The 144179-nt window shown below is 35.9% G+C and overlaps 1 pseudogene; it reads right to left on the minus strand.

Moving 5' to 3' along the window:
* Window positions 1–29450: 29450 nt before the first annotated feature.
* Window positions 29451–102503, minus strand: LOC105719917 (acyl-CoA dehydrogenase family member 11-like; annotated as a pseudogene).
* Between the last annotated feature and the right edge of the window lie 41676 nt (window positions 102504–144179).

The raw sequence follows: 144179 nt of genomic DNA on the forward strand, positions 1-144179 counted from the left end.
CCTGGGTTCAAGCATTCCTCCAGTGTCAGCCTTCTAGGTAGCTGGCAATTTGGTGATTCTTCATTAGTAATTTTAACTAGTGATTCTTTAGAGATAGCTGTTAAGCAACCGTTGACAATTATTTGAAAAGTTACAGTTATGTGTACTTTGTAGGAGAATCCTGGAGTGCCTTGAGAGGACAAAACCACAGTTGGCTTCCTTCACAAAGTGGCACCTGAACTAACCTTAAACTGAGAAAGTAGTAGGAAATAAAGAGGCACGGAATAGAGGAAGACCTTTGTGGCAAAGGGCAAAGATCTCAAAGTATAAAGAATCTTATCTAAGAAACAGAAAGTTATTAAAGCTGGGAAGCAGAAAAAAGAACAGGAATGGCCAGAAAAGAGGCTCATGAGAGTGAAGATCAGATGATGCTTAGTAATCAGATATTTAATAAACTGTAGATGTATATGTATTTAAGAAACTTTGAATTTTAAATAATAAAGTGGAATGACATTATAAATTAAAGATTTTTGTACTTCCAAATACTTCACTGAAGAGAGATTAACTGAGAGAATATTAGTAAAGAATATGTTAATGTGTGATGTTAATAGACTTAATAAATTAGTGAATTAGTTGATATTTTATAAATGAGTATATTTCAAATTCAAGACAGATCAGTTATTTTATTTAGAAGCAAATGTAACACATGCCTAACTTATAATGGAGTGAATTATATAATGAAATAGATTGATTTTAGTTGCTACGGTCCTTTCTCCAAGATGAGACATACTTGTTTTGTTTTCTTTTCTAATTATTCATTATTATTAAATTAGCTTTGTTTAGTCATTCAGCATTTTCCTCGTTTTTTTCCTCTTAGTTGATTATATTCTGAAAGATTGCAACATGTGAGTCTGAAAATAATTTTAAAAGTTATTTAACTCTAAATTGGTTGATTCATTCTTCAAACCTCAGGTTAGTTTGCCATAGGTGCTGCTGGGAAATATATGCTAACTCTGGCTACTGGGGAAATGATAGGAGATGATCAAGCAAACATAAGAAGTAAAACTTGTGACTGAAACTTTTAAACATAATTTTCTGATGAAAAGTCAGCCATTAAAAATAGTTTAGTTCTTTTTTTCTTTATTTTAAATTTCTTATTTAAAATTTTTCTTTCTCTATTTTTAATGACATACAATTACTAATGTATTTTATTTGCAAACTTAATAATATTAAGTAAAAATTTCTGTGTTGCCCAGACTTAAGTAGCGATATTATAGTTACTTTAACAGGTTTTTATTAGACTTTTTTTTTTTGAAAAACTGTGATAGTCATATGGTAACACATCCCATGTACCAGTGTAAGAGTCTAATTGAATATTTATTACTTTTTATACTTCCTGTATAAATTTATTATTTAGGTATACACATGTTTGTAGTATGGGGTCACATCTCAAACAGGTACATAGATGCAGATGGACTTTGTAGTGAGCTTCAATCAAAGGCCAAGTGCTGTGTTGGGCCCTACAGTACAGTCAGGAGCTTATCAAGACAGGAATGGTGTTTATGCTCATGAGACCTCTAGTCTGGGTGGAGAGAAAGAAATTTTTATAAAATATTTTAAATACAGTATCAAGCTTACAAGAGCACATGATGAAAGGGAGCTAGCTTTATTTGATGTGGTCCTGAGCCGGGGCCGGGGGTGAGAGAACCCAGAAAAATCTTGCTTACGTAAACTACATTTAAGCAGAAAGCTGCAGATAATTACAAAAGAAAGATGGGCTAAGTGGGAGAAGCCCTCGAGGAAAGGCCTTGAAATGGAGGGAGCAGGGATCAGGTCAAGGGACTAAAAGTTCTAGGCAGAGGCCAGTGAATGAGAACCACGAAAAGTCAAGTCTTGCCACCTCCACCGCTCTACCTTCAGAGAAAGAATCTCTGCAGGTATTAAATTTGTTGTTAAGATTTTTTTGTTGGTCCTTTTTACTTAACAGATTGAGAAAAATAAAAAAAAAATCATTGTTTTCACTGCCTTTTCTTCTCTTATGCCAAACTTTGAAGATCATGAAAATTTGTTTGCTTCCAAAGAATCGTGAAAAACTGGAATTTAAATTGGGCTGTTTCACAAGAATGAAATAGAAAAAGCTTTCAAGGAAAAGTTGAAAATAGAAGAAATTATACAAGGGGGAGTGGGAATTATCTTTTTGTATTTTTTAAAATTGAAGTCAGTGAAGACATCACAAAATATGAACCAGGATTTTCAAAGGTTAATGCTTTTAGGTATAGATTCTAATTAGCCCACAGACTTAAATTTGCAGAAAAAACAGGCAGGCTAAATGGTGTTTGCCTCAGGCCAAATCTGCCATATTGAACCTACAGAGTCTACTCTAGTTTTGGGCAGGACTATTTTAAAATATGTCAGAAAATAGAGTAGGTTCTCTTTTAAAAAACTGAAAAAAATTTCATGCTGTGTAAACTTTAATTTATTGTCAGAGAATTGTGATTAAATTTAATTTCCATTATGCTTCCTGCTTCTCATAGGCTAGGCAGAGACAGAGGCAATATAGCTTACAGGTTAGAAAATACTCTGACCATAGATTGCTGGGGGTCCTATCTTGGCTCCTTCAGTTGCTGGCTGTGTGCCCTTGGGCAAGCTTCTTGAATCCTTTTCGTTTAAAAGGGATAAATATTATATCTACATCATAGAGTCAGTGATGAGGATTAAATGAGATATTATGTAATGCACTTAGAGGATTGCCTAGCATATAGTAAGCAAAAAGTAAACATTAACCGCAAAAAGACCTTAGACTTCCTGTGTCTGCTCAGGTCACATGCTAGTACAGTGTTAGTCTGGTAGGTTGAACCAGGGAGGAGAAAGAGGTTCCTCTTACAGCCTTGAGAGTTGACATAAACTTAATAGTGGTCAGATGAAAGGCTGGTAGTGCTGCTATTGCTTCATTTTCTTTAGAAACTGTAATTAATGCTCTCCTGCCTTGGAATATTTTATGAAATAAAAATGTTCAGATTATGCCTTGCTAATTTTACAAACTCAAGTTCAGTGAATCAGGGAATGTGAAACTTTGTTCAGGATTGATTTGTAGGGGAGACTTACACTTGTTCCTTATTTTATGTCTTAACTGTAGGATATAAACGTTGATCCCACAAGAGGCTGTAATTTCTTTGAATTTAGGCTTAGATAAAATAACAAAAGGTGAGATATGTTGAGCTTACCTCTACTGAATCCCTCCGCTTTCTCATTTTCTTTTAAAAAATCTTAAAAACATTTAAAAATAAAACCATGATGTACTATTTGTCACCCCCTCCCTATTTACTTTCCTCCTTTTTATACCTTTCTCAAACCTTTCCCCTTGTCCTTGCTCCTTGACTGCCTTCTTAGATCCCTGTACTTTCTGATCACCTTAATCTGTGTCCTCTTTTGTCTGAATCCTGCCCATATTTCTTTGTATTGAAGAGAGAAATGGGAAATGTTAGCTTGGGCCAGAAGTAAGGAGAGAGAAGGAAAACAGGAAAATGTAGCAAAAGGGAAGAGGTGGTCCTAAAAGATACATTAAATATATCTGGCTTATGCACTGAATCCTCAGTTCCGGCTTTGGCTGTGCATTTCTTGGACATAAACACATTTAATCTTCTATTTGTTTGAGATGATTTGTGTATTATCATTCACTATTTCTATCTAACTAGATTGTGTATTCTGATTTTTGTCTCTCTCTCTTTTTTTTTTCATTTTCTTTTCAGTAAGATCATAGAAGAAAAGGGACAGAATAAGATCTGGAAAAAAAGGAAATAAGATCTCTGGAAGAGTCTCTCCCCTGTTTGTGTCCTTATTTTATAGTTTTATACTTATTTAGCTGATTAATTACTATTGCACTCCCTGAGTTCAGACTTGCTCCATCACAGGATCATTTACCTTTCATGCTGGGAGACCATTTACCTGACCTGCTTTCCCTGGTTCGCAGTGGTCCTGCTGAGCTTCTGTCTGACTCTGGCTGTTTAGACCTTTGCCACCACACCTCATCCCAGCCTGGGGGTGAAGATCCATCTCACAATGCTGTGACTCAACGTCTGGCAGCCTACTGTGCTGCAGGCCTGCAGCTCACTTCACTGAACCTTTTTGTGCTAAGACCCCTCCTGAGCCCTGTTGAAAAATGTCAGACAAATTCATGGACTATATGTGTATTAGTATGTTATCAGAGAGGACTAGAATCTAAGTTACCATGTCTCCCTGTTGCTAAGCAGTGGCCTCAAGGAGGCCTTAGGCCCCTACTGGTGTGTCTCAGGGGAAGAGCAGTTCATAAAAAGTTTTCACATCCTGGTAGCCGCACAGGTGGCTCTCCACGGGCACTAACTTCCTCTGCCAGTCTTTGGTTTTGGTCCCTGCTCTATCAGGAACACCTTTCTTGTCCTGGTCTAATTGTCAGTACCTAATCTACATATCTTTCCTGACACTGTGCTGGGTCAGGTGTATGTGATTTATGTGGCAGAGGACCATGTACACTCTTTCTATCACAGGGATTCGCGCATTTGGATCTGATTTTGTACACACTGAACTCCTATGTTCCCACCATTCTTGAAGCTCCTTCAGTGAAGGCCCATATTCTCTTTATTCTGAATCACTAGCACTTTGCACATCACTTGGAACCTTGTAAGTAATCAGTCCAGTATTAACATGTTACAAGAACATGCTGTCTATGTTGGGAAGACTAATAGAGGAAATTTTGGGCCAGGTGACACAGGTTTTGAGGACGAGGCAAAGAGCCATATGTGCACTATGTAGTCGTATTCCCAGATGGTGTCATTTAAGGTGCTGTTTCCAGGATCTTTTCCTAAGCTCAGATATTCTTTGAAGGCATTATTTTGTACATATCTGCAAATAACCTGAATGATTTTTTTTAATTTTTATGTGTGGCATAAGAGGCAATGTGATTGATTTCCTGAGAATAGGCATTTTTAATCTTACATCTCTAATTTTTAAAATTTCTTCCCTAAAATATCAATTTTGGGTTAAACAGTTTTGGCTTTTATTTTTATAAGCTAATATATTTTCTCAAAGTTTCAAACTTGACTTTTCATCATTTTCTCTCATTATTTTAGCTTGCTTTTAGTATTGTGGGTGAAGAAGGGTCATGTAGAGAGGTCATTTCTTTGTCCCCTTGCCCCAGGTGAGACAGCTGTGTCAGCCAGACAGTTGGCCAGAATCTTGTAGAGGAACATGATGAAAATTTGTCAATCTGTTTGTCAGTCTGTGTTTTGAAGCAAATGGCCAGTTTAGAAATCCTTACAGTAAAAGTCAGTGCAAATACTAATCCCGTGTTCCTTTATCTCTGTTCTGTACTGCACAGAAATGATTTTAAACACCATTGATTATACATTGGTGCAAGAAAGAAAATGTAGTCACTTAAAATGTAGATTCTAAAAGATGTGCACATTTGTATTACTATTTCTCTTTGAAATAGTATAGTTTCTTCCATTCATTCCAAGTAGGAAAAGAACTAGGAATAAACAGATTAATGGATTCTCTCTATCATATATTATATAGATATTTGAGACACATGATTGATTAAAAATGCTACTAACAATATCACTATTGTTCTGAGGAAAAAGCCAAAAATAAAAACTTATACCAAATAGGGCATGTTAAGAAAAATTAAGATCTAACATATTTACTTGCCTAGATTCTAATGTTCATTTTCTTTGTAGTTTGATCTTGGATAAGAATCAATTTTCAATGTTTAATCCAGACAACTCTTTGCTTTTTGCATCTTTAAAATGTTTAATCAAACACATGTTAGTAACATTTCTGTTAATTGTCTCTGAATATATTGAAAAATTGCTGTGAGAATTGTTACTTAAGTAGGGTTGGAGGCCTGCAGAGCAGATTGCAAATTTTGCAATTGCATTTTAGAGCTGGCTTAACCTAGCCTATAACTATTTTCTTGGCCTTTATTCATGTAATGGATATGGGTGGTTTCTGTGAGCACCAGATTGAAATGAATATTGAAGTTTGTATTTCTTTACTTGAGAAGGCTGACTTTTCTAGTTAGGCCTAAAACACAGAGCTCTTTATGGACAAAAATAATCAGAACATTTTCCAAAAAGTGTATTTCAAGCCCTTCATCATATGAACAATAGAATGAATGTTGAGAACTGCTACTTGAAAAAGTGATTCTTAGAGTTTTGATGTGAATTTCTCACATATAGAAATGTGGCATAATTGCTTTTCCATCCTCCTCCCTTCCTCTGTCCCATATACCTCCTTTCCTTCCCTGCCTTTAGTGAAATTCAGCAACTTCAATGAAAATGCAAAAAGTAAAATTTAAACTTTGTTTTCCTTAGTTTACATTAATTGATTTTCTAAGTAACTATATGGTATATGAATTCCAGTGTAAGTACCAAGTTGTATCCTATAAAATCAGTATGATTTGTACACATACTTCCAACATACATATTTAAAATGTTGATTCATGTAAAAAAAGACTATTTTTAGAGCAGTTTTAAGTTCACATCAACATCGAGGAGAAAGCACAGAGAATTCCTGCATACCTCTGCCTCCATGCTAGCACGATGCCCTTCACCATCAACATCTCACACCAGAATAAATTATCACCCAAAATCCATTATTTACATTGGTTCACTCTTGATGTTGTAATTCTACAGTTTAGACAAATGTATAATGGCATTCATTCAATATTATAATGTCATATTAGAATAATTTCACTGATCTGCAAATCCCCTGAAATGTGTGTTTTTAATAATTCTATAGTATTCCATGGTGTGTGTGTGTGTATTTGTGTGTGTGTGAGCCATATCCCTATTCTTTGACATATGAATCATTTTCAACATTTAAAAAAATTTATAACTTTAAAAAATGTTGAAAATGATCCATATGTCAAAGAATAGGGATGTGGCTAACACTCATTGGAGAAGGGAATTTTTTCTTTGTTTTTGGAGGGTATCTCTAAGTCACAGTGTGCAAGGAAGAATTGGATTAGAGCATAGAATAAATGTTATAATACTTGTTTCTTTCATCCAATAAGCATTTGCTGAATACTATCTGTGCCTAGTCACTAAAATTATAGATGTAAATAAAGTACAGTTCCAGGTAATTCTAAAAGATTTCAAGGTTTGAGAACCACTGATGCATATGTGACAGCCATTGTATGGTTCACTTCAACAGCAAAGAAACTTAATTTCACAGAAAAATTAGAACAAGGCAATTTAAGTATTTAACAAAGTCATTAAAATAACACAAAAGTAGAATACCATTTACAACTTCATTCATCCTGCTTTCTCCAACTCTTTTTATGTACTTAAATGAGTTGTAATATCAACTCTTTATGCTTTGGTTTCCTTATTGTACCTTCCTCATAGCCTTGTTATAGTGAGTAAAAGAGTGAATACACACAAATCCTTAGAATTGTACCTGGCACATAGTAAGGTTCAAAATATCTCAAATTTGTTTTCGCTGAACTCCCACCCTCCCCACTTTCTCCCACTAGGTTTCTTAGCTCTGGAATTTTCCATGCCTCATCTCTCACTTTCTTAACTGATTCTAGTTTTTGTTTTGTTTTCTCTTCCTGCCCTCTGCTGTATGTTCTGTCCGGTGTAAATCTTACAAGACTCACTGGCCTCTCTCAGGCTTCTAGCTTTCATAGTTAGTCCCCTTTTACACCACAAAAGGCTTAAGATGTTTTCCCTTTAAATGAAGAATCTAAGAAAGTATTTTTTATTGTTGTTTTGTGTGCGTGTGTGTGTGTTTTTTTTTTGAGATGGAGTCTTGCTCTGTCACCCAGGCTGGAGTGCAATGGTTCAATCACAGCTCACTGCAACCTCAAATTTCTGGATTCAAGTAATCCTCCTGTCTTACCTACTGAGTAACTGGGAGTACAGGTGTGTGCCACTGTGTCTGGCTAATTTTTAAATTGTTTTTGTAGAGATGATGTCTCACCAGCCCAGGCTGATCTTGAACTTCTGGCTTCAAGAGATCTTCCTGCCTCAACTTTCCAAAGTGCTGGGATACAGGCATGAGCCACCAACACCTGGCCCAAATATTTCAATTGAAACATTTCTCTTTTGCCTAAAATTATTTCAAAAGAATCTTTGAAAATGAGTTCTTCGCTCAGTTAGATTCATTTCTCTGATAGAGTTTCTGATGGCTCACATACTCTATGATGGTCTTTAAAGCCCCACTCCCATCATGTAGTTCAATTTTAATGTCTCTTTGACATGAACCCATACCGATGTTGACACTGATGTTTGGTCAATAATGAAGATGATAATTATTACTATTAATATTTATTGCATGAGTATTATATGTAGTACACTAAGACTTTTACATGCATTAAACATGCAAAAAACACCACACTATTCTAACCCCCTTTTAAAGATTTTATTAATCCTTACAACTCTTCAGTGAGATAGGTCCTTCTGTGACCTTGTTTGGTGAAAGAAGTTAGGTAACTTACAAGCTTACCCAGCAAGTGAGCAAAAGACCTGAGTCTAGATTTGAGCTCCCACCCAACCAATCTTGACTACTTCTCACACTTCCTATAACTATCCTGCTTTCTGCTAAGTGTATTCATAATAATCAAAAGTATAGTATGTTTCATGTAATTCCCAGACCACCCTATTCAGCAGGTATATTGTTGTTCCTATTTTATAGGTGAGGAAAAATGAGTCTTGGAGAGACTGCTTTGACCAGCTCTGTCAAAAAAGTGGCAGAACCCACATTAAAACACAGGTATTAATAATATAATCTTAGCTCCTGTATGTTTAACCAGTATGATAAATAATTATCTTCCTTTTCTTCAAAGCCAAACTTCTCCAATTATTTCAGCTCCATCTGCTTTACTGGATTCTCAGCCTCTGCTTCTCTCCTTAAAGTTGACGTTTCTTCAGACACCTGTCCAAAGCTCCCTCCTATGGCCTCAATAGCTATCTATGTACCCATTCTTTCTGTATCTACAACTCTACCCACATCTTGCTCTTGTGTTCAGACCCATATACCATATACAGCGACATCTCACTGGGCTGTTTGCATCTCACATACAGAATATCCCACATAAAGTCATCTCAGAAACCTGCTGCAGCTTCAGGTTTTCTCTGTCTCAGTGATTCATACCACTTTCCTCACAGTTGCCTAATCCAGAAGCCGGAAGATCATCTTTAAGACTTTGTTCTCTTTTATCGCCCAAATCCGCTTGTTATAAACCTCAAATTTATACTCCCAAATCCATCTAATGTTCTCCATTTCCAGTCTACTATCTTTGTTTGTGCTACCACCATCTCTTGACTGGATTACTGCAATAGCCTCCTAACTAGTCTCCTAACTCTAATCTTGTCCCAATCTAATATATTCATTGAGTCACCAACAGTGACTTTTAATATATGCAAACATAATTATCAAATAATCAAATAACTAATGCTTTATAGGGCTCACCATCATGATGCTGTCACTTACCTTTTCTTACTTATCACTCATCACTTTCCCATCCTATGTTCTGTGTTTCAGCAATACTGAGTTGTCTTCAGTTCCCTGAAGTCATTGCATTCCCTTTCTCTGGAAAAGATAACATATTGTTCTCTCTGCCTCAAAATACTTTTTTCCCTATTCATCTCTCCTCACCTTTCACCTTGCTAAATTATCCTCATCCTTTAGAGCTCATCTTAGAAGATCCTTCTCCTGGAATATTATGCCTGATACCTTGAACAATTGTGGGTATTTTTCTAAGTATTGTCTGTAAGATTTTCAGACAAACAGATGACTCTGTTTTGTTCTGCCAAAGCATCTTGGGACAGTAGCCATTTGGATATTTAGTAGTTGATTTTCTTGGGGCAATGCATAGGAGCAAAAGTTGAATTGCAGTCTGTGCAAGGATTATGTTACTTCTCTTTCTTTTTTAATCACTGAAACAAACATATTAGGGCTCCATCCCATTGTGGATTCTGGCTTCTAACTCAAGTTTTTCAAAAGTACTGCCTACCTTCTCATCTGTCTCTTCTGGAATTGGCAAATGCCTTCAGGGGTCAACCAACCACAAATAATGGGTTTTATTTTTTGGATATGTCTGTTGTAGATCATGGCTATAATTTTTTTTTTTTGGGGGGGGAGAGTTCAAATTTTATTATTAGTGCTATGGTAACTACTAGGGATGCTGTTTGGTTGGGAATTCTTATGACTGTTAATTGCCCAGAATATAATATGTTAATGATTCTGACTACCATTAGGGACATAGATATGGTTGCTTGTGTTAAGAAATATTGGGTAGCTCCTTCTGTGGATCATGGATTTGCTTTTTTCATTAAAATGGGAATAATGGCTAATATGTTTATTTCTAATCCCACTTAGATTATTAATCAATGTGAGCTAAATATTCTGGTTGGTTTCCTATGAGGAGAGTAAATAGAATGGCAGGAAAAATAAGGGATTAATTAGTATGGAAAGAATATAAGCCAAAGTTTTTAGGGATATGGGCCTGGTAGCTTATTTAGCTGACCTTACTGCAGAATATGGTATATTAGGTAGCATAGAGATTTTTTGACATGGCTATAATTCTTCACTACAATATTAGCTCTCTCATGCATTCATATAGATAATTTTAACATAATTTATATTTTGCAGCTCTTCTAATTGATCTAAGAAAGAGACTTGATCTGAACTTACTGATTTATCATTTCTGGATGTGGAAGTTCAATTTTGCTTTCTTTTATTTTCTATTTAAGTATGGTTTTAATAGTAAGAAGATTCTTAAAGAGTGTTAAAGATAGACTGGAGGAGGGGAAGAACATATAGTTACCACCAAATTGTTTTCAAAGCAGATTTACCCATTGGCACGTCCACTAGCTTTAAGTGAAAGTTATAGTTCTTCCTGGTGTGTTTCTTTTACTTTGTTTGCCTGGCTAGGAATCCCTGAAAACTGTTTTGTGTGTAAAACAATAAATTCTGTCTTTGTTATAGGAGCTGAACTTCTGATGTGTGGGTGGGAGGGGAGGTGGCATATAGCCTGGTGAAACAGGTAAGTAGCTTTTTTGGTTGGGGAGTCATGGAAGCTTCTGGTTTACATTAACAGCTATAAAAATACTGCCTGCTCTTCTGGTGCCAAGTGCTTACTCAAAATGTATTGTCAGTTAGAACTTCATCTTCAGAACTTATTTAGAATATTATCTTGGGGATAAATGCTAGTATTAGCCTCAAATATTCTGTTCTTCAATAATTACCTGGTAGAATCCCATGGCCATCTCCTTTCTTTGGCTCCCCTAGTCCATGTCTGTTTCATTCTCACCATTTCTATGGTCTGCTGGGAAAACATCCTTGATTGGTAGATCCCTTTGTCAGTTGTATGTAGTCATGGGTTTTTAGTCATTGGATTTGTCCATTAATTTGTTCTCATTTGTTACATATTTTCCAGAAATTCTCCTTTGCTTTTTCTAGCATTCATCCTTGTTATTTCTAATGCTTTATAAATAAAATATTTGTCACAAACAAATGAAAAAACATTCCATGCTCATGAAGACTCAATATTGTAAAAATGACCATACTGCCCAAAGTAATTCATAGATTAAATGCTATTCCCATCAAGCTACCATTGTTTTTCTTCACAGAATTAGAAAAAACTACTTTAAATTTCATATGGAACCAAAAAAGAGCCTGTATAGCCAAGACAATCCTTAGCAAAAAGAACAAAGCTGGAGGCATCATGCTATCTGACTTCAAACTATACTACAAGTCTACAGTAACCAAAACAGCATGGTACTGGTACCAAAACAGATACATAGACCAGTGGAACACAACAGAGGCTTCAGAAATAATACCCGACCCCCGCCCCTGCCCCCCCACACACACAGAGAGAGAGAGAGAGAGAAGGAAAATGAGCACCCATAAATGTTTAACTGTGTCCTTATTAAAAAAATTAAAAAAATATTTTTCAGGGCGAGGTAAATTTTTATAATCAATATATTAATATTTACTTTTCTTAACCTGGAGTTCTGTAAAATAATATGTATATATTTCATGATTAATTTCATTTTACTTATACTGTAATTTGATGATTTAAAAATTTTCTATATTATAAATGGTGACAGTATGAATGATTTTGTAAAAAAAAATGCTTTTTAAAAACTTCATAGATGCAAAAGAAAAAAATATTCCAAATCAAAAAAACCCTTAATATTATTGTGAATTTTTAATCTTCTGGTATGACTGATTTTATTCAGAAGTAACTTCTTATTAATGTTGTTATTTCAATCTTATGGGGGATGCTTTTATTTTAGAAGAATTTATTGTCTAGTTGGGTGAGTTATTTTTAAAATATTTATTTTACTTTTGGGGGTACAGGTAAAGGTTTGTTACATAGATAAACACATGTCACAAGGGTTTTTTATACATATTATTACATTTCCCAGGTATTAAGCTCAGTAGCTACTAGTTATCTTTTCTGCTCCTCTCCCTCCTTCCATCCTCTCTCCTCAAGTAGACCCCTGTGTCTGTTGTTTCTTTCTTTGTGTATAAGTTCTTATCATTTACCTCCTACTTACATGTGAAAACATGCAGTATTTCATTTTCTGTTCTTGTGTTAGTTTGCTAAGGATAATGATAGAGTGTAGTTCCATCCATGTACCTGCAAAAGACATAATTTTGTCCTTTTTCATGGCTACATAACATTCCATGGTATATATATACCACATTTTCTTTATCCAGTTTGTCATTGATGGGCATTAGGTTGATTTCATGTCTTTGGTATTGTAAAGAGTGCTGCAATGAACATTCACATGCATGGGTCTCTATGGTAGAATGCTTTATATTCTTCTGAGTATATACCCAGTAATGGAGTTGCTGGGTTGAATGGTAGTTGTGCTTTCAGCTCTTTGAGGAATCATCATACTGCTTTCCATAATGATTGAACTAATTTAAACTCCCATCAACAGTATATAAGGGCTCCCTTTTCTCCACAGCTTTGCCAGCATCTGTTTTCTTGACTTTTTAATAGTAGGGATTCTGAATGGGGTGAGATATTTCTTTGTGGTTTTGATTTGCATTTCTCTAATGATCAGTGATATTGAGCTTTTTTCCATATGCTTTATGGCAACATGCCTGTCTTCTGAGAAGTGTCTGTTTGTGTCCTTTGCCCACTTTTTAATGGGATGGTTTGTTTTTCTCTTATAAATTTGTTTAAGTTCTTTATAGAAGCTGGATATTAGACCCTTGTCAGATGCATAGTTGCAAAAATGTTCTCTCATTCTGTAGGTCATTTGTTTACTCTGTTGATAGTTTTTTTTTTCTTTGCTATGCACAAGTGCTTAAGTTTGATTAGATCCCATTTGTCAATTTTTGCTTTTGTTGGGATTGCTTTTGGCGTCTTTGTCATGAAATTCTTTGCTCATTCCTTTGTCCAGAATGGTATGGACAAGTGAGCTCTAAAATAATTATAGAAATATAGATAATTCATGTTCCTCTTAAACTTCTACATAGTATTTTTTCAGAATAATATTAACTTGAATATAAAAAAACAACCAATTAAGAGTATTTACTTATTGATGAAGGAAAAAAACACTAACTTAATCTTAACAATTCTGCCTTTTTTCTTGTATGAAATTCCTCTTTGACTTTCAAGAACAGACTCCCACCATGTGTAATTAGTGGGGCCGATCCCACCCCACTGCTCCAGGGATTGACACATGAATGAGACTCTGCACTTTGTAGCTGAAAGAATCTGTTAATAATAATATCATTGCCATCGTCAAACTATTGTTGTGTGTTAGGAACTGGGCAAAGGAAAATGACTGTAGAGGGATGTGTTATGCTAACTTATGACAAAAAAAAATCTAAAGCACAGAGGTTATTTTGTTTCTGCATATGTCTACATAACTATTAACTTGTGATTGTCAAAATATAAACAATAATGAATCTAATTCTGAATGATTATAAGTTTTCTGCATTATATTAGGAAACTCATCTATGTAAAATTTTCCCAGTACCTTATAGAATCAGTCTTTAACACCAATCTTATATTATTTTGGTTTTCAAAATAATGTTCTGTTTTTCCACCTGGAAAATATTCATAAGCTTTGTCTTTTCATTCCCCTATAGGCCATTGCTTTTCAATAAAGATTGCTTGGTTTAGACTTAGTTTGAAGGAATCCATCATATTGACTTCACTTGTGATCTACCTTTTATTTTCACTTAAATCTCCAGAGCAGGAAACCTACCAGTTGCACTAACTCTTCTCTTAGTGAGAATTCTGGATGGAGCAGAGAATAAATTGCCAAAGGCGAATAAAATATACTGTTGAAAAATGTTCTTTTTCTCTGTGCACCTCAGAATAATTCAAATGTGATTATTTCCTCAAGTGGGAGTTTAAAATAAGTAGTTTATCTGAAGGAAGTATTTGCTTAGACTTCAGCCAATTAAATATGCTGAGTCTTAGCATTCAAAAGTCATGGTTGTATTTTTATTCAAACAAGTCTAAACATTCAAATCATGTTTCTCTTTTCATAGGAAATAGAAAAGAAAACAAAACAATGGGTTTGTTTTTAAGGTTTGAAGAGATGGTTTCTTGATCTATTTAGAAGCTAAGAAAAGTTACAAACTTAAGTTTGTTAGTGTCAAGTTATTTATTCAGAAACATTTTTACATTTTTAAATTTAATTTATGTGGGCACATAGTATATATATTTATGGGGTAAATGAGATATTTGGATACAGGCATACAATGCATAATATGAGGATAATTGGGATATCCATCACCTCAGACATTTATCATTTCTTTTATAAGCATTCCAATTATACTCCTTTAGTTATTTTAAAATGTATAATAAATTATTGTTGACTGTAGTCACCCTATTTTGTTGACCATGACTTTTGAATGGCCTATAGATGGAGTGGTAGAGGGTCTTCTACTTACCTTTTCCCCACAAGGGGAAGCCCTATTCAGCTCTGAGCCAATCTTGTTGGAGGAGTTGGGTTGCTAGAGGCAGGGTGCCTCACTCCTCTCTTTGTGCTGCCATCCTGGGCCTGTGTGTTCTGCAGGGACCTCGCCACTTGCTCTACTCTAGCACTCTTCCTCAGACACTTCAGTTGAAGTTTAGTTGTTTATTTATTGCCTTTTTGTTTTGCGAGAGAGACGAATGCCAGTTGCCTGTAGTCAGCTGTCTTCTCAGCTTTTTCTAGTCATGAATCTAACCTTGTGTTTATATTGCTCTCCTTCTGCTCACTCTCATCCCATTTCCAGACCTCTGGGGTCAACCAGTGATGAGTATTCTTGAGGAAGCTCTGGAAAGACATGCTGGCTCTGTCTGCAATTCCCTTTCCCTGGCAGTCTGTGTAAATAATCAGGGATGCACCTGTCTCATTACAGAAAAGAGTAGAAAGAAATAATGAGTGCATGAGTTTTGGATTTTAAGAGCAAAATCTATTTTTCAGATTGGTCCTGCTAAGGACAGACCACAGAGAGCTCAAGGTAACGTGAATAAATTTGCTGCAAGAAATGACACATGGCAGTAGTTTGTCTGAGTGAGTCTTCCTATGCTTTTCCAAGATTTGGAATATTCGATTATCCCACAAAACTCAGAAGTCCAATTCACGTTGAGTCCATGATAGAAATCCAAATATGTAGGAAGGATGTAACAAATGTTTGGTTTTCTAAATCAATTCTTGGTCCTAAAAATAGCTTACATTTTTGTATTTCTATGAGCTTGCTTATATTAATCTGATTTCATTGTTCAAAGGAGGTTAAAGAGTAAACATTACGTAGCTGAAAAGTACCAGATGATCGCTTGAGCCCAGGATTTCAAAACCAGCAACATAATGAGTCCCTGTCTCTACAAATAAGTAAAAAAATTAGTTGGGTGAGGTGGCAAACACATACTTATAGTCCCAGATACTTAGGAGGCTGAGGTGGGAGAATCGCTTGAGCCCAGGAAGTTGAGACTATATTGAGCTATGATCATACCACTACACTCTAGCACTCCAGCCTGGGTGACAGAATAAGTCCTTGTCTCACACACACACACTCATACTCATACACACACACACAAAGAAAAGGAAAAAGAGGAATTTGAATGATTATATACTTTCACCAAGTTTGTTGCACTAACATTTTTGACAGTGGATTTGCAAGTATTAAAATTGCCTATATTATAAGTGGTGTTATTAGTGAAAGAAGTCCCAACTTCAGTTCTGTTTTTTTAGGTTTTCCATGGTGAACTTTAGCAGGAGCTACTTTAGGCACTAAGGCTCTATACCATTTGGACCGGTCTTGTTGTTTACTGGCTTTGACCAAAAATTTCCTGTTATTGAAATTAGTGTGAGGTGTTTAGTTCTGTTTTCATTGAGTCAAAAAGAGTGTTCCTAAAATGGTACAGCATAACTTAGCTTCAGCCTGAGTTAATTTTTCTTCTCTACCATCAAAAAAAAATCACAAAATTTTGAGTAGTATTATGAAAATTTCTTATTGACATAAAATTATTAAGATATGAATCATAGATGGCAAAATTCTTCAGATCACTTTGATTGGCATTGGGCATTCTAATGGAGGTAACTGGGGAAGGTTAAGAAAAATGGGATAGTGACTGGGAGTGGTGGCTCACTCCAGTAATCCTAACACTTTGGGAGGCTAAGGTGGGTGGATCACTTGAGTCCAAGAGTTTGAGACCAGCCTGGGCAACATGGTGAAACCCCATCTTTACAAAAGGTACAAAAAATTAGCTGGGTATAGTATGGCACACACCTGTAGTCCCAGCTACTCAGGAGGCTGAAGTGGGAGGATCATGTGAGTCTGGGAGGTAGAAGTTGCAGTGAGCTGAGATCACACCAGTGCACTCTAGCCTGAATGACAGAGAGAGAACCTGTCTCAAAAACAAAATTGGATGGTATATCCAAGAAATAAATGTTGCTGAAAACGTAATCTAGTTCATGTATTTAAAAACTGTATTTCCTTTGAATAGTGTCCAAGTGTTTTAAAGATACTTAACATGTAGCTATTTGATGTAGAGTTATTTCAAGTGAGCTACTCATACTTCTTTTATACATGTTCTATGGCTATCTCCAAAATTAGCCAAGTTCCTTATATTTAAGATTATACACTTTTCTGAAGCCTGTTTTTTCTTGTTTCTTATATTTGTAGAATTGGTATATCCTTTCCAGATGAAATAATTTTTTTAGGAGCCAAAAAGCAAAACCCAAAAGAAAATTTTACATCTGAAGGAAAGAGCCCTTGTAATCATCAGGGAGATAAGTAGCTGTGCCATTGCTGTCATGCTCCTGTGAAACAGCACCATCTTATTTTTATTCTTTTGATGTCTTTTTTAGAAGAGATGTCCCATTGTGACATAGAATGAGCTGACATCAGAAATTCCTGTACTTTTAACCTAGAGGTAAAAATGTCTATCTTGAAGCTTGAGCAACATTTAAACAGTAACTTGAGGCTGTTTCAACCACTTAGTACACAAATCAACCATATCTCACAGCTCTGGCTGAAGAATAACAATAGAAAAAAAAGAACAAAAATTTCACCAGCTTAAATACTTTTTTACTTGTATAATCTGTTTTGAACCAAAATGTAGAAGCAATGCCTGGGCCCTTAAAAAGGTAATTTTTGACTATTATTTCCCTTTAATAAACTTCAGGGTAAAATTATTCCAAACTGGGTCTTTTAAAACTTAATTTTCTAATATTACTTTTGGTAAACTTTAGGATAAAAAATTATTTAAAGTCATTATATTTAAAAATGGCTACTTGAAGTATCTGGGGCCTTTTGTACAAAATCTAGAAGATTATGTTCATATCTGAGCAGTCAGGCACCAGAGTAGTTCAATCTGACTAGAGGTGTTCTGGTCTGGGGATGCTGCTATGCTTAGTTCCAGGAGATAGTTTTCAGTACACTTAATGAATCTTTGTGCCATTTTCCCCGCCACAACAGGTCTCTGTTTAAAATGGTTTCAACTTGATCCACAGTGTTTTGGGCCAACTTTCATGAGACCCTCTTGAGTTTGTTTTGAACATACTGGATTTGAGCAGACTAGAGTGTATCCAAATGAAAATGTCTAAAAGACTACATCAGACCAAGTTCTCTGGGAAGCAATCACCAAGACAGAATTTGAAGTGTAAGAGAATCATTAAGACAATGCCTATGAAAGATACAGGGGGAGGGAGCAGGAGTCCATAGGGAATCTAACAGATGCAGATGCAATACCTGTAAAAAGAGAAGGGGAAAAGAGGCGGATTGATAGGAACAGCCTGACTACAGTGCTGTTTTGAACAAGTTTTGGACAGGCCAATGAAAGCCCCAGAGAAAAGATTATCCACCAGAGGAGTCCTGCATTCAGCGTGCATGTCCTGGAACTAGTATTCCCATTGTGTTTGGTCACCGGCGGGGAGCAACCAGGGGAGATGTGGCTTCTGCATGAGTGCTGTTGTGGTGAGTCCTAAAGGTGAAGGTCATGAGCTACCTATATTCCCTGTAGCTGGTTTTTACTTGAATTGGAATCTGAGCCATACTCCTCCATGGTCTCCACAAAGGCATGAGGAACTTGGCTTAAAGATGTGGGAAAGTTGTTTTCTTAAAAGCTGGCAAAGCATTCATCTTAGGGAACTGATTTGGAAAAACAATTTAATAAACCAATTGATGTAAAGAGGATGTCTGCAGAAACCCTTTCACTACAAATAATAGCTAAGATGCTGTCTGCGATAAAACTCTGTTTATAGTTTACTTAATGAATATTTATTGAGAACTTATGGTATTTCAGAGTTTTTGAAGATAGAGTATAATCAAAACAGACTATAGTTCCTTCTTTCATGAGGTTTACATTCTAGATGGTAGAGAAAGTAAGCAAATATATAAACAAGTTATGTAGACTGTCAGAAGGCAAGTATTCTGCAGAGAAACAAAGTGGGAAAGTAGATGAGTGATTGGGAGGTGAAGCGTTGCTATTATAAAAATGGTGTCTAGGCCAATAACAAGTTTTGAAATTGAGGCCGTAATTAATAGATTACCGAGCAAAAAAAGCCCAGGACCAAACAGATTCACAGTTGAATTCTATCAGAGGTAAAAAGAGGAGCTTGTACTATTCCTTCTGAAACTATTCCAAAAAATTTAAAAGGAGGGACTCCTCCCTAACTCATTCTATGAGGCCAGCATCGTCCTAATAAAATAACCTGGCCGAGACAAAACAAAAAAAGAAAACTTCAGGCCAATATCCTTGATGAACATCAATGCAAAAATCCTCAATAAAATGCTGGCAAACCAAATGCAGCAGCACATCAAACAAAGCTCATCCACCACCATCAAGTTGGCTTCATCCTTGGTATGCAAGGCTGGTTCGACATACACAGATCAATAAATATAATCCATCACATAAACAGAATCAATGACAAAACCACATAATTATCTCAATAGATGTAGAAAAGGCCTTTGATAAAATTCAACATCCCTTCATGTAAAAAGCTGTCAATAAACTAGGTATTGATGGAACATATCTCAAAATAATAAGAGCTATTTATGACAGACCCATAGCCAATATCATACTGAATGGGCAAAAGCCAGAAGAATTCCCTTTGAAAACTGGCAGAGGACAAGGATGACCTCTGTCATCACTCCTGTTCAACATAGTATTGAAAGTCTGGCACAGACAATCAGGCAAGAGACAGAAAGAAAGGATATTCTAGTAGGAAGAGAGGAATTCAAACTGTCATTGCAGATGACATGATTCTGTATCTAGAAACCCCATCATCTCAGCCCCAAAACTCCTTAAGGTGATAAGCAACTTCAGTAAAGTCTCAGGATACAAAATCAATGTGCAAAAATCACAAGCATTCCTGTACACCAACAATGGACAAGCAGAGAGCCAAATCGTGAATGAACTACCATTCACAATTGCTACAAAGAGAATAAAATATCTAAGGATACAGCTTACAAGTGATGTGAAGGACCTCTTCAAGGAGAGCTACAAACCACTGCTCAAGGAAATAAGAGAGGTCACAAACAAATGGAAAAATATTCCATGCTCATGGATTGGAAGAATCAATTCATGAAAATGGCCATACTGCCCAAAGTAATTTATAGATTCAGTGCTTTTCCCATCAAGCTACCACTGACTTTCTTCACAGAATTGGAAAAAACTAAATTTCATATGGAACAAAAAAGAGCCAGTATAGACAAGACAAACCTAAGCAAAAAGAACAAAACTATAGGCATCACACTACCTGACTTCCAACTATACTACTAGGCTACAGTAACCAAAACAACACAGTACTGATATCAAACAGACACATAGACCAATGGAACAGAACAGAGGTCTCAGAAATAACACCACATATCTAGAACCATCTGATCTTCGCAAACCTGACAAAAACAAGCAATGGGGAAATGACTCCCTATTTAGTAAATGGTGCTGGGAAAACTGGCTAGCCATATGCAGAAAATAGAAACTGGACCCCTTCTTTACACCTATACAGAAATTAACTCAAGATGGTTTAAAGACTTAAATGTAAAACTCCAAACCATAAAAACTCTAGAAGAAAACCTAGACATTGCCATTCAGGACATAGGCATGGGCAAAGACTTCATGATGAAAATGCCAAAAGCAATTGCGACAAAAGCAAAGAAATGGACAAATGGGATCTAATTAAGGAGCTTCTGCACAGCAAAAGAAACTATCATCAGTGTGAACAGGCAACCTACAGAATGGGAGAACATTTTTGCAATCTACCCATGTGACAAATGTCTAATATCCAGAATCTACAAGGAATTTACAATAAAAAAAAACCCCATCAAAAAATGGGCAAAAGATATGAACAGACACTTCTCGAAAAGATATACCTATGTAACAAACATGCACATTCTGCACATGTATCCCAGAACTTAAAGTAAATTAAAAAAACAGTGTCTAGGAAGGTTTCATGAGGTGACAATTGAGCAGAAACCTGAAGAAAGCGTGAGAACTAGGCAGATTAATACTTGAGGGAAAAGTTTTGTAAGCAAAGAAGAAGATGACTCTGGGGAGGAGTGTCTTTGAGTGAGGAGGCCTTTGTGACTGAAGCTGGTGAATAAGGCAGGAGTGGTAACTATTATATTAAATCTTTCATTTGAAAGTTTCAAGGGGACTAGGTCATGTAGGACAAACTCTAAATACTTTGGCATTTACTCATAGTGTGATCAGACTCTATTAAAAGATTCTAAGAGAAGAGTGGTGTGAACTGATGAGTTTTCAAAGGATCCTTCTGCTGCTATGATGGAAGTGGAGAGCAGGAGGGCCAAGTGAAAGCAGAGAGAGCGGTTAGGAGGCTATCTCAATAATCCTGGTAAAAAACGAGATGAATTCATTTTTCTTCCAAGATGAAAAGGTTAGAGATAAGAGAGGAAAGGGCAGTAGAAAGAGGAACTATAAGGAAAGGGGCTGTAATGGTGAAATGGCTAGTGGAGGTTTCTCATTGTGGGGTGAATAATGGACATTTTAAGAAGATGAATGTGAAATATTACCTTTGAAATTGTTGTCATGTTTCTGGTTTTTCTGCAGATTTCTAGTCATACCTATTTTTGCTTACAAATATATTGCATGAGAGAGTAGACAGGTAGTTAGAGCTATATCAACATCAGTAGATCTATCTATCTATCTATCTATCTATCTATCTATCTATCTACCTACCTACCTACCTACCTACCTACCTACCTACCTACCTATCTACCTACCTACCTACCTACTTATCATTTTTTTCATCAAAAAAGATTCTGGGTGTTGCAACTGGGTTGGAATAGTTAAGAAAAGAGGGTACTCAGGGTAACAGAAGCTTGAAATCAAACATCATCAGGAGAATAGAAGCCATGGAAGTTGGCAGAAGTCTTGGATAAGGCTTTGAATCTTGAAATTGGGATTTGAACAAATCCTTTTTTTATTTTTGAGACACAGTCTCGCTCTATTGCCAGGCTGGAGTGCAGTGGTGCAATCCCGGCTCACTGCAACTTCCATTTTCCGGTTTCAAGCAATTCTCCTGCCTCAGCCTCCCCAGTAGCTGGGACTACGGGTGTGTACCACCACGCCCGGCTAATTGTTTGTACTTTTAGTAGAGATGGGGTTTCACTATGTTGGCCAGGATGGTCTCCATCTCTTGACCTCCTGATCCACCCACCTCAGCCTCCCAAAGTGCTGGGATTACAGGCTGATGAACAAATCTTGTCTAGATTGCAAGAGTCTTGAAACATTCATCTAACTTCTGTCTTGAGAGATTTAAATTTTTGAACCACCCCTGACAGAGATGATGAGTAATAGAGGGGTCCTTGGAGGAAAAACACAAGACAGAAAAGGTCTGTATTTTATGAATTATTCCAGATAGAAGAAAGAGATGGTCAATTTAGTAAAGACAGTGAAAGACTGAATGATAAGTGAGAACCGATGTAGCATATTGTGGCAGATTCTGCTTGTTTCCTATTAAATCCACATTTCTACTTCATTTTTACAGAACTCTAATTTTTTTGGACATCTAAAATACTATATTCTCTATCCTCCCTTTGCAACAAGACTTGACTCAGCTCTGGCCAATGAGATGTAAGTAGATGTTGGATGAAAGTTGTTACAGAATGGGAAGGAGCCTGAAAAGTGAGCAGACATTTGGGAGTAGTTCCTTTTGTTTTTTTGCCTAGTTTACTGTCTCCAGGAAGTTGAATATACTATGATGATTGGGGCTTCTGTAGTCATTTGGGACTAAATTCCTTTGAAGATGAATTGTAACTGCTCAGACGATGGAACAAAAAAATAGGAAGAGCCCTGGGCTTCCTATCTCAACACTTATTTTATATGGAAGAAAAATAAATTTATTTTTTATTTAAGTCACAATGAATTTAGGTTTTCTGTCTATACTAATATCTGCCATGTGATAACTATAGCCACTATTGAGCCCTATTACATTTCGGGCATAGTGTTAAGAAATTTGTATTATCAGCTCAATTAATAATCACAGCATCGTGAAGGCCCGCAGTGGGTGTTGACGCGATGTGATTTCTGCCCAGTGCTCTGAATGTCAAAGTGAAGAAATTCAGTGAAGCACGGGTAAATGGTGGGAGAAACTATGACTATGACTCGCTTAAGGTAGCCAAATGCCTTGTCATCTAATTAGTGATGCGCATGAATGGATGAAGGAGATTCCCACTGTCCCTACCTACTATCCAGTGAAACCACAGCCAAGGGAACGGGCTTGGCGGAATCAGTGGGGAATGAAGACCCTGTTGAGCTTGACTCTAGTCTGGCGTGGTGAAAAGACATGAGAGGTATAGAATAAGTGGGAGGCCCCCAGTGCCCCCTGTCCCCGCGAGGGGGTGGGGCGGGGTCCACCGGCCTTGCTGGCTGCCAGTGAAATACCACTACTCTGATCCTTTATTCACTGACCCAGTGAGCTTTGTAGGGACATGGATGAATCTGGAAACCATCATTCTCAGCAAACTGACACAAGAACAGAAAATCAGACACCGCATGTTCTCACTCATCCCCATCACACACTGGGGTCTGTTGCAGGGGGACGAGGGAAGTGATAGCAGGGGGTAGGGAGGTTGGAGAGGGATAACATAGAAAGAAATGCCAGATATGGGTGACAGGGGGATGGAGGCAGCAAGCTACATTGCCATGTATGTACCTATGCAACAGTCCTACATGTTCTGCACATGTACCCCAGAACCTAAAGTGCAATAAAATATAGATATACAAAATAATAAAAAAGCAATTAAATATAGAAACTTACTTAAAACTCACCAAAAATAGAGACTGCCAGAAGTGGTAATTAGTATAACAGACTATATAACTGGTATCTCAAATTTCATGTACATTATCCACCAAAAAATGAATAGAAAATTCTAAACATGTTCAAAGATAAAGACCAACACTCTGGTAAAACAAAGGCATTAAAAGGGATTTGAAATGACTGCAGAGGGATAGATACCAGGGAATTTTGGGGACTGATAGAAATGTTCTGTCTTGATTGTACTGATGATTAAATGGGTGCATACATTTATAAAACTTAATCTGTACACATTACTCTTAACATAGGTGTCTTTTTTTGCATGTAAGTTATACCAAGAGAAAGTTGGTTTTTAGAAGAATTTTGGAAAAGAAATCATTCTAAAATTCCAAAATAAAGAAAATCACAGCAATCCTGTGCCATAGGTGCTATTATAGCCACCAATTTAAATAGGAGAAAAATAAAACATAGATGATATACATAAATTGCCCAAAATCACATAGTTGGAATGTAGCATAAGTGAGCTTCAAACTTGTTTGTTTGATTTTAGTGCTTGGGTGTTACCTACTATAGCATGCTGTCAGGTGGGGATAAAACTTAATTGAAGTTCTGAGAGTCTTATTTGAAACTACTATGTTTCTCTAAGCCTGACAACTTTATCATTGACCAAGTGTACTTCTCAGGTTTGTCTTCTCTCATATACTGTTTTGACAAATCCCTATCCCACCCAAGACCTCATTCCACTACAGTTATGCTACATCCCAGTATGACTTTTAAATCTTGCCAAAATCAGTTTCATACAGTTCTCTCTGATAACAATTCCTAGGTTGAGGGAGAGCTATGCTCTCAGAGGGTAGGTCTTTGTTCAAAATCAAAAGGAGGTAGCAGCTGGCCTAAAATTATGACTAGCATCTGGTATCAGACTCATTATGGTTGACCTGATGCTTTCTCAGATTCTCTGAAATGTTTTTCCTCTGAGATCAAAGCTTCCAGGAACCTAAAACACCTGTATTAACTGGTGACCTAAAAGGAACACTTACTTGCTAACTTCCTGGCTAGTTTTCAAGTAGCTAAGACAGCAGGGTGCTTTAGTTTATGTAGATGTTTTTGTTTTAGAATTAATATAGATTGCAGAGATAAAAGACCATGAAATCTTTTTATTCATGTGTGTGATTGGGAGTGGATTATGAGAGGGTAGGTATAAATGGAAAGTGTTGCTTAATTATTCTATTCAAAATTACGTTGATATTTACCATTTATTGAATTCCTATCAGGTGCCAAATGCCACATGAGATACTTTACTTCTCTCATTTAAGACAATCTTTGCACCAGCTCCCATGAGGTAGAGAACAATTTGTAAATATGATGATGATCAAGACATTGATTGAATTGCCAAAGTTCACAGAGTGGGAATTTATGTACAGATCTGTCTCCAAAGTGCAGGCTTTTTCATTTTTATAATTTCATGACAAAAGTGTTTGGTGCTTTGGAGTATTTTGAATGGAAATCTGTTTTATAGAACTTCAGGAATATTAAAAACTGAAGTCCCACTTGTACACAACTCTGGATCACTGACTGATCTGTTTTGACGTGTCCAGGTACCACATCCTTTTCTTCCTTGCTGCTACCCTTTGACTATTTCATATATGGTAGAAGAGAGAATACAGGTAATTAATATTTTTATTATTAATTGCCTTGGCAAAAGTTTTGATGTGGAAGAAAGTGGAAATTGCTGATTAAAATGAACTTTGTTTATTATCTTTCATTTAATGGTACATTACCATTTTTCATCCCCATGACTTGTTGAATTGATTTAGTTAAAAAAGAAAAAAACCTTGAAATTGCTTTCAGTTAAGCAAGTGAATACAGTATTGTTTTTACAAATAAGAGCTTTTGCTTATAATAGTTTATAAGTACCTTAATGGTCACACAAAGAAATAAAGTAGAGTCATGTCCTGCAGAATGGCATTTTGTTCAATGATGGACCAACCGCACATATGACAGTGGTCCCATAAGATTATAATATCATATTTTAACTGAACATTTTCTATGTTTAGATATGTTTAGATGCACAAATACTTACCATTGCACACAATTGCCTGCAACAGTCCCTAAAGAATTCAGTACAACAGCTTGCTGCACAGATTTAAAACCTAGGAGCAATATATACCATATAGCCTAGGTGTGTAGAAGGTAATATTACCTAGGTTTGTGTAAGTATACTCTATGATGTTTGCATAATGAAGAAATTGCCTGACAATGCATTTCTCAGAATGTGTCCCCATTGTAAAGTGACACGTGACTGTAAATCTTTAAAGTAACCAGCTCTGTTGCTAGTTGAAGAGGGCCAATAGCCACAAAATAGTAGACTTCGTTCTGGGAGAGCTAAGTGTGGCAGAGTCTCAATGGAAGGTCATCTTGGTACACATGATGGCTGACCTGGCTCTGTATACAGTTGATGCTTAAAATCCTTAGCAGTATTCATAAGATTCTATCACCATTAATAGTAACACACATACTGCACTATACTCTAGTTTCTACTTAAAAGAAATCTGTCATTTGCTAAATTTTACATAAAGGCAAAGCAGCATTAACTATTTTAGTAGCTATAAAAAATGTATGCCCTTATTGGCTATCCTCTATGGAAATTTTGAATCAACAATTAATATTAATATTTGAATTTCATTTATTATATTGTTCTAGCTAATGGAGTTTGAAGAAAGCAATAATCAAACTGTTGAGTTTTTTCTCTCTTTACATTAAACTAATGTAAGTGTTTTTCAGTTTTCTTTATGAATTGTACCTTGACTACAGGTTATTACTGACTTATGAAATTATACAGTAAATTGATTGTTATGTGTGTGGAATATTTGTTTCTTTGAAAACATATAAGGGAAAGAGAAAGTAAGTATTTACAAAGTATTTGACAATATTAAATAATTCTATTATCACTAATTTGTTGCTGGTGGAATTCGTGGGCAAATATGTAAGAAAAAGAGAGTTGATCTACAGATTCAGCCTCTTGGGCCTATGGCCTGGCATTTTCACACAGTACAAAAGCTTTCCTAGATTTGGAGGACAAGTGGGAATCATGTACTTCCATTGCAAAAAAAAAACCAAAAAACAAAAAAAACAAATCATTGTGTGAGGGTATAATTTTGCCTGGATTTTCTTTGATTTGTAAAGGATTACTTTCCTGGCCTTCTTTGTTATACAAACATAGGTGACATTTGTAGCCTCTGTTGTAGGATTTGGTTGCAACAAATTTTGGGAGGGACTTAATTAAGTGGTGATTCCCTGAAATATCAGGTTTGAAGAAGGCAATTGCAGAAGAGAAAATAGTTGCTTGAATAATGAGTTTTTCTGATTCCTTCTCCCCAGGACCTGAAACTGGAGAATATTAGGGTAGCCTCAGTCAAGGTTCAGGAGCAAAGACAGGAAATAGTGCTTAAGAAATAAAATGACTTTTAAGAAAGATAGAATTCTGGTTGGGCAGGCCTAACATAAAAGACCAAAGGTCTGTGAAAGATGACTGCATTTTCTAACAGTTCTTGTGTGGCTAATACCAGTTACCCTAGTGTGGTGGTTCACAAACTCTGGCATGCATAGGACTGTCCTGGAGGGACTGGTAAACACTGATGTTTGAGACTCACACCCAGACTTTCCCACAGAAAACCCAACATTAATCTGTCTTGGTTTTTGACATGCCTTCCCCATTAAGCTTAATTATTTCTAGCTTTGATTTAAGGTGAGAGATGTGCAACTCTCCCTTTCAATTGAACACTTAGGGGCTATTGTAAGGTTATTAATCGGCATAATTTCAATAGTGTTGTGTTCCAGAGAATAGAGAGGGCTGAGGAAAGAGAGACAGATAGGGGAATAGCCGGTTAGTGGAACGGTCAGAACACACACAACTATAGCTTTACAAAATGTATTTCTTAAATTATAATATGTGAAATCAAAATTACACCTGGATTCATGGGCTAAAGGACAGATATTGTATTTGCAGTTATGAAAACAACATTAATCTTGTACCCCTCCATCAGAACTCTTGGGTAACAAGGTGCATTGTCAATGAGTAGGAATATTTTGAAAAAAATCTTTTTTTTTAAGCAGTAGGCCTCCATAATGGGCTTAAAAAATATTCAGAAGACCATCCTGTAATCAGATGTGTGGTCATCCAGGCTTCGTTTTTCTATTTACAGAGCACACGCAGAGTAGATTTGGGCTAATTTTTAAGGGTACTGGGATTTTCAGAATGGTAAATAAGCATTGCATCAACCTCCGGTCACCAGCTGCATTAGCCCCTAACAACAAAGTCAGCCTGTTCTTTGACGCTTTAAGTCCAGGCATTAACTTCTCTTCTTTAGCTATGAAAGGCCTAGATGACATCTTCTTCATATAGAAGGCTATTTTGTCTACATTAAAAATCAAGTGTTCAGTTTTGCCACCTTTATCAATTATCTTAGCTAGATTTTTTGGGATAACTTGCTGCAACTTCTGCATCAGCACCTGTTGCTTCACCTCGCACTTGGATGAGATGAAGATGGCTTCTTTAACCTCAAGAACTAACCTGTGCTACCTTCACACTTTTCTTTTGCACCTTCTTCACCTCTCTCAGCCTTGACGGAATTGAAGAGGGTTAGAGACTGGCGCTGGATTGGGCTTTGGCTTAAGAAAATGTTGTGGCTGGTTTGGTCTTCCACCCAGACCACCAAAACTTTCTCCGTATCAGTAGTAAGGTTGTTTTGCTTTTTAAATATTTGTGTTCATTGGAGTAGCACTTTGAATTTATTTTAAGAACTTTTTCTTTGCATTCACAATTTGGCTGTTTGGTGCAAGAGGTCTAGCTTTCTGCCTATCATAGTTTTCTTTTCTTTTTTTATTTTTAAGGACCAGACATAGCCTTTAATTCCAAATGTCAAAACACAATCCTGTCTTCTAAATCACAACTTTTAAAATTAATCATAAGGTTAAGTAGTTCGAGTTATAAAATTTATCCACTTTAAATAAGGATACCTTTTATAAAGTACTTTATTGTGGTTTCACAAATTTCAAGGTGCTTCTACATGGCAAACCCTCAGTGGATCAGGGTCCTCTAAGATTGAAATATTAACATGAATACGTGAAAAGTAAAGTGAGGTACAGTGAGATTAAGGCTCGGTGGCAAATGTTAAAAAGGCCCACACAACATACCAGGATCAGAGCCCAGGTCAAATTCCTGCTCCCCAACTCCACCCCACCCCAAGAAGAAATGTATTTTTTATTTGTTTTTATTTTTAGAAACAGAATCTCCCCCGGTCACCCAGGATGGACTGCCATGTCATGATCATAGGTCACTGTGACCTCAAACTCCTAGACTCAAGCAATCCTCCTGCCTTAGCCTCCCAAGTAGCTAGGACTACAAGCATGTGCCACCACACTTAGCTAATTTTTAAATTTTTCGTAGAGATGGGAGTCTCACTATGTTGCCCAGGCTGGTTCTGCCAGAACTCCTGGCCTTAAGGAGGCATTAGATTGAATGACAACAGCTGCAGCATTTCTTATTAAACTTAACCCTTGAAATAATAAAACCCACCGATCAAAATAGATGCTAAAATCTTTACCACATATGAATAATTAACCCTGTGCTCAAACTGCTGCAAAAATATGAGATTCAAATGTTGGAGCCAGTGAAGTTTATATAAAGGAGAGTTTCTGCCTGTGGGATGTGGCAGTGCCATTCTCCTTACATCTTGGCTGTCAGCCTTTGGCTTGGTCCTGCAGCTCCATTGTTGCAATTGCTGAAAGGTGAACTTCGTCAGGTTCATCTGCTAAATGCAAAGCTTGGGTTAAAGCATACATGTTGGGCAGAGGGTAATCCTGGGAAACACCAGCACCTCCATACACCTAGATGGCTCGGTCAATGATTTTGCAGGCAGCCTGTGGGGCAGCCACTTTAATCACTGCAATCTACTTCCTAGTGCCAGCACTGCCCAGAGTGTCTATGCTGTGAGTGGCTTTCAGAGTCAACAAGCAGATCTTCTCAATGGCAATGCAGCTTTCAGCAATCCAGTGAACCACAACCTCATGAGCAAACAACTTCTTCTTAAAGGCTACCCTTTGTGTTGCCTGCTCACACATGATCTGCAAAGTGCACTCCGCCAAACCTATTGTTCTCATACAATGGTGGATTCTGCCAGGTCCAAGGCGGCCTTGGGAAATTTCAAATCCCCTACCTTCACCTTGTATTAGATTTGTGGCAGGAACTCGCAGTTGATTAAAATGGATCGTATAATGTCCTCCATGAAAATTATCTGTGTAGACAAAAACTGACAAAGGTCTTATTAATTCTACTCTAGGTGTGTTCATGGGAACAAGAATCAGGCTGTGCTTTTTGTGTCTGGAGACAGAAGTATTTTGAGTTCTTCTCAAAACAATTGCAGTTTTGCACTTGGGAATCCCAGCTTCACTACTCCACCATTTCTTGCCATTAATTACATAGCTATCTCCATCTCATTGGATGCTGTATTCAATATTTGTAGCATCACTTGAAGCTACATCAGGTTCTGTCATACAAAAGCAGGAGGTCATGTCCCCTTGAAGAAGAGGCTCAAGCCATTGTTTCCTGTTCCTCACTTCCATACAGGTGCAGAACCTCCATGTTCCCTGTGTCTGGTGCTTGGCAGTTAAAGACATTTGGAGCAAAAAAGCATTTTCCTGTTTCTTCAGCAATCAAGGCATAGTCCACCTGGCTGAGACCACTGACAGGTGGCAAAACAAGTTCCAGAGACACTCTGCTTTGGCCATTTCCTTGAGTTTATCAATCACTAAATGTTTTCCCCACTTGTCCGCTGAATTTTTGTTTTGAATGTAGAACTCAATTACCTCACTGTAGAGGAAAAAAATGAGGCCACGCAGGAACACCTAATACCCTGCCTATCATGGTTTTTGACATGCCTTTCCCATTGAGCTTAATTATTTCTAGCTTTGATTTAAGGTGAGAGATGTGCAACTCTCCCTTTCACTTGAACACTTAGGGGCTATTGTAGGGTTATTAATCAGCCTAATTTCAGTAGTATTATGTTCCAGGGAATAGAGAAGTCTGAGGAGAAGGAGATAGATAGAGGAACAGCCAGTAAGTGAAACAGTCAGAATACACACAACATTTATTAAGTTCCTCATCTTATATGGACATCATTCATAGCTCCCACAAACAACTGTAATAGTATCAACAAAGATTGCTGCTCACAGGTCACCATAACAGACATAATAATAATGAAAATGTTGCAATTATTGTGAGAATTACCACAATGTGACATACAGACAGGAAGTGAGCACATGTTGAAAAAATGGCACTCATCGGCTTGGCTTAATGCTGAGTTGCCATAAGCCTTCAATTTGTAAAAAAAAACTCTATATCTGTGAAATGCAATGAAAAGAGGTATGCCTGTAAATTAGAGCTGATATGATCTGTTTAGACTAAATAAATTTATGCATATTGAAATTCTTTTCTAATTTTCTACATTTGTCTACATAAAATGTAGTGTACTAAATTTGTTTAATTGACTAATTACTATTGCATTATCTTCAGCCTTTGTCTTTTTCCCTCTTTTATTTGGTGAATTATTTTACTCCTTCCATTATTTTATCTGTTAATTTGATTTTGTTTTCTAGTCAGGTGTTCACTCAGTTAACAATATCATATCTTTCTTATGTATTTTTGGTCATTTTACTATCTACACGTTAGCTGGATAATACAAAGTTGAAGACTTTTCACACTTTCTGAAGCTTTCATTGCTTCTCTTAACTTTCACATAGTTTAATTTTGACTCACCTATTATTAGTTTCTGTAGAGTCTTATAAAAGAACAACACCAATGCATCTGTGGCATAGTTTTCTTTATTGCTGGGACATAATATGCTCAGTAGTAGATTGACTTTGTTTTAGTAACTACCAGCAGAAGTTCTACAAAACTACATAATTTAAAAAACTTTTAAGCATTGAAATCTGTGGACATGTTGATCTTGTGACATCACACAACATTTACATATTAAGGTCTCATTAAAGATTTTGTTCAAATATGTTTCTAAGCCTCTTATGGGCTTTATATCAGCCCATATTTGTAAAATATTGTAAAAAATTTGTAAAATATTGTAAAAAATTGTCAAATTGCAAAATTTGAATTTTGCAAATTTTTGCATTTGATAGAAGGCAAAGAATTTAGAAAGAAGAACCACAGAAGAAATAATTGCTTTAAGTTTCTGGATTAGGCAGAAAATGTGTTCATAGTGGCTCTGGTTTTTGTAAATTTAGAACAAATTAAAGAACTAGTAATGTAGTTAATTAATTATGCTGTGAGAGAACATTTCTCATTAATTTTTCTGTAACTCAGAAGTTCACACTAAAGTTGGTAGCTATGCAGCCCTGCAAAGCCCATTTCTTTTATATTGCCTGCTACTTGTTGGCGTGCTTATCTCTGCTTGGTCAAAAGAGCATCAAGCTGAGTCTTTAGGAGGAAAACGCCAATAGTGTTTAATTAGATAGGTAAACTTCCATGTTTGATCGTACGGCTGGAAAGTTTAATAGTGAATTAAATACATTAGATACATTATCATTGCCCATCTGTTTGCAACCAAACATAACATAGAGAACACTCTCCTAGCTCCTTTACCTCACTGATCAAGGTCAGAAAATGTTTGAATGGAAGCACCACAAAGGCTTTTCTGTGAGAGAATTGATTACATATGAAAGGGTAAATTCTGGTTCTGTTCTTGCTAGTTTATTTTATAGTCTTCAACTTCCTATGGGAGAATACAAGTCACTCGAAGGAAAGAAGGATTGAGGAGGAGGTGAGGAACTGCCGCTAGAGGAGAGGGCACAAGGGATCCTCTTCCAAGGACATGACGTTGGAGCTAGGTCTTGAAGAATAAGTTCTTTAAGGGTAGAATGAATGTTTTAGGGAGAGGGTGCAGTGTGTACAAGGGCAGAAATCATCAGGGCAGGGCGTGTGATGCTTGTGTGCATGCACATGTATGAGTGTAGGGAACAGGAGAGCTGGAAAGGCAGGTCAGCAATGAAATAAGAAAGGTCTTTTTATCTGTGCAGAGCAACTTGTACATTGACCTAAGCCCGTGGTTTCAGACAGTGCTCCAAGAGCCCTTTCAGGCATCTATGTGGTAATGGGAGGGAATTGGGGCTTTGAAATCCTTATCTCCCTTTCAGCCAGGGTTAATATACATATTGTATAAATTTTGTTTCTTCCTGTCCTCTGTGGTAAACAAAGTGTTTTGAGCTTTCATATTTACCTTTGATGGTTATGTCTTTGTTCTTAGTTCTGGGATGTTTTAATTTTTGTCATGTGGTCATTAAAATCACGTGTTGTCTTAGTCTATGACTCGCTTGTACCACCTTTACTTTGCTACTTCTCATTCTTCTCTCCTAATAAAATAATTTGTGATCGAATAATCAGAATCATTCCTGGGGAGGCTCTAGTCCTTTTGGCCTATCTTCCTGTTTAGGATGGCATGCCATAGGCTTATATCAAGCCATCTAGTTCAACCTTTCCCTTGATGGTTATTGTAAGCCTCTGTGTGACATGGCCCTTCAACCCTTGGATTCATGTCACTTTTGCTTCACCAACCCATTCATTTTTTGACCTTAAGTCTCTAAATACTTTCTTGACCTTGATGCTCAAACTACGAAGACCAGTCCCATGCTTTGTTTGCACTGAATGAGAGACAAGAGCTATAGAGGTCCTCACTACAACTGTGTCTATTTTGTGTCCTGTCTCAGTAGTGCATTCTAGAATGGACTCAGGAATGTTACAATATCATCACAGTACTTTTCATTTCTTTCCTTCCACAATTTTTTAGTAAAATATTATTCTCTGGTAATTTACTTCTATTGCACTTACCTTATACCTGGCCAGTGAGTTTTTTTGTTTGCTTGTTTATTTTTTTAATAGGGTAACTGATTTTATTGTTATATTTGAAATATAGGCTTATCCTAGCAATGATCAATAATACCTATCTTGTCATAGTCATTAGCCTATATTACAAATGTAAGCTTGATTATTTCAAGTTCAATCTTGATGTTCAGAACTATATACATAGTTCTGTAGCTATGTTAACTTCAGCAACTGTAAGTAGCATCTATGTTCTTTAAAATTGTTTCCTCATGGTGATTGTTAGATACATACTCTCTAGTTAGATTTTCTGGTAGACTGATGTGAGAGATGTGTCAGGCAGGGTAGAATTTTCAGGATTTCTCAGTAGATGCAGAAATGATTTTCTACTCTATGTGCGAAGTTAAGGATTCATAATGTAAAAGCTCAGTTGAGAGGCCTCTTTTAAAAAGAGTGGCAGAAAATATGAGGAAAACATGGGAAAGTTTAGTCTTGCACACCCTTGGGGGTTTGGCAAGCTTCACATGTGATAAAACTTGACTAAATTTTCTCCACTGTGGATCACAGTTGAGGACCCCACCAGACTGAGGTACACAATTGTATCATCCTTTGTAAAACAAAACTAAAACTGTAATGAATGTATTTGAAGAGAAATAAATATGAAAGAAATGAGTGTAGTATTACTTGATAATTTTGGTATGGAGTTAGGCAATTTGCTTTTGCTTATACAAGTAGGTTCAATTAGAGCAGTTCTGCTGCAGATGACCATTAATTACTATTTAATTTATTGGTAGTTAAAAAACCCAATTTATTTGAGCAAGTAGAATTATTTAGATTATTCTTGATAAATACTAGTTCAGTATTATAATTAATGCTTTTGAAGATCATGACCAGTTTATCCTTAGAAATAGATGCTATCTCAGCAGATGCTTTTCTTCTCTTCTTTCCTCCTTGTTGCGATGATTTAAATGTTAGTGCTCACATGCACAGAATGTTCACTCTCATGACTTCATTGCTCTTGATTTTATTCTAAGCAGTGATGTTGGCCCTTTTTAAAATCATTCTTTGAGGTTATTTGTTCATTTCTAGTGTTATTGGGGAATGAATGAAATAGATTTCTTTAGTTCAACTGTTATGATTTCTTATATTTTAACATTACCTTCTCCATCCACCAAGAAAAATGGATGGAAACCTTCCATAGTAGGTGAGCTCTGCTATGATTTTCATCAGGTGAAAGCATGACAAAACCTTCTGATGGGACTGAAAAGAAATATATAAATAAAAACGTAACTGCTGCTTGAGCTCTTCCTGCAGATGGCACTGGTGTTACTTGGATAAAGAACATTTTTGTGCTTAGCAGCTTATAGTTCATTGTTCACACTGGAAAGGCTCATACATACTGGGAAACTAAGTAGATGTTTTGTAATAAGTACTCACTTATCTGTGCATGATTGAACCCCAGCATGGTTCAACTAGTCCTTTTGGAGGTCTGCTTTTCAATTAATGCCTTCACATGGACAATAAAATCTGATGCAGTACTCTTTTTGACTAGGGAAGAGACCTGCCACTGAAATCATATGAAAAAGTAAAGCTCCAGGACCATTCTCCCAGTTGCATCTGCTTGAAAAATCCAGCCTAGTCTGAGAATGCATAAATATTACAGGGGTTTGGAGGGAGATATCATGATTTTTTAAAGTGAAAAACATGTTATTCTGCTAAAATCCTGGGGAGATTTATTCTGATAACCTTAAAAGTGAATTTCAAAAGATTTATTGAATACTTATATGAGACAATGCATTGTGCCAGATTGCTACGAAAAGTTCAAAGATTAAAAACAGAAAACAAACATGATCTGTATCTCCTCAGATCTCTCAAGCTAATTGCAAAAACAGACATATGCATAAACATGTGAGATGCATGTTGGTTTGGTAAGTGTTACAAAAATTACCAGTAAGATGTTATTGGAGTAAGGGAGGGGTATCAAAGCAGACTTGAGATGGGCTGTGAAGGAAGGGAATATTCAGTGGAATATGAAGTGGGGAAGAGACAAAGTAGAATTTCCAATAAGGAAACTGTATGAGCAAAGCTGTAGTAGAGAACAGTCTTCTGTTTGGGTTTAATGATTTATTTAAGGACTGATGCACTCAAGGCTAACCTGTAAGTTGCTCTAAAATATGACTGTATACCACTTTCTAATTTTGGGCCCTTGGGCATGTTAGTTAACCTCACTGTGCCTGTATTTCCTCATTTCTAATGGAGGGTAGTGAGACTACCTCCCTGTAAAGGTTTCTGAGAGGATTGAATGAACTAGCATATATATAGTGCCTGACCATAGTAACAAATATTACTGTTATTATAAAAATAAATATTAGATGGGCATATTTTATGCCAATCATTCTACAAGGAGAATTCTATCAGGAGACTAATAATTAGGTATCAACACAATTGTACAAATAAAAATATTTAGTTTAGGCAAATTAACTTGCTAAAGATGATACAGAATAGATTGGTACTTAGGCCAAGTCTATCCTGTTTTTTGCTTCACTGTTCATCTCTTATATAATTAAGTTGATTGTAATCAGTCTGTGTGGTGAGTGGGTGGCAAGAAGCTACAGTGACTTAAAGATAATAGGGGCCCAGAGCAGGAGACTTCTGATGCTTGGTCAAGGGTTTAATCTTTATTTGTTAAGAAATAGAAAATTACTTATAGGTTATCATGAACACCACCTGTCTCCTGTGGCAAAGAGTGAAAGATAGTTGTGACCCAGAGAAGACAATTGATAGGTGTGATTGAAGGCTAACTAAAAAAATTCAAATATTAACTGAGGAGTTCTTTTAGTATAGAGGAGGGAACACAGTAGTAGTTTGAAGAATTATAGTCGTCTACAAAGGAGAGAAAAAAGAAACAGACGGAGGAAAAGAGAAAGCAATAGGATATTTTGGGATGGGCACAGACGATGGCTGAGTGAACTCAAAGGAGTGATTAGCGGTGACAAGTGCAGAAAAGAAGTTGAATAGAATGTGGACCACTGTCAGAAGAGTGTCAGTGGAGGAGTGGGAATAGACACTGTGGTAGTAGGTTGAAGAGTGACTGTGAGGGGTGTTGTGCGAGAGGGAATTTAGACTGTTTCTTTGAGGAGTTGACATTCTTCATTATGAAGAGAGAGAAGAGAGGCAGCCCTAAAGGTGTCATCATAATCATTTTTATTGTGTGTATATGCACATGTTTTTCTCTTAGGGATGGAAGTGCATTGATAGTTATTGAGGAAGCTGCCAATAGAGCTGAAGCCAGAGAAAGAGACGTGAGTGATGGTCAGGGAGATGATAATAGTGAGTGGAGTTAGGGGCTAAAAGTGATTAGTCATCCAGTGCCATGAAGATTGAAAAGTAGGAAAGTGACGTGAGTATAAGATTGTGGTTGTACAGTATTCAAGGAGCACATTTTTGCTTTACAGAAAAAAATAGTATGGCCAGAGGCTATTAAATACACTCTAAATTCTCATATATGACACATAAATCCCTTAACTAATTCCTCAGTTTTAATCTCCTACTCCTCCAATGTGCTACACCACCATTTTAGAACTGTTACCAAATGCTATTCATATCGTGTGTTTTGCCGTATGATGCCCTCTATAGTAAAAGGTTTTTTTTTTTTTTTCCAGATCCTCTATGGTTCAAGTATAGTTTAATATCTCTCTTCTGTGGTCCACTGGGTCTTGAATTCTATAAATCCTTTCCGAGTAGACGTCATTAGATTGAGAGCACCTTAACAAAGACCACTTTCTGACATACTTTTATATTCTTACCACTTAGCACACAGTCGTTGTCCAGTAAAATTTGTTGAATCTAATTTCATTTTCCAAAGTAAGACTTTTTTGTGTTTTTAAGTTTTTGCAGCAATTTAAGATTACTCCAGTTTACATACTTTCCATTCATAAAGCTGAATTAGAAGCAGAATTGATTTTAAAACTGGTAGAAATGATACTTTACTTGCTAAATCACCCTCTTAAATGCACACTACCTTTGCTAGTTTGATTTGGTGTGTGTGTCTGTGTATGTGTGTGTGAATTATGGGTCACCAACAAGTGTTCAATATATTAAGGGTAGAATTTTAGTTTTAATTTTTGAATCTACAACAAAGTCTTGCTAGACTCATGATCTATAAATGCCTGATAAACAACTAGTAAACTTTTATGTTTATACTCTATTATGTACTATGTATGGGTCCAGTATCTTCTTGGAGGATTCATTTTATATCCCTGTGTCTTAGTTACTTCTTGGTGAAATGACTTCTTCCACTGGCTTCTACACAGATATAGTTCAGAATTAAGGAGGCTATATTTGATTAATAATTTTTGCTCATAGAAGAAAAGCACTACATAGATGATTTTTCAACCAGGGATAAGAACTTAGGTTCTTGGTCATAAGCTGGCCTATTCAGTGGATGAGTAAAATGTGTAACATAATCTGTCCAACCATCTTCGTATGCAAAGTTTAGTAATAAATCATAGAGGATTTTGCTTTTATTTAAATGAGCATAGACCTATTGCCTTTGTTCTTTAAAAGTTCAGTTCTCTATGAGAACAGAAATGTCAAAAAAGAAAAAAGGAAAAAAAAAAAGTTCAGTTCTCTTTTATTTAGAACACTTTTTATTTGCAACTTTCTTCTTCCATAGTTTGCTATACTTCTCATCTCAGTCCAAGATATTACTCCCTGATTTCTTTCTTTTTTGTTTTTTTAGCCCACAGGGTTTCTCACCACCTGCAGTGCAAACACTGTCAGAGTGTATTGATGGCTTTCATATTATATGTTGACAATGCTACTACTCAGGAGTGGAAATGTGGTCAAAAAGACAGATATGACTGTCCATCTTTCCAGAGAATAGTTCTGTGGTAAGAAACATTCACATTTTTTGTTTTAGCTCCCAAGGTTACTTTGGTGTGTACATCTTACTTTTTATTTTCCAAACATATTGTTGCTAAGTTTCTGAAAGTTTTGTTTAACATCATATCCTAGGGTTTTTGCTTCTGTGAGTTTTGCTTAGCATGCATACAAAGAATTATGGTGTTGACATTCTCTTATTTAGAATATTTTATCCAGGGCCCATTGTACTGTGTAATTTAATTTTAAATAATAAATTGAATACAAATGGAAATAGTGTGCTGCCTTTCAAAACATACTTCCTAATCTAGCCCTTTTCTTGAGATTGTTGAGAGGACACTGTTACAGAAGCATTACCTCATTTACTGACCTATGTTTGAATGTGCTTTTGAATGGCAATGACTCAAGATAGTGGGTATTTACATTGTATTTTAAGTCTTTCAGAAATTAAAAAATTCAATGTATTTTTTATATTTTGAGACAGGTCCTCCTTTGTCACTCAGGCTGGAGTGCAATGGTGAACACTGTAGCCTTGACCTCCCAGGCTCAAGTACTCCTCTCGCCTTAGGTGTGCCACTGCACCTCGCTAATTAAAAAAAAAACTTTTTTGTAGAGATGGGGTTTTGCCAAGTTGCCCAGATTGGTCTCAAACTCCTGAGCTCAAGCAGTCCACCTACCTTGGCCCCTCAAAGTGCTGAGATTACAGGTGTGAGCCACTGTGCCTGGCCTAGAATATGATATTCTATAAAATTCCTCTCATGATGTTACATATGAACCAATTTTGTAATTGATGAATATTGATAAAATTACTGTTTCATTTAGACTCGACGTTATAATCAAGAAGAATAGACTAAATTGAGTAAAAACGAATAAAATAGAAGCATATAGTTTGAGGAGGATGAAGGAGAATCTGTTTTTAACCCATGGTGGGAATGGTTATAAGTTTAGACACAAAATGTAGAATATTTAGTAGAGGAGATTGATCGATGTGATCATATCCAACTTAAAAACTTTTACTTAAATTTGATACTATAAAGTCAAGTTAAGGAGTACAATGGAAAATGTTTACAACCTCTTTATTTATTCATATGCTTATTCATTCTTTCCATAAACATTTATTAAGCACATACTATGTACCATGTGCTCTTTTAGGCCCTAGGGTCTAGTAGTGAGCAAAACAGATAAAAATCTCTGCTTTCATAAAGATTACAGTGGATTAGTATGCAGAAGATATTTAAAAAACTCCTTCAAATTAAAAAAAAAAAGCAAAAGCTCAATAGGAAAATTCGCAGAGAAAATGGTCAGGTAATTAAAAAAAGAGAACGTACAAATGGCCAATAAATATTGTTTCTCTTTTAAAACTTCAGTAGTAACTGGAAGATGCAAATTAAAATGAGATAGCAAATTTTTCTCAAAAATTAAGGAAAAGACTACCATTGCCATGTGATCACACAGCAAAAAGGCCCTCAATAGATGCCAATGCCTTGATCTTGAACTCTCCAGACTTCAGAAATATGAAACAATAAATTTCCATTCATTATAAATTACCTAGTCTCAGGTATTCTGTTATAATGGCACAAAATGGACTAAAACAAACTATTAGCTTGTGCCGCCATAACAAAATACCACCAACTGGGTGGCTTAAACAAGAGAAATTTATTTTTCACAGTAGTGGAGGCTGAAAGTCTCAGGCCAGGGTGCCAGTGCTGGTATAGGACAGGTGATAGCGATGATATAGGATAATGGGTAGTTTCAAGCACTTAGGTGAGCATGTAAATTGAGATAGTCTTTCAGGAGACAATGTGATAGAACTTTCCATTCTGAAACTCCTTTCTTAGGCATATATCTGCTACAGACTGAATGTGTGTCCCTAAAATTCATATGTTAAAACCCTAATCCCCAATGTGATGGTATTTGGAGATGGTGCTTTTGAGAATTAATTAGGTTTGAATTAGGTCATGAGAGTGGGAACCTCATGATGGGATTAGATATCTGCAAGCCAGGGTAGAGGTCCCTTACCAAGAACCCAACCATGCTGTCACCCTGATCTTGGACTTCCAGTCTCCAGAACTGTGAAAAATAATTTTCTCTTGTTTAAGCCACCCAGTTTGTGGTATTTTGTGATGGCAGCTCAAGTTAATACAACTTCTGTCTTAGTTCATTTTGTGCTGCTGTAACAGAGACTGGGTAATTTATAATGAATGAAAATTTATTCATTCACAGTTCTGGAGGCTGAGAAGTCTAAGATCAAGGCACAGGCATCTGGTGGGGTTCTTTTTGCTGTCATCACATGACAAAATGTGGAAGAGCAAGAACACACGAGAGCAAACCCACTCAGGAGGGCCCTTTTTATAATGGCATTAATCAATTCATGGGGGAAGAGCCCTCATAATCTAAACACCTCTAATTAGGCCCCACCTCCCAGCACTATTGCATTGGAGATTAAATTTCCAACAGGTGAATTCTGGGGCACACATTCAAAACACAGCATTTGCCCAGGTACCCAAAATTCATATTCTTCTTATACAAAAAAATCCATTAATTCCTTCCCAACGGCCCTAAAAGTTTCAATGTCTTTTAGCACCAACTTTAAAATGTAAGCCCAAAGTCTCAAATCTAAGCATTGTATGACTGAGACCGGTACAATTCATCCTGATGCAAATTATCTTCTGGTTGTAAACCTGTGAAATCAAAACAAGTTATGTGCTTTCAAAATACAATGGTGAGACAGGCCTAGGACATATTTTTGCATTCCAAATGGAGAAATAGGCAAGAAGAAGGCAGTAACAGGTTCCAAACAAGTTCAAAAACCAATAGGGTAGACAATCCTAAATCCTAAGGCTTAAACTTTGACTTTGTGTCCTGTCTTCTAGGCACATTAAAACAGGAGTTGGGCCCCCAAGGCCTCAGGCAGCTCTAACCCTGTAGCTTTGCTGAACTCATCTCACTTAGCATCTCTCATGGGTTGGAGTCTCATGCCTGCACTTCTCCCAGGCTGATGTGGCATGCTAGTGGCTCTACAGTTCAAAGGCTTAGGAATGGCCCTGCTCTCATGGCTCTATAAGGCATTACCTTAGTCGGGACTCTTTGTGGTGGCTCTGCCCAAGCAGCAGGACTCTGCAGCATCCTTTGAAATCTAGGTGGAGGCATCCATGCCTTCATAGGGCCAGAGTTACACCTGGGCCTGCTTGAGCTACAGTTGAGGTAGGGGGCTGAGGATAGCAGCACCAGAGGCCTGAGACAGCTCTGGGTAATGAACCCCAAATTCTTAAGGGTTTCCTAGGTCTTTCCCTCAAAACCTTTCTTCCCTCAAGGCCGTTGCACTTTGAGCCTATGATGGGAGTGGCAGCCTTGAAAATCTCTGAAATGCTTTTAGGATAATTCTCCCATTGTCTTGATAAATGGCCCAGGGCTTTCTTCTATCCATGGTAATCTCCTTACCAAACACTCACTGCTCACACCCTTGATTTTCTCTTCTAAACATGCCTTTTCATTGTTTACATGTCTGTGTTTGGGATTTTCCAAATCCCTATGTTCTGCCCTTTTAATTGTTAATTCCATCTTTAAATTATTTGTTTACTCACATTTTACTATATGCAGTAAAGAGAAGCCACAGAGTCCCTTCCATATTTGCTGCTTAAAGATTTCTTCTGCCAGATATCCTAGTTCCATTCTCTTAAATTCTGCCTTCCATAAAGCCCATGGCATGGATATAATTCAGCCAAGTGCTTTGCCAGTTTATAACAAGGACGACCTTCAGTTTCTAATACTTTCTTCCTTCTTTCTATTCAAGGCCTCACCGGAATGGCCCCTACTGTCCACATTTCTACCAATATTCTATTTATAATTCTGTTTATAACCACTTAAGTAATTTTTAAGACATTTTATACTTTTCCTATATTTCTCCTCTTCTTCTAAAACCTCACCAGAATTACCATTATTGCTATGTTCATGGTAATATAGGCATTTTCTAGCCTGCTTCTTTAAATTCTTCCAGCCTTTATCCATTATATGTAGTTCCATAGCTGCTTCCACATTTTCAAGTATTTATTAAAGCAACACTCCACTTCTCTGGTACCAGTTTCTGTCTTAGTCTGTTTTGCGCTGCTGTAACAGGATACCTGAGACTGGGCAAGTTATGATGAAAAGACATTTACTGGCTCCAATTTTGGGGGCTAGAAATAGAAATCGAGGCACCAGTGTGTATCTGACAAGAACTTTCTTGTGACATCATCACATGGTGGAAAGCAAAAGGGCAAGAGTGCAAGAGAGCTAACGTGCATGCCGGGCTTAATACCTAGGTGATGAGTTGATAGGTGCATCGAACCATGATGGCACATGTTTACCTATGTAACAAACCTGCACATCCTGCACATGTATCCCAGAACTTAAAAATAATAGTAATGAAAAGGAGTGAGCCCATCGCCACAAGCCCTTTTTATAATTACATTAATCTATTCATGAAGGCAGAGCCCTCATTAACCAGACACTTCCCCTAGGCCCCACCTCTCAACACTGCCTCATTGAAGATCAAGTTTTTAACATATGAACTCTGGGGGACACATTAAAACTAGAGCAGTATCTTAGAAAATATAGTGCACAGTCATGTTCATTGGATTTTTGTAGCATTTTTTTTCAATGGCAAAAATGAAGGTTATCCAAACATCTACTAGGGGTAAATGGTAAAATAAAGCATGGCATAATCACACTTGGAAGATTATAGCAAAGCTTTTATTTATTCATTCATTTTTAATATTTCAGCATTTATTTTAGATACAGGGGGTACATTCATAAAATTTTTACATGAGTGTATTGAAGCCAGGTGGTGAGCATAGTCCCCAACAGGTAGTTTTTTTTTTTTTTAAACCCACAGCTTCCTCCCTCTTCCTCTCTCTAGGAGTTCACATTGTCTAATGTTCCCCCTGTTTATGTATATGTGTGCTTAATGTTTAGCTTACGTTTATAAGTGAGAGCATGTGACATTTGGTTTTCTATTCCTGTGCTAATTTTCTTAGGATTATAGCCTTGAGCTCCATCCATGTTGCTAAAAAGGACATGAATTTCCTTATTTTTTAATGGCTGTGTAGTATTCCTAAGTGTATGTTTACCACATTTTCTTTATCCAATTCACCATTGATGGATGCCTAGGTTGATTCCATGTCTTCGCTATTGTGAATAGCCTGGTGATAAACATATGAGTGTGTGTGTCTTTTGGTATAATGATGTGTATTCCCTTGTGTATATACCCGGTAATGGGACTGCTGGTCTTATGTTAGTTATAAGTTTTTGAGAAATCTCCAAACTACTTTCCACAGTAGCTGAATGAATTTACATTTCCACCAACAGCATATAAGTGTTCCTTTTTCTCTGCAGGCTTATGGGCATCTGTTGTGTTTTGACTTTTTAATAATAGACATTCTGTTTGGTGTGAGATGGTATCTTACTGTTTTTTTGATTTGTATTTCTCTGTTTCGTGATGAGCATTTTTGAAACATTGGTTGACTGCTGATATGTCTTCTTTTGATAAGTATTTGTTCACATGTTTTGCCCATTTTTAATGGGGTTATTTGTGTTTTGCTTGTTGATTAGTTTAAGTTCTCTATAGATTCTGGATAGTGGACCTTTGTCAGATGCATAGTTTGTGATTTTTTTCCCCGTTCTGTAGGTTAGTCCATTGATGATTTCTTTTGTGGTGGAGAAGCTCTTTCATTAAATTAAGTTCCATTTGCCTATCTTTGTTGTTGTTGCAATTGCTTTTAAAGACTTGGCCGTAAATTCTTTGCCAAGGCTGATGTTGAGAAGGTTATTTCTTAGAGTTTCTTCTGGAATTTTCATAGTTTGACGTATGACATTTAGAATCCATCTTGAGTTGTTTTTTTAATATGGTAAAAGGCAAGGGTCTAGTTTCATTCTTCCATATATAGCTAGCCAGTTGTCCCTGCAACATTTATAGAATATGGAATTTTTCCTCCATTGCTTGTTTTTGATGGTCTTATGGAAGATAAGATGGTTATAGGTGCACAGCTTTATTTCTGACTTTGCTTTTCTGTTCCATTGGTCTCTGTGTCTATTTTTGTACCAGTACCATGCTGTTTGTATATGTAGGTATATATTTTGTAGTTTTATAGTATAATTTGCAGTCAGGTAGTATGATGACTGGCTTTGTTCTTTTTGCTAATGATTGCTTTACCTATTCAGTTTCTTTTTTGATTCCATAAGAATTTTAGAATTTTTTTTTCTAATTCTGTGAAGAATGATGTTGGAAGTTTGCTAGGAATGGCATCAAATCTGTAAACTGCTTTTGGCAGTGTGACCATTTTAATGATATTGATGGTTTCAATTCCATGAGCATGGGATGTTTTTCCACGTGTTTGTTTCATCTCTGAGTTCTTTCAACAGAGTTTTATGGTTCTTATAGAGATCTTTCACTTTCTTGGTTAGCTGCATTCCTAGGTATTTTATTTTCTTTATGTCTATTCTAATTGAGATTGTGTTCTTTATTTGACTCTCAGCCTGGATGTTATTGGTGTATAGAAATGCTACTGATTTTTATACATTGATTTTGTCTACTGAAACTTTGATCATAGGAAATCTTTATTACTGATGTAAAAAGATCCTTAGGAAAATGGATAAGAAAAAGTTTAAATGGTGTTGGTGTATGATATTATTTATGTAAAACAAAAGTATAATCATACAAAAGTCATGTATTTTGTAAGTATATATGAAATGTAGTTATATGTTTTACACATATTTATGTCAATGCATATAAAAGAGTATGTGACAGTGGTTGCCCATCTGGAAAAAGAAGAGGAATTGGACAGAAGTCCAGAGGAAATTTATCATCACCTAACTTATTTGAAATTCTATGCAAAAATGAATTCATTTAATGATTGTATACTGAAGTTGTTTTAAATGCAGACAATTGCAGGAAATATGAAGAAGTAAATGAGCAGCTCGTTGAGCAGCTGAGAGTATTACAGAAACTGAGTTTTTCACTATGTCTTCAAAGCACAAGACGTAGTGTCTAGTCAGGTTTGTTTGAAGCACAAATCATTGTTTGAGAATTGAGGAAAAAAATGGGACAAACTTAATTGGAAGTGTTTGCTAATGGTTTTTAAAGTTGGATTAAATTTTATGATTAAATTTTAAGCAGAGATATGAGATTATTGGATCTATATTTTACAAAGCTGTATTTGTTGTACAGGAAGATTGGAAAGAAAGACAAAAGAATTAGTTTGTATGTGTGTATGTTTGTGTGTGTGTGTGTGTTGTGTGTGTGTACATGGGAGAGAGAGAACGAGACTATTTCAGGAAGAAGGCATGTGTTAAGATATTATGCCTCATAAAACCAACTTACAAATATACTACTAGTAGTCAGATAGTAGAAATAACTGTGAGTACACTACACAGTACATAAATACATCTCATATCTTCTATATAAAACTTATAGTATAGATGTAAGCATACACATTTCCCATCTTAATTACTGCTATCTCTTGTATACACATAAAGAAATATCAAGATCTCAAGATGATTAGGAGTCAGCAAAAAATTTTAATCTGATCTTTGGGAACACCTATTCTGTTTTTCAATTCCCTTGACTTCAGATTGTTAAGAAATCATGAACCTTATATCAGGCCAAAAAGACAGATGATACCTACTGCACCATCTGTCTCAAGGTATATTTCTAACTTCTTTAAATAAAAAAGATGGATATTGGGAAAGTCATTAGTCACCACTGCCTTTCCATTTGCCGCTGATAGAGATGAAGTCAATCAACCTGAGCATCTGCCTGGGTCAGCAGACCAGAAGAGACTTTTGACATGGGAATATATGGCTTTCCCTCCAGAATGCTTTCTAATTTCAACTTTGGACTCCTCTAATTGTTTTTAAGAAGGAAGTTTGATGTTCTTATCTCAGGCAAACTGTCTACGTTCTCTTATGCTGTTTTTCATCACCAAGGCATTTTAAGATGATCCATCTCATAATTTTAACACAAAACACATTTTCTGATTGCATTCTTACTTCCTAGAGCCTGATTTTAAAAAGTTAAAAGGGGAAAACGAAATCTGCCTTCTGCAAGACACAGCACACATTACTGCTACGTATTTGTCAGGTTTCCAAAAGTAAAATTAAAATGGGAATGATAAATGAAGGTGGTGTTCCCATGTTTCCTTCTCTTTTTAAATCCACTTAATTCTCCTCTTCTTTTCCATGATCAATATCTTACCCTTAACAACAGCAGTTCCTGTTGTTCACATTCTATTTAATGACACAGACATCTGTCCAGTTCTTATTAAGTTCAAGTCCTAGAACGGTAGAGCAGTCTTGTCTTATGTGTGGATAGGAGTGCACATTAAAAAGAGGTGCAATATAGTGATCATGATTTATTAAAGATATAATTATTTTCAACAAATATTAAACACCAAGTACACAAAGATGGTTTAGATGCCAACTCTGCCCAGGTTATTAGAGAAGGACTATTATAAACATGTCATTATAATAGAATGTCCTAAGTGTTATAATTGAAGCACATACAAAATTCTGCATAAGTTCAGAACAAGAACTCATGCAGAATAAGAAATATGAACACATGGAAAGAGAGGTCAAGGAAGGTGTCATAAAAGAAGTGGTACTCAGAAACAAAAGAGTAGTGCAGCAAAAAGAGGGTGTAAACGCTATTCCAGGCAGTGTGTGCGCCATGTGTCAAGAAATAGATGAGGAATACATTTATTATTTGGGGAAAGGTAAATTGTTCCCTGTAGCTAAAGAACAGGGTAAGCAGGGGAAAATTTGATAAAGAACTGGGGGCGGGGAAGAACTGGATGAAGTCTTGCATTGGCAGAAATGACCAATCACTGTTCTCAGTGTTTTATGTTTTTTTCACATTTATTCCTCACAAAAAATCTGAGTCAAGTACTAGTATCCTTATTTCTCAAAAAAAGGCCCAGGTAAGGGAAAAACAAAAATAAAATTTTTCTAAATTTATATACGTAGAAAATGGCAGAGGCAGTAATTAAATTCAAGTCTAATAAGTTTTAACATCTGTGTTCTGATTCATAGAAGAATGGATGGTCAGGGGAAGACTACTTGTGAAGACCTTGAATGTAATGGGAATTTGAATTTTATGTGTATGAAGTAAGAATTGAAAGAAATATTTTAAGCAACAGAAAAGGAATGTTCATTATATAGACAAAGAAAGACTAGTGCTTTCAGGACTTCCTTTGCTAACATTAGTAATATGCAGTCATTATTATTAGTCAAAGATTTGTTTCAAGTCAGTGATTGGGCAAGAACAAAATATAATTAAATTGGCCCATGGTACTGGATATACTCATCTACATAGACTTAAAACTAAAATATAATTTAATGAAACACCCTGAAAAGGACAAAAAGCTAAGGCATGATTTTCAGCATACTTTCAGCTCATCGATATTTAAATGAACTCAGAACTCAGTGACCAGCACAGATACATCTGCAAAAGCACTGCTTTTAGGGTTGATGTCAACACAGGATTCAAACAGAAAGCTAGTATGACACAATGACTATCTTAGCCAGGCTTTTCAGACTTGGCAACAAATTTAAAATCTGTATAAATTTGAAGCAAAAGTATTAGCATCAGGTGGAGGTCAGTACAACCCTATTTTATGTCCTGAGTTTATCTGAAACAAAGGTATACCGTAATCTGTTGTTCTACAGGAAATAAAGTATAAATCAAGAAGGGGCTCTATATCAGGCCCTGTATTGTCCTTGAACTACGTGCACAGAAACTGAATTGACAATAAAAGCACAGTGGCCTGCTATGTGGCAAGTGACTGCATTTATTTCCTTTCCTTTTTTTTTCAATGAGTGAAATCAGTAATAAGCCAGGCAACTTGATGCATTAATCTGTTACATTGTCTTTTATTGCCAAGTATGTGTGTATTGTAAACAAAATCCTAATGTATAAATTGCCTTGAAGAGAGATTTTTTTCAAAGTATAGAAGTAAAGAAATAATACTTTTCATCTGAATTCCATATTTAAAGATGACAATTGTAGATTGAGTGAACTAATTCGAGATGATTCTTGTACTTTAAATTCTGATTGTTCCATTTATTGATCTGAACAATTTACTTAGCACTTCTGAGCCTAGTTTCCTCAGCTCAATTGGAAAATAGAAATAAAACTCTCCTCTCTTCCAGGACCTGTATGAAGATTAAATATGATAATATATAGGGTGCAGGTAGGTGCTGGGTTCAGGGAAGCTTCTATCTGTCCTGCCTACAAAATGCCATATTTGAATTGTTTTGGTTTCAACATTTGGTTTGCTGCCAGACTAGATGGTCCTACAGAGAAATATCTTTGTTTGTCAAAAAATAAATTAAAGATGATTGTAGGTCTTAAACTTTATCTGAGTTTTAGACTTTTTCTGAATATTCAAATGTTTTATATTCATATTAATTATTTATTGGAAAGTTAGAGTTTTGATGCTTTTGCCTTTATTGAAGCAGTTGCTGTCCATAAGAAGAGATTTAAAAGTAGGTAACAGTAGGACAGGTTGGCCTGTTCATGAAGAGACCCTCATTTGGTGCATGACTTATGAAAATACTTTCTTTCCTCCCTAAGTCTTGTATTAGATTTTTGCTTAACAGAAGAGAGCTTGGCTCTAATTGCTAATTTGCAGGAGAAAGCACAATCTCAATGTCTCCCTTACGGCAGAGGTGGTTTTGAAACCAAACCAAAAAGCCATCAGCAATATCCAGGATAATTCTGCCAAGAACTAGGGCAAGGGTCTCTTTTTAAAAAAAATTATTTTCTTTTTTCCTTGCAACTGACTTTGGGACCTGTAATTTACAGGTTGTCATGGAAACAAGTTGCATGTGTTAGTTCCGTTGGCAAAAGTGGCAGTCTGTGAATGGTGAATATTCAAGGTGGCACTAGGCTCATCTATGCTGAGAGTAAGTTCAGTTCCAAAACATCAAAAAAATCTTACTAGACGTAGTCATAGCAAAGAGGGCACCATTTCAGTGAATTCAGACAATTGCCTAATACATGTCTTACTGACTCAGATGTGCTTGCTTAGAAATAAATAGTGAGTTCCCCAGTGTGAGTGTATCAGTGTGCATGTTTACATTTTGATCAGGACACATTGATTTCTTCCCCACAAATAATGAATACAATATTAATAAGAACATTGATTTGATATTTTAGTGTTAATTAGCTTTACTCTGGTAAAAGGCACCTTTGGTAGCTTAAAACTATCTTGAAAAATAACTCCTGCTAGTATTCTACTTAAAAACCAATACTCATGAAACTGCTAAGAAAACAAATAACTATATATTGATACTATTGATTGCTAGTCTAGTTGTCAGTGGAGCTGATAGCACAAAACCTCACCATAAAGTAAGGTTAAGATTGACTGATAGTGTATTCTCATGGTCCTGTGAGTTGTTGTATGTGCTTTACAAAGGGAAACTGTTTAAGTTTTATTTTTACGTGTATTTTTCTGACCCTCATTCTATTCACCCATTTCACCACCTCCTTCACTTGTGAAAATAGATAGAAAACCATAGAATAGATCAAATAGATACAGAAATTTTCATTGGTATGTGTTCTGAATGTATCATACAATTTCAGAGGTCAGGACACCTGAGATGTCACCTCTATGCATAATCAGTATTTTTACCTTGTTTTCATATACTTTGCTCTTGGAAGTCTCTGACATGACTAGTAAAATAGATTTATTTTAACAACTAAGGGGTTCTAGTTGCAGAAACATAATGAGACTATTTCTGATGTTTTGACTAACACAAAAATAAAACTTTAGCTTATTGTTCATAGGTATGGTTGGAATTCCCATTCTAATTCTGTTTTCGTGACTCAGGTCTCAATTCCACCACTTCTTCCATGATTTATTTATTTATTTTTATTTTGTTTTGTCTTCGTTTTCAGGATTTTGAATCTAGATTGATTTTTTTTCTCTGCTGTGACCACATTGAATAATTATACCTATATGCTTTATCCTTTATATACAGTTTTCACAAGGATAACTCCTTGTATATATAGCACATATATAGGTATATCAATATTTTATTACCTTCCAAACTTTACATTGGAACCAAACTTTTAGTTCTTTATTTATAACTGCCTTCATCACAGAAGATCCAAGGATTTTATTTGAAGCTTACAAAATTTGTCTGAAGTAGGTGTCAGAAACAAGTGCTAAAATGGAAAATGTGGAATCACTAGCCACATTCCGAATAATTCATACTAACGTGAGGAAGCTCCATTCCCTAGCTCTCCCACCACTTGGTGTGTGTTGAAAAGGTGCCATGGTGAACAATAGACAGGCTTTTGTCAAATTTAGTTTGCCATATTGCATGTACATGAAGCCAAGGAGTGACTGGGAAGAATCCCAGCAGAGCACGGAAGAGGAACAGACTGTAAAAGGAAAAATGAGGATGGAAAGAGGGGAAAAGGTGAGAACTCAAGAGAAAACGCTAAAATGAAGCCAGAGGGAAATGTTGAAAAGGGAGAGAAACACTACAGAGGAGGGAAAAAAGAAGAAAAATGAACAGATTGCAGGCAGAATCACTGTAGAACTCTACATATCTAAAGTGTCAGGCAATATATCCCTAAAAATGTATTTGGGAGTGCAGCCATTTCTTTTTAATAGTGGGGTATTCTCAGGTGTTAAAAAAGTCATGTGAGATTTGATGTCAATTTTATTCTTGGCATTCAGTCTTTCTGTATGAACACAAAAGGAAACCATGAGGTTAGACAAAAAAAGTTTTCATAGAAGGGAAGAAGGAAACAATACATTGACATTGAGAAAATCATTTTAGAAATTCTACTCTTCTAATTGTTTACACATCTGTGCTGTTAATTGCAGGCAGATTTGATGGTATTGAAGTGCTATTGTTGCCAAACATTGATTTGAAATCAAATGCTTGCATTCTTAACATTTCAATATACTATCTTATATTTTAAAATGCTCGCCAATAAAATACCCTGGGGAAATGTGAAGTCAGCTTTTCTCCATAGGAATTGTAAAATTCATTTAGAGTGGTGAACGTTTCACAATTTTTAAACTATTAACATTCCTCTAAGTAGAAGGTATCAAAACCTTTGAAAACCTCAATAATTATAAAATTTTGAATAGTGCAAGTGAGCTTTTGAACTTCTTAGCTATTTTTTGTTACAGAAATTTTCTTGAGGTTTGACAACAATGGTTTCTTTCAACTGCACATTTCCCTTCCATTAGATATGAGGATAAAAAGAATTGAAACTCTTTCCATGAAGGTATTTTATAAAAAGTGACTGATGTAACATACCTGTTTAGGATTTATTCTCTCTCACATAATCACAGCACAGTTGAACTTAATTCAGAATCTTATGGGTGGACAGAGACATAAAGTAGACTTCTGAATGCCTTATTAACAATTAGAACAAATTACTGTTTGGCGATGTGATAAGGATAAATAAGTTGTAAACATATAAAAAGAAATTATTAGAAGACTTCATTGCTGAGTTTGTTTCTATAATTCTTAACAGGTCTTTGGCATTACCAGACTGAGAAAGACAACTAAACATCTTATACTAAGTATACAGCCTGTGTTGCGTGATGTTTGTAACTAGATTATACTCAGGGTAACTAAAATGAGGGCCAAGAGTCCTCAAATTTATCCAATTTTTGTGAGCTTTTCACTTCTGGATAGGGAAATACATAACATTAGCTAATACTAGCTATTCACAAAACACTTCATTCCAACTCCATTCTAAGTACCTAAGATGTCAATATAAATCATAAAAAACATTGTAAATTTCAATTATTCCTAACTGTGACAATGATAGGAGTTGCTGGGAAATGAATCATTAATTTTTAGACTAAAGATTTTAATTTTGCCATAATTCTTCCTTTAAAAAGGAAGATTATAATTCTTTTAAATGTGATGAAATTTACTTAAAATAACAGTCATTTCTCAAATATTGTTTGGTAGGAAAATTAATAATGAACTCATCAGTTTAGGACAAGATAAAATATATAAAATTTTAGCACACATGTAACTAATTTCATAGAAAACTTTATAAAACTTATAATAAGTTTAGAATCTACATATCCTTGAATAAAAAACAGATATATTTATATATGTGCATGCACACACCCAAATATGTGCATATATGGTAATTAAGATTTAGTACTCAAATTGTTTCTCCAAATTTCAATTTCAGGATTCTATTCCATTCTTATATTCTTTTCCTTCTTTGACCCAAGTGTTCCAAATACTGTCTCAAAGGGAATGTATATTTTAGAGTTTTTATTTTGATGTATCACTGTCTCCTTGCAAAAAGTGCTCAAGGAGCTAAAAAATATTTTTAGTTTAAAAAAGATGGTTTGAAAAATTTCTTCACTTTTGGATTAATCAATTTGACTATTTAGAGAGCTAAACTGAAATAAAAAGAAACTTCTATATAACGAAGATTAAGTATTGGCTGGGTGTGATGGCTCACGCCTGTAATCCCAACACTTTGAGAGGCCGAGGTGGACAGATCACAAAGTCAGGAGTTCAAGACCATCCTGGCTAACATGGTGAAACCCTATCTCTACTAAAAATACAAAAAAGTAGCCTGGTGTGGTGGCATGTGCCTGTAGTCTCAGCTACTCAGGAGACTGAGCTGGGAGAATCGCTTGAACCGAAGAGGCGGAGGTTGCAGTGAGCCAAGATTGCTGCACTCCAGCCTGGGTGACAGAGTGAGACTATGTCTTATAATAATAATAATAATAAAATTCTGTAAATGAAACTATAATTCAGTGTCTCTCATGAGCATAGACACAGAATCTTCTTTTTTTTTTTTTTTTAGACAGCCTTTCGTTCTGTCACTCAGGCTGGAGTACAGTGGTGTGATCTCGGCTAACTGCAACGGCTGCCTCTCTGGATCAAGCGATTCTTGTGCCTCAGCCTTCCAAGAAGTTGGGACTGCAGGGTGCTGCCACCACACTCAGCTAATTTTTTTTGTATTTTTAGTAGAGATAGGGTTTCATCATGTTGGCCAGGTTGGTCTTGATCTGCCTGTCTCAGACTCCCAAAGTGTTGAAATTACAGGTGTGAGCCATTGTGCCCAGCCAGACACAAACTCTTCGACAAAATCAACAAAATATTAGTAAACAAAATCCAACAATATATGAAAAGAATAGTATATCCTGAACAAAAGAGATTCGTTCCAGGTGTACCAGGCTGGTTCAACATTTGAAAATTAATCCATGTAAAGCATCATATTGATTGACACAATACAAACATTTGAAAAAATCTAATTCCCATTCATAAAAACTCTCAACAAACAAAATTAAGGAAAAATTTCTCAAGTTCATAAAGAAATCTACAAAAGACCAACATATAACATCATACTTACTGGTGAGACACTGCATGCTTTTTCCCTTAGATCAGGAACATGGCAAGAATGTCTTAACTGCTATTAATATCTTACTGAAAGTTTTAGCTAATGCAATAAGACAGGAAAAAATAAATAGAAAACATACAGATTGGAAAAGAAGTAAAACCATCTTCAATTGCAGATGACATGATTTTCTATATAGAAAAATACCAAACAATTTACCAAAAATCTCTCGGAACTAATAAATAAGTAGATTAAAGTAGAATGTATACAAAATTACCATTATCACTTTGAAAAAATATTTATGTATTAGAGCAATTAAGAATAATAATAAAAGGTTTTATTTTACCTTCAGTTATTTTCTCTATGATGCTTTTTCTGTTTTAAAAGTTTAGATCTGAGTTTCTGACATATTTCCCTTCTCTCTGAAGAACTTCTTTTCACATTTCTTTGCTGGAAGGTCTGCTGGCTATGAATTCCCTCAGTTTTTATATGTTTGAGAGTGTATTTCTTTTTCAATTTTGAAATCAATTCAGTTTTTTTTCCTGCCTTTTGGAATGCCTTACAAGTTTTTGTTGCAATCTGAATATGATATATTAGGTAACAGGTATTGAGGTTAATAGGACATTAGTGTGAAATTTATCTGAATCTGACTAGCAGTTGGACTATGTTCATCATTTGTTGTAGCTGTAGGTGTCAGAGACTAAATTTCACTAATGTCCTGTTTTTGTTTCTCTGTTGGCTTTGGGTTTTCTTAAGATCTTTCATACAACCTGAGCTTTGCAGCTTTTTCAGCTGTAATCTACTTTTTACTGTTAATGTGATGAAAAAGAGTTGGGGAGGAAAATGCTTTATAATCTTATAATCAAATCTTAATCTTTAATTGGGCCTGTGTCCCTGGAGTGACCTTCACAAGTAATTCTTACATTCATATTCTCCCCCACTTAGATGAAAGGGTAGAGAGGCCTGGAGTTGCGTATTACTCTCCTGCCCGTTGGAGATACAGCTTTCGTAATGGCTTCTTAACTGGAGAGTAGCCTATTGTTTTGGCATTCCAAAGTGATCACTTTCCCCATCTATCCATCAAAGATATGAGGTGATTTTTTTTTTTTATTGTGAGAACCTGGTGGCATCTTTGTGAGTAAAACCTGTACAATTGTGAGCTACAAGCTTAATATACAAAAGTCAGTTGTTTTCCTGTATAGCAGCAATAACAATTAGAATTTGAAATTTAAAATAACAGACCATATACAATAGCACAGAAACATTTTACTTAGGTATATATCTAAGAAAGTATGTACAGGTTGTGTATGCAGAAAACTATAAAACGTTGAAAGAAATCGAAGAAAATTCAAATAGAGATATTTGTAGTTTATGGATTGGAAAATCAAATATTGATAAAATGGCCATTCTTCCCAACTTCATATATATATATATTCAAAGCTAATATACACCTATATATATTTTTTTCTTGCTGTTTCAGCTGAGAGAGCTTAGAAACAATGACGTACTAGTAGCGATAAGCGCAGCTAGCACCCAGATCTTTGTTTCTACTAACATTGTTCAATAAAATAAACCAGTGCTTCATGACTTGTTTTAGTACTGGGGTAGGAAATATACAAGATGAGCCTGGAACATATTATAGTGCCAAAAAGTAAAGGAGAACTAAAAAAGCTCACCCTGTTCCTAACAAAAAACCCGCCTCACAATGATGAGGGTATTTCAAAAGGACACAGGAGTCAAGTGAAAGAGCTCCCAATTATGAAAGCTGGAACAATTTGAGCAACAAAACAGAGTTGTATTGGATTATAATCTAAAGTAAAAAAATAAATTTCCATGAATTTTTACTGATTAAGTAACTACATAAATATCTTCTTTTCCAAAATTCATAATCCCATTTTAATCATGAGAAAAATATCAGAAAATCCCAATCAAAGAACATTCTGTAAAATATCTGACCAGAACTTTTCAAAACTGTTAAGATCATCAAAAACAAGGAAAGTCTGAAAACTGTCACAGTCAAGAGCAACCCAAGAAGAAATGGCTACTAAATCTAATGTAGGATTCCAGATGGACTCCTGGAACAGTAAAAAAGAACATTAGGTATAAACTAAGGAGACCTGAGTAGAGTATGGACTTTAGTTAATAATGTTATGTCAATATTGGCTCATTAATTATGACAAATGTAAGATGTTAATAAGAGGAGAAACTGGGAGAGGGTTATATAGAAACCCTTTTTACTATCTTCTCTAATTATTTGTAATCTAAAAATAATATAATACAAATAATTTATTTAAAAAAGCATTGTAAAGGGTAATTTTACCTGCTTTAATCTACTCTGGGCACTAGAATATGAAAGGATCACCTAGACTAGATATTATTGATGTAGCAAACAGTATGTCTGTCATTCATTTTGGCTGCCCAGCAGGCTTATGCCCTTTAAATACCTGAATGGATTTTTTTTAAACAAAAAACTTTATTAAAAAGTAGAAGTTATTGAGAATGCCTAAACACATATGCTAAAATGAGAATTACATACTTTTTATTGACTAACGTATAAGTTTATATTACAGTCTATACAGTAATATGGAGGGAAATTCTGATATTGACTACTATGTCATTGGGAGTTGATAAGGTTTTTAGGCAGATATGACCAAGATAAGTATTTCTGTTCTCCTAGATCTGAGTTTCTCTTCTTCTGGTCTTCAATTCCTGGTATTTTCTGAGTGTACATTGAGTTTCCTGGAAAGGACTAGTCCATTTTGAGATAATAGTTATCTCAAATTGAATTAAGTTTGGTCTAAAGCTTTCTCCATACATATTTTAGGTCTGGCCTAAAGGTTTACCCATACATAGTAAATTGTAACCTACTTTGATGTATAAACAGACTATAACCTACTCTAGTAACAAGTAGCTGTTTGAGCCAGTCACAGCAGCTGAATTTCAGTCAATCACAGGTGACCAACTGTTCAAACCATGTTCAAATAAGATAAATGCTGAGCTGTAACCAATTTAGCTGTTTTTATATCTCACTTCTGTTTCTGTACATTACTTTTTTTTTTTTTCTGTCCGTTAATGTTATCTGACGATGTGACAGTCTTAGAGTCACTTTGAACCTATTCTGGTTCTGGGGCTTGCCTGATTCGTGAATCATTTTTTGCTCAATTAAACTCTTAAAATTAATTTGTCTAAAGTTTTCCTTTCAGTACTACCAAACAATTATATAGCACTCATTACATGCCCAGTCTCCTTCTAGGTGTTTTATAGTTATTAACTCACCTAATACAACAATTTTATTGGATGGCCTCTCTTATTAATGTCCCTGATAACAAATGAGGAAAATAAGCCTCACACCCTATAAGGGGCAGAGTAGGGGCTATGAACTTTCCTACATTATTAGTAGTTAGCCATAAAGATGTGGCCTATGGTATTAGAGTCCATATACGTAAATTACCACAATTTTAGTTCATATGTGAAAAGTGCTCGAACTCAGGTTTTGAATAACAACTAGTAAACTATACTTGGCACTAGGATGCCTTCACACCTTCAGTTCATGTGCAAGGAATGCAACCTTTCTGTTCATAAATGCTATCAACCCACACTGCAGGGGTGAGCTTTCTGAACAGTTTCTGGTTCTGAGGGTTGACCGATTTGCAAATCATTCTTGCTGAGTCTGTTACATTTAAATGTCTACATTTTGATTTTTTTTTCACAATTATGTTCAAAGGAGAGTTTTGTTTCCTCCAAAAATGCTCAAAGGAATGCTTCCTGTGTGCTTCACATAAGTTGATGATCGTGAGGGATCATCAACTTCTGCTTGGCGCTGCCTCTTTGCTCTCTAATCTCAGTTTTCAGTATTCCTTAACGCTCTGCCCTGTAGGTGTTCTGCCCCAGCTGCCATCATGGAAAGTAGTTCTAACATGTTTTGTGTATTGGAGAAATATGTTCTTGATTGAGATACAAGAGGAAAATAATTTTCAAACCGCTCCCCACCCTAGGCCAACTGACACCAGTGATCTTTAGTTGTGACCTTGGTACAGTTTTTGAACTTAAAACTTTTGACCTACTTAATGAAAAGTATTTAAACACAGATTCTAAGATATCAAATGCTAATAAGAACCATAAAATACCTAATAATGGTTTTCTTTGCTTGATCAAAGATCTCCACAGGAAGGAGATTGGCAATTCAGTAGGTGGCACTTTTTCTACCGAGCCAGAACTAAAGCAAAACCTCAGGAATTCAACCTGCCCCAAGAATAGGTATCTTTCCACTGAGAAATGGGACAAAGGAGTTATTTATTTGTGGCATTAAAAAATATTTTTTTGAAGTGCTCAGGTGTGTTGGTTAAAATCCAGTTTGGATAATTACATTCTTCTCACAGAAATTCCACCTACAATTTTAACTGCCACCTCTAATTTCATCAACAGTTTCAATTCTAAATAGTCTCTTTTTGACACATATTGTTCTTTAGTTCCACTGCAATGGCTGGCCAGTTGTCCCCCTCCTCATTGTAGCTGACAGTAATGAAGTAGCACAGGAAACTATTTTTGGGTATAATTAAGTGATTGTAAATGAATAGCACTATATTAAAATGATGTAATATTTATTATAACATAATATGAAAATGTAAACTCTCATAGATTTTGGAATTCCTTTGGTGAAAAATTTTTGGCACTTTCTTTGTGATTACTGCCAACCTCAAGATAGCCATGCTTTATGGTGCTTCAAAAAAATATGTGAGTGTGTCACCTGCCTGATGAAGACATATTCATGCTTTGGTATTCATTTCATATGGTATGACATAATGTAGTTGAGAGATAAAGCACTTTCCATGGAAAACAGAATACTAAAGTAACGTGTTAAATCCCTTGCTTTAACTGGGAAATGTATAAAATAAAGAAAGCTTTTTGTGTTCTTAAAGAGCTTATGATTTTTAAATTGAAAGAACCAAAAATTAATAAAAGTTTACCCTAAACTTAGTATTCAGAAGTAGTAAGTTATATCCCAGGGCAAGCAGTTTTTCTAACTAATCTCATTAATATCCGTTGGTTTCCTCCATTCCTCCATCCTTTCACACCAGTATTCTTATCCCCAAATCTCAGAGAAATACATTGTTTCTCATTATTCCTTTCTACTAGTTCCTTTTGCATTACTGTTTTATGTCTTTCCTTTCCTAACCTTTCCTCTAAACATTGAGCATGAATAATGAATTCACATTTTCATTAATGCTTATATAATACATAATAATCACTATCCAGACAAACAAAACAAAATCTTTTTGAAACACTGAGAACCTAAAAACACTGATACTAGTGCAAAGCATTAGTCATTCAGTGAACAGTTATGGTACATTCATTGTAAGATAGACATTAAAAAATGTAAGATACAATGATTTATTTTACCAAATCAAGGTCTGAGTCAAATCTCAGGGCTTCACAGCACATCTTGAGTAAAGCCTGGCTGATACATCTGCTCATTTTCTTCCGCAACTTGTTTTTAGTTATCTAATGCCAACTGCCTCTTATATACTGTTGTAATCAGCATCAACAACCATACGGGAGCCTCCTCAATAGTCTGGTAAATCTCCCTCAAAATATGTCAACCCAGCTAGGTGTGGTGGCTCATGTCTGGAGTCCTAGCACTTTGGGAGGCCAAAGCGGGATGATCACTTCAATTCAGGAGTTTGAGACCAACCTGTGCAACATAGTGAGACCTCAACTTTACAAAAGATTAAAAAAAACTTAGCCAGGCATGGTAGCATGTACCTGTAGTCCCAGCTACTCTGGAAGCTGAGGTGGCAGCAGCATTTTTTTCTGGGAGGTTGAAGCTGCAGTGAGCTGTTACTGCGCCACTGCACTCGAGCCTGGGTGACGGAGCAAGACCTCATCTCTAAAAATAAATACATAAATAAATAAATAGAATAAAATCATTGTCAGCCACTCCTTTTCATTTAGTAAAGTAGGAGAACAAGTGTTAAAGAAAAATCAGAGCTTGACAGTAGTTGAAATGATTAAAAACTTATACTATTGAGGAAAAACTGCAATAGGGAATAAGAGACCTGAGTATAGGACTGGGCTCAGTTCTAACTACAACAGGGAAGAGGAGATTTATAGCTAAGGATTAGATTAATGGGATTGGTGGATAAAATATTATTAAGAAGATGGGGTGATTCTTACTAAATTGGTCTAACATAATTCTTCCTGAAGGAAGGCCAGTCTAATCCAATATCACATGGGGATGGTAGGGATGAGAAATTCAGTCAGTTATGCAGCGTGATCAGATATTGAGTGTGGGAGATGCTTGATAAACTGACCTTCTACTTATGAATAGTAAATCTATCTTCCTGATGATTTTCTCAATAACTTTTTTCTTTCTTTAGCTTACTTTATTGTAAGAATACAGTATATGATAGATATATCATAGAAGATATGTATTAATTGAGTATATATGTTATTTGTAAGGCTTCTGATCAACAGTAGGCTATTAATAGTTAAGTTTTTGGAAGTCAGACATTATTTGTGGATTTTCAAATGTGTTGGGGTCAGCAGTCCTAACCCCTATGTCCTTTGGGGGTCAATTGTTTACCTCATGTATAAATGAGACACACCCAGAGAAATGAAGAAGTCTCAGAGATGGCTTTGAATGCCATGATCCACTGAAACATAGAAAAAAAGAGTTGGGGAAAGGACAGTCATGGGGATATGCCTGGGAAAAGCGAGATAAACAAATATAAGGCTTGTTATACAGATTTAAGTTATGCCTTCTCCATTGATAAGCATTTCTACTGATTCAGAGTTATCCTTTTCTACCTGGTGCTGAACAGGAGATGCACTTACAAATAATTTCCTATATAGGTGTAAATTTCCCTTCAAAAGGGTAACTTCTCTGTTTTCAGATCTTCTTCTGTGTCTGCAGTTTTTAAAAATAGTCAGCTTGAAATAACCCTTCGGGGTGGTATATTCTGGTCTTTTACAGCACACTGCTATTATTATAGGATATGCCCTTTAGATTGATTTTCAAGGATCGGTGAAATATTTGCAGTGAGCTACACACATTCCTTTCCCTTATCACCTTTAACAGTAAGAGCATGTATTGAAAACAGTTAGCTTGCTTTTTTTTTATGGTAACCTTTAACAGAGAAGAAAAACAATCTAATTGGCTTGCAAAGGTCTTGAACCCATGACCTTGACCAAGTTCAGGTCTATAGCAAAACAAAAGCATTGAGAAAGACAGTTATTTCTATCATTTTTATCCGAGACCATGGGTTGAACACATTTTATAGAATCCATACCACTCTCTAAGGATCATAGTATTATCTCTCCAAAGAGATAATATGAACGATGAACACTGAAAATACCAGTCTGAAAGCCTTAGAAATAACTATTTTTTTGTTTTGTTGTTCTTCTTAGGGAATAGTTATCCTCATTTTTATAAGAGTCTTCTGATTCTAGTCATCATTTACAATATGTGGTCCTTAGAAGAAGGGACGCTGCTCTTTAATAAACTTGGGTTGATTAGTGAATTTTGTTTTCAATATGTTTACAAGAATGTAATCTCTATGATACTTGATTTAACAAAAATAATGATTTCGTTTAGTCATTCCATTTATTTTAATATGAATAATACTAACCTACTCAGAATAGTAGGGGGGAAAATCCCCTGAAAACCAGTATTAAATATAGAAATGCAAGTAAATAAAAATAGTAATGAGAAAAAGATGAACATTGTTCTCAAATTCTAGTAGTAAATTTGTTTTGGCAGAAACAAAACTGACTTTTATGTATTGAATTTTAGCTTAGATTCTGTGAGTAACTGCATTAGAATCAAAAGCTGCTCTCATGGCTCCTCCCTTTAAATTCAAGGGATATTGTCTCAATGCATCAAATTCGTCATATGCTGCCAATTCCAACAAAGAATCTGATGAGATTCAGATCATTTGAAGATAATTAAAATGGAACAGTAAACACAAAGCTCCTCTACTTCTACAGCAGAATGTTACTTTTCCAAATGTAAAGTGAGTACAAAGAACAGTCGTGTTATACCGAAGTATCAATAGAGTCAGGAAGTCACCGCCGATGCTCCTGTCTGCTAAGCATATCAGAGGACGCACAATCAGAAATCACTCAAAGTCTTTTAGACTCTGCAGGCATGTGGTTAATTATAGAGGCTAAGAGTGACACTGAAAAAGGCTAAAACACTCCCTATTTTCACAGCAAATGTCTGAGTGAACACATGATAATGTGAGTCTTTCCACTTTACAACAAGTGTTTTTAGCCCATATGTAGCATAGTTAACAACTGTGCAGCTAACTAATGAAGTCTGATTCTGTCATGTACAAGTTCTCCTTTGTTGCACCCACAAACTTGACAGCCCAGCCCAAACAGGAGTTTTCTCGGTGGGTTGCCATCTTGCTCCAGTTGTCAGACCCGTGAAACTGCTTTAACAGATTTTCGAGAAGCCTATTGATCTACTCATGTTCATCTGCTGGAATATGTACAGCTTCTGCCTGCTCTGCCATCTTTCCTTCAATATGTCTTTGCTTCATTTTCCCTGGGGTTTCCCTTTCCCAAAAATGTTCACTGTAAAAATGACCTTTAATAAATCCATTTCAGCACATTTCCATTAGTCCACAAAAGTCCATTCTTCACAGCTCCAGAAATCAGAGTTGAATCTTCATTAAAGTTTCAGTCACTTCAAAGCATGGCCATCTTTGTTTCCCCATTTATATGTTGTCATGTGGTTTTAAAAATATTTTTACCTTTCACTTTATTCACTTTATTTTATTCCTTAAAATGGAAAATGTTCTCTGATAAAATAACACAAAATAATTTTGATTTTAACCTTCAGTTTTTTCATGCTGTCATTTGTCCCCTGAATGAATATATGCTACTCTCCCCTGTTTAGCCAAGATCATGTCAAACCCAATACTTAGAAATGCCACCTAAGGCCAGGCATGGGGGCTCATGCCTGTAATCTCAGCACTTTGGGAGGCTAAGGTGGGCAGATCACAAGGTCAGGAGTTCGTGACCAGCCTGGCCAACATGGTGAAACCCCATCTCAACTAAAACAAAAATTAGCCAGACATGGTGGTGTGTGCCTGTAGTCCCAGCTACTTGGGAGGCTGAGGCAGGAGAATTGCTTGAACCTGGGAGGCAGAGGTTGCAGTGAGCCGAAATTGTGCCACTGCACTCCAGACTGGGTGACAGGGCGAGACTCTGTCTCAAAGAAAAAAGCCACCTCAAATATTACAATAATCTAATAATGTTAGCGGTTTTTATTTTTTCAAGTTTAATCCAGGATAAGACTTTTATATTCCCAATATTCATTTAAACCAAATTCAAAATAAAGCTTCCAAAGTTTTCCTAACTTTTGGCATTATGGCATTATTTTAAAATATGGCTTCAGTCACAGAATAAGGAATGCTTTTTGTACAATGTTTCATAATAGTTTGATAATACTGTGGGTGCATATAGTTCATAGACTTGCAACTACAGAAAAGATGTACATGAGCTCTCTCAAATACACACATACAGATACATTTATGCCTACGTATATGTAATTATGTATGCGTACATGCATAATAAAAAACTAGAAGGCAGTAAATAACCCATATATTCTATTTGAAGTGAAAAACTAAAAAACAATTCTCTGGCTCCTCATTGTTTACAGTTCTCAAGAGAAAAAATGAAATTTAAACTAAATGTCAAACTTCTCTGCAATATATCTAAAATGCCATTCTTTCCTTAAACCTTACACAATCACCTACCCCCCATCCCAGATAACTGCTTGTATTTTCTACTTTGACTTCTCAAAGCAGTGTGACTCTCAGTTATTTATCCATTATCCATTCATCCATCTATTTTCTTATTCAGTTTATAATTAGTGTCCACCTTGTTACTGAAACTATATTAGGAATCCAGGAAAACATGCATTATCCCTGCTCTTAAAGTACTCATGATCTTGTCAGAGATGGACAGCAATTTCACAAAAACCACATTAATAACTGTACATTTTGACATTACTTTTTTTGTTCCCTTGATGTGAGGACACTAAGGGTAAGGCCTGTATTTTCTTTGTCTCTGTGTCCTCTTAGAGTGTCGACAATATTATGTGCAATAGCTATTCAGTTAAAGATTTAAAATGTACAAGGCTTTGTATACAATTCCAACTTAATTTTATCTCCTTTTTAGTCTTCTTGGCAATTACTCTAATGAGAATTCGAGCTGTTAGGAATTTATGTTGTTAGAAATTATCTTGTTCTAAGTTCACACTAAAATATAAAAGATTTCTAATGATAACTATAGATATCAGCCAAGAAATTCTCCAAACTATAAAGTTTCAAGCCTTATGTTTTCTGGGGAGAATTTCTAAAAATAATTTTGTTTTATTAGAGAATACAAGTACATACAGATTTCTCCTGGCATAAGTATGTAACTCTATGATAAAATTTCCACAAACACTTGAGTGAACACCAGAATTAAAAATGGACTATTACAAGCCTCCAAGAAGCCCCCTCATGGTACTTACCAGTCAGGGCCTCCACCCATTCTCACCCCAAAGATGACCACTATACTGACTGCTAATACTATGGCTTAGCTTTGCATGCTTTTTAACTTTATTTATTTATTTAATTTTTAAAAGCATGTGCATTTGATTACTTCACTAAATGCACCACAGTGTGGTCACAACATCTATTCTTTGAAATAACACTGTTCTCAACATAGTGCTCAAATAGCACTCTTGGAAAACTCTTTTTTACATGTGTGTTTAAACACATGCTTTCCAGTATGGGTCACAACATTCATTTTCTGAAATAACACTGTTTTTGAACTTTATTTAAATAGATCACTTAGTATTAGCTATTTTGTGTTTAACTTCTTTTGTTCATTATGTCTGTGAGATTAGTCCACGTATTTGTTTACAGTAGTAGTTCCTTGTTGTTGTTTTTTTTTTTTTCTTTTTGAGATGGAGTTTCACTCTTGGTGCCCAGCGCAATGGTGTAATCTGGGCTCACTGCAACATCTGCTTCCCAGGTTCAAGTGGTTCTCCTTCCTCAGCCTCCCAAGTAGCTGGGATTACAGGCACCTGCCATCATGCCAGCTAATTTTTGTACTTTTAGTAGAAATGGAGTTTCACCATGTTGGCCAGGTTGGTCTTGAACCCCTGACCTCAGATGATCCACCTGCCTTGGCCTCCCAAAAGGCTGGGATTACAGATGTGAATCACCATGCCTGGCCAGTTCATGAATTTTAATCAATATTTGGTATTCCATTCAATTAATATATTAAAATGTATTTATTTGATTATTGATAGGCTTTTGAGTGATTTACACTTTAGAACTTTTAAAAATAATCCAGGAACATTCCTACACATGTCATTTGGTAAACATATGTGTGCATTCATGTTTGGTATATACCTAAGAATTGTGTATATGTGTGTGTATATGTGTGTGTATATATATATATTGTAAATTGACACAATACTCTGAGAAACTGTTTGCCAAGGTCTACTAAAGCTGAACATGTACATATATATATATGGTGTGTGTCACACACACACATATACACACACCATATATATATATATATATGTTCAGCTTTAGTAGACCTTGGCAGTTTCTCAGAGTATTGTGTCAATTTACAGTTCTACTAACACTGTATGAAAGTTGCAGTTGCTACACATCCTAACACTGGTTTTATCTATCTTTTCAATTTTAGTCATTCGTATGAGTATATAGTGGTATCACATTGTGATTTTAATTTGCATTTGCCTGATGACTAATTATTTGAGCATTCTCTTATATGTTTGTCTGCCATTTGGAAATTGTCTTTTGCAAAGTGCCTGCACATAGCATTTGCCTATTTTTCTGTTGGGTTGTCTGCCTTTTTCTTGATTTGTAGATGTTCTTATTTATTCTGGGTTCACATACTTTATTAAATTTATCAAAAATACTTTTTCTCATTTATTAACTTGCTTACTTATTCCCCTATAATTTCTCCTGAACAGCTGATGTTTTTAATTTGAATAAAGTCCACTTTATAGTCTTGTTTAAGGAATATTTCCCAGTGCCAAGAGTATAAAGATAGTCTCCTATGTTATTCTCTGGCAACATTATTGTTTCATCTTTCAACATCTAGATGTTTACCTGAAATTAATTTTTATTATTGATTTGGGGTAAGGGTTGCTATGGTCTGAATGTTTATGTATTTCTGACATTTATATATTATAATCTAATCACCAAGATGATGGAATTAGAAGGAGTTGGGATTTGGAAGGTAATTAGGCCATGAGGACAAAGCTCTCGTAAATGGAATTAGTGCTCTTATAAAATAAGTGTGAAGGAGCTTATTAGTCCCCTTTGGTCTTCTACCTTGTGAAGATGCAGAAAGAATGTGCCGCCTTTGAGGCAGATAACAAGACTTCACCAGATACTGAATCTGCTGGTGCTTTGATCTTGGACTTCCCAGTCTTTAGAAATGTGAGCAATAAATTTCTGTTTGTAAATTACCCAGACTAATGTATTTTGTTACACAGCAGCAGGGACAGACAAAGACAGGACTCAAGTTTACTTTTTTTTAATTTAAGGGTATTCCATTGACCTAAAACTATTTGTTAAGGAGATCTTCAGTGAAGTATTTAGTTCACCTTTCAGGGTGAATATGAATTCACTTTTTAGGGTGGACATTTTCTGTATTTTCAGAAAAAGGTACTACAGTGAAACTTTTAGATATGTGAAGATCTCGATATCTGCCAAAATGCAGGTATAGAGACATTGTGGCTTTTGGAACCTGGGAGAACATTGCTTTTAAGAAAGTTGACATCTGTAATTAACTAGATTTTTTTGTGGAAGATGAGTTAGACACAGATGAGAAGGAAAAATAGAGAAGGTGATTTGAAACTAGATCTTTTTACTGGTACTGGGTATGTACTTATTTGATTAGAGGGTTATAAACAAGGATGAGAAGCTGACAATTATTCACATGAGACATCATGAGAATCTGATTAAAGATTACTTTGTGATCCAGGTGGCAGTGTGTTACACAGAGCTATATTAGAGCTTGTATTCCTGGTTCTTGCCTAGGCCTCAGCATTGCTCTGGTTCTGTTAGTACTGGCAGCAATGGGAATATCTGAAGACAGTACACTTCCTAGGAATTTGAGTGTTCTCACAGTGGGCACTGATAGGAGTAGCTATGGGTAATGAAAGTGGACAAGTGTGAGACGCAATCAGAGAGAATGAGCCTGGCTGGTGGCAAATGATAGCTGCAGGCTGGTTTGTTGGCATGAAAGGTACCACTTTGGGAATATGTTGAGGTAAGTGCTGTATCTGGCTGTTATGTGAATGGGCCTATCAAATCAGCCTGCCTTTAGGTTATACTACCTTACAGCTGTAAGAATTCAGTAAATGTTATGAAAGTGCTTTGTGAACTATAAAGACCTATACAAATACAAAATCATGTTAAAACTCACTTTATGCCGTAGCTATACCATTTCCTTGGTACAGATTGGTATTTAATGTTTTATAAAAATGCTAAATAATTTTCATAAAGCCTGGCTGGGTTTGTTCTAGGTAAAGGGGCTATGCTTATTTTTATACTTGTTCCATTAAGTAGCATAAAAAAGCACATACTTTTCCATAAATACATGCCAGGTGGGCATTCCCATCCCCCTCTGACATCTTTGTCCTTTTGGCCTTCTGTTGCTCCTGCTTTGATGGCTCCCATGCTTGAATGAGTCTCATTCTCTGCTTCTGCTCTCACTATTGCTGGATCCATTACAAATTCTCACTTCTCACTCTTACGGGATCCATTACAAATTCATGCTGGATAGTCACTGGTCCTTAGAAATCATTTGATTCATCTCTTGTGGACTTTTATTATTTTTCTAGAGGTGGCATTTCCAATTGGTTTGGGATCTGCTTCTACTCTTTAACTTTTTGTAATGGATTTCCTTTGTGTTTACTGAGAAGTGTGAATGTTTCAAATTTTATGATTTCATCCTTACTTTGTTTTCTTGTCATTGCTAATGTCCTACCTGGCCTTTTTATTGTCCCATTGCTCAATAATGCTCTTTACTCAGTCCTAGTTCTTCTCAACTCTATGCAGCATTCTACATTGTTTATGCCTCTCTAAGACCTGGATATGTTAGGTAAAAAGGAAATGCTCCATTTTATCTTCTCCCTCTAGGCTTATATTTTTCTCTTTTCTTGGCTTCCATCACACTTTATATGTTCTGGCTTCTTTGCTAATCATTGTATATATTCATAGCTAAGTTTTCTTCTCCTGTCCAGACTAAAATGTTTGAAGAAATTGACTTTTAAACTCCCTGACACAAGTATTTTTGGCTTAATAAATCCACTGAAATTCTCTCATTTTTTTTTTCTATTGATCTTCTTTTTATTACCTCATTCATTTATTTTTTCTCTCTCTTCTCTATTTTTATAAGAATTTCTCTCTTTCTGGCAACTTTCCCAAGACCTGTATATAGGCATAAGTTACCATAATTAAGCACATAGACACAGAATATAAACATGTGTAGTTAAATATTTTACTTGCAAACAATGGAACCAATATGGTTAAATTAACATAAAAGTTATTTATTGTGAGTCTTGGGAAAGCTCATGAAAACAATGGGAAGGATAGAAAGCTAGGATCTGGTTAGAAGCTGGACATATTTATATTTTTAAAAAAGTAGTATAAAACATAAAACAAGTAACATAAAATAACTTTCTTCAAGTATCTAAAATACATATTTATGTCTTGCTTAATTCTCAATACTCTCCTCTCTAATGTTCTACCAAGGGAAGTAAGCAAAGGTCACTCCATCCACATGCAATTTCAGACTGGCTTAGAATCAACTTCTCTTCAGTTCTTTTGTGATTCTATCTTGATACTCTGCAACCTATAGACTAAATTGTAAGGTCATATACAACATAATACTTTATAAAAAGTGGAAAGAGAAAGAAAAAAGTAAGGGGAAATTATACGTATAAAATTATTTAAACACATGCACACACACGTTCACGTACAGGTATGACCCATTGATAGAGAAATCACAATAAGCTTCAGCCTTTATTTCTGTAACTAGTCATGAGGTTACATTGCCTTCGTGATTTCATCCTCCAGTACTCCTTTGATGTTTCCAGTGATTCCCTTAGGAAGGTTTATGGCCTCTGTATTATATTGTGGTGGGAAAACGAAGCTCCAGGGGCTTCCACTTGGTTCTATCATAATAGCCGGTAGAAGCATGGCAATATAAGAGCATGAATTTCACTCAGGTGTGAATATTGGACTTTGGCATTTATTAGCTTTGTGACTTTGGGCAAGTTACCTAACCCATTTGTGCCTTAGATTCTTTACTTGTAAAATTTGTAAAACAAGAGTAATAATAGTACAGGTTTGCCATAAGGAACAAATAAGTAAATGCATGTAAAGAATTTATAACGATGTCTGACACATAGCTATTTTCAAGTGATTTTACTGTTAGTATTATTACTAGCAGTACTATGAGAAATGTGTATTGCCTCGGGTCTGAGAATTGGATGATTCTCAAATATTATGAATCAGAATGTATTTTAGTAAGCTAAACATCTGTTTTGTTCCCAGGGGTCTTATGTCACCAAATATCCCTGTGGTCAAAATAGTCTGCTTACCACACTAGCTACACTTCCTATTATAGTAAACAATCTCATTTTACATCTTCTGACTAAGGATCACAACAGGGTTTTCACCACCACAAAAATCCTTCCTACCATATTGAAATCATTTTGTGTACTTACATCCCAGACCATTACTGTTTTCACTAAATGTCACTCATTTACTATAAGTGTTTCTTTCTTTTCTTTTTTGAGATGAAGTCTTGCACTGTCACCTGGGCTGGAGTGTAATGGCGTGATCTTGGCTCACTGAAACCTCCACCTCCCAGGTTCAAGCGATTCTTCTGCCTCAGCCTCCTGAGTAGCTGGGATTACAGGCACCCGCCACCACACCTGGCTAATTTTTTGTAATTTTAGTAGACATGGGGTTTCACTGTGTTGGCCAGGCTGATCTCGAACTCCTGGCCTCGTGATCCACCCGCCTCGGCCTCCCAAAGTGCTGGGATTACAGGCTTGAGCCACCATGCCTGGCCTATTATAAGTATTTCTTCAGAATGTCAAATTATTCCTATAATTTTCTTTTGGTTTTCTATAATGTATTACTTTCAGGTTTCTGCTGTTCTTCCGAGTCTTCATGTTTCATGATGAGCTTTTTTACTTTGTTTTCCACCTTGTTTTTTACATTTTAAAAAAGAAATAGTTAGGCATGCTGGTTCACACCTGTAATCCCAGCACTTTGGGAGGCTCAGTTGGAAGAATCTCTTGGGGCCAGGAGTTTGAGACCAGCCTAGTCAACATAATGAGACCCCCATCTCTATAAAATATAAAAAGTGAAAAAGGAATAGTTTCTCCGGACACAGTATTTGTGAGATGTTTTTGACTTTTCTGATCACATAGATGGTGGTCAATCTCCTTCTGGATCTTCAGCGGGGTGTACTTTATAACCAAGTTCCAGTATCTAGAAAGTTTAATGTCTTGTCATTCTGTTGGTCTGTGATGCTGACAACTGCCTGAATTCAACATGAAAATGACAGTCTTCACTACCCAGTTTTTCAAAGCTTTTTTTTTTTTAAATATTCATTCCCTACCTACTAAGTTTTTCATAGGCAACAGACCTACTACAATGTCAAATATCCCTTCTAGTCGTTTCTTCATTCCTTTATCAACCAATTTTCTAGAAGATCTATCTCCTCCTGGGCATATAAAGAGAAACATTTATTAGAATTGTGGGCACAATTCAGTATGACCTCAAAAGCTGCAGCAATGGATGGTTGGTAAATTTCCTGTCCTCTTGGATTCTGACATTAGGTTGACATTAGGCTGTTCTTGTATTGCTATAAAGAAATACCCAAGACAGGGTAATTTATAAAGAAAGGAGATTTAATTGTACAGGAAGCATGGCTCTGGCATCTGATCAGCTTCTAGCAAGGCCTCAGGGAGCTTTTACTCATGGTGGAAGGTGAAGCAGACACAGTCATCTCACATGGCAAAGGAAGGAGCAAGTGAGAGATTCGGGGAGAGGTGCCACACTTTTAAACAACCAGATCTCCTGGGAACTCACTAACTATGGCAAGGTCAGCACCAAGCCCTGAGGGATCCTTTCCCATGACCCAAACACCTACCAGGTCCCCCCTCCCAGACTGGGGATTGCATTTCAACATGAGATTTGGGTGGGGACAAATATTCAAACTATATCAACTATCAGCTACTAATCTTAATTTGTATGGATAGTGTGAATTTCCATTTCTTATTTGTTTTTGGTTTTCGTAGTGTCTTAGTGAGAATATAGGAAAGGCTGCATCAAACACAAATGTGCCTTTATATCAGAAGCTTTCAGGCATAGAAACTGTTGGTAAGAATTTCCCAGAGTGTATTTTAAAAATACTATTTCAAAAAATTACAATAAAAATGTTTCCTAAGACAATCCTGGACCTTTGGAGTATACTGAAATAAAGAAAGTTAAACATGTTTATTTAAACTAGGGCTTCTGACAGCTTTTCATATGTGTATTAATAATGGTTAGTGATAGAGAGTGCTGTGTTGCTCAAACTTATTTGGAAACAAATCCCTCCAGCTGTTACTTTCCATAAATTATTTGTTGAGACTAGTATTTCATGGAACGTATTTGGGGAAAAGGCAGGTTATAGGCCATTTATTATTTTCTGAAAGATGCTGAGATCTTACTGGAGGCATTCACTTTGTCATTGATTATCATTGAGAGGAGAGAGAGATGGGACTGGAGGGCATAAATTCTCAACTAGAGCTTTTTCTTTTCTTTGGGACTAGTACTTCAAAGAGTTTGTCAAAAAGTGGCATAAATATCTAAACAGTTCAGGTCCAGCAAAAAGTCATACATTTTTACATTTGCAAATAAATTTACTTCTCAGGTGGTTGACTGTGAAGGAAGTTCACACACGTATGCTTCACTTCATATCACCTTGTTTGCTTCTATTCTGACCTCTATTCAATCTTCCCTGCTGATTTAACTCAGATGCTGGAATAGGATGAAATTTTGACCTCTGAGGGAAGAGGAGCAAAATGTAGAAAGATTAATATCACTGTGTTTTGTTTTCTGATCCTGTTTTTTTCAGAGTCTGAGCAGCTTGTTTTTGATCATGAGTAGATTGGGTAGGCCTGGTTTTAGGAGATCTAAACTGGATCTCAGCTCTACTGCGTTTGGAGGCTATAAATCCTGTGTATCAGGAAGGACTCGTTGTCCAGAATAGTGTATTTCTACTTAAGCTATACTGTAGACTTTTAGCCACATTAGTCAGGGGTTGCAAACTTCAGGGAGCATGCAGTTAATAACACTGAATGTGAAACAGGCTGTATCTATAACAAAGCATAATACTTGTGTAGATACATTGCCTTTTAAAACTTTGTGAGGTACAACAAAATGCTGTCAATGCCCTCCCCCTGTGTCCATCACTAGAGCCTAAAAGTCACCAGCTGATAATCCTTAATCTGAACATACAACAGTGAAATTCTGAGAACAGGGAGAGAGGAGGAACTAGCATAGCTATAAAGTATAAAGGGAAAGAGAAATGAGGTGGTTTATGGTGGCAAACATTTACTTCACCAGCATCTGGGAACTTCCATTGTAGAACGTCCACAGCAACTGTGTACCAGGCAGCCCCATTCTAGCTGGAGCTTGTTGAATCTGAGTCTGTATTTTTGGGAACTTTGCCAAGATTGTAATAACTATGAAACTAACAAATATTTATCATAGGGCAGACCCCATCACTGTGGTGTTAAAAAGCTTGCCAAATGCCAGTAAGTTATGCTTGAATTCTATATCTCAGATAAAATAACTATCCCTAATGTGTCAAAGATGGTCAAATGTTTTTCATAGTCTCTAACAAGATCACCAACAGCAAATATTCCATATAGTGTTTACCCAGCAGTTACAATTAATTTATAAGCTTTTTGATAGAAAGGACTGTGTTAAAGATTGCAGATTGAGAGCAAAAATTCAAAACAGTTTTATGGTATTGCCTATGTTATCTTCCAAGGTTTTTATGGACTGCAGTGGCACCATCTCTGTTCACTGCAGCCTCTGCCTCATGGATTCAAGCAATTCTCATGCCTCAACCTCTACAGGTGTGCACCATCACATCCAGCTAATTTTTTTTTGTATTTTTAGTAAAGACAGGGTTTCGCCATGTTGGCCAGGCTGGTCTTGACTTCCTGGCCTCAAGTGATTCACTCACCTCAGCTTCCCAAAGTGCTGGGATTACAGGCATGAACCACCACTCCCATTCTTAATCCATCTTGAGTTGACGTTTGTATATGTTGTAAGGAAGGGGCCCATCCTGGATCGTCGGCATATGGCTAGCCAGTTATCCCAACACCATTTATTGAATAAGGAGTCTTTTCCCCATTGCACGTTTTTGTCAACTTTGTCAAAGATAAGATGGTTGTAGATGTACAGTCTTAGCTCTGGGTTCTCTAGTCTGTTCCATTGGTCTATGTACCTGTTTTTGTAGCAGTACCATGCTGTTTTGGTCACTGTAGCCTTGTAGTACCATTTGAAGTTGGATAATGTGATTTTTACAGTATTATTCTTTTTGCTAAGGATTGCCTTGGCTATTTGGTTCTTTTTTGGTTCCATATACATTTTTAAATGTTTTCTAGTTCTGTGAAGAATGTCGTTGGTAGTTTGATAGGAATAGCATTGAATCTGTAAATTGCTTGGGGCAGTATAGCCATTTTAATGATACTGATTATTCTTATTAATGAACGTAGGGTGTTTTTTCATTAATTTGTGTTTTATCTGATTTATTAGGGCATTGTTTTGTAATTCTTATTGTAGAGATCTTTTACCTTCCTGGTTACCTGTATTCCTAGGCATTCTATTTTTTTTCCATGGCAATCGTGAATGAAATTACCTTTGTAATTTGCCTCTCAGTTTGATTGTTGTTGATATATAGGAATGCTAGTGATTTTTGTACATTGATTTTGTATCCTGCAACTTTGCTGAAGTTGTTTATCAGCTGAAGAAGCTTTTGGGCTAAGACTCTGGGATTTTCTAGATATAGAATCATGTCATCTGCAAACAGAGACAGTTTGACTTTCTCTCTTCCAATTTCGATGTCCTTTATATATTTATCTTGCCTAATTGCTCTGGCTAGGACTTCCAATACTATGTTGAATATAAGGGGTGAGAGGGGGCATCCTTGTCTTGTGCCAGTTTTTAAGGGGAATACTTTCAGCTTTTGCCCATTCAGCATAATATTGGCAGTGGGTTTGTCATATGTGGCTCTTATTATTTTGAGGTATGTTTCTTCAATACCTTATTTATTGAAAGTTTTTTTTTTTTTTAACATGAAGGGATGTTAAATTTTACCAAGCCTTTTCTGCATCTATTGAGATGATAATGTTGTGTTTGTCTGTAGTTCTTTTTATGTGATGAATCACATTTATTGATTTGTGTATGCTGAACCAACCTTGCATCCCAGAGATAATGCCTACTTGATCATGGTGGATTAGATTTTTGATGTGCTGCTGGATTTGGTTTGCAAGTATTTTGTTGAGGATTTTTGCATTGATGTTCATCAAGGATATTGGCCTGAAGTTTTCTTTTTATTGTATATCTGCCAGGTTTTGGTATCAAGATGATGTTGGCCTCATAGAGTCAGTTGAAGAGAAGTCTCTTCTCCTCAGTTTTTGTGGAATATTTCAGTAGGAATGGTACCAACTCTTCTCTGTACATTTGGTAGAATTCGGCTGTGAATCAAACAGGTCTTGGGCTTTTCTTGATTGGTAGGATCATTTATTACTGATTCACTTTTGGAGCTCATTATTGGTCTGTTCAGAAAATCAGTTTCTTTCTGGGTCAGTCTTGGGAGGGTGCATGTGTCCAGGAATTTATCCATCTTCTCTAGGCTTTCTAGTTTGTGTGTGTAGAGTTGTTCACAGTGGTTTCTGATAGTCATTTTTATTTCACTGGGGTCAGTAGCAACATTCCCTTCTTTTTTTTTGAATGATATAATAGTAATAATCATAATCTTATTATTATTATTTTTTTGCCATAAAAATCTTTTATTAGGGAAAACTACATACTATAAGAATGCTTTAAAATGCAGCAGGTGGAGATACTACTAATAATATTATTATTATACTTTAAATTCTGGGATACACGTGCAGAACGTGCAGGCTTGTTACATAGGTATACAGGTGCCATGGTGGTTTGCTGCACCTGTCAACCCATTATCTACATTAGATATTTCTCCTAATGCTATCCCTCCCCTAGCCCCCCACCCCCTTGATAGGCCCCATTGTGTGATGTTCCCCTCCTTGTGTCCATGTATTCTCATGGTTTAACTCCCACTTATGAGTGAGAACATATGGTGGTTGGTTTTCTGTTCCTGTGTTAGTTTGCTGAGAATGATAGTTTCCAGATTCTTCCATGTCCCAGAAAAGGATATAAACTCATCTTTTTATGGCTGCTTAGTATTCTATGGTGTATATGATATTTTCTTTATCCAGTCTCTCATTGATGAGTTTTTGGATTGACTCCAAGTCTTTGCTTTGGGGAACAGTGCTGCAATAAACATATGTGTGCATGTGTCTTATAATTTATAATCCTTTGGGTATATATCCAGTAATGGGATTGCTGGGTCAAATGGTATTTCTAGTTCTAGATCCTTGAGGAATCACCACACTGTCTTCCACAATATTTGAGCTAATTTACACTACTACCAACAGTGTAAAAGTGTTCCTATTTCTCCATATCCTCGCAGCATCTGTTGTTTCCTAACTTTTTAATGATCACCATTCTAACATGCATGAGATGGTATCTCAATGTGGTTTTGATTTGCCTTTCTCTAATGACCAGTGATGATGAGTTTTTTTTTTCTTTTAGTTTTTCTCAGCAAGGCAACTTTACTTTCTGCAGAAACAGTGCTCCCATCAGCCATCTTGCCACAAGAGGACACTGAACAAAGGAGGCAGGGCCATTTATATCCACCCTTCTGCTGTGTCCTGATTCCATTGGTTGGAACTGGACTTCACAGTCTAGGGTGCACCTGGTTGGCTAACAACTTAAAACTTTTCTAAAGAGGTAAAGGCAGAGGAGAACAAAGGAAAAGAAGTAACTTGAGGAATGCTTAGAGAAGCAATAATATTTCCAAATAAGTAAGGGGAATAAGCTATGACTTAACACTTGCCTGGGCTTGGCCAGGCATGTCAGGGCAAATATCTAGATTAAAGTGTAAGAACTAAGAACACAGGATACGCTTATTTCCTTATTATGAATAACAGCTACTTTAAGATTATTAGCAAAACTTTAAATTAAATTAACCTTTGAAGAAATGATTGTTTATTCATAATGAACTAAGAAGAAAGATTTGAGGAGGAACCTTTTATTTATTCTTATTTCCTACAATTCCTCCCTTTTTCTAATTCTCCTTCAAACTTATTTAACATGTCTTGACTCATTTGTTATGTTTGTTCTTCTAAAAAAATAATCTATCTGAATAGGGCGGAGGAGGGGTTAGGGATATTTTAATAAGAGTTGTGTCTACTAGCCTCTGCATGCATCCTCGAATGCATGGTATGACAAAACATCTAATGAGAAGAGGTATACTTATCACAGTTGCTAGAGAGGTAAGAATTGAGGTTATGGTTTCTTTCCATTGACTGAACCACCTTTTGAGCCAATTTGAAATAGGGTTATTGGTGCCAGAATTTTTAGCTAGCTCACTGACAAAGCAGTAGGTCCTTAGAGGGCTTTTGTTATGCTCCCATCAGGAGCAGTGGTGTTTGGAATAAAGGTACAACACTGGGTTCTAATCATAACATAAACACCGCCTTTGTCTGCTAATATCATATCTAGGGTTATTCTATTTTCTTAGACCATTTGGCTAGTGGATCCTAGTTGTTCAGCTATTTCTTTGACAGCATCTTTAGTGTAGTTAACAAACCTCTGTTGGTTGTAATAAATGTAGTTTATCTAATCTACATTTGTAATTAATTGTTACCTACCAAAATAACATTGACTTAAATTTTAAAGTTATCTGATCTTGGGCTTTGAATTTACCTGGTACTCCTCAAGGAACTCCAATTGCATCTAAATAAACATGAGAATCAAAAGACCTATAAGGAGCTTCTCTTATTTGCTGATGTTGTAATTTTTCTTTCTCTGTTGATGAAATGCCAGGGTAAAAGGGATAACCAATTGGACTAAAGCACTAGTGCCGCTCCAGTTATTTGGCAGAGTGTCCAGTGAAGGTCCTCTACAATACCACCATGCAATCAGCTTGGGGATGATTAAGGGCAGAATGATGATGAGTTTTTTTTCAGATGTTTCTTGGCCACACAGATGTCTTGTTTTGACACATATCTGTTCATATCCTTTGTGCACTTTTTGATGGGGTTGTCTTTTTCTTGTAAATTTAAGTTATTTGTAGATTGAATATTAGTTCTTTGTCAGATGGACAGATTGCAAAATTTTTCTCCCACTCTATAGGTTGCCTGTTGACTCTGATGATAGTTTCTTTTGCTGTGAAGAAGCTCGTTAGTTTAATTAGATCCCATTTGTCTATTTCAGCTTGTGTTGCCATTGCTTTTGGTGTTTTAGTCATGGAGTCTTTGCCCATGCCTATGTCCTGAATGATATTGCCTGTTTTCTTCTAGGGTTTTTATGGTGTTAGGTGTTACATTTAAGCCAGCATTATTCTAATACCAAAAACCTGGCAGAGACACACCAGAAAAAGAATATTTCAGGCCAATATCCCTGATAAACATCAATGTGAAAATCCTCAATAAAATACTGGCAAACTGAATCCAGCAGCACATCAAAAAGCTTATGCATCACGTTCAACTTGGCTTCATCCTTGGGATGCAAGGCTGATTCAACATATGCAAATTAATAAACATAATTTATCACATAAATAGAACCAATGACAAAACCCATAAGATTATCTCAATTGATGCAGAAAAGGCCTTCAATAAAATTCAACACCCCTTCATGCTAAAAACTCAATAAACTAGGTATTGATGGAACATATCTCTAAATAATAAAAGCTATTTATGACAAACTCCCAGTCAATATCATACTGAATGGGCAAAAGCTGGACACATTCCCTTTGAAAACCAGCACAAGATAAATGATACCCTGTCTCACCACTCCTATTCCACATAGCATTGGAAGTCTGGCCAGGAAATCAGGCAAGAGAAAGAAATAAAGGATATTCACATAGGAAGAGAGGAAGTCAAATTGTCTGCTTATGGATGACATGATTGTATATTCAGAAGACCCCATCATCTCAGCCCAAAATCTCCTTAAACTACTAAGCAACTTCAGCAAAATCTCAGGATACAAAACCAATGTGCAAAAATTACAAGCATTTTTATACATCAATAATAGAGAGCCAAATCATGAGTGAACTCCCATTCACAATTGCTACAAAGAAAATAAAATACCTAGAAATACAACTTACAAGGGATGTGAAGGACCTCTTCAAAAAGAACTACAAACCACTGCTCAAAGAATTAAGACAGAACACAAACAAATGGAAAAACATTTCATGCTGATGGATAGGAAAAATCAATATCGTAAAAGTGGTCATACTCCCCAAAGTAATTTATAGATTCAGTGCTGTCCCCATGAAGCTACCATTGAATTTCTTCACAGAATTAGAAAAAAAAAATACTTTAAATTTTATATGGAACCAAAAAAGAGCCTGTATGGCCAAAACAATCCTCAGCAAAAAGAACAAAGCTGGAGGCATCATCCTACCTGACTTTAAACTATACTAAAAGGCTATAGTAACCAAAACAGCATGATACTGGTACCAAAACAGAGATATATACCAATGGAACAGAACAGAGGCCTCAAAAATAACCCCACACATCTACAACCATCTTATCTTTGACAAACCTGATAAAAACAAGCAATTGGGGAAGGATTCTCTATTTAATAAATCATGTTGAGAAAACTGGCTAGCCATATGCAGAAAACTGAAGCCATACCCCTTCCTTACACCTTATACAAAAATTAACTCAAGATTAATTAAAGGCATTCCCTTCATTTCTAATTGTGTTTATATCTTCTCTGTTTTCTTGTTAATTAGTCTAGCTAGTAGCTTACGTATTTTATTAATTTTTTAAAAAATCAACTCCTGGATTTGTTGATCTTCTGAATGTTTTTTTCATGTCTCAGTTTCCTTAGTTCAGATATGATTTTTGTTATTTCTCATCTTCTGCTAGCTTTGAGGGTGATTTGTTCTTTTTATCTAATTCTTTCAGTTGTGAATTTCGCCTGTTAGTTTGAGATCTTTCTACCTTTTTGATGTGGGCACTTAGTGCTGTGAATTTCCCTCTTGACACTGCCTTAGCTATGTCCCAGAGATTCTAACAGTTTGTATCTTTTTCTCATTATTTTCAAATAATTTATTGATTTTTACTTTAATTTCATTCAGAGGTATGTTGTTTAATTTCCATGTAATTGTATGTTTTTGAGCTGTTTTCATTGTGTTGACTTATATTTTTAGTGCACTGTGGCCCAAGAGTGTGTTTGGTATGATTTTGGTTGTTTTACAATGGTTAAAGATTGTTTTATGTCCAATTATGTAGTTGATTTTAGAGGATGTACCATGTGGTAATGAGAAGAATATATATTCTGTTGGTTTTGGGTTGAGGACTTCTGTAAAGGTCTGACAGATCCATTTGTTCCAATGCTGAGTTTAGGTCCTGAATATCTTTGTTAATTTTCTGCGTCAGTGATCTGTCTAATACTGTCAGTGGAGTGTCAAAGTCTCCCACTATTATTGTGTGGGAGCCTATGTCTCTTTGTAGGTCTCTAAGAATGTGCTTTATAAATCTGAGTGCTCCTGTGTTGGGTTTATATATATTTAGGATAGATTTTCTTGAATTGAACCTTTTACCATTATGTAGTGCCCTTCCTTGTCTTTTTTGATCTTTGTTGGTTTGAAATCTGCTTTGTCTGAAATTAGGGTTGCAACACCTGTTCTTTTATGTCTTCCATTTGCTTTGTAGATTTTTCTTCATCCTTTTATTTTTAGTATATAGGTGTCATTACATGTGAGATGGGTCTCTTCAAGACAGCATATCATTAGGTCTTACTTTTTTAATCCAGCTTGCCACTGTGTGCCTTTTAAGTGGGGCATTTAGCCTATTTACATTCAAGGTTAGTATTGATATGTGTGGATTTGATCCTGTCATTGTGCTAGTAGCTGGTTATTATGTTGGCCTGTTTGTGTGATTGCTTTATAGTGACACTGGTCTGGATTTTTAAGTGTGTTTTCATATAGGCTGGTAGCAGTCTTAGCAGTCTTTCCTTTCTATATTTAGTGCTCCTTTCAAGATCTCTTTTAAGGCATATCTGGTGGTAATGAAGTACCTCAACATTTGCTTATCTTTAAAGGATCATATTTCTCCTTAATTTAGGAAGCTTAGTTTGGGTGTATATAACATTATTGGTTGAAGATTTCTCTTTCTTTTCTTTTCTCTTTTCTTTTCTTTCTTTCTTTCTTTCTTTTTCTTTCTCTTTCTTTCTTTCCTTCTTTTTCTCTTTCTGTCTTTCTTTCTTTCTTTCCTCTCTCTCTCTCTGTCACCCAGGCTGGAGTGCAGTGGCCTGATCTCAGCTCACTGCAACCTCTGCCTCCCAGATTCAAGCAATTCTCGTGCCTCAGCCTCTGGAGTAGCTGGGACTGCAGGTGTGCACCACGATGTCTGGCTAATTTTTGTATTTTGTATTTTTTTATTTTTTAGTAGAGATGGAGTTTCACCATGCTGGCCAATCTGATCTTGAACTCCTGATCTCGTGATCTGCCCAACTTGGCCTTTCAGAGTGTTGGTATTACATGCATGAGTCACTGTGCCTGGCCAATTTTTTTTCTTTAAGAATGTTGAATATAGGCCCTCAATCTCTTCTGGTTTGTAGTGTTTCAGCCAAGAGATCTGCTGTAAGCCTGTTGGGGTCTCATTGTAGGTGACCTTCCCTTTCTCTCTATTTGCCTTTAAAGTGTTTTTCTTTCATTTTAATCTTGAAAAATCTGATGATTATGTGTCTTAGGGATGATCTTCTTATGTAGAATCTTGCAGGATTTCTCTGGATTTCCTGAAGTTAACTGTTGGTCTCTCTAGCACGATTGGGGAACTCTTCATGAATTATATTCTGAAATATATTTTCCAAGTAATTTTCTTTCTCCCTCTCCCCTTCAGGGCTGCCAGTGATTCATAGATTCATCCTCTTTACACAATCTCATATGTCTCAGAGGTCTTTTTCATTCCTTTTTATTCTTTTTTCTTTATTTTTCTGCCTTATTTCAGAGAACCAGTCTTCAAGTTCTGAGATTCTTTTCTCGACTTGGTTTATTCTGCTGTTAATTCTTGTGATTGCATTATAAAATTCTTGTACTGTGTTATTCAGCTCTTTCAGACCTGTTAGATTCTTGTTTCATATTGATTATTTTGCCCTTCAGATAATTTATATTGAATTGCCAGGCAGAAACTCTTCTTCTCTTTTCTACCTTTCCCCAAACAAACAGTGTTTCTTTCTTTGTTCTAAGCCACCCAAAGCTGGAGGTCAAGTGCCACAAGCACCTCTGTGACCTCCACAACTGTGACTACAGTGGGTCAGACCCAAAGCCAGCACAGCACTGAGTCTTGCCTAAGGCCTACTGTAGCCATCCTCTTGCTACTGCTTATGTTCACTCAAGGCCCTGGGGCTCTACCTACAATCAGCAGGTGGCAAAGCCAGCCAGGCCTGTATGCTTCCCTTCAGGGTGGTGAGGTCCCTCAGGCCCCAGGTGGGTCCAGAGGGACTAGAGTCAAAAACCTTAGACTACCTGGTGATCTGTTTTATTGCAGCTGAGCTGACGCTCAAACCACAAGACATAGTCCTTCTTACTCTTCCCTCCCCTTTCCAAAGGCAGAGAAGCTTCACTCTATCGTTACTGCCACCCCAGGCCACAGGGAGTACTGCCAGCCTATTGGCTAGTGTGTGTTCCTTCCTTCCTTCCTTCCTTCCTTCCTTCCTTCCTTCCTTCCTTCCTTCCCTCCTTCCTTCCTTCCTTCCTTCCTTCCTTCCTTCCTTCCTTCCTTCCTTCCTTCCTTCCTTCCTTTCTTTCATCTTAAACACAAGGATTTTATTTTTTATTTTTTTAAATATATATTTTATTGCATTTTAGGTTCTGGGGTACATGTGAAGAACATGCAAGATTGTTGCATAGGCACATACATGGCAATGTGGTTTGCTGCCTTTCTCTCCATCACCTATATCTGGCATTTCTCCCCATGTTATCCCTCCCCAGCTCCTCACCCCCTGCTGTCCCTCCCTTAGTTCCCCCCCACAGACCCCAGTGTGTGATGCTCCCCTCCCTGTGTCCATGTGTTCTCATTGTTTAACACCCACCTATGAATGAGAACATGCTAGTGTTTCTTTAAGGCCAAGGTTTCTTTAAGGCTCTTAAGTCATCTTGTCAAGAATGCTGCCTGGCCGATGACTCACCCTTCAGGGCAGTGGATTCCCTTCTGACCCAGGGCAGGTCTAGAAATGTCATCCAAGAGTCAAGTCCTGGAATCCCAAGAGCCCTCTTGGTGCTCTGCCATGCTGGTACCTAAGGTGCAAGACAAAATGCCCTTTGCTTTTCTCAAGCAGAAGTTTTGCCCTGTGGTTATCACCACTGGTAATGCACTAAGTCTCACCTGAAGTCTACAAGTCTCGGAGGCTCATCTAAGGCCATCAGTGTAGTACCTGGGTATCGTTGCTGGTTATTCAGGGTTCAAAAGCTCTTCAGTTAGCAGGTGATAAACGCTGCCAGGACTGCATCCTTTTTTTCATGGTGTCTCAGTAAGTTGCATGCCTCCCAAGTCTACTTTCTCTGAGCCTAGTTCTGCCCTAGGATTTGCCTGAGAGTTGCAGTCCTTATGACCTAAACAGTCCTTATGACCTAAACAGTCTTTATGACCTAGAGATGTTGATCACTTTTGCCCTCAGTGGCAAGGTTTGTGGGCACTCAAGTTTGGGCTGCTGGGATTGGCAATTCCCCTCTGGCTAGAGCTGGTTTAAATGCTTCCTCTGTGGGCAGGCATCAGCTGAGTTTGGTCCGGTTTTCCTTTCTGCTTCAGCAGAGCAGCACTGAGTTCAATGCCCCACAATTGCTGTGTTCTTCCTCCCCAAGCACCTAGAGATACTCTCTGCAGCGCATTGTGGAGAGGTGGCATCAGCAATTCAGGACTTCAAAAAAATCTCTTCAGTGCCTCTTTCAGTGATATGAAGTTAAAATCAGTTATTATGAGTGCTTACCTTACTTTTGGTTGTTATGAAGGTGTTTTTTCTGTGTCGCTATTTTTGTTGGTGTCCTTATGATTGGGGTATCATTGGTGAGCTTTCTTTTCAGCCATCTCACTCCACCTTTTACATTCACAAAATTTGTAAAGCTCACCCAGATATTAAGCCTAGTATCTATTAGTTATTTTTCCTGATCCTCTCCCTGCTCCTACCCTCCATCCTTTAATAGACCCCAGTGTGTGTTGTTCCTCTCTATGTGTTCATGTGTTCTCATCATTTAGCTCCCTCTTTTAAGTGACAACAGTGGTATTTGGTTTTCTGTTCTTGCGTTAGTTTGCAATGGATTATGGCTTCCAGCTCCATCCATGTCCCTGTAAAAGACACGATCTTGTTCTATTTATGGCTGTATAGTATTTTATGATGTATATCCACCACATCTTCTTAATCCAGTTTAATACCTGGGTTATGGAATAATCTTTACAACAAATCCCCATGACACAAGTTTACCTATGAAACAAACCTACACGTGTATCCCTGAACTCAAAATAAAAGTTAAAAAAAGTACGGATAAAATCAGTGTAATTGGGATATCTGTCATCTAAATATTTGTCTATTTTTCTACTAGAAACATTCAAATTATTCTCCTCTTGGTATTTAAAAATATATCATGATTATTGTAAACTATAGTCACCCTGCTAATTGATCAAACACTAGGTCTTATTTCTTCCATCAAACTGTGTGTTTGTATCCATTAATCAACCTCTTTTACTCCTCCCTCACCCCTGTACTTTCTGTCCTCTACAACCATCAACCTATCCTCTACCTTTATTAGATCCACACTTTGTGTTCCCACGTATAAGTGAGAATATGCAATATTTGTCTTTCTGTGCCTGGCTTATCTGGATGAACAAAATGACTTCTGGTTCCATTCATATTGCTGGAAATGAATTTATTTTTTTATAGCTGAGTAGTATTCCATAGTGTATACCACATTTTCCTTATCTGTTCTTCAGCAGAAGTTTAAGAACCAGGGACAAATTCAGTATCCACAAAAAAATGACACTAGGCCCATTGCAAGAGGGCAAGGCTGGATCTGACTTCTGCAGTTCCTTGGGACATCTGGCATTCCTTTTACCTATCATTAATTCCCAACAGCCCCACATGCTTACACAGATTCCTGTTACCATGTTGCTTGGACATGAGAGGGGCACTACAGCCCTAAATAGTATACTGTTAAAATATAATACTTTTAATTCTTATGAAGATGAAACTACCTTGAAATCGTGTATGTTACATTTTCCAATATTTTATTTAAAAATATATATTCAGAAAAATAGGAGATTGCCTACATTTTGTTCTCGGACCATAGATTTTATTTGTATTACTAATGATAACCATGAAATTTTCTAGAGAAAACTTTAAATTAAATCAGTGCAATATTATCATCTGGTTCTTCATAAAATTTTAAATTTGCTGATGCATTATGAATCTAGTGAGTCTAACAATGATTAACATGACTTATACCATCCTATTAAATTATATGTTGTAACATATATTCACTTACTTATGCTGAGAGATTCATTCTGTAGAAATATCCTTCTGTTTAAAAATGTTGCTAACATAATGATGTATATTTCTAAAGGAAAAATATAATGGGTGGCCTGAGAGGAGTGGCAGATGGTTCAGCACTGCACAGAGATGTAAAGCCATGTATGATGCCTAATGGTGCTTACTAGGATCAAAGTGGGGTACAAGTGAATGAAATATTGCTCTCAGTCTTAATCCTTCACATGTAGGCAAATTCTAGGAACTCAAACTTTTAGGCTTGTCCAAAAAAGTTGGGAAGGTGGAGTAAGTCTGGACACTTGACTACGATTCAGTTTCCCTGTTGCATTTACTCTGTTCCCAGGTTATCTAGAGGCCAGATAACATGGAGGTAGATACTGTCTTAGTGGAGGATTATGACCCAGTCCAAGAATGAGCACTATCAACTTTTCTACCTTCATATATAGGTTAAAATTCTGTAACCCTGACAAACCTCAACTCTTGAGGAAATCTTAAGTAAATGAAAAATCTGAACCTAGATATTTCATAGTTCTAGGGTCTTAGGAATCATATGAGGTCTAGGGAATGTAGTAAAATAGCACTACGTAATCATTTATTTTTCCATCCATCCATCCATCCATCCATCCGGTAATTATTCACAAACTCTTAGAAAGACCACGTATTCTGTTGGGTGTTAGAGTAGACAAGCAGATTACAAAGACCTAGGCTTCACGGACCTTGTGGCTTATGTTGACAATTATTTTTTTTCTTTGAGATGTTTAAGTATACAAAATAGAGCTACCTATGTGGTACTGAGAACTACCTTGTTCTTGGTCTTTTCCATGTAGTGTGCATATCTGCTCAATTCTACTTTGGTAGATAATACACCAAATGCAACCATGCTAGAGTTTGATCAACACTTCTCTTAAAATTTATAATATACTTTTACTGGGGGAAAGTAGGTTTTGAAAAGAATTCTTTTAGTTCACATACCTTCCCTAATTCTTAACTGCACAGCTACACCAGATACTTTAAGAGTGGATTTCACAGTTTAATCAGAGCAATGGAGGGAATGCTTGGTTGTAGGTGGGCAACCTTCCCACTCTCCCTACCCCAAAACAAAAATTACCATTACCATTATGTTATGGAGAAAATGTTTGTGAAAAAGCTTTCATAGTATTTATCTCGAAAAAAGATAGAATTACATTTGCATTAATAGTGGACTGTTAACAAGGTACTGTTGATTTCTGGTAGTTGAGAAGGAAAAAGAATTTTAATTATTTAAAGGAAGTGACCAAGATTACACCAGTCCTTTTATGCAGTGGATCTAGTGGAGGGCGCTATGAAGACAGCAGAAAATACACACAAGAAATCATTTATATTGATTGTAAAAATAATAAAGAGCTAGAGAATGAAAACAAAACTCAGAGTTTATTAATTAATAGACATTTATTAAGTAACTACTGTGGGTAAAGGCACTGTGCTGAGCACTGCAGAAGATACAAAAACAACTGTAATCATTGGTATCTGACTTTTAGGAAATTGCAGTCATTCAGGGCGAGGATATGACAAATATATATAACTATAATATATAGCATAATACATTAAATATTTCTATAAAGAAAATATATATAAATGTTAAAAGTGTTCAGGAAAAGAAAGAGCTTCTGGTTGCATACATTTTTAGGGCTGAGGGGCACTGTTGAAATTAGAGATAAGGCATCTCTGCTGAGTCTAAAGATATATGTCATTTAAGTAGGCAGAGATGGGCAGAGGTGCAGAAGTAAGAAAGCACAGCTGAGGAAATGAACAGTAATGCTGTATCAGGGAATGCAGATCATTACTTTGGGGGAGAAAGGGCTGATAAAGCTAGAAAGACAGGATAGGGAAACTTTATTTCTTATGCCTTTTTATCCTCTTATTTTTACCTATATATATATTTTTGGCTGACTCCTCATATCTTCTCTTTTTATCTTTGCACTTACAAAAAAAATCTGTCCAACAAACAATCATTTTGCTTAATTTTAAGGTCATTTAAATGTATGTTAGTCAATTGTCTATGATATTTGATCAAAAATCACTGCAATGAATTAGGAGTACTCAGAAGTCTGCAGTGCAGCAAGTCTTAGAGGATCAAAAAAGAGAAAAAAGAATGATAGCTAAGCTTTAAATATATGGATGTGAAACCAGGTGGTTTTCTATAGCAACATTTTTCTCCACAGGCATATAGTTTTGATCGACGCCTTTTAACTTCTAGTGTATTAGAAAGAAAACTGAGTTGAAACAGATCAGTAATTAGGTTTTTCCCAGTCTTTTTACTTAAAGGAAGAAAGCAGGCTACTCTGTATCTCTAGTTAGTTTATTTTTGGCTCACCTTATAGTTGTTCAGCTTTGAGACATTTCATGTTTAGATTAAGCATGCCTTTGGGCAAATTTGATTTTTATCAGAGTAATTTTCAACTGTGTTGCAGTCACAAAGATAAAACTATAAGAACTATTTTCTGATCACCTTTCATAAGGTAATGCTAGTGCTTTTGTTAATTTTAGAGGTAAGGTCTTGTATAATATAATTGTTGTTATTGTTATAGCATAGATTAATTATAATCAAGCACTTGCTAGTTAGAATTATAAAAAGCCATAAATGATTAGAATTGTCAGAGCTTGATTATTACTCTTGTGGTTAATAATAAGCCTACTTTTAAGTATAAATCATATATACTTTAGGCATGAGTTTAATTTATTGATTTTAAAATGATTTTAAAATACCAGATTAGATGAATTTCCTTTATGATGGAATGTTTATTTATTTATTTTCATAGTTCCTGGGCTCAAGTTTGTATAACCTTGAAAAAATTACTTAACCCCTCTTTATTCAGCTTTCTTACTTTATTTTTGTTTTGGTTTTTGTTTTTAAAAATAATCATTTATTTTTATGGATGCATAATAATTGTACATATTTATGTGGTACATGTGATACTTTGATACATGCATGTAATGTATAATGATAAAATCAGTGTATTTATTCACCTCAAACATTACTCCTTGTGTTGGTAACATTTTAAATATTTTCTTCTAGCTACTTTGAAATACATAATAAATTATGTTGACTATAGTCGCTATACAATGATATCAAACACTGCAACTGATTTCTTTTATCTAATTGTATGTTTGTACCCATTAAACCACCTCTCTTCATTCCTCTCCTACCCTTCCCAGCCTCTGGTAACTGTTTTTCTTCTTTCTACCTTCATAAGATACACTTTTTAAGGTCTCATATGAGGGAGATCACGCAATATTTGTCTTTCTGTGCCTAGATTATTTCAGTTAACGTATTGTCCTCCAGTCCGATTCATGTTGCTGCACAGGACAGGATTTCATTCTGTTTTTTTTTTATGGCTAAATAGTATTTCATTGTGTAAATATACCATATTTTCTTTATCCATTCATCTATTGATAGATGATTCCATATCTTGACTAGTGTGAATAGTGCTGCAATAAACATGGGAGGGCAGGTATCCCTTTGGTATTTTGATTTCCTTTCCTTTGGATGAATACCCATTATTAAAATCGCTGTATCATATAGCAACTCCATTATTAGTTTTCTGAGAAACTTCCATACTGCCTCCTATAATGACTATATCAATTCATGTTCCAAATAACAGTATATAAGTCCTTTTCTCAACATCCTTACAAGCATCTCCTATTTTTTGTCTTTTTGATAATAGCCATTTGAACTAGAGTGAAATGATATCACATTGTAGTTTTAATTTCCATTTTCTTGAAGATTAGTGATGAGCATTTAAAAGATATATCTGTTGGTCATTTGTATGTCTTCTTTTGAGAAATGTCTACTCAGATCCTTTGCCCACTTTATAATGGGATTATTTGTTTTTTCGGTGGTTTTTTTTTTTTGCTATCGAGTTGTGGGATTCCTTATATATTATGGATATTAGTCTTTTATTAAATGAATACTTTGGAAATATTTTCTCACATTCTACAGGTTGTCTTTTTGCTCTGTTGAATGTATACTTTGCTGTACGTAAGCTTTTTAGTTTGATATAGTCCCATTTGTCTATTTTATTGTACTTTTGAAGTCATAGTCATAAAATCTTTGCCTGAAGTGTTTCCCCAATGTAATCTTCTAATATTTTTATACTTTCTAACTTAATACATTTATAGTTTAGGCATTTAATCCATTCTGAGTTGCTTTTCCTTTCTTTCTTTTTTTTTTTTTTTTTGAGACAGAGTTTCACTCTTGTTACCCAGGCTGGAGTGCAATGGCGTGATCTCGGCTCACCGCAACCTCTGCCTCCTGGGTTCAGGCAATTCTCCTGCCTCAGCCTCCTGAGTAGCTGGGATTACAGGCACACGCCACCGTGCCCAGCTAATTTTTTGTACTTTTAGTAGAGACGGGGTTTCACCATGTTGACCAGGATGGTCTCGATCTCTTGACCTCATGATCCACCCGCCTCGGCCTCCCAAAGTGCTGGGATTACAGGCATGAGCCACCACGCCCGGCCCCTGAGTTGCTTTTTCTATATGCAGAGAGATAGGCCAGAGAGTTTGGTTCCATTCTTTTGCATATGAATATCTAGTTTTCCCAGCATTATTTATTGAAGAGGGTCACCTTTTCCCAATATGTTCTTGGCAACTCTGTCAAAAATCAGTTGACTCTAAATATGTGGATTTATTTCTGAGCTGTCTGTTCTGTTCAGTTGGTTTATGTATCTGTTTTTATGCCAGTACCATGCTGTTTTGCTTGCTATTGCTTTTTAGTATAATTTGAAGTCAGATAATGTGATGCCTTCAGATTTGTTCTTTTGCTTAGAACTGCTTTGACTATTCAGGTTTTTTTGTGATTCCATATACATTTTAGGTTATTTTTCTTTATCTGTGAAGAATGGTATTGGTATTTTGATAGGGATTGCATTGACTCTGTACATTGCTTTGGGTAGTACAGACATTTTAGCAATATTGATTCTTGCAAGCCATGAATTTGGAATATCTTTCTATTTTTTGTGTGTGTTTGTGTCCTCTTTGGTTAATTTCATCAATGTTTTACAGTTTTCTTATAGTGAGCTTTCACTTCTTTGGATAAGTTTGTTCCTAGGTATTTATTTTGTTTGTGTCTATTGTAAATGGAATTACTTTATTAGTTTCTTTTCAAATTGTTTGCTTTTGGTATAGAGAGATGCTATTGATTTTTGTATGTCGATTTTCTATCCTGCAGCTTTAATGAATTTGCTCATGAGTTCTAATAAGTTTTTGGTAGAGTCCTTGGTTTTTCTATATGTAAAATTATTTCATCTGCAAAGAGTAACAATCTGACTTCCTTATTTCCAATATGGACGTCTTTTATTATTTTCTTTATTCTGATTGCTCTGCCTAGAATTTCCAGTACTACGTTGAAGGAAAATAGTGAAAATAGGCATCCTTGTCTTGTTCCAGTTCTTAGTGGAAAGGCTATCAGCTTTTTCCCATTCAGTATGATATTAGCTGTAGGTTTGTGATATATGGTCTTTATTATGTTGAGGTATGTTCCTTCTACGTCTAATATGTTGAGTTTTTTTTTTTTTTATCATGAATGGATATTGAATGATATAAAATACTTTTTCTGCATCTATTGAGGTAGATACATTTTGTACTTTATTTTGTTGATGTGATGTATCATTTATTGACTTATGTATGTTGAGCTAGTCTTGTATGCATAGGATAAATCCTCCTTGATCATGGTATATTATTGTTGAGTAACTTTTGTGTCTATGTTTGTTAGGGATATTGGCCTGTAGGTCTGTTTGGTTTTGGTCATATCTTTGGTTTTGGTATCAGGGTCATGTTGACCTCTTAGAATGCATAAGGGAAAATTCCTTTTAATTTTTGGAAGAGTTTCAGAAGAAGTGGTGTTAATCTTTCTTTATAAACTTGATAGAATTCAGTAGTAAAGCCATCTGGTCTTGTGATTTTCTTTGTTGGGAGAATTTGTAATACTGATACAACCTTGTTACTCATTATTGTTCTGTTCAGGTTTTCTGTTTCTTCCTGGTTCAATCTTAATAGATTGTGTATGTCCAGGGATTTATCTGTTTCCTCTAGCTTTTCCAATTTGTTAATGTATAACTGTTCCTAAGTCTCTAATGATCTTTTGTATATCTGCAGTATCAGTTGTAATTTCTCCCTTTTCTTTTTTCTTTTTTTTTTTTTGAGACGGAGTCTCGCTCTTGTTACCCAGGCTGGAGTGCAATGGCGCGATCTCGGCTCACCGCAACCTCCGCCTCCTGGGTTCAGGCAATTCTCCTGCCTCAGCCTCCTGAGTAGCTGGGATTACAGGCACGCGCCACCGTGCCCAGCTAATTTTTTTTGTATTAATAGAGACGGGGTTTCACAATGTTGACCGGGATGGTCTCGATCTCTCGACCTCGTGATCCACCCGCCTCGGCCTCCCAAAGTGCTGGGATTACAGGCTTGAGCCACCGCGCCCGGCCAATTTCTCCCTTTTCATTTCTGATTTTATTTGGGTTTCTTTCAGCTAGTGGAGTATCAACTTGTTTATTTTTTTCAAAAAATCAACTTTTCATTTTATTGAAACTTTATAGTTTTTAGACTATTGTGTTTGGTTCTGCTCTCATCTTCATTATTTTATTTCTTCTACTTTTTGAGTTTTTGATTCTTTGCTTTGTAGTTCCTTAAGGTGTATCCTTTTGTTGTTCATTTGAAATTATTCTACTGTTTTTCACATTGGTGTTTTTTTGCTATACACTTCCTTTTAGCATTGCTTTTGATGTATTCCATAGATTTTGGTATATTGTGTTTCCACTTTCATTTGTTTCAAAAAACTTTATTTCTTAATTTCTTCATTGACCTTATGGTTATTCAGGAGACTGTTATTTAATTTTCCAAGCAATGTATGTTTACAGTGTCCAGAGTTCCTCATGTTATTGATTTTTAGTTTTATTTCATTGTGTTCTGAGAAGATACTTGATATGATTTTAATTTTTAAAAATTTTTCAAGGCTTGTTTTTTTTTGCCTAACATGTGGTCTGTCCTAGGGAATATTGCATGTTCTCAGGAGAAGAATGTGTATCCTTCAGTTGTAGGATGAAATGTTCTTTAAATGTTAGGTGCATTTGGTTTAAAGCTCATTTAAATCCAATGTTTCTTCATTGATTCTCTTTCTAGATGATCTGTCTAATGCTGAGAGTGAGGAGTTAAAGTCTCCAAAATTATGTATCAGAGTGCTGTTGCATTGTGTGCATATATAGAATTGTTATATCCTTTTGCTCAATTGATCCTGTATTTGTCTTTTTTTTTAAATTGCAGTTTTTGACTTAGTCTATCTTTTTTTCTGATGTAAGTATAGCTACTTCTGCTCATTTTTGGTTTCCATTTTCATGAAATATCTTTTTCCATGCTTTCATTTTTAGTTTACATGTGACTTTACAGATAAAATGAATTTCTTATGGGCAGTATATAATTGGGTCATGTTTTCTTATTATTCACCCAGTTTATATCTTTTAAGTGGGGGTATTTAATACATTTGCACTAAAGGCTATTATTGACAGGTGAAGACATTCCTGTCATTTTGCTAACTGTGATCTGGTTGTTTTATATATCCTTTGTTCCTTTCTTCCTCTCTTACTGTTACCTTTGTAGTTTGGTGGTTTTCTGTCTTGGTAATGTTTGACTCCTTTCTCATTCCCATTTTTGTATTTGCTTTAACAGTGAGTTTTTATTTTTGTGTTTTTTAATGATAGTAAATATCATTCTTTTGTTTTCAGATGTAAGACTCCCTGAAGCATATCTTGTAAGGCCAGTCCAGTGGTGATAAATTCTTTCAGTTTTTGATTTTCTAGGAAAGTATTTTGTTAAACTTATTATTTTTTTTTTTGCATAAAATGAAATTGTCATTGTGTTTCTAATTCTCAGATTCCAAAATTGATCGTCCAGCCTTATTGTCTTTTATTCATATTAATGATCATAAAATAACATGCTAGAAGATTTATTTATTTATTTATTTTGAGACGAAGTCTTCCTCTGTTGCCAAGGCTGGAGTGCAGTGGCCAGATCTTGGCTTACTGCAACCTCCACCTCCCAGGTTCAAACAATTCTCCCGCCTCACCCTCCCAAGCAACTGGGACTACAGGCTTATGCTACTACACCCAGCTAATTTTTGCATTTTTAGTAGACACAGGGTTTCACCATATTGGCCAGGCTGGCCTCAAACTCCTGACCTCGTAATTTGCCCACCCTGGCCTCCCAAAGTGCTAGGATTATAGGCACTGTGCCTGGCCAAGTTTTAGTTATAGTACACATAAATAGGAAATGATGCTGTTTGTATATCAATATACTCTTAAATTTAAAGATCCTCCAAACTAAACAAAAATTATCATTTTGTATAATTTTAATATACTTATTTTTTGTCTTTTATTACTAAATAAGTGTTTGCTCTAATAATATTAGACAATAAAATATTTATTAAATTTTATTTACCTTCTTTAACCCTAATAATATTAACATGCTTATTAAATTTATTTTGTCTTTCTTTTAGCCCTTGTTATGATACTCAATATTTACTTTTGTTACTCTATTTACCAGTTAGATTAGATTTTAAAATGTTTAGATTAAATATGAAATAAGAACCTTATTTGTAATTTACATTTTTCTTTCTTTGGTTCACTGAAGAAATTCTTTCTTTATTAAGATGCCACTTCAGCATCATGTTGAAATAGAACATTTTTTATGAATTGTTAATTATAGTTGTTAAGCTTGATAGTATCTTTAGAAAAAGATGCCTCTGGCCAAATATTCAGTGTTGGAAATGAGTATTACTGATGCAAATAGCATAAATTACACTCAGACTGTCTCCATTAGGGAGGGATGAACAAGACTCTCTTGTACATAGATGTAATTTGAATTTATGTGAAAATTAATTTTATAGCTGATGCACTTGTCTACACTAAGAAATAGACTCATCATTCTAAAATATCAATCTCAGGTGAGGTCAATTGAATGTCTTTTTGAAAAAAGTATACAAAATAACACTTCCCTTGAATGAAATGATCTCTTCTCTTTGACAAAAATAAAATGAAATTTTCTCTGTAAGACAAGAGAAGCCAAGACAATCTTCTACAATAATCTTGCTTAAACATTGGAAGCAACTCATTATGATTGAATTTAGGTTTGTTTCTAAGAAAAGAGAAGTGCTTTGGTTTAGTGCGCTTACTGAACTATAAACTGAAAGCTACTTGTAGCCTCTTTCTTTGTTCCTATGCTAAAATTGGAGTGCTTAAAATTTCTAAGGATGACTTAAATTTTAAAATTAAGCGTATGTAGACATGCTTAAAGATCTAGGCAAATATCCAGTTCAGAGACTGGAATAACATTTTTGTTGGCAGCGTTTTCATTCTATTGACACCGTTGGGTAGTTTAATTCCCTGGAGGCTATCTTAATGGTGTGTTTATGGAAAGTTAGCCATCCTAGAATCTCAACTTTATGGTACAACTGATACTGATGGGAAATTACACAGAAGAAACAGCCCTGTTCTATATGGCCAAGCTCTGGTAGACAAATATTTTTTAAGTTCCAGGAAATATTAATAATTAGTAGTTACTATTGCAGATACAGAGTATAGGAATTTAGTAGTTACTATTGCAGATACAGAATATAGGAATATGGGTATATATACGTACATATCTGTCGATAGCTGAGCATTTTTGAAAGAGCACAATGAAAAAAATAAACATTGAAGGTATATTATTTTCTTTTCTCCTGACTAATTTGAACTCAAAGGTAATGCTCTCTTTTCTGTATCAGCATTCCTCTGAATACAAAAATTGCTCAGTGGATGTGTACAAGACCAGCATATGTAACATTTTCCTATACAGTTGAGAAAATCATGATGCAGAGAATCAAGCAGACCTTTTCTTCTAATTTGTATCTTTGACTTTTGTCAAATTCTTATTCCTAATAATTTCCAAGACCTGTGAGATAAAGTCAAATTTAATATTTCTATTTGATACAGATGCTTTTAACCAGAATGTTAATTTCTGATGAAAAGAATCTGCTGTGTGTATACTTCAGTTCAAATATACAGTTGATTTTTAAGACAAAGATTCTAGAAACTTTTGTTTGGACTTAAAAATCTCCATCAGATGGATCCAGTAAGTTACCAACTGGTATAAAAATTTCATAAAAAGAATTTTCATTACAGTAGTAAGTAAAAATAATTGGAAGAATTTATCCAATTATCACATGCTCACAATAGCTATTTTTCTCTACTTTTAATTTGGGGAATACTGTTTTATTAATGGAATATATGATAAAGTAGTAATGAGATTATGATGAATTCTTCAGTTTTCAGTGTCATTGTTTGCTAAAAGAATTTAATCTAAATTCTTTATCGTTTGTTTTCTGATTGGTTACATTCATAGCTCTCACTCTAGATTTTAGAGTTCATATTTTATTTCTCATTTCTCATAGTGCCTGGCATAGGTCATTGAATATAGGATAAGTATTATTGGAGTTAATTAATATGACAGTCATGTTCATCTAAAAATTCTGTTGCACTTTTGATAAGGGAAACATTTAGAAGAGAACAATGGACTCAACTTGTGTCATCATACCTGGCTATTCTACAAAATTTCCAAGACTTCTATACAGATTCTTATTTGAAGTTAACAGCTGAAGGTACTCCATCCTATATTACATGTTGGCTACAATATGGGAGATCACCTAGTATTTGAGGTATTTATATAAAGAACTGATGTGTGTTTTGGATATATATTGGTCTGGACTGCATTCATTCTTCTGCCATATTAGGATAGGGACAAGTCCAAAGAATAGTCTGATAACATATTAAACCACTAAATGACTATTTTTGTTGTGTTTGTTGACTTGGAAATTGCAATTAAAATGACTAACATGCAGTTAGATAATTATCCTCTTAGCGTTCTGTTTACTTGCATGTGTGTACCATAGATCTCTTACGTATTATAACAGTTTTCCATGTGGAATGTGAGAAGACCAAGTAGTATTACTTTAAACAAAGATAGGACTCAATGTCTGGGCATTTACTATATTCAATGTGGCAAATACCATCTTGTCTTCATCCTGTCTGAATTTGACGTAATTCCAGGTCACTGTAAGAAGTGTTTTCATCATACTTTCTCACTCTTTTTGTTTTTTCTCAGTAGTTTAGGCAGGTTGGCTTAAAAATAATAAACAGGTAAATCCTTTAAATAATTAAAATATGGGGAAAGAGAATTTATCAGTTCTAACCCCAATGATTGCTAAATCAATAACAAAGCACAGAAATTAGAGAAGAGACTTGTTTAAATTAATGAAACCACTTCTTCCTGAATAGGAAGAGTCCTATAAATTTGGTATTGGTTGTTTAAGATTTTTGTTTGGTTTTAGATATACATTTTGCTTCTTTGTCTTAATACAATCACTTTGCTGGGGAGACTGAAAATTGTAATAGACCCAAAAAGAGATTTGTAAAGGAAAATTTATCCCAGACAATAGTCAGCTAGTTGAATTCTGTTTCATTAGCACAGAATTAGTACAGTGGAAGGAACAGGGTTATATCTGTTTTGCCTTTCATACAAAAATACTTTGTTTCTTCAAGCATCATGGAGCCAGTGGGATTTGGTTTTTGCATATAGGTAGATCAACTGTAATGCCTGCTGTACACAGCTTGCTCAGGCCAGCAATAAATGCCTTGTGGCCAAATATAAATGCAGTCCATGAATTAAAAAAATATAAACCATTAAATGGCACAAGCTTTTATAGATGGTGTTCAAGTTTCATTCAGGCTCTGGAATCTGAAAGTCTCTTATGACTTTCCTATTTCCTTTTGCTTCAGGACATTGAAGTGAGTGACTCAGAGACAAGATACGCATATTTATATATGTTTTATAAGAACAACTAACCTTGAAAAAATGCAGAATAACTTGGAGAGGGTTGAATTATGCTTACTTTTCAAATTCCTAATAGTCCCTTTTTTTTCAAAGCAGTGATTTAAAATCCTTGTAAGTGAAGAGCTTTTGAAAGAGGCATTTATTAATGTACTCAATATATTTATTTATGACCAAATATATTTTAAAAACAGCATGTGTCCTAGATTTGGAAAATGTTGTTAGGCCTTTTTTTTTTTCAGTGTCATTTTGCTTGCTTTGGAAAACTTATATTCTCAGAAAGTGTTTTAATTTTGAATGAAGAAAAAGACAGAAAAAGGAAATATACTAAAGTATTTTTAGTATGCAGTTGTTTATTTATTCAGAATTATCTTTTCCAGACTTCTCAGATAGTATTTCTGTAAATCATACATCCAGTAATAATTGATTTTTATAATGATCAATTTTAGTTATTGCTACATATCGACAAGCCTCTGAATCATTAAAGAGGCATTATGATTAGATTCTTTTTAGTGTTAAGTGTTTAACATTTTATCTCCTTTCAGGGTACAATACTTTATTCATAGAGATGACTTTCAAATTGTCTTGTGGGAAAAAAGGGGCTTTTTTTTCTTGCTCTCTCTCTCTCTCTAATGGCTTTGTCTGTGTCAAGAGTATTTTAGAAATGGGTCTGGACAGTGGCTAAGTCCATTCTAATCATGTCTGATTTTAAGAGTCCCAGTCTTTGGATTAATTTGGGCTATCTTTTGCATTGGTTGTCTTATACTGTCTTGTGTTGTTATAAAGGAATGGTGGTCAATGAATGAAAGAGGAGAGTGTCTGGAGGAAAAAAACTGAGATGGAAAAGTGAAGACAAAACAATTATAGATAAATTTTGGTTATTGGACACTCAGAACAAATTATTTGCATTTTAGTTAATTTGTGTCATGCTACAGTTGGAGGTATTGTTTTATAATCCTGGAAATGTTTTTATTATTTACAGTGATGACCTGGTGTTGATTTCCTTTGTTAGAAATTATGATTTAGTTTGCTTACTTAGAAACCAGTGTGTAACATTTCTGCTGATATTTTCCAGAGCACTTTTGTTTTGAAATTCCTAGACACATACAGCCAAAAAGATTAAACTATGAAGAAAACTAAAACCCGAATAAACCAATAACAAGTAATCAAATAGAGGCAGTAATAAAAGTCTTCCAGTAAAAAAAACCCAGAACCTGTAGACTGTATTGCTGAAATATATCAAACATTTAAAAAACTAATTCCAATCTTACTCAAATTATTCCAAAAATAATAATATTAATAAGGTGGAGGGAATACTTTCTTTTCCTTTTCTTTTATTTTTTATTTTTTTCGAGACAGTATTGTTCTGTCGCCCAGGCTGCAGTGCAATGGCATGATCTTGGCTCACCGCAAGCTCCGCCTCTCGGGTTCAAGCAATTCTCCTGCCTCAGCCTCCTGAGTAGCTGGGACTACAGGTGCCTGCCAACACCTGGCTAAGTTTTGTATTTTTAGTAGAGATCGGGTTTTACCATGTTGGCCAGGCTGGTCTCGAACTCCTGACCTCAAGTGACCCGCCCTCCTCAGCCTCCCAAAGTGCTAGAATTACAGGTGCGAGCAACTGTGCCTGGCCAAGCAGGGAATGCTTTAAAACTCATTCTATGAGATCAGATTACCCTGATACCAAAACTAGACAAAGATACAACAACAACAAAACTACAGGCCAATATCTCTAATAAGCATAGACATAGAAACAGAAGTCCTCAAAAATTCTAGCAAAGCAATATCAACCACATATTGAAAAGGTCATTCAGGCTGGATGCAGTGGCACTTCAGGAAGCTGAGGCAGGTGGATAGCAGGATCTCAGGAGTTTGAGACCAGCCTGGGCAACATGGCGATACCTCATCCATACAAAACATACAAAAAAATTAGTCAGACATGGTGGTGTGTGCCAGTAGTCAGCTCCTTAGCAGGTTGAGGTGGGAAAATCACTGGAACCTGGGAAGCAGAGGTTGCAGTGAGCCGAGATCACACCACTTAACTCTAGTTTGGGTACTATAGCCAAAACCCCGTCTCAAAAAAAAAAAAAAATCATTCATTATAATCAAATGGGATTCATCCCATGGATGTAAGAATAGTTCAGTAAATCAATAAATCAACATAAGTGTCGTAACACATCAACACAATGAAGAACAAACTATATGATCATTTCTTTTTTAGTTGTTTTGGTTGTCGTTGTTTTTGAGATGGAGTCTTGCTCTGTTGCCTAGGCTGGAGTGCAGTGCTGCTATCTTGGCTCACTGTAACCTCCGCCTTCCAGTTTCAAGCACTTCTCTTGCCTCAGCGTACCCAGTAGCTGGGATTACAGACATGTGCCACCATGCCCAGCTTTTTTTTGTATTTTTAGTAGAGATGGGGTTTCACTATGTTGGCCAGGCTAGACTTGAACTCCTGACCTCAAGTGATCTGCCTGCCTCGGCCTCTCAAAGTGCTGAGATTACAGCCATGAACCACTACATGGGCATGATCATTTCAATCAGATGCCAAACAAGCATTTGATAAAAATTCAACATCCCTATGTGATAAAAACACTCAAAAACTGCCTATAGAAGGAACATACCTTATCACAATAAGAGTTGTGTGACTAACACATGGCTACTGTCATACTCAATAAAGAAAAACTGAAAGCTATTTCTCTAGGATCTAGAACAAGACAAAGATTTCATCTTTCACCACTTTTATTCAATATAGTGTGAGAAATCCTAGCCAGAGAAATGAGGCTAAAGTAATAAATAAAGAGCATCTAAATTGAAAATGAGGAAGTCAAATTATCCCTGTTTGCAGAAAATATAATACAATCTTATAGTTAGAAAAACCTAAAAATCACCAAAAAAAAACTTAAAAGTGATAAATTTAGTAAAGCTAAACAATACAAAATCAACATAGAAAAATCAGTAGCATTTTTATATGCCAACAGCAAAGAATCTGAAAAAGAAACCAAGAAAATAATCCTGTTTACAATAGGTACAAATAAAATAAAAATACCTAGGAAGAAACTTAACCAATAAAGTGAAAAATCTCTACAATGAAAACTATAGAACATTATGCAAGAAACTGAAGAGGTCACAAACAAATGGAAAGATGCTCCATGTTTATGGATTGGAAGAATAAATATTCTTAAAATATTACTACTATGTAAAGTAATCTACAGATTCAATACAATTCCTATCAATATACCAGTACCATTCTTTACAGAAAGAAGATAATATCCTAAAATTTATATGGAACTACAAAATAAATAAATAAAACTTTGAATAGCCAAAGTAATCCTGAGGAAAAAAAAAAATCTAGAGTTATCACATTATCTGACTTCAAATTATACTACAAAGCTGTAATAACCAAAGCAGTATGGTACTGGCATAAAAACAGACACACAGGACAATGAAATGGAATGAAGAACCCAGATACAAATCTATACATTTACAGCAAACTCATCTTCAACAAAAGTGCCAAGAACATACAATAGGGAAAGGATAGTCTTCAATAGGTGGTGCTGGGAAAATCTGATATCCATTGGGCCAATTTCTCACAATATACAAAATTAAAATCAAAATGAATTAAAGACTTATATCTAAGGCTTTAACCTATGAAACTACTAGAAGAAAATATTGGGGAAACATTCCAGGACATTGGTCTGGGCAAAGATTTTTTTTTTTTTTTTTTTTTGCAGAAAAGAAAGAACAGTTAGAGAGATGCAGCAGAGGAGGAAGGCAGAAAAGAGATGAGATGGAAGAGGACATGATAGATTTTTTTTTTTAGAAAGAAAGAAAAAAAGAATGAAGAAGAGGAGGAAAAAGAAAGAGAAAAAGAGAGAGAGAATGGGAGTATTGCTTTCTTGCCCAGGCTAGAATGCAATTTAGTAATGAGTTTTGAAAACCTCTTTTATACCAATAATTATACTTAATGATGTAGTCAGGAAAAAATAAGGGAAGAAAATAACAAACAAACAGCCAACCAATATTTCATTTAAACCTATGATATGCTATGCGATTACTGAGGAGTGATTTACTTCCAATTATGTAGTCACTTTTGGAATAAGTGTGAGGTAGTAATGTATGTTTTGTGTATTTGAAGTGGAGAGTTCTATAAATGTTTAAGTTTACTTGTTCCGGGTCTGAGTTCAAGTCCTGAATGTCCTTGTTAATTTTCTGTCTCGTTGATCTATAGAATCGTTAGCTCTTCTTGTTACATTAATCCTTTTGCCATTATGTAATGTCCTTCTTTGCCTCTTTTGATCTTTGTTGCTTTAAAGTCTACTTTATCAGAGGCGAGAATTGCATTTCCTACTTTTTGTTTATTTATTTTTACTCTCTGTTTGGTTGGTAAATCTTCCTCCTTCTCTTTGTTTTGAGTCTTTGTGTATTGTTGCATGTAAGATGAGTCTGGATGCAGCATACCGATGGGTTTTGGCTTTTTATCCAATTAGAATATATATAAGTTTAATACTGGTATTTGATGCTAGCTGGCTGTTTTGCCCATTAGTTGATGTAAATTTTTCATTGTGTTAATGTTCTTGCTTTTTGATATATTTTTGGAAAGGCTGATATTGGTTGTTCCTTTATATGTATAGTGCTTCTTTCAGAAGCTCTTGTAAAGCAGGCCTGGTGATGGTGAAGTCTCTAAGTACTTGTTTGTTCACAAAAGATTTAATTTTTCCTTCGCTCATAAAGCTTAGTTTGGCTGGATAGGAAATTCTGGGTTGAAAGTTCTTTTCTTTAAGGATGTTAAATATTGGTCCCCACTCTTTTCTAGCTTGTAGGGTTTCTGCTGAGAGATCTGCTGTAAGTCTGATAGGTTTCCTTTATGGGTAACCTGACCTTTCTCTCTGGCTGCCCTTAGTATTTTCTCCTTCATTTCAACCCTAATAAATCTGGCAATTATGTGCCTTGGGGTTGGTCTTCTTGAAGAATATCTTTGTGGTGTTCTCTGTATTACCTGGAGTTGAATATTACCCTGCCTTGCTAGCTTGGGAAAGTTTTCCTGAATGATATCCTGAAGAGTATTTTCCAACTTGGATTCATTCTCTTCATCACATTCAGGTACACCTATCAAACGTAAATTAGGTCTTTTCACATAGTCCCATATTTCCTGGAGGCTTTGCTCATTCCTTTTTATCCTTTTTTCTCCAATCTTGTCTTCTCGTTTCATTTCACTGAGCTGGTCCTCGACTTCTGATATCCTTTCTTCTGCTTGATCAATTCGACTGTTTAAACTTGTGCATACTTCGCGAAGTTCTCGTGTTGTGTTTTTCAGCTCCATCAATTCACTTATGTTCCTCTCTAAATTGTCCATTCTCATTAGCATTTCATCAAACCTTTTTTCAAGGTTCTTAGTTTCTTTGCATTGGGTTTGAACAAGTTCTTTTAATTCACGGAAGTTTCTTATCACCCACATTTTGAAGCCTGCTTCTGTTATTGCAACACACTCGTTCTCCATTAAGCCTTGTTCCGTTACTGATGAGGAATTGCGATCCCCTGGGGAGGCAGAGGCACTCTGATTTTGAGTATTCTCTGCCTTTTTAGGCTGCTTTCTTCCCTTCATTATATATTTATCCCTCTGTCATCTTTGTAATTACTGACTTCCTAACTAGGTCTCTGAGCGGACGTCCAACTTTTTGATTCCCAGCGCCGAAATCTGAGCAATCCACTGCGCCGGCCAAAACAGCGGTGTTAAGATTGATGGTGCTTTTCTGCCCGGGAATCTCCGGACTCTGCACCAAGAACTGCCGCTCTAAGGCGCCAGCTAAACCACCGCACCGGCCACAAGAGTCGCCCTGGCGACCCATGGGGCTCCTCCGCTGGGAACCTCTTGGTCTGTGAGCAACAAATATTCGTCTGAAAATGTGGCGTCCTCTCGTTCTCTGCGCTTTCACTGGGAGCTAGGTGCCCGAGCTGCTAGTGATCAGCCATCTTGGATCTCTCTCGAAGATTTCTTGAGTAAGACCTCAAATGCACAGACAACCAAGGCACAAATGGACAAATGGAATCATATCAAGCTAAAATTCTTCTGCACAGCAAAGGAAACAATCAACAAAGTCAAGAGATAACCCACAGAATGGAAGAAAGTATTTGCAAACTACCCATCTGATGAAGAATTAACAGCCAGAATATATAAGATGAACAACTCAAAAGGAAAAAAACAAAAAATCCAATTTAAAAATTGGCATTAGATCTGAATAGAGATTTATCAAAAGAAGACATACAAATGCCCAACAATTATATTTTTAAAATGTTCATCATCACGAATCACTAGAGAAATATAAAACAAAGCTGTAATGAGATATCATCTCACCTCAATTAAAATGACTTTTATCAAAAAGACAAGCAATAACAAATGCTGGTGAGGCTGTGGGGAAAGAAGAACCATTGTACCTTCTTGGTGGGACTGTAATTAGTACAGCTACTAGGAAGAACAGTGTGTAGGTTCTTCAAGAAATAAAAATAGAACTACCATACAATCCAGCAATCCCACTGCTGGGTATCTATCCAAAGGAAAAGAAATCAGTCTACTGAGACACCTACACTCCCATGTTTACTGCTGCACTATTCATAATAGACAAGATATAAAATTAACATAGGCATCCATCAACAGGTGAATGGACAAAGATTATGTGGTACATATACACAGCAAAGTATCATAGAGCTATGAAAAGAAAGTGGTCCTGTCATTTGCAACAAGATGCATGGAACTCATATATGGAAACCTAAAAAATTGAACTCATGGCAACAGAGAGTAAAATGATGGTTACCAGAGGCTATGAAGGGTAATGGGGAGGGGGGAGATTGAGGGGAGGAGCAGAGGGTTAATAGGCACAAAAATGCAGTTATGAGGAATAAAATTTAGTGCATATCAGCACAATAATACTATAGTTAACAATAATGTACTGTATATTTCAAAATAACTACCAGAGTAGAATTGGAATGTTCCTAACATAAAGAAATGTTAAATGCTTGAGGTGATAGATATTCCGATTTATGCCGATTTGATCATTACACATTTTATACTTGTATCAAAATATCACATGTACCTATAAATATGTATAACTTGTATATTTATAAATGTAAATAATGTGTATTAAAAATGTAAATAAATAACAAAACAAACAAAAAAGTAAGAATTTATTTCTCTCTGTATAAAATTCTGGAAGTGTATTTACCAAAGTGTTATAGTGATTATGTTGGGTGTTGAGAATATGACTTACATTTATTTTCTGTTTTAATGCTTTTTTATATTTTCAGATTTATTCTACAGTGAGTGTTTTCTTATGTTATAACAATCAAGCCACTTACAGTCTGCAAGAGGAAATAGAAAAGAAAAAAGAACAAAATTTATTTTTATAAAACTCAGTTACTGAAGAAGGCATCCCTAGCTAGATAATAAAAACTATCCGCTCACATAAAAATTAAATAAAAGTTAATCATATAGTAAGTGAACTTCAACAATGATACAAATTGCAATAAATTGCAATCTATTAAGTATGTTTAAATTTATAAATTCATAATATTTAAAAAAATGATCTCCTTTTGGTGGCATGGAACTAAGTTGTTATCTCAAAAACTAGTAAATAAAGGAAAAGAATAAAGCATGCATTTTACTTTTCCTATATGAACTACACTACTAGGTAATCAAGTAGGAGATGAGGGGAAATGTCGCTTTATAAAAGGTATTCTAATTTATAAATTAAAAATAAATGCCGCAATTAGGAAACATCATTTACAATGGCCAATCAATTTCATTAAATATCAATGGCTGCTAAAGTCACCAAAAGAGAGAAAACTGGACATCATATATCTAAATCATCCCAAATACTATGTATGGTCTTGTCAAAGGGGTCAAGCCTGAGTCAGATCAACTGCTGTCTGGATGTGCAAGAAATACCCATGAGAAAGAAACATGTTGAACTGTACAAGGATAGCATCTTCAAAACTCCAAACTATGGGAAACTCTACCTATCGAATTTTCTAGTTCTTCAATAGACATGATAAAGAAATGAAAGGCATGAAAGAGAAAGACATACATTTTAAAATGACTTAAAAGACATGTCAAAATTTTATAAATGTAGACTAGAATGTCTATATTTGAGTAATAGAACTGGAAAAAGGAATATACAAGGAAGTCATTACCATAAAATCCAGGATAATGGCAGGAGGGAGGGTGTTATAACTGGAAAGTGGCAAATTAAAAGGACTTCTTATGTGACTGGAAACGTTATTACTCTTAGCATTGGTGATGTTTACCTTACAGTAATTCATCAAGCCACACATTTGACTTGGGTGAATTTCTGTATCTGTGTTTTATTTTGCAATATACATGGTTTACAATGTAAGCAGGATTGACATATAGTAGGGCTCAAAAATGTTTAACTTTTTTTCTTTGGGAGGAGAGGCCCCAGTGGGGTAAAGGTGAAAGGCAAAAAACTGCCTGAGATAACAAGATGCTACAAGGAGGACAGAAAGTGAAACACCATATGGGGAAGTGAATGCTGGTGAGAATTTCTCCAACTTCGTAATTTTGTCTTGCCCAATTCATATCTCTTTTCAGATCATTAGAGAAATGCAAATCAAAACCACAATGTAAATCATGCCAATCAGAAAGGCTATAACTAGAAAGTCAAAAAACAACAGATTCTGGCTAGGTTGTGGAATAAAAGGAACACTTTTACACTTTTGGTGGGGGTATAAATTGGTTCAACCATTGTTAACAGTGTAGTGATTTTTCAAAGGCCTAGAAGCAGAATTACCATTTGATCCAGCAATCCTATTACTGGGTATATAACCAAAAAATGTAAGTCATTCTATTACAAAGACACATGCGTGTGTATGTTCATTGCAGCACTATTAATTGCAGCAAAGTCATGTAGTCAACCTAAAGGCCCATCAGTGATAAAGTGGATAAAGAAAATGTGGTATATATACACCATGGAATACTATGCAGTCATGAAAAGGAATAAGATCATGTCCTTTGCAGGGACTTGTATGTAGTTGGAAGGCATTATTCTCAACAAACTCACTCAGGAACAGAAAACCAAATACTGCACATCCTCACTTTTATGTGGGAGCTGATCGATAAGAGCACATGGACACATGGAGGGGAATAACACACACTGGGCACCTGTTGGGTGGCGTGGGAGAGGGAGAGCATCAAGAAGAATAGCTAATGGATGATGGGCTTAATACCTGGGTGACGGGATGATCTGTGTAGTGAACCACCATGGTAAAAGTTTATGTAACAAACCTGCATGTCCTGCCCATGTAACCCCTGAACTTAAAATAAAAGTTGAAAAAAAAGATGATTGTATGATACACTGAAATTACAGTATTAGAGTATTCTGAGTTTTGTTTATGTACTTACTTTTACCAGTGAGTTGTATACCTTTAGATACTTCCTCCTTGCTTGTTAATGTCTGAACTTCCTTTAGCATTTCTTGTAAGATAGGTCTGATGTTGCCCAAATCCCTTAACTTTTTGCCCCCAAAAATTTTATTTCTCATTCAGATTTCAAAGGTGATTTTTCTGGATACAATATTCTGGGTTGAAACTTTTTCCTGCAGCACTTTAAAAATGTCATCCTGCTCCATCTGTTCAAAGATTTCCATTGAGAAGTCTTCTGCCAGATGTATCAGAGCTCCCTTATATATTATTTGCTTTCTTTTGCTGCTTTTATGATCCTTTCTTTATCTTTGTACTTTGAGGATTTGATTAGTATATGCCTTGAGGTAGTCTTATTTAGGTTGAATATGCTTGGTGTTCTTTGACTTTCTTGTCCCTGGATATACACATCTCTTTCTAGGTTTGAAAAGTTCTGTTATTATTTTTTAAATAACTTTTCTTTTCTGATCTCTCTCTCTATCACCATCCTCTTTAAGGCCAATAATTCTTAGATTTTCCCTTTTGAGGCTATATTATAGATTTTCTATGCTTGCGTCATTCTATTTCTTTCTCTTTTTTTCCCTCTGATTGTGTATTTTCATATAGCTTGTCTTTGAGTTCACTAATTATTTCACTTGATCAATTGTGATATTGAGGCTCTGATTGATTTTCAGTTTGTTGATTGAATTTGTCAGCTCCAAAATTTCTGCTCGGTTTTTAAAAATTATTTTAGTCTCTGTTAAATTTATCTAATAGAATTCTGAATTTTTCTCTGTGTTGTCTTGAAGTTCACTGAGATTCCTCAAGACAGCTATTTTGAATTCCCTGTCTGAGAGTTCACATATCTTCACCCCTCTGGGACTGGACGCTGGTATCTTACTTAGTCCACTAGATGTGGTCATGTATTCTTGGATGTTTTTGATGCTTGTGGACATTTGTCAATGTCTAGACATTTCCTCCTTAAAATCTTACTCTTTGCTTTATGTCTTTAAAAAAATCTAAATACATATAATAAATATATTTCCATGTGAATAAATATAGTCTATATTGTCACTTTTAATATGTGGACAGGAATAAAGAGATATTTAGTTTCTATTATTACACTTAAAATAATGCTACTAAATAGTTACTGAAAATAATGCTCCAATAAATAATCCCTTTTGTATTAGAAATGCAAAACATTGCCTGACCCATCCATATTTCCTTATGAATTTCAAATGGGCAGTGGAATACAGGATATGGCATTTACCATTCCCTCCAGAAATGGAAGATTAATTTAGGCTTTTATAACTTTTGGCCTGGCTCAAAAAGATGAGATGAATACTAGCAGATTTCTTGCTCAACAATTTTGAACTATAAAACTAAAAATAATTGTACTGGCCGGGAGCAGTGGCTCACGCTTATAATCCCAGCACTTTGGAAGGCCAAGGCTGGTGGATCACGAGGTCAAGAGATCAAGACCATCCTGGTCAACATGGTGAAACCCAGTCTCTACTAAAAATACAAAAAATTAGCTGGGCATGGTGACGCGCACCTGTAGTCCCAGCTACTCGAGAGGCTGAGGCGGGAGAATTGCTTGAGCCTCGGAAGCGGAGGATGTGGTGAGCCGAGATCAGGCCATTGCACTCCAGCCTGGGTAACAAGAGCAAAACTCCGTCTCAAAACAAAAAAAAAAATTGTGCTAACCACTGATAGTTGAGTTGCAAAAATCCTTAATAAAACACTAGCAAACTGAATCCAGCAGCATGTGAAAAAGCTTATCCACCAAAATGAAGCCATATATGACCATGTGTAAGCTGAGAATTAAAAATAAATTGAAAATCCATAGAAAGACAAAAAATGGAGCAGACATATTACACCTACTATGTGCCACTTAGTGTTCTAGCTCTAGCTGCTTGGGATACATAAGGGAATAAAACAAAGATTTTTGCCTTCATATAGCAAACATTCTAGAGAAGGGAGACAATAAACTATTGGCATTTTAAATGAGTGAGATAGCATATTGGATTGCTATGGAAAGAAAAGAAAGGAGAGCAGAAAAAGGGGGACTGGGAGAACAGGTAGCGAGGCTACATGATGTGGTTCTAGTGAGGTGGATGGAGAAAGCTGCTGCCTTGGTTTTGACAACTTTCTAGTTAGTAATTTAAGTTTGCATGAATTCTTCCCAGCTGTACTTATTTACAATACTTTGCTTGTGTGACTTTTAGGTATCCTTCAATGTGTCTCCTTTCTTATTTGAAATAGTTTCAATTTGTTTCTGTTGTTTTAAACTCTGATAAAAATATTCTTATGCATTAATTTTTGGGCACTTATCCAATAATTCTCGTAGGATAATTACCTATTAGAGGATTACCAAATTAATGAATATGCATATTAAAATTTCTCATTTAGTTTTTAACTGAATTTGTGTTTTAAGTGTATAACTCTCATAATATTGAGATGAATAAATATTCACGTGACATATTTCCAAACATAAAGTATATCAGAGAGGGTCCAGTCATAAGACAGAAACCATGCCAATAATTTGAGCAGGGAAAATTTTATTTGAAGTATTTTTAATGAGATAAATGTGGTTAGCTATGAAAAAGGGTTAAAAGAGAACGTAAAGATGTACAGAGGAAGCATCTGTATAGAGTTACTGAGGGCTACTATTTCAAGAGATAGGGGAAAAGTACACAAGAAAGGAATTTGCCATGTGTGTACCTATGCAACAATCCTGCATGATCTGCACATGCACCCCAGAACCTAAAGTACAATAATAAAAAAAAAAAAGGAATTTCGAGAAAGAATCTATAGGGCTGAGATTTAGACTTCTGAGGAGAAGTGTGGCTGCCACTGGAAGATGCTCCTCACTACTATAGTGATCAAAGAACTTGATGGAGACTGCTTGCCTTGATAACTTGAGAGCCACCATTACTGTGGTGGCCTTTGTTGGAGGGCATCTGCTGCTGAACTGCCAGGACAGTCAGTAGCTTCTGGGACTTCTGCAAATCCCTTCTTTCTCTAAACTGGCAGAGTCCCTCCAGGACTCTTGATTGGCTGTGCCTAACAATGATCCAATTAGCAAAGAGGAAATGTAGTCTGTGTAGGAAAACAAGGTGGATTTGGAGTTGAGAGAGGGAATATATTAATACACCTACAAATGTGACCATCATATTCTTTAAATCCATAAGCAGAGTGGCTTTTACCTAGTAGTAAATAAGACAGAAAAGCAAAGAATCCTTATACTTTTCTCTAAATCAAATAGTGTATTTGGGTACAATCTTACTAGATTTTCTACCCAAATACACTATTTTGAGCATGAAAAAATTTCTAGTATTTTTCAAAATTCCATCTTCAGAACATAATTCTGTGCTGCTATATGGAAAAATGATGGAGTTGTTTGTTTCATCATTCAATTTTATCACCCAAGTGAAGACCAGATAGTACTTGAGGCCAGAGAGAATTTTATTGATTTAAGTTTAATACTGTGTATTAATCTTGCTTTGAGCAGTCCTTTCTACTCATCAGATTCCCTATATACTGCTTACAATTATTTTCCATGTGTTACGTGCAAGCCTTTCAAATGCATTTGTCTCATGGGAATTCAAAAGCTCTGGAAACATTTTTTTAGTATGTATTTTACTGGTTGCAATTTCAAGGAGCAGCAGCACCTGGTGAGATCATCACCATTCATCTGCTATCTCTTACAGAATGTGGTAAGTTGGCCAATGAACTAGATACTTTTTTGTATCTATTTATCTCCTTTTTTTATATTGCATCTGTTCAGCAAATTATACTAAGATAAAGAAAAATATTCTACATGACTACAAGTTTTATTTACATGGAATAATCATCACTGCTGATTTTCTAATGGGCAAAAGGCATCCTTTTGTTATCACTCCATATTATACAACCTAAATTCAAACTCCCATCATGACTATCGGGCTAGGCCACTAAATTGACTCCTGTACTCTGTTCTTACCTGCCTCACTTCTGTCCTTCATACTATTTTTATTTTTTAGGTCTGTGAAGTCTTTCAAAAAGTCTTAATGTTGTTGAAAATCAGCTCTTCTCCAGAATTAAAAGCCCTAATTGCTTCCCAGTGACCAAGTTCCATTGCAAGGCAGACAAGGCTACATCTCCAGCTGCTCTCCCCTCTTACTCTGTGTTTGAGTTTCCTGAGCCACCAGCTATTATGCACAACCACATGCTGTTTCTTTCCTAGTGAGTTCCTAGTCATCCTTCCAGACTCAGGTCAAGGGTTGTCATGAAGATGTCCCTCAGTCTTGGGAAAAATGATTTAATCTTTGCCACCATTGTTTTCTTACAGCACTCATTCAGACATTTCAAATTTTTGAGCACCTACTATGGGCAGAAGAGAATAGAGAGGGATGAGATAAAAGATGGGAGATTTTAGATAGAATGACTTACTTTTCTGAGATAACATTGAACAGGGTGTTGAATGAACTGATAAGGTGAGCCACGTGGCTCTCTGGGCAAAGGACTTTTCAGACATGGTGTATAGTAAGTGCAGAGGCCCTGAGCCAGGGATATGTTTTGGTATAGAAAGAATAGCAAGGAGACATGAGTGGCAGAAGAAAAGCAAACCAGGGGGAAAGTGGTTGAAGATATGGCTTGTTATTGGGGTAGAGTGAGGGCAGATCATGTAAGTCCTTGTGGGCCATGGTGAGAATTTTGGTTTTTGTTCTGAATGAGATGGGAAGAGAAATATTGTATAAAAATATATGGGATTGAGTCCCCCTGTTTGCTTTTATAGCAGAGAGAAAATTAATCCTTTAGAATATAGGGACAGGACATTTCCTAATTAAAAATCTCGTTACTTTTATAGCGAAATCTAAAGTGCAACAATGGGTAAATCTACTGTTTTGCCTTTTGTAGGTAGGAGACACATTTAAATAAAATGAAATGGTGGTTCTTGGAAAATTCAATTTCTTCTTATCAAATCTCTGAAAATGAAAGAGGCTCACAATTTGTGCAACTCCTTGGAAAATAGTCTTCTAGCCAGTAGTGGTTTTTGATTGTGTATTAACCCATATTGCAAATTAAACTATTGCAATGGCACATTGGATTTTTTTGATCACTTTGTGTCTGAATACATGAACTATATTTGTAATTTAAATTATTTTTTTAAATTCATAGTAAAATCCTGACAGAATTAACACAAGTAACACAGAAGTATATAATTGTTTTCAGTATGGAAAGCACTTTTTAAAAGAGATGATATCTTTATTATTTTATAGAATGAATTAATGTACAATTTGCATAACTTTTGTAATTTAATAAGAATTCTAAAAGTAACAAAAGTACATAGGCTGTAATAAATATTGACTTTTAACTGATTTTTAGAAATAAAACAGATATTTGAAAATCATAGACATACTTAGGATTAAAACCACAGTCTATGTTAGAAATTGTATAAAAATCAGGGATGTGGAGAATCTCAACAGTGCTGTAGTTTATACAACCAAAAGTGATAAAGTTATAACATTCTCTTTATAGTATGTGGTCCATTTCACCATCTAGTTTCTAGATGCATTTCAGAAGTGCAATGCACTGTGATACTGAATGTAATTTATCTCTGAAGAATTATATTAACTCCTTTTTAATAACTGAGGATGTTACATGACTAACATCTAAGCCTACCACACAAATTGATCAAAATGGTTTCAGCTACATAAAACTGTACCAGAGCAATTTGAAGTGACTTAGAATCCAATGGCAGCACAGATTTTAATCCACACTCACGTTTCTGCTATCGAAAATCTTATATGCGGTGTAAGAAGGTGATGAAGGTCAAGTTGGTTTTCCTGTCTGTATGCTTAGAAGCAGTCACTCCAGAGGAATAGGAGGAGGATGAACCAGAATGAAATTTTCTTAGAAAAGGAAATATCTTTCTCAAATTCTTATTATATATTATGTTTATGTTATTCAGTTTTGAATACTTGATATTTTGACAAAAATGAGGTGTTTCTTTTCTGCTAAAGTCACATGCCTACTCCAAACATTTCCATGTTTCCCAGAATTTCATATGAGTTCTAAGAGATATTCAGTGTAGAACTGGATAAAGAAAATAGATGAATAAGCAGCCTTTCCATTCATCTGCACGTTTAGACTAAGCCCACATAATCCAACAAACACCATTTCACTGACAGTTCTTTTCTGGCATTCTTTGATTTACATATTTTCTCAGAATGACAAAAGAATTTAATATTATACGAGTGAGAATGATTTGTGTAATGTTACTGATATGGTTTGGATGTTCGTTCTCTACAAATGTTGAAATGTGATTCTAATTTGTGGAGGTGGGGCCTGGTGGGAGGTGATTGGATCATTTTGGCGGATACCTCATGAATGGTTTAGCATCATCTCCTTGGTGATCAGTAAGTTTTCACTTCATGTGAGATCTGGTTGTTTAAAAGAATTTAAGAACTCTCTCTTCTCTCTCTTGCTTCTACTGTTGCCATGTGACATGCTGGCTTCCCATCTTGGCCTTCTGCCATTACTGTAAGCTTCCTGAGACCTTCATCTGAAGCTGAACAGATGTTGGTGCCCTGCTTCTTATACGGCCTACAGAACCAGGAGCTAATTAAGCCTCTTATCTTTATGTATTACCCAGCCTTAGGTATTTCCTCATAGCGACACAAGAATGGACCAACACAGTTACGTAGCCGATGTATTTATAGAAATAACTTTTGAATAGGGTAGTAAATTTGGCCAGAGAGGAGAATTGACAGAGCAAATGAATTTTGTGCTCAGTACTCTTTGAAGTGGCCCAACTACCTGGTCAAGCTGCATGCAGGAATCCCAGCAGTCCCAGATCCTTACTTTACTGGCAGTCAAAATATCCTCATGTAAATTAGGCTGCCTAAATGCTTTTGTTGTGACGTGTTCTAATCCTGGTGTATCTGATGATCCTGGATATTCTGGCCATGAAGTGCCTGGGAAAATTTCAGAAAGAACTTGGAAACAGAAATTACCTTGTTGGTGGAGAGATGGTGGTAGATAGGGTTTGTCTGGTAATTATATATCCTAGAGGACATGTTTTTCCTATGTCTATTCAGTCTGCAGTCTCCACATTGCAGGCAAGAAATAGTGAGGCAAAAGATCTAGAAAAAAATGAATGCACAAGCAAATGTTCTAACAAAGATAAAGTAGAAGTTAAAATCTGTGGAACCCAATAATGGGAAATCACTTGAAAAGGAAATTACAGTAGTCTTAAAACAAATAAGATGTAGGAATCAAATTTATCAAAGGCCAAATAAAAAAGGGAGAAATACTGAAAAGGAAATAGAGAAGGTAGATGAACAAATGTTTCATTTATCTTTCCATTAAATAAAGCTCACTTAGTTACTTCCCACAATTCATTAATATGATGTGATTTTCTAACAAGAATATTTGCTTCTGATGCTAGAAGACTTAACATGAGAAATGTTCAGATTTTCCCTTTCTGCATTTTCTGAACATTGACAGTTTCTCTCACATGGTTTGGCCCTTTAGCAATGTTCCTGTAACCGAGTTTCTTCTGCTAATCAACCCGGCAGGCCTTGGAGGTTATTAACACTGGCCTACTTTCAAAGTCCTGAGTTGAAGCCCCAGGGTATCCATTTGTGAAGAGAAACACAGACAAGAGAAATGGCACCATTTCTGTCTTTTTACAGGGAAGAAATCATTCCTGTTAATTAAATGAGGAGTTTGAGAGGTGTTTGGAGAATTGTTTGTTGCTCTCCTGCCGAGTTTTCTTTGTCTTGTCTTTGGAAGTCGAGGCTCCAGTTCAAGCTTTTCCTATGTGAATTAGAGTTTGAACTCTTTTTCTTAGGAAAAATTTAATCTTTGCAATCAAACCACTAATTATAAATAAAAACCACAGATTACCAATGTAGTTTTAAACCAGCTGCCCCTCTACTTTTAGTTTTAGCTTTAGGGAAATGATTTGAGAATCAAAGTGGTGAAATATATCATAGACAGCAGCCCAACTTTTAACTGATTTTAAGCTGCCATTTGTCTGATCTCTCTTTGTTTAATATCTGTTATAAACACTGGGGCTTGAAAATGGCATCTGAAGGCAGCTAGGGGTCCAGACTCTGAGCCTTGAACTTCTTTAGGCTGTGTGTTGCTGTGAAGTTGCTGGCTTGTTTAAAATGCATTGTTACTTTGCACATTAAGGAACATGGAATGACAGATGTGTGATATTGAAACAAGTCTTATTTTTCTTTGCTAAAGTATGGGAAAAAGCTTGAATTTTGGAGCCAAAGCTGGGTTCACATTTCTGCCTTACCTGTTTATAGGTGTGTAACCCTAAGAAGGTTACTTCTTTCTTCAATCCTTATATACATGAGAACTTTGTACACTGTTTGTGTCACCTGAGACATTGCCAGCACCTGATAGACAACTGATAGCTATTTATTATTTAGGCATTGAGTGTTGGTTGTGCCACCCTGACTCTTATCTTAGAGTCTGAATTTGTCTAATGTTCATACACAGCTCCATTCTTGATTTAGGTACTTAAGGATTTGGGCATTTGGAAGAGATGGTTTTACTTTTTCTTCGCTTGCACATTTTCATAGGGAAGGCATTACCATTGCATTTTGAGCATCTATTACCTCCAATATTGTCTCATTTTCCTCCCTTTTATCCACTTTTTATTAGGGGGAACTGCATTTTATTGCATTTTAATGTTTTCTGTACTATTGTGGCTATTATAAGAAAGCCTACTGATTTCTTTTTCTTAATCTTCTACCCTAAAACTCAAGACAAACATATATATAACCTTTCCCCACTGCTGTTTCATACAGTAGACTGATAACTTTCTCCTTCATAGTCTCTTTCTAATGAAGTCCGCATTTACATCTAGAAACCCTAAATTAAACTCACTCTTCCCTGGACATTGTCACCTGCACTGGTATAAATGGTAATTGTGCAAGGTCACTTAAGAGGACATATTTCAGCTGCTTTATAACTTGGATTCCTCAGAGACCTTTAAAGGGCCAGGTTTCCTTTAGTCTGAAGATTTAAAATTAGAACCAAAAATTCAAACAGAATTTTACTGAAGATCCTTCACACCAAAGTCATTTGTTTCTATGTTGCAATCATGCTTCTCCAAAGCATTAAACATATAAATAATGTTGCTTGATTTTGTAATGCTGTAAGAAACAAAATATGATTAACAAGAAAACTGATTTTAGTTCAGCAGAAGATGGTAAGTTATAGCTCTGGTCAAATACAGCTCACTGTCTTTATGTGACTTTCTATTTAAGAATAGCTTTTACACTTTTAAATGGTTGGAAAACATTAAAAGAACAGTAATATGTCATGGCATATGAAAATTATATGAAATTTAAATTACTGTGTCATAAATAATATTTTATTGGAATAGAGCCACTCTGATTTGTTTGCATATTCTCTGTGGTTGCTCTTGTGCTACAGTAGCAGAGTTGAATAGTCGTGATAGGTATCTTGTGGTCTGCAAACCCTAAAATATTTACTCTCTGGCCCTTTACAGAAAGAACTCACTGACCCCAGATTTAAAACCTTCCTTGTAGGGAATGTTGCTTACCTACTTTATGATTTATATAATATTAGACTCTCCTAAGTGGCTCAGCTTCTTCCATGTTATTGAAAATTTGCCTAAGATCACAATGTTAGTGGCAGAGTTTGAGTTTCACTTATCATCTCACCAAGCCTGACATTTTACATTTAATTTAATAAAAATGTTCAAAGAATGTTCATATTGGAAGAAAAGTCTATATTTAAAAAATATACCATAATTTTTCTTTTTATTTGATAAGGATTTCTTCATCTCCAAGAGATTTTCCAAATTATGAGTAATTTATTGGATTTTTTAATAATATAATTGAATAGGGAATGAATAGATTTATAAAATGGCTAGTGATTAAATATAGGGTAAGTCCAAGATTGCGCTAAAGATTTTGTACAAACATCTATAGTGAATTTAGCAAAGGAGAAATGTCATGAAAAGCAGTTAACTTGGGAAAGAGTTAAAGAGTAGCATTCATTCTTGTAAACTCTATGATGTGTGATTTAAAATTTATTATAAAGATTCAATATGATATGTCTAACATAAAATAAAACTTTTAGATAAACTAGAATAAGCCAGTTTTATTGTCTTTTGCACTGATTTCTGAATAAATGATATTCAGTAAGTGGTAGTTATTACTCTATGATATTTTTTGGTAAAAAACTGATGGATTGAAATTCTCTAGATATAAAAAGAATATTTGAAGAGTAAATGGCTGACTGATTTTATAATCAAATATATAAATAAGAGGTAAACTTTGATCATTTTATAATCAAGCGATGGTTGTCTTTTTTTGGCTTAACCTTAATTTGATGTGGTATAAAAATATGCTACAATTTAGCAACACTCTTTTAAGAATTTTTTATTAAGATGATTTCAAACATATACAAAAATAGAGAGAATAGCATAACAAAACCTCTATATAGTTGCCACCCAGCTCCAATAATTGTTATTTTAGTGTCAATCTTGTTTCGTCTTTAAAACCTCTCATTCAACCCTGGATTATTTTAAATTAAATACATATGAATAGTGCCTATTTATATCTCTAAAAGTTAACTACTTAAAAAAATAGTAACACTACCATACCTAAAAATAATATTGTTAGGATTCAAATAAAATACGCATTTTAAATTCCTTGCTGTGTTTCTTAAATCTGTAATTTCCTTGTCTCTCTTTTCTTCCTCCAGGCAATTTATTTGTTGAAGGAAACCAGAGCAGAGATTCTCATATTGTGAATCTTGCTGATTGCACTATGCTGATGTCATTTAACTTGCCCTTCTGACTATTATGTTTATTCTAAAGGGTATTTGGAATTAGAGGATTGATCAAATTCAGGTTCAATTTTAGGGCAGGAATACTTTACAGGTGGTTCCATCAAAGCTACATGAAAATTCTGTGTGTCCCCCTTTTTGTGACTTAGGGACCCTGAGGATCATTGATCAGATCTATTACTTTATTATGGTAACATTATAATTTTATAATTCCTTCTTCCTCTATGAGTTAGAAAAAACTTTAGTAAGGAGAGACTTATTCTCATTAATTATATGTTACCTCAGGTATAGCTTATATAGGAAAAGCATAATGTAATTTTTTAACTTAGTGTATGAATTAGTCCTTTCTCAGGCTGCTGTGAAAAAAATACCCAAGACTGGGTAATTTATAATGAAAAGAGGTTTAATTGACTTATTGTTCTGCATGGCTGGGGAGGCCTCAGGAAACTTACAATCATGGTTGAAGGCACTTCTTCACAGGGCGGCAGGAGAGAAAATGAGAGCAGAGTGAAGGGTGGGAAGCCATCAAATCTCATTAGAACTCACTATCATGAAAACAGCATGGGGGAAACCACCCCTATGATTTAATTATCTTCACTAGGTCCCACCCTTGAAATGTGGGGATTATTACAATTCAAGGTGAGATTTGGGTGGCGACACAGAGCCAAACCATGTCACCTAACATTCTCTTAAAGTGACATATGAGGTTTTTTGCTAGTGCGTCATTGCGAACTCACTGATTTAAACATTGTAAGTTTAAATCACTTGCAGCTGTTGTTTTTATTGTTGCTCAGAATGTTCCATATTTTTTCTTGTTTGCCAGTGGGAATTTAGCCCTGAGATTTTAAATGTATTTTTAGAAAGTTCCCTTAATGTATGTCATGAGAGTTTCTGTGTAATTTTATTTAAAATGTAATTTAAGTCATTTTAATGTATTATCCTTATATATGTGATGAATTTTACTGCGCATCTTTTTATTCAACTAAGAATTAAAACTTTAAATTTGAGTTTTGTGTTAGAGATGCCCTTATTGTGACTCTTCTAAGGATAGCCTTGGAAGTCCTGTGATCAGCCCACCTTGGACAAGGTTCCCTGCTTGTCTCTTCGCCTCTCACCATTTTCTTCTCATTTGAAGTGCTTTGAATGTTTTTCTGTGACCAAAAGGGCCTAAGACAGACATGAGAAGACTGGTTTTTGTTCTGACTCTGCCATTAACTAAGTTACAGTTTGTTGAATTGGTCTGGCTCAGCATTTTCCCCAATAATATCCCTCAAGACACTAGCTGCAGGATCTTTTGTTAAAGGGTTTCTTGCTCAAATGAATTTCAGACATATTGCAATAATTTTGGAGTATCACTAGATCTATTAGCATAAAAGGCTACCAGAATTTTACGGGAAATAATGAATTTAACTTGGTATAACTGTGTGGTTTCCTTAATCTGTCCTGCCACAGAATCTTTAACAGTACTATCCTGTGCCTCTGGAGTTCCAAGGAATACCTGGGAAATGCTGGGTTAGCTAATGTCTAGGTTTCTAGTTCTAACTCTGATAGTTTGACTGCAATGACAAAATGTGTCAGAAAATCAGAGTCCTTTTTCTTTCATGTGAAAACTGCTTTCCCTCTTGTGTCTTCCTCTGCTTAATAATTGACACTGACTTTATCTCATCTTAATGGAAAAATTTTGTTCTGGCTCCCAGACTTCATATTCAATATGAATTTTTGGTTGCAATAATTTCTAATGAGGACTAGAAAAAATTACGGCTGGCTTTATCAAAGCAGACGAAAGTAGATTTGTAGGAAGATTAGTGCAATGTTAGAGTATTAGATAATTAATTTAGAAGAATGAGATTTTGGAGTCATCCATAATAGAGATTAAAATTTAAGCCTGGGTAGTCATAGTGGAAATAGAAAATGGAAGAATGAAGTTACTCTGTATAAACTGGGAGGATTTTTACTCTTCATAACAAACACTGAGCATCATCGGGGCTTTTGGGTTTATGGACCTTTTGGTTTATGGCCACTAACTGGGTCACCCTCGGTAAACCACATACCTCTGTGGGCCACAGCTCCTTTATGTGCAAAATGAGAGTGTTTCATGAAATGATTTTCATGTTCCCCTAATGTTCTAAGTCAGTGATCCCTATGAAATGCGCTTAAAAGGCTTCTGTGTTTGGTATACTATTGGTCTATGGAGAAACACAGTCAAAAGGACTTTTCTTCTTTAGTATATTTATACTCCCAAGAATCAATCTGACTTAAAATATGGGACTGGAATTTTCCTGAAGATATTGGTAATGTTCTTGGTGGAAAAAACATGGTGTTGGGAAAGGAATTAGTGACAAGGAACTTAGAATTAAGGGGAAGATACAGTAAAACTCTAAAAATTATTTTTCTTTCCAGTACAGAAATGCACAAATAAATTTGAGGTGATTATTAGCATCAGAGTAATACAGAAAAAATTCTGAATGTAACTAATTTTGGTTATTTCAATAGATTGTTGAAAGCAGAAAACACAGAAATAAGCAATGATAGTGAAAGAACATAGATTCTGGGACAAGAGCATTTGAGATCGCTCTCTACACGGTGGAAAAGACCTGATGGGCAGGCTGGGACATCATTTCAGATTTTTATTTTCAATTCCCAGCATGTTCCTTTACTAACCTTTTTCTTTTTAATTACATTCTCATTTTATCCAAGCCAGCAGCTTCTGAATTACTGTGCTTTTCGTTCATGCAGTCGGTTTGCAAATAGAGCATGTCTGGGTTCCTCTGTGGCAAAGAGAATTTTTAAAAAGTTAACTTTGATTCTGTGACAAAATGTCTGTAAACACAGTAAAACTTAGTCGTGGTCCCACACAGAGTGGCTTTATTAAGCTATCTGATCCTGACTTCTCCCAAAGTAAAGCTTTAAAACTCCTTGAACGTATTTACTAGCTTTAAGCAATCAATGGTAAATGACCTTAATGTTTACTTCTAGTGAAGAACACTTCACATCTTGAGGTTACAAAAGTAGTCCAAGCATTCAATGGTTAAATAGAGCAAACAATTTTTTATTTATCACCTCTGGCCTGAAAAACTGTTGCCTGCATTAGTCATAAGCAGTGTCCACTTTTAATATGTATTTGCAACTCAAATGTTTTCTTCTATTTTAATCTGCAATTGCAAATTCCATATTCCCTTTTGCTTGTTATATTCTCAGAACTTTGTTCTGCTAAATTGTTGACTCACCACTTTCCATGGTAATTTATAGAACCCAGTTCACTTTGTGTCACTACAGGTTACAAATGAAAATGAAAACAATTTGCTGTTAAGAAATATTTCTGAAACAAAATGCAAATAACATATTGAAGCAAACTATGGTTATTTTAAAACAGCAGTGCAGTATAATTATAGGGATTGTGTTATAGTAAATGTTCTTTTTAAAAGCATAGTCTCTCTGTCTCTCTCTGAGGGTATTCTTCTGTATTTAAATTAAAATACTTTCTCTTAGGAAATTTTTCTCTATTTCTGCTTTTCCCAGTCATTTGGCTTCACTGGACTGTGGTGGGAGTGGGATTCTTCGAGATTTGTAATATTTAAAACTAGGCCGGGTGCAGTTGCTCATGCCTGTAATCCCAGTACTTTGGGAGGCCAAGGTGGGTGGATCACCTAAGTTCAGAAGTTTGAGACTAGCCGGCCAACATGGTGAAACTCCGTCTCTTCTAAAAATACAAAATTAGGCTGGCATGATGGTGGTTGTCTGTAATCCCAGTTACTCAGGAGACTGAGGCAGGAGAATTGCTTGAGCTGGGAGACAGAGGTTTCAGTGAGCTGAGATCGTGTCACTACACTCCAGCCTGGGCAACAGAGCTTCTCAAAGTAAATAAAAGTAAATAAATAAATAAATATTTAAAACTAAAAGGAAATCATGGAAGTTTTTTTCTGTTGTACATTTCCTTAATCAACAGTCATCAGATATCACCTATATCAAATGAATATTTTACATGTAAATCTAACAAGGAATTTCTCATATTTGTAGCTGTGAACCACTTCTCTATGTAATTTGTTGATTAGTAGTTAGAATTAAATTGGTCATTAAAAGAATCACCATGAATTGACAGCATGATTCTTTTAGAGAAGAGTCTCTTAATCATGAGTTCATGAACTTCTGGAAATTACTTGCTAAATTTTATATGTACAAACATATATGTTTATTTTTTTCTGAAGAGAGATGCCATAGCAGTGTTCATACAGTTTTTAGAAGTGTCTGTGAGCATAACAAGATTGGGAACTACTGTATAAAAAAACTATATGAGCCTGAAAATAGTGAGTAAACTGAATTTTCTTGGAATAATTTATATTTTTAAAAAATGAATAAAAATTCTCGAGTCTGCAAGTAAGAAAAGCTTTTGTACGTTGCTTTGTAGTAGAGTGTGGCATATTCCAACAACAAATTGAATATGCTCTTGTAATTGCCAATACCTAAGGAAGAACTCAAACTCTTCATTCTTTCAGCGAACTATTACCAATACTAACCTGTGTTTTTATCATTAAGTCACTTTTATTTTGTCCTCTGTATTTGTAAGGAGCTATCATTTACCAGAAGGAATATTCAGACTAGAAATTGGGAGATTGGTTTTAATTTCTTTTCCATTGCCTGATCTTTTAGCATTGAGATAAAAAATTATGAGTTTTGGGAGGAGCCGGCAAGTTGGCCAAATAGGAACAGCTCTGGTCTGCAGCTCTCAGTGAGATCCATGCAAAAGGCAGGTGATTTCTGCATTTCCAACTGAGGTACTTGGTTCATCTTACTGAGACTGGTTGGACAGTGGGTGCAGAGAGCCAAAGCAGGGTGGGGTGTCACCTCACCTGGGAAGCACAAAAAGGTCAGGGGATTTCCGTTTCCTAGCCGAGGGAAGCTGTGAGAGACAGTACCGAGAAGAATGGTGCACTCTGGCCCAGATGCTATGCTTTTCCCATGGTCTTTGCAACTGGCAAACCAGGAGACTCCCTCCAGTGCCTGGTTGAGTGGGTCCCACCCCCATGGAGCCCAGCAAGCTAAGATCCACTGCCTTGAAATTCTTGCTACTAGCACAACAGTCTGAGGTTGACCTGAGACACTCCAGCTTGGTGTGGGGAGGGGTGTCCACCATTGCTGAAGCTTGAGTAGGCAGTTTTATCCTCACAGTGTAAACAAAACCTCCTGGAATTTTGAACTGGGTGGAGCCCACAACAGCTCAGCAAGGCCTCTGTGGCCTGACTGCCTCTGTGGCCAAATTTCTTCTCTCTGGGCAGGGCATCTCTGAAAGAAAAAGAGGCAGCATCCCCAGTCAGGGACTTACAGACAAAACCCCCAACTCCCGGTGACAGAGCACTTGGGTGAAGGGGCAGTTGTGGGTGCAGCTTCAGCAGACTTAACCATCCCTGTATGACAGTTCTGGAGAGAGCAGAGGGTCTCCCAGTGCAGAGTTTGAGCTTTGATAAGGAACAGACTGCCTTTTCAAGTGAGTCCCTGACCCCTATGTATCCTGACTGGGAGAAACCTCCCAGTAGGGGCTGACAGACATGTCATATAGAAGAGCTCTGGCTGGCATATGGCAGGTGCCCCTCTGGGACAAAGCTTCCAGAGGAAGGAACAGGCAGCAATCCTTGCTGTTCTGGAGCCTCTGCCGGGGATACCCAGGCAAACAGAGTCTGGAGTGGACCTTCAGCAAACTCCAGCAGACCTGCAGCAGAGGGGTCTGTTAGAAGGAAAACTAACAAACAGAAAGGAATAGTATCAACATCAACAAAAAGCAGGTACACTCAGAGACCTCATCTGAAGGTCACTGATTTCAAAGAAAAAAGGTAGATAAATCCACAAAGATGGAAATAAACCAGTGCAAAAAGGCTGAAAATTCCAAAAACCAGAACACCTCTTCTCCTTCAAAGGATCACAACTCCTCACAAGCAAGGAAGCAAAACTGGATGGAGAATGAATTTGATGAATTGACAGAAGTAGGCTTCAGAAAGTGGGTAATAACAAACTCTTCTGAGCTAAAGGAGCATGTTCTAACACAATGCAAGGAACCTAAGACTCTTGAAAAAAGGTTAGACGAATTTTTAACTAGAACAACCAGTTTAGAGAAGAACATAAATGACCTAATGGAGCTGAAAAATACAGCATGAGAACTTTGTGAAGCATACACAAGTAAAAATAGCTGAATTGATCAAGTAGAAGAAAGCATATCAGAGATTGAAGATCAACTTAATGAAATGAAGTGAGAAAACAAGATTAGATATAAAAAAAAAGAGTGAGAAGAAGTGAATAAAGTCTCCAAGAAATATGGGACCAGGCAAAAAGACCAAATATGCATTTGATTCGTGTGCCTGAAAGTGACGGGGAGAATGGAACCAAGTTGGAAAACACTCTTCAGGATATTATCTGGGAGAACTTCCCCAACCTAGCAAGATGGGCCAACATTCAAATTCAGGAAATACAGAGAACACCACAAAGATACTCCTTGAGAAGAGCAACCCCAACACACAGAATTATCAGATTCACCAAGGTTGAAATGAATGAAAAAGTGTTAAGGGCAGCTAGACAGAAAGCTTGGGTTATCCACAAAGGGAAGCCCATCAGACTAACAGCAAATCTCTTGTCAGAAATGCTACAAGCCAGAAGAGAGTGGGGGCCAATATTCAACATTCTTAAAGAAAAAAATTCAACTGAGAATTTTATATCCAGCCAAACTAAGCTTCATAAGCGAAGGAGAAATAAAATGCTTTACAGACAAGCAAATGCTGAGAGACTTTGTCAACACCGAAGTCTCATGAAGGAATCACTAAACATGGAAAGGAACAACCAGTGCCAGCCACTGCAAAAACATACCAAACTGTAAAGACCATCAATCCTATGAAGAAACTGCATCAACTAATGGGGAAAATAGCCAGCTAGCATCATAATAACAGGATCAAATTTACACAAAACAGTATTAACCTTAAATGTAAATGTGCTAAATGCCCCAATTAAAAGACACAGACTGGCAAATTGGATAAAGAGCCAAGACCCATCAGTGTGCTGTATTCAGGAGACTGATCTCACGTGCAAAGACACACATAGGCTGAAAATAAAGGGATGGAGGAATATTTACTGAGCAAATGGAAAGCAAAAAAAAAAAAAAAAAGCAGGGGTATGCAATCCTAGTCTCCAATAAGACAGACTTTAAACCAACAAAGATCAAAAGATACAAGGAAGGGAATTACATGCTTGTAAAGGGATCGATGCAACGAGAAGAGCTAGCTATCTTAAATATGTATGCACCCAATGCAGGGGCATCCAGATTCATAAAACAAGTTCATAGATACCTACGAAGAGACTTAGACTCCCAAACAATAATATTGGGAGACTTTAGCACCTCACTGTCAATATTAGATCAATGAGACAGAAAATTAACAAGGATATCCAGGACTTGACCTCTGCTCTGGACCATTGGACCTAATAGACATCTACAGAACTCTCCACCCCAAAACAACAGATTATACATTCTTCTGAACACCACATCACACTTATTCTAAAATTGACCACATATTTGGAAGTAAAATACTCCTCAGCAAATGCAAAAGAATGTAAAGCATAACAATCTCTCAGATCACAGTGTGATCAAATTAGAAATCAGGATTAAACTCAAGACTGCACAACTACATGGAGACTGAACAACCTGCTCCTGAATGACTGCTGGGTAAATAACAAAATTAAGGCAAAAATAAAGACTTTCTTTGAAACAAATGAGAACAAAGACACAATGTCTCAGAATCTCTTTGACATATTTAATGCAGTATGTAGAGAAAAATTCATAGCACTAAATGCCCATAAGAAATAGAAGGAAAGATATAGAATTGATACCCTAACACTACAATTAAAAGAACTAGAGAAGGAAGAGCAAACAAATTCAAAAGCTAGCAGAAGAAAAGAAATAACTAAGGTTAGAACAGAACTCAAGGAGATAGAGACACAAAAAACCCTTCAAAAAATCAATGAATCCAGGAACTGGTTTTTTTTTTTTTAAAAAAAGATCAACAAAATTGACAGACTGCTAGCCAGAAAATAAAGAAGAAAAGGGAGAAGAAATCAAATAGACACAATAAAAACTACTAAAGGGGTATCACCACCAATCCCACAGAAATACAAACTACCATCAGAAACGACTACAAACACTTCTATGCAAATAAATTAGAAAATCTAGAAGAAATGGACAAATTTCTGGAAACATACACCCTCCCAAGACTAAACTAGGACAAACTCAAATCCCTGAATAGATCAAGAATGAGTCCTGAAATTGAGCCAGTAATTAATAGCCTACCAACCAAAAAAAGTCCAGGACCAGATGAATTCACAGCCTAATTCTACTAGAGGTAAAAAGAGGACCTTGTACCATTCATTCTGAAAATATTCCAAACCATAAAAAAATAGGGACTCATCCCTAACTCATTTTTTGAGGCCAACATCATCCTGATCCAAAACCTGGCAGAGACTCACGAGAAAAAGAAAATTTTAGGCCAATATCCCTGATAAACATCGATGTGAAATCCTCAATAAAATACTAGAAAACTGAATCCAGCAGCACATCAAAAAGCTTATCCACTATGATCAAGTTGGCTTCATCCCTGTGATGCAAGCCTGGTTCAACAAATCAATAAATGTAATACATTACATAAACGGAACCAATGACAAAAACCACGTGATTATCTCAATAGATGCAGAAAAGGCTTTTGACAAAATTCAGCACCCCTTAATGCTAAAAAATCTCAATAAACTAAGTATTAATGGAACATATCTCAAAATAATAAGAGCTATTTATGACAAACCCACAGCCAATATCATACTGAATGGGCAAAACCTGGAAGCATTCCCTTTGAAAACTAGCACAAGATGAGGATGCCCTCTCTCACCACTTCTATTCAACATAGTATTGGAAGTTCTGGCCAGGGCAATTAAGAAAGAGAAATAAATAAAGCATATTCAGATACAAAGACAGGAAGTCAAATTGTCTCTGTTTGCAGATGACATGATTGTATACTTAGAAAACCCCATTGTGTCAGCCCAGAATGTCCTTAAGCTTATAAGCAACTTCAGCAATGTCTCAGGATACAAAATCAATGTGCAATAATCACAAGCATTTCTATACACCAATAACAGACAGCCAAATCATGAGTGAACTCCCATTCACAATTGCTACAAAGATAATAAAATACCTAGGAATACAACTTACAAGGGATGTGAAAAACATCTTCAAGGAGGACTACAAACCACTGCTCAACAAAATAAGAGAGGACACAAATGAAAAAACATTCCATATTCATGGATAGGAAGAATCAATACTGTGAAAATGGCCCTACTGCCCAAAGTAATTTATAGATTCATTGCTATCCCCTCAAGCTACTATTGACTTTCATCACAGAATTGGAAAAAACTACTTTAAATTTTATATGGAACCAAAAAAGAGCCCACATAGCCAAGACAGTCCTAAGCAAAAAGAACAAAGCTGGAGGTATCAGTATCACACTAGTTGACTTCAAACTATACCACAAAGTTGCAGTAAACAAAAGAGCATGATACTGGTACCAAAACACAGATATAGATCAATGGAATAGAACAGAGGTCTCAGAAATAACATCACACATCTGCAACCATCTGATCTTTGACAAACCTGGCATAAACAGGCAATGGGGAAGAATCCCCTATTTAATAAATAGTGTTGGGAAAACTGGATAGCCATATGCAGAAAGGTGAACCTGGATCCCTTTCTTACACCTTGTACAAAAATTAACTCAAGATGGATTAAAGATTTAAATGTAAGACCTAAAACCATAAAAACCCTAGAAGAAAACTTTGACAATATCATTCAGGACATAGGCATGGGCAATGACTTCATGACGAAAACACCAAGAGCATTGGCAACAAAAACCAAAATTGACAAATGAGATCTAATTAAACTAAAGAGCTTCTGCATAGCAAAAGAAACTATTATCAGAGTGAACAGGCAACCTACAGAATGGGAGAAAATTTTTGCAATCTATCCATCTGACAAAGGGCTAATATCCAGAATCTACAAAGAACTTAAATTTCCAAGAAAATAACAAACAATCTCATCAAAAAGTAGGCAAATGATATGAACAGATACTTCTCAAAAGAAGACATTTATGCTATGCAGCCAACAAACGTATGGAAAAAATGCTCTTCATAATTGTTCATTAGAGAAATGCAAATTAAAATCACAATGAGATACCATCTCACACCAGTTAGAATGGCAATCATTAAAAAGTTAGGAAACAACAGATGCTGGAGAGGATGTGGAGAAATATGAACACTTTTACATTGTAGGTGGGAGTGTAAATTAGTTCAACCATTGTGGAAGACAGTGTGGCAATTCTTCAAGGACCTAGAACTAGAAATAACATTTGACCCAGCAATCCCATTAAGGATATATACCCAAAGGTTTATAAATCATTCTATTAAAAAGACACATGCACACATATGTTTACTGCATCACTATTCACAACAGCAAAGACTTGGAACCAACCCAAATGCCCACCAATATAGATTGGATAAAGAGAATGTGGCACATATACACCATGGAGTACTATGCAGCCATAAAAATGGATGAGTTCATGTGTTTTGCAGGGACATAGATGAAGCTGGAAACCATCATTCTCAGCAAAGACACACAAGAACAGAAAACTAAACACTGCATATTCTCACCCATAAGTAGAAGTTGAACAATGAGAACACACAGACACAGTGAGGGAAACATCACACATCAGAGCCTATCTGGGGTGGGGCCTGGGGGAAGAATAGAATTAGGAAAAATACCTAACGTAGATGATGGGATGATGGGTGCAGCAAACCACCATGGCACATGTATACCTATGTATCAGGCCTGCACGTTCTGCACATGTACCCCAGAACTTAAAGTATAATTAAAAAAACTGTGACTTTTCTAAGAAATGGCAAATTAATTAAAATAATTATTTTTATTGTCTGATTTTGAACAATCACAATATCCAGGCAACTGACTGCTAAAAATGTTTCCTTTGAAACTAGTCACACTGATATCAAGTAGTTATAAATTTAATTTCCCTTTTCTTCAATATTTGTACCTATGGAACAAATTTAAGTATATATTCCCATTTGCTTACTTGGAATGCTACAAAAAATAGATATTATCTGTAAACACATAAAACTCAGAAAATTGAAATATGGTTTGTATTTCCTAGTAAATTTAGACTTTAGTTTTTAGAAAATACATAGTGCACAGATCACACATTTAATGCTTTTTTCACTTTCTTGAATTTCAGACCTATACCTCAGATCCCAGATAACCTGGTAATGTAATTTGGGCAAAGGTAGATTGTTCTTTAGTACCCATATAGTGTTGTCCATTATTAAATATGTACAGACACAACATTTCTTTTTCAAGATTGTGCAATGGGCAGCCAATGAATAAGAGACATTAGGTTTTCAAATATCAAAAAATTCCTCAACAATATTCTGTGTATGAGAACACATATATTTCTAGCAGACACCAGGTAATTTTATTTCAGCAATAACTTTTGATTAGTAAGCTAGGCTATTTTATATTTTTGAATAATTTATTAAGATCAAATTTATCTACATCGAAATGTGTAAATCTTAAACGTAAAATTCAGTGAGTTTTGACAAATGATCACACACAGGTAAAGAGCATCTCAATCCAAATATAGAACATTTCAATCTCTAGCTAAAGTTTTCTGTACTAACCACTCCCACAGGCAACCACTGTTCTGATTTTTATCACTGTAGACTAGTTTGGATTATACATGAACTTTATGTAAATAAAATAATTTAATATGTACTGTTTTGTATCTGTTTTCTTTCATATGAACTATTTTTAAAAATCTGTCCTATTGCTTTTCTCTACAGTTTTGTCCCAATTTTGGTACCACGATATATGTTTATGCCTGTCCTGCTAATGGACACTTGGAATGTTTCCCGATTTTGGCTACTCAAGATAAAGCCACTATATATCTATCTATCTATCTATATATATATATCTGTATCTATCTATCTATATATAGATATATAGATTTTTTTTAGACAGACTCTCACCCCTGTCACCTAGGCAGGAGTGTAGTGGTGTGATCATGGCTCATTGCATCCTTGAACTCCTGGGTTCAAGTGATCCTTCCACTTCATTTTTTATTTTCATTTTTTGTAGGGACAGGGTCTTACTATGTTGCTCAGGCTGGTCTTGAACTCCTGGGCTCATGTGATCCTTCCTCCTTGACCTCCCAAAGTGCTGGGATTACAGGTGTAAGCCACCATGCCTGGCATATAAACATTTTACACAAGTCTTTGTGTGGACATTTGTTTCCTTATTTCTTGAGCAAATATGCTCACTTATAGGGTAGGTATGATGGTTAAAAGGATGCTTAGATAGTTTATAAAGTATTGCTTCTGGGTTTGTCTGTGAGAGTGTTGCCAGAGGAGATTGACAGTTGAGTCAGTGGACTGAGAGAGGAAGACCCACCCTCAATGTGGATGGGCACCATCCAATCTGCTGCCAGCACAGCCAGTACGTAGGCAGAAGAAGGTGGGATAAGCTGGCTTGCTGAGTCTTCTGACTTTTACCTTTCTCCCATGCTGGATGCTTCCATCCATCTCTCCTGCCCTTGGACATCAGACTCCAGGTTCTTTGGCCTTTGGACTCTTGGACTTACACCAGTGGTTTGCCAGGGGCTTTCGGGCCTTTGGACACAGACTGAAGGCTCCATTGTCAGCTTCCCTACCTTTGGTGACATTTGACTTGGACTGAGCCACTACTGGCTTCTTCCTTCCTTAGCTTGTAGAGGGCCTATCAAGGGACTTTACCTTGTGATCATGTGAGCCAATTCTCCCTAATAGACTCCCTTTCATATATACATATATCCTGTTAGTTCTGTCTCTCTGGAGAACCCTGACTAATACAGTAGGCATATATTTATCTTTATTAGAAATTACCAAGCAGGTTTACAAAATAGTGGTACCATTTTATAATTTCACCAGCAATGTTACAGGAGTTTTGGTGGCTCCATATCTTTACTAGCATTTGGTGTTTTCAGTCTTTTCAAATTTAGCTGTATTAGTGGGTGTGAAACAGTATTACCACTGTGGTTTTAATTTGTATTTTTCTGATGATTAAAGATGCTGAACACGCTTAAAGATGTGTTTTATGTATTTTTTGTTATAGTACGTTTCTAATTTTAAAAATTAGACTGTCTTTTTAAATTAATTTGTATTTTTTAATGTTTTCTGGATATGTGTATGTGTTTTTCTTCACACTTTTTAAAGAAGCATGGACGTTTTTAATTTTGATAAGGTCCAATTTATTTTTATGTTTATTTTATGATTAGTGATATTTATGTACTCTCTAAGAATCATTACCTCCCCTAAGATTGTGAACATATCCTTCCATGGTTTCTCATAGATTTACAGTTTTAGCTTTTACCATTAGGTCTATGATCTCTCTTGAATTAATTTTTACTATAAATTGAAGTAATTTGCATTTTGGTCACTTGTTCCACCACCATTTGTTGAAAATATTCTCATTTCCCCACTGACTCTAAATGTGGTGGTCTATTTCTGGAGCTCTATTTCATTGATCTATATTTCCATCCTTATGCCAACGCCATGCTATTTTGATTACTGTAATATTATAGTAAGTTTTGAAATCAGGTTGTGTTAGTGCTCTAACCTTGACTTTCTTTTAAGAATCATATTTGGCTACCTAAGGTTCTTTGGGATTTCTTAAACACTTTAGATTTATCTCGTAAATTTGTATAGGAAAACTTGCTGGGGGTTTGATCAGAATGGTGTTAAATCTATATAGAATTTGGAGAGAATTGACATTGTTTTGATGTTGATTCTATTAATTCCTAAACATGGTATGTTTATTTATGTAGGTCTTCATTAATATCTGTTAAAATATTTGTAATTTTTTTATTGCAGATAAATTATTTTTAAATTTTACTTTCAATTAGTCATTACTAGTACACACAAGTACAGCTTTTTTTCTACATTGACTTCATAGTCTACAACCTTGCTAAATTACTTATTAGTTCTAGTATTTTTTGGTTGTTTATTTGAGATTTTATACACAATGTTTATATAAGTTTATATACTTTTAAATTTCTGTGAATAAAGACTTAATACTTCCATTCCAATCTTTATGCCTTTTATTTTTATTTTTTTGGTTTTTATCACACTGACTGGATTCCTGAACTTGAGGGACAAAGGATAGTGTCTAGTATTTCACCAGTAAATATAGTGTAAGTTACAGGTTTTCACAGATGCCCTTTATCTGAATGAATATAAATAAATAACTTACACCAATAAATATAGTGTAAGTTACAGGTTTTCACAGATGCCCTTTATCTCTTCCATTCCTAATTCATGAATTTTCATCTGGAATAGTCCCTGTATTTTGTCAGATGCTTTCTCCTCTTTATTCTGTCAATAAGATAAAATGTATTAATTTATTTTTTAATGTAAATCTGACTTGGTTATGACATACTCTTTGAAAAATATATTTCTGCATTTGATGGATATTTTTAAATTTTACATCTATATTCATGAGGGGTATTCGTAGGGTGGGAAATCTGATTAAGAGAGTTATGCTACAAAGAGATTTTAAAATGGGGCAATAACTTGGAAAATGCAGTCAGTAAGATTTTTCCTTTTAGTGTGAAAGAAATTAGAAGTGATCTTAAATGGATGTTTGTCTTTTATTTATATTTATTTATTATTTGCTCATGTTCACTTTTTTCAGTTTTTTTTTTTTTTTTTTTGAGTGGAGTCTCGCTCTGTTACCCAGGTGGAAGTGCAGTGGCATGATCTCAGCTTACCACAATCTCCACCTCCCGGGTTCAAGCGATTCTCCTGTCTCAGCCTCCAAAGTAGCTGGGACCATAGGCACATGTCACCATGCCTGGCTAATTTTTTTGTATTTTTAGTAGAGACGGGGTTTCACTATATTGGTCAGGCTGGTCTTGAACTCCTGACTTCAGGTGATCCTCCCACCTCAGCTTCCCAAAGAGCTGGGATTACAGGTGTGAGCCACCACGCCCAGCCTTTTCTCAAGTCTTTATAAAGGTGGATTACAAAAAAAAATGTAAAATGAAAAGGGAGGCAATTAGCTTTACCTTTTTATAAGGCCTTAAAATTTATCCCTTCCTCGGAAATACAATGGGCATCATCTTGTATTTTGGAAGAGAAACAGGTATAGTTACTATATGCCTGTTCAGGTAGACAGAAGAACTCACAATGTGATGTGAATGTTGGTTTTATAACCCTGTGACATATACACCATAGAGCCCTATCCCCAGTTTGTAAATTTCATTTTTGTTGCTAACATTAGAAGTGTATAACTTTGGTATCTATTTTGCCTGGCTCCTCCCCAAATCTGATTTTAAGTTATTTTTCTTGTTACACTTAAAATAGCATAATGATATGCTGGTCAAATTGCCTTTTTATTTATGAAATGAGTCCTGAAATGTTATCTGTCTTTACAGGTAGAAACACACTGGCATTTTCCTACTCTTATTTTCACAATTTATTCTCAAGGTTATGTTTATCAATTCTACTTTTACATTTTATAATCTTCATTGGCCAAGAATAACACAAGTCTGCTTTTTATTTTTTAAAATTAAGTGTAGAAAGGTTTTGCTTCAGAGTAAATGGGCCATTTTGGCTAGTTAGCCATTACTAACATTTGTAATCCATATTTGCTTTTTAGCTTTCCTGATAGCTGAAAGGACTTAACAAAACAATTTCCTTAGGAATCAGATATACCTTTTTATCAGAAAAATGAAACTATTTTTACCCTCAATTTTCTTGGACTTCTTTTATTTGTCAAAAAAAGAAGATTCACTCAATCTCTTCACCATATATAAATCACCACAAGTAAAAAACCATACTATTCTACTTTCTTCTTAGATTATAAATCCCTTAAAGAAAGGCTCTTTTTTACCCTCACCACCTAGAATAATGTTTGATATGTTGCAAGGTACTCAATAAACATTTAAAGGATCAAATTTTTGGCCTTAAAATTTCTAAATAACATGCCAATCCTTTGCTAGAAAACTCAGTTTCCAAGGTACTTTTGTTTCTAAATATAGTTGCTTCTATAATTTAGATTATTTGGTAGATCTACTTTTGTAAGTAATAAAACCTTTGTAAGTTTAGGCCCTATATTGTTTTATTTTATCTTCAAATTAAATTTGAAATTTGAAGAACTATTTTAAGAGCTTTGTAATTTATAATTTCTTTAAAGGATTATAAAATATTTTGAAGAATTATAAAATGGATTTAATATGCTCTAACTTCCCTTAAAATATTACTTCTGTTTCTTATAACTTTTTCTTTTGTATTTTGTATTCTGTTCCAAATATGCTCTCCTCTTAATTTTGGCATTTCTTTTTTTTCCTATGGTAGTAGCTCTTGAGAGCATCCGGATCTTTTTGGGACTTCTAATTGTGACTTCTGAGGAATTTTGAAATCTGAGATAGTTGACTTCGGAAGCCAAAATAGTGCCTAAGTCCGTTTCATGCCCACACTCCCTTTTACTCATATATCCAAGTTCCTTTCCATGTATTTAGAGTCAGTTTCTTTTGAATGTTCTTCCTTTCCCGAAGGACTGATAAACATCCACAGTTTGGTTGTTTTCTGGAGACATAAAAAATATTGCTTCCTCAGTTATATTTTCTAGGATTTACTCATTCACTCTATTTATTAAAGAAGACTACATTAAATTCTTAGTTCATTAATATCATTGCAAGAATTTTTCATAGACAAAAAGTGATTTAAAAATGCACGGAGAAGATGAAATTGTCACGAACTGGAATTTTGCTACCTATGTATCCTCAGTTCTTCTACAGAACCACTTGTTTATAGATCAGAAACATAAGCTCACCCAACAGAGCAAAGAATGTTTCCTGTTTGGCTTGGAATTCATTGGTATATTAATCCTGGGCACCCTATGAAAGAAATGCACAGGGTTGAAATATAAAGGCACATCCACTGCCGGGGAAAAAAGTCATCGAAACCATTATTTACTTGTCTTCATTTTCTGAGTTCAACCCTTAAAAACGTCTAGTGTGGTGAACAGAACGAATGAGAGCAAATTAACTTTCATTTTTCCAGCAGGGGGAGAAGGGAGATGTGCGGGAGTGAATCAATCACTCCGCCACTCGCTGCACTGACAGCATTCATCCGCGTGAGCAAACTTCTGTGTGGGCAATGCCAGTGAAATTTATTTCTCGGAGCGAGTTTACTGCTTACATTCAGGGCGTCTCATCTTTCTGGCAATCAGGATAAATTGTGTCTCAGTAATAACATTGTAGCAAGCTATTCTTTACCGTGAGGAGCCTGTAATGACTGTGTCTTACATTTGCATTAATTCTGACAAGATTTACTGGTGCTTGCTGATCTGTAAATTTCAAAATGGCAAACAGCAGCAAAGGTCAACACAGCAATAATATTAATAGCTTTAGAAAAACGTTGAGAGACTCGGAGATTCCAGATGATAGCTTGGGTGAGGGAAATTCAGTGGATGTTTGTTACCTTCACGGGTCCTATTACTTTACCCTTTCTTTTATGAGGTAATTATATTACCCTAGGAAAGGAAGCATGAGGTCGCAAAGTTCAATAACAGGAAATGTAGTTTAATCATAGGTAATATTTTTCCAGAATAGATTTCTTATTAAAACACTTGGAAAATCTGGTGAGAAGATATAGATCCTTAAATGTTATAGTTTTTATCTATAGCACATACTTAAAACCTTTTTGAAGGTTAAGGACAACTCAGTAACATTTACCACTCTTCTTTATAATATATTCCTCATTAAATGGAAAACTCAGGGTTAGAAAAGCATGTTTAAATATAAAGAAATATAGTTTCCTTGACTCTTTAGGCTTCCAGTAGGAGAACATCATCTTGGATTTTCTGTCTTGCTTGAAACATTTCCTGATGCCTCAAGAACAAGTTAACCATTGCCCCTTCTGTATCATCTCTTACCCAGAGGGCACAGAGCTTCTTGCTGCTGATGCTCTCTTGGCATTGTCCTGTTTTGTTTACTTATACTGTAATTTACGTTTTGTTTACTTATACTGCCCCTTTCTATACTCTATTGTCTACAGGGTAGGAATTGTGTACTTTTCATGTATCAGAGTACTCACTTTATAATAGGTACTTCACAGCAATTGTAGTGAAAACCAGACTACCCGAAGGCATCTTGGTAACTGTACTTTCTGGACAGACACCTTGTCGGTTCGTATATGAGAAAAAGGGTCAGATGATTTTAGTGTATGGAACAAGAGGTTCCTGTGGGAAAGATGTTGAATATTGTATAGAACAGCCAGACTGCAGTCACCACAACGACGTTGACAAAATAGTCAGACGTGGTTTGACTACTCCAGATATTCACCTTGACCAAAACCTGGATGAGGTCTTTAGCCATCTTTAAGACACAAAGCAATGGATATAGAATAACTGGAGCTACTGTATGGGAAGAGAACCCAAGTGCAGTTGGCTCTATAGGTAAACTTAAGGGGCATTATATCCAACAAACTTTTTTTTTTTTTTTGAGACGGAGTTTCGCTCTTGTTACCCAGGCTGGAGTGCAATGGGGCGATCTCGACTCACCGCAACCTCCGCCTCCTGGGTTTAAGCAATCCTCCTGCCTCAGCCTCCCGAGTAGCTGGGACTACAGGCATGTGCCACCATGCCCAGCTAATTTTTGTATTTTTAGTAGAGATGGGGTTTCACCATGTTGACCAGGATGGTCTCGATCTCTTGACCTCGTGATCCACGCTCCTCGGCCTCCCAAAGTGCTGGGATTATAGGCGTAAGTCACTGCGCCCGGCCCTATATCCAACAAACTCTAAATGATACTGAGTGGTTTGGTGTAAAATGTGCTAGCTTTTCACAGTAAAGATATGGAGAAAATTCTAAAGTGGAAAAGGATATTTATCCTTGTGTATGGATTCTCTTTTTGTTTCATGTCTTTTAATCCCTGTGGTGATCTGAGCCAAGATTTTGCTGTCGTTATAATCCTTATTATACTTTGTAGGAAAATCTCAATCTTTACTCATGGAGTCTTCACTGACTAGATTCCAAAGGAAGTTTGGTTCCACGAATGACCTGGTACAAATACTCTTGGATAACTTTCCTGTTTGTGGGCCTCACTTCTTTGTGTTACATTGATCTCTGCATGCTCTGAGTTTTTCAGGCTAGATATTAAATTATCCCAGATATGGAAATTAAAGAGGCTGTATTCTGTCTTTTTGGTAAGGAGAGTTGTTTGCTGATTGGTTTCTGAAACAAAGCAAGGTTTACGTTAGGCTGAAGGACTATGCCAGCTGTTCTGTGACACTGTTCAATATCCTTGGCAAAAATGTCTCTTTATTTTTCTTTTGAATCATTAAACATCTGGTGAGATGTGAGCCTTGGAGATACAGACTAGGGATGAAAGAAGGCGAATGTATGTATTTATGTAGACACTTAATTTGTAATTGCTAATGTGACAAGTGTCATAAAAAACAGGAGAAGTATAAGGCATGGCCACCATGGGGAAGAGACTTCTCCCTGTGCAGATGCACTGTGGTAGTGTGGATTACCACCACTAATTCTTCATCTCTCCTTATATCCATGCCCTTTGCTTTGTAATTGGAAGTTATTCCACTGCTAGCCAAATGTACTTTGGAGGTTGGGCTTGTGCTTTGCTTCGGCCAATGGGATGTCAACAAAAATGGCATAAGCAAAGACTTGAAATGTGTTTGGATGGTTGAAATGTGCTCTCCCTTTTGTTTCATTGTCATTGCTATGTAAAGAGTTTCTGCTCTATAGCTGCCATCCTTTCAGCATGGGCACCAGAATGAACATACTGGGATGAATCTGAGGTCAACCCACAACTAATAGTTAAGCCCAGCAGGATCCTTTAGTTTGAAGTAGGTTTGCCCAGCTGAGGTCAGATGACCTCCCTCTATGTGACCAACAATCCTGTGAATGAGAAGTGGTGGCTGTTTTAAAGTAATGGTTCTGAAGTGGGTACAAATTTGTGATGTCTGGAAGTATTCTTGGTTGATACAACTTGGGGGATGACATCTAGTGGATAGAGGCCAGAGATGTTGATAAACATCCTATAATACACAAGATAACACCCAACTACAAAGAATTATCCAACCCTTTGAAAGTGCTGCTGTAAAGAAACCCTGTTTTAAGGAAATTGCCAACTGATACTCTCACTATCCTCTACTAGATGCTCCCTGGCCCCCACAGAAGAAGAGTCATAATTGGTCAGAGATCAAAACTATCTAAAGCTTACAAGTGAGCAGAATTTTTATGCATTAATGCATGACTGTAAGCTATGTGTTGTCTTGTGTTTTTGTCACCATAGTAAATAAACCTAGGTAGGACCTATGTTGTTAAGGGTAAATCCAACCATCCCCCTCTTTTTTTCTACATTTTCTTTCTCTAGGACCTCCTTTGCATTTCTTTCTCACTCCTGTTCTTTCTTTTCTGGATACTTTTGAGCTTGCCTCAAGGGCCCATGATACTAGGGTTGGTTTGTTTAATCATGAGGACTTTCTATTATTTGCTCAGCTATAAACACAATGGTACTTTGATTTCTTTTCTGATGTTTTTCTTAGTGCATGTGACTCCCCTAGGAACTCCACAGAGAAGAAGGGTGTTTGACATGACAGGATGCAGTGAGTTCTTGGTCTCAGGAGGGACTCTCATCAAGTAGCACTGAGATTTCTCCCTTAGATCCTCGGCTTCACAGCTGTTAAATTGTCTGGTAAAAATATTAAATTCAATTGAAGTTCAAAGAAGGAGGTATAGAAGTCACTGGGTAAGACTTAATGAAGAAAATGGGAAACATCCAACAACTATTTGTTGAACCAGTTTTGAATAGGTACTCTTGGCTTTTGAGCATTCAGCACCTTTCAGATTGTAGCCACATTTTCCCCAGGCTTATCTACTACAGTTTTCTGTATATTTCATGTACTCCACATACTAAACCAGAAGACATACTGCTCTTCCAATAAGCTTGTAGCTTTACACTGCTGTGGTGTTGTATGTGCTATTCTTTCTGCATCTAACTCATTTCCTGAATCTATAGAACCCTTTGCATTTTAATGTTTATAACCAATCTCTATTATCAGTTTCTTTTTTTTCTGTTATATTTTCTTCCTTTGAACTTCTTAAAATTGTGTTTGTCTACCTCTCGATGTTTCCAAATTTCTGACACATATTAATCTTTGGTATTTAGGAATGAAAAATAGGAACTTTCAGGAATACTTTGGAATTCCTGAAGCTTTAAGTTAATCTTAAAAATAATTAATTGTTTTTATATTATGGATTTCTCAAAAGGTGAAATTAATAGATAATTTAGGAGTATTTTGCAAAAAGAGTAGCCTAGAATGAACATTCAAACACTGGAAAATGCTAGTCAATGTTATTGAGTAGTGTTTGAACAGTATAAAATTTGGGTCTCTTCGTAAGGTTGACAGCACTACAGAAAATCATTTGTCAAAATTGCCAATTTAAGGATTTATTTTGCTTCCATTTCTGATTATTTCTTTAAGCTTCTCTCATAGGATTTCCCTGCAATATAGAATACATATAAACATGTTAATATTTATTTTATCTGTAACAATGACTATTAGCAGTAGATAGGAACATATTCATGAATATACCTATTATTAAGGTATATTATTAAGTCATCAGTAACAAACAACACTTACTGACCAGATTATGAATGCTTTTTTCCTGCTCGCTCCTGATTCTGGGTCCTGGAAATGTAGACTTTAACCTTCCACCCAGTGTGTCATTATTTTCTATCTTGCTTTCAATTTGATATTAGTGATTCCTTTTCACCAGTAATACTTTGATGTTAATTGTTAAACTTAATTTTTTTGCAGAGAAATTGTAAGACTTTTAAAATTTTCTGATTTCTTGAATGATTTTTAGTAGAGTTTTGAATTTGGCAAAACATAAAATTTCTTAAAATATGCCAGGAAGGATGCATAGAACTACTAGTGCCTCTCAACATACATATTGTCTCCTATATGCATTTTCAGACTTTTACATAATTCAGGCCTGCTAAATCTGCTGTAGGTTTTGTGAAGAACAGCAGCATGCTAGATGTAGGCCTTGAGTGGGATTAGTCTAACAACTGAGAAAAGTCAAATTGCAGATTGTAGAAAATAAAATGAGAGTTTAATAAATTTAGGTAGAGGTAAATTATAGAATGTGAATTCAGTAATTCAGATATGAAGAAAACTGGCCAAGAACAGGAAAAGAAGTAACAGAGAAATGAGTTAATAGTGATTTGAAGCTGGGAGTGGTGGCTCACACATGTATACCCAGCATTTTGGGAGGCTGAGGCAAGAGGATTGCTTAAGTCCAGGAGTTCAAGACCAGCCTAGACAACATAGTGGGACCCTATCGACACAAAAAATAAACAAAATTAGCTGGGTGTGGTGGCACATGCGTATAGTCCCAGCTACTTGAAAGGCTGGAGCAAGAAGATTGCTTGAGCCCTGGAAGTAAAGGTTGCAGTGAACCATGATCACACCACTGCATTTCAGCCTGGGTGACAGAGGGAAGTCCTATCTCAAAAAGAAAACCTCCCAAACAACACCAAAAGACAATAATAGTACAAAAAAGACAGTGACTTGATAAAGACAATGGAGCAGAGAAATGGCCTAAGAGATGAGATATTAAGCTTGGGGACTAATGGAATTGTGGCTTACTAATAGAAATTGAGAATTTGAGAAAAAATCCGATCTTTATGAAGCATTAGCTAATAAGCCAGGTATTATGTTACTCACTTTCATATGTTACCTAATTTAGAAATGGAGTAAATTCAAAAGGGAAAGCCAATATGTTTGGAAAGTGTATGTGGAGTTGGAGGATGTGAAACGGTGGTCATGTCAAATGGTAATTGGAAATATGGGCTTGATATAGGTGAGAGGTCAGGGTTACACAGATGTATTTTTTTCTATTCTCAATATTGTAATTTATAAAAGCAAAACAATTTTATTGCTTATATGGAGAAAGTTTGAGTGGTCTGGCTCAAAGATCAATCCAGCCACTAAATTCTCTTAAGCCAAAGCCTAATCCAGAGCAAGGCTCGAGCTCTCCTCAATCCTATGCAGGCTGATAGAGGTGAGGAAACTGCAAAGGAAAACTTTGAAACTAGAAATTGGTTCATGAGGCTTAAGAAAATAAGTGATTTACATAATATAATAGTACAAGGTAAGGCAGCAAGTGCTGATGTAGAAGCTGCAGCAAACTATCCTGAAAATTTTTTAATAGCTAAGATCATTGATGAAGGTGGCTACACTAAACAATAGATTTTCGATGTAGACAAATCAGCCTTTTATTGGAAGAAAATGTCATCCAGGACTTTCATTGCTAAAGAGAAAAAGTCAATGCTTAGCTTTAAAAGGATAGACTGACTCTTTTGTTAGGGCTAATGCAGCTGGTGACTTGAAGTTGAAACCAATGCTCTTTCAGCATTCTGAAACTTTCAGAGCCCTTAAAAATTATGCTAAATCTACTGTGCTGGTGCTCTACAAATGGAGCAACAAAGTCTGGATAATACCACGTCTGTTTATGGCATGTCTTACTGAATATCTTTCACAATATTACTGCTCATTGACAACGAGCTGGTCACTTAGCACTGATGGAGAGGTACAAGGAGATTAATATTGTTTTCATGACTGCAAATAAAACATTGATTCTGCAGTCCATGGATCCTGGAGTCAATTCAACTTTTAAATCTTATTATTTAAGGGATGTGTGTGTGTGTGTGTGCGTGTGTGTGTATACATACACACCTTAAATAATATATATGTATGGCTATAGCTGCCACAGATGGTGATTCCACTGATAGTTGGTGGAATCACCATCTCTGGTGGATCACTTGAGGCCGAGGCAGGTGGATCACTTGAGGCCAGGAGTTCAAGACCAGCCTGGTCAACATGGTGAAACCCCATCTCTGCTAAAAATACAAAGAAAATAGCCTAGCATGGTGATACACACCTGTAATCCCAACTACTTGGGAGGCTGAGGTACAAGAATTGTTTGAACCCAGGAGGCAGAGGTTGTATGAACCAAGACTGCACCGCACCTCTGCACTCCAGCCTGGGCAACAGAGCGAGACTTTGTTTTTTTTTTTTAAAAATCTGATCATAGGAAAAAAATAAAATTACTTGAACTCCTGGTCTCAAGTGATCCACCTGCGACAGATGGTGATTCCACACACACACACACACACACACACACACACACATATATATATATATGGCTATAGCTGTCACAGATGGTGATTCCACTGATAGTTCTGGGCTAAGTCAACTGAAAGCCTTCTGGAAAGGATTCAGCTTTCTAGATGCCATTAAGAACATTTGTGATTAATGGGAGGAGGTCAAAATATCAACATTAACAGGAGTTTGGAAGAAGATGATTCCAGCCCTCATTATGACTTTAAGGAGTTCAAGACTTTAGTGGAGGAAGTAACTGCCGATATAGTTAAAATAGCAAAGGAATGGAAATTAGAAGTGCAGCTTGAAGATGTGATGGAATTGCTTTAATGTCATGGTAAAACTTGAATAAATAAGGAGCTACTTTTTATGGATGAGTGAACAAAATGGTTTCTTGAGGTGGAATCTATTCCTGGTTAAGATATTGTGAACATTGCTGAAATGACAAAGAATGATCTAGAATATTGCATAAACTTAATGGATGAAGCAGCAGCGTAGTTTGAGAAAATTGATTCCGATTTTGAAAGAAGCTTTACTGTGGGTAAAATGTTATCAAGCATTTGCTATCAAAAATGTCATCAAACATTCATGCTACAGAGAAATATTTTGTGAAAGGAAGAAAAAATAGTTGTCATTGTTTGATTTTAAGAAATTGCCACAGTCGCTGCAACCTTCAGCAACCACCTTCCTGATCAATCAGCAGCCATCAACATTGAGGCAAGACCTTTCACCAGCATAAAGACTATGACTTATGGAAGGTTGTGGAAATTGTTAGAATTTTTAGCAATAGGGTATTTTAAAATTAAAGCATATATCTTTTTTAGACATAATGCCATTGTACACAATTTGTATAAACATAACTTTTATATGCACTGGAAAACCAAAATTTGTATGACTCACTTTATTGTGATAGTTTTATTGCATCCGTCTGTATCTGAGCCTGCAATATCTCCAACGTATGCCCTTTATTCTGAATTTGACTACATACTTACCTTAACCAATGAATTTTATACTTTCTTATGTTTTCATGCTACCAATTAGCATTCTTCTGTTCAACACAAGTAACTACCTGTGGCAATTCTTGTAAGGTAGGTTAGGTGGTGATTTACTTCCTCAGCCTTTATCTGAGAAAGTCTTTATCTCTTTCTAATTTTGGAGGGGCAGCTTTTCTTGTTACAGTATTCCTGTTTAACAGTTTTTTTTTTTTTTTTTTAACTACATTGAATATATGATCACTTTCTCTTGGCCTCCAGAGTTTCTGCTGAGAAATCACTGAGAGCCTCATAGGAGTTTCCTTGTATGTGAAGAATTTCTTTTCTCTTGCTGTTTTCAGATTTTTTTCTTTGTCTTTTTATAACTTTGTTGTAATGCATCCCAGTGTACTCTTCTTTGGATTGATCCTGTTGGGGAAATTCTGAGCATCATGGATCTGGATGTTTATATTCCTCCCAAATTTGGGAAGTTTCCAGCCATTATTTCTTCTTCTTTTTTTTAAATGAAATATGAGTTCTAGATTTTATTTTTATTTTTTTTTTTATTGCATTTTAGGTTTTGGGGTACATGTGAAAAACATGCAAGATTGTGCATACGTGGCAGTGTGATTTGCTGCCTTCCTCCCCTCCACCTATATGTGGCATTTCTCCCCATGCTATCTCTCCCCGACTCCCCACCCCCTGTTGTCCCCCCACTCCCCCACAACAGACCCCAGTGTATAGTGCTCCCCTCCCTGTGGCCATGTGTTCCCATTGTTCAATACCCGTCTATGAGTGAGAACATGCGATGTTTGATTTTGTGTTCTTATGTCAGTTTGCTGAGAATGATGGTTTCCAGGTTCATCCATGTCCCTACAAAGGTTGCGAACTCATTGTTTTTGATGGCTGCATAATATTCCATGGTGTATATGTGCCACATTTTTCCTGTCCAGTCTATCATCGATGGGCATTTGGGTTGGTTCCAGGTCTTTGCTATTGTAAACTGTGCTGCGATGAACATTCATGTGCATGTGTCCTTATAGTAGAATGATTTATAATTCTTTGGATATATACCCAGTAATGGGATTGCTGGGTCAAATGGAATTTCTATTTCTAGGTCCTTGAGGAATCGCCACACTGTCTTCCACAATGGTTGAACTAATTTACACTCCCAACAGTGTAAAAGTGTTCATATTTCTCCACATCCTCTCCAGCATCTGTTGTCTCCAGATTTTTTAATGATCGCCATTCTAACTGGCGTGAGATGGTATCTCAATGTAGTTTTGATTTGCATTTCTCTAATGACCAGTGATGATGAGCATTTTTTCATATGCTTGTTGGCCTCATGTATGTCTTCTTTTGTAAAGTATCTGTTCATATCCTTCGCCCATTTTTGAATGGGCTTGTTTGTTTTTTTCTTGTAAATCTTTTTTAGCTCGTTGTAAATTCTGGATATCAGCCCTTTGTCAGATGGGTAGGCTGCAAAAATTTTTTCCCATTCTGTTGGTTGCCAATTCACTCTATTGACTGTTTCTTTTGCCATGCAGAAGCTGTGGAGTTTGATTAGGTCCCATTTGTCTATTTTGGCTTTTGTTGCCAATGCTTTTGGTGTTTTGGTCATAAAGTCCTTGCCTACGCCTATGTCCTGAATGGTTTTCCCTAGGTTTCCTTCTAGGGTTTTTATGGTGTTAGGTCTTATGTTTAAGTCTTTAATCCATCTGGAGTCAATTTTAGTGTAAGGTGTCAGGAAGGGGTCCAGTTTCTGCTTTCTGCATATGGCTAGCCAGTTTTCCCAACACCACTTATTAAACAGGGAATCCTTTCCCCATTGCTTGTTTTTATCAGGTTTGTCAAAGATCGGGTGGTTGTAGATGTGTTGTGTTGCCTCCGACGCCTCTGTTCTGTTCCATTGGTCTATATCTCTCATTATTTCTTTAAATCAGTTTTTTTTGTCCTTTTCTTTCTCTCTTTTCCTTTTGAGATTTGCATAATGTGAATTCTCTCTCT

The sequence above is a fragment of the Aotus nancymaae genome, unplaced genomic scaffold (genome assembly GCF_030222135.1).
Source record: "Aotus nancymaae isolate 86718 unplaced genomic scaffold, 86718_ANA_hifiasm-v0.15.2.pri h1tg000062l, whole genome shotgun sequence".
In the NCBI taxonomy this organism is placed as follows: Eukaryota; Metazoa; Chordata; class Mammalia; order Primates; family Aotidae; genus Aotus; species Aotus nancymaae.